Below are 123,502 nucleotides of genomic sequence, written 5' to 3' on the forward strand. Positions count from 1 at the left end.
ACAGAAGTGCCGGCACTCAAATGTACGTAAGTGTTCTCTTGACTTTGCAAAGATTGTGTACTTATAAAAGTGAAAGCATAGGTTGGCATGATGGTATTTGTAATGCTCTACCACAGTGCCTCTCAAACTTATTTCAGTAATGTACCCCCTTTGAAACATTTTCTCAGCCAAGTACCCCCTGACCGATATTTTCATCTTTATGCATGAGACATTTTTTTAAAACAGATTGTTAAGTAATATACAGTTGCAAGAAAAAGTATGAGAACCCTTTGGATTCTCCACACATAGCGTTGTGTGTTCCTTCCTAACAACTCAACTTTGGTTTCATCTGTCCACAGAATATTTTGCTAGTAGTGCTGTGGAACATCCAGGTGCTCTTTTGCAAACTTCAAACGTGCAGCAATGTTTTTTCTGGACAGCAGTGGCTTCCTCCGTGGTGTCCTCCCATGAACTCCATTCTTGTTCAGTGTTTTACGTATCGTAGATTCGTCAACAGAGATGTTAGCATGTGCCAGAGATTTATTTAAGTCTCTAGCTGACACAGGATTCTTCTTCACCTCATTGAGCATTCTGCGCTGTGCTCTTGCAGTCATCTTTACAGGACGGCCACTCCTAGGGAGAGTAGCAACAGTGCTGAACTTTCTCCATTTATAGACAATGTGTCTTACCGTGGACTGATGAACATCAAGGCTTTTAGAGATACTTTTGTAACCCTTTCCAGCTTTATGCAAGTCAACAGTTCTTAATGGTAGGTCTTCTGAGAGCTTTTTTGTGCGAGGCATGGTTCACATCTGACAATGCTTCTTAAGAATAGCAAATTCAAAACTGGTGTGTATTTTTTATAGGGCAGGGCAGCTTTAACCAACACCTCCAATCTCGTCTCATTGATTGGACTCCAGGTTGGCTGACTCCTGACTCCAATTAGCTCTTGAAGAAGTCTTTAGCCTAGGGGTTCACATACTTTTTCCACCCTGCACTGTGAATGTTTACATGGTGTGTTCAATAAAAACATGAAAACATATAATTGTTTGTGTGGTATTAGTTTAAGCAGACTGTGTTTGTCTATTGTTGTGACTGATGCCCCTTTCACACCAGCGCCTTTTCAGCTCCGGCTCGGAGCTAGAGCCTGAAAAGCGCCGGGTTTTCCAGTTCACACCGGAGCTGCGCCGGCTCTTAGCTCCGGAATCCGCTTCATTTCCAGCTCCAAAAAATTGTCGGTCCAGAGGCAAGAGCTTTGGAGCTAAGAGGCGACGTCGCTTACGTCTCTCTTACGTCGAGGCGTGCAGGAAACTAAACCCACCTCCCCTGAACATGGGTCGACTGTCATGCCTGCCTACAAGCAGTGTGCTTATAAACACACTTTATAAAGTCAGGCAACACTAACCAGGCTTCGTGTGATTCTGTTTATCTGTGCCTTACTTTGACCATCCGTTCACTGTTATCGATCATTGTGGAGAGAGGCAGACGTGTTGTTTTGTATTATTGCAGCTATCGGATGCAAGTAGTCAGTTTAGCTTCGGTTGCTATGCTAACATCACCCGTTTTATACCAGAGAAACTTTCATAACAGCGTTGTGATACCAAACAGTGTCAATTCAGACTGACACACATTCACTTAGGCTAAGGGGAACTGGGGATATGCATCAGCTGCTTGTGTGAGTCGGACAGTGAATACTTTAGAGCGGCCGCTGCAGTGTGAGCTAACCGGGAGCTAACGGGAGAATAAACTCCCGTGAAAGAGCAGCCAGCACTGCAGCGGTCGGTAAATGCTGCAGAAACACATTAATAAACAATGAACCACGGCACTCTGGAGAAAAGTATAAGGTTGGAGAAGTCGTTATTCAATTTATTCTGGCTTCGTGTGATTAAAAGCAACACGATCATCGACCCGACGCTGTTGTTGTTGTGAGCTGCCGTAATGGCTGCCGTTGGGGGGCAAATCAGCGATGTAAACGGTGACGTCATGACGCAGCAAGGGCAGCTCTGGGGCGCCAGTGGGCGGTGTGCACAGAGCGGGAGCTGAAAAGGGAAACCGGAGCTGAACCAGAAAAGCTCCCGCTCGGAGCTAGAAACTGAAAAGCGCTGGTGTGAAAGCCGCATGAGATGAAGATCAGAACACATTTTATGACCAACTTATGCAGAAATCCAGGTAATTCCAAAGGGTTCACTTTTTCTTGCAACTGCATGTTGAACAAACCAATTAACAAAATTATATATTATGCAAAAACTTTAAAATACAATACACAAATATTATAATAAAATCCACTGTGGTGCGCCTGATGTGCAACTATACCATCCGAAACCCCATGCATATCAAGAAAAACGCATTTAATTAGCAGTCTCTAATGTAGTGACCACAATGAAAGAAAGTTTTTTTTTTTTAAACGTTGTAACTGAAAATAAATGTGCAATTATAAACAAACTATGTAATAACACTGCACTGACACTATTTAGGAGTTTTAGGTCCTCAGATACCGTGTACGGCTTTTTGGCTTTAGCGATGAGCAGTGACACCGCATACGATGCCTCCAGTGCTTTGGCTGATGTTGTGGAGGCTTTTTGCATCATCTCTTGTGAGGATCTGTACTCAGCAAGTTTTCTCTTGAAAAACTTCGGTGGCTGACCAACATGACACAGGTGTTTGGTGCTGAGATGTACCAGAGATGCGCTGGTTTCATCAAGCTTTTGGCTGGTTTCTCCCCACAAAAAAAAACCACAATGCCTGGCACGGGGCAGATTGCCGTTTGTTGACGTGACTCCCATCAAAGCATACGCCTCCTGATATTGACGGCATTTTGTTGGCTCAATATTGGCTTTCTTTTTTTCCCCGTTGTCCACGTTCCCTGCTGTAGTGCTGCTACGTTTTAACCACGATTCAATTTCAATGTATATTTCTTATAATCTAATATTGCAACATGGCTTCCCGCTCAGCGTGGTTCCGGGCTAGAGCCTGATTTAGCTCTGGTTCTTCCTGTTTCTACCGCAGCGGAGCCGGCTCTCAGTACCGAAAACCAGTTCTTAGCTGGCCCCTCTGAGCTGCCCGGCAAGAATACTTCACGCTTACGTCGGAGGGGGGCGAGATTAACCTGAGCAGTGGGGAGTATGGCATTACAAGTTGTAACAAGCAGTAGCGCTGAGCAAAGTGACTAGGACGTGACCACACACTTGTAAAAACAGAGAAGAACCAGTTAAGCACCAGAACGGATCTTGAACCCTTTTTGTAGGAATATTTTATATAAAATTGTGTTTTCTATTTAACTTATTGTACTATGATTATTTTTGTAATTATGGATGGTATTTTTTTAATTAACCTTTTTTTTTATCTCACCCCCTGCAGTACCCCAACTTACCCCCAGGGGTCTGCGTACCCCCATCTGAGATGTAAGATGGATCCACTGTAATTGAACTTTGATTGTGTCAATAAGTAAGATAACTACAACTTTAACATTAATTTACAATCACACTACATGAACCAAATGTTTTTTTATTTCTATATAAGCATGTTTTTTGTCGATGAGCGTCCTGTCGCCCTACTCAGATTGGTGTGTCCCGCACCGTTGTGTCTTTTCGAATCGGGGAGGCTGTCGGCAAAATAAATCACCCTGATTGGCTGTTCGAATCAGTGCATGAGAAGCGAAACGGAAGTGCAGAAGGCACACACAGACGGCTATTATTTTTCATTTTCCAGTACCGCACTAAACATGTTTTCGATTATAAGTCGTTATGTGAAACAGTCTGTGAAACAGTCTGTGATGGACGAGAGTGAAAATGGAACGCACGCTATTTGTTGTTTGTATATATCACGATGTCCGTCTTCCGGTTGCCTCTTTTGAATTAAGAATACACACTACCGCCACCTGCTGGTAAGGAGAGTTATAGCCTCTCACGCATGCGCAGTGCGTACGTGCTACTTGGCCGTCGGCTGAAGTCTTTGCGGTGTGTTCCAGTGCAACTTTTTGGCCAAGACGCAGGAGACGTGAGGCGACACAACAATCGGGTCCGTCGAGACGTGTTCTTTGGTGTCAGTTTGGTGTTTCAGGGCCTTAAGGTAGCCGTTGTTTGTCTCAACACAACGTAACGATGCCATTTCTGTTTATTTATTTTCTTAAGGACTCCCACTAAATGCAAGTAATTGTCCATCCACTCAGCTCTTACCACCTGCCATCTTCCATGACATATTATGATTCCCTATTAGCAGCTAACAGGCTCTGTTGTTTTATTTCACACAGAAAACCATTAGGCAGTGGTTAGTCTCAGTACTGTTGGTCCCTGACAAGGGAAAACACTTTCATTTAAAGTTTGTACATTTTTACATGAAGCAGCTAATGTTAAATATTTAAACAGTGCTTAAAATCAGGACAGTAATCTTAATCTCTGTAATGGGAGTGGCTCAAACTAATTTTGATGTCTTAATGTTGCAAATCGTCCATAATATAAGATAGTGTCGATGTAAATGTTTTGCCTGTTCTGAATTATAATATGTTTTCAATTTATTACTTCCTTCCACTGAGCTGTTGAAAAGTTTAAACAGAAAATCCATTACCCTTGAGTAAAGATTTCAGCCAGTGTATTTCCCATTAAGATGTAGATTTACTCTTTACTCTTTACTCTCTTTAATCTTTAGTCCGCATCATCCGTCCTCCCATTTGTGCATGTTTCTATCGCTTCCCCAATCATCATCCATCGGCCAGCTCAGCGGAGATGTGCATCCAGATCAGAGCTGCTAGTCTGGCACGTTGAAGTGCTTAATGTCACATTTGTTTGACTCTCTTTGTGAAAGCCAATGAATGCTGTTCGCTTCCCTTAGAAAACATGCCCAAATAACTGATCATACTTATTTAAACCAAGAGAAAATGTTTTTGTTTTACATTACATTTAGCAACCCTGATCCTTTTAGCATGGAAATCCTTGTTGGAAAAAATTACCGGAGGACCAAGAGGAGGACCAAGAGGAAATAAGTATTTAGTCCCCTGCAGATTTTGTTAGTTTACCCATTTACAAAGAAATTAACAGTCTGTAATTGTAATGGTAGGTTTATAAACGTAGAGCAAGAATATCAAAAAGAACATCCAGAAATTGACATTATATAAAAGAAAACAAATTATTTGCATTTAACTGTGAAATACATGTGATCCCCTTGCAAAACATGTCTTGGTACTTGGTGGAGAAACCCTTGTTGGACAGACAGAGGTCAGACGTTTTCTTGTAGTTGGTCTCCAGGTCTGTGCACATCTCAGGAAGGATTGTGGTCCACTCCTCTCTGAAGATCCTCTCCAAATCCGTCAGGTTTTCAGGCTGATGCTTGGCATCTGGAAGCTTCAGCTCCCTCCATAGATTTTCTATGGGATTAATGTCCGGAGACTGGCTAGGCCCCTCCATCACCTTAATGTGCTTCTTCTTTAGCCACTCCTGTGTTGCCTTGGCCAGGGAAGTGGTCCTGTCCCCTTAGCAGGGAAACACCCCCAAAGCATAATGTTTTCACCTCCATGCTTGACGGTGGGGATGGTGTTCTTTGGGTAATAGCAGTGGTTCTCAAACTTTTTCTGTCATTCCCCACTTTGAACAGGTGGGCCTTTTCAAGCCCCACCTGTTCCTCATCGCTCCAATAAAATGGTAGGCCAAGCTTAAAATTGTCAAATGTATCGTTCTATATCAGGAGTCTCCAACTTTTTTAGGATGAGAGCTACTTTCAAAAAATAAAACAAGTCGTGAGCTACTTTTACTCCTCTTTTTTTGTTTTTTGCAGTGTATATATTTGGCACAAATACTTATTTCCTTGTTTAATACAGTGGTAAGTAATGAATTAAATTAAGTTTTACCAATTCAGATTTGAATCCAGTTTATTTCACTTATAGCACAAGCCCTTTGGCCGGAGAGCAAAGAAATCATGAGAATCCTCTCAGTCCATTCATCACCAGGAAACCTCACACAATAGATTGAATCATTCCTGGTCTCTGCAGGCTGATTAGCCGTATAGTTTTCCCTCTGTTAAACTCTCTGTGGGGATTAACCATTGAAGTTTATTAACTCAGGGGCACCATAATGTCACTGAAAATAGCCTTAATGCTAGATCAATTATTTTAAATCTATAAAATAAGACAAAGGATAACATAAAGGCTTCCATAATGAAGCAATTTTGGAAAAGCATAGCAGCTAATGTGATAAAAATGAATACTTTTACTTTTATATTTCTCCAGGATCAGAGCCACTTTAACTGGAATAAAGACAACTTGCAATAACATCATGACAATGTATGAATATATAGAGAAACTAGATACTTCAATATATTTTGGGACGCAAGAGCATTTTGAGTTCATGTCATTTCCTAATTTCAAGTATCACAGAAGAAATCTCAGTGACCCAGACACAAGGTCTCAGGGTATTCATCGGAATACAATTCAAACCACAATTTAACAAATGATCAAACAAGCCAGTTTAGTTAGAAAATAATACAATTCACATCTGCTGTTCACTTCAATTCTAAATGCTGGGGTGATTTTTCAAAGAACCACTAAAGCCCAAGTAAGTAATAATCAAATTATAATATCTCATCTGTTAGTCAGTATAGGCCAGGAGCCTCTTATCAGCAGATACACAGACACAAATACATACACGGGTCTTATTGATTGGAACTAATTAATCACAAAACAGGAAGGTGATTGTTGACCTTTTATATGTAATCATAATCATTAGCTCCATCTATCACTCAACGTACTGCCCTACTGACAAAATCAGAGCAGCATATCAATGGGAACACACACACACACACACACACACACACACACACACACACACACACACACACACACACACACACACACACACACACACACACACACACACACACACACACACACACACACACACACACACACACACACACACACACACACACACACACACACACACACACACACACACACACACACACACACACACACACACACACACACACACACACACACACACACACACACACACACACACACACACAGTACTGTTTCCTATGATTATTACCATAATGGTAATGCTGTGCAGCATGGTGGGTACTGGTCATTAGTTGCACAGGTGGGATCATAAATAACGCTTAACACTTTTTGAACTTTTCATTAATGATAACAGCATGCAGAAAATCAATAGCAGACTGCATGTGTCCACTTATGCAACATGCCTGGAATCTTACATAAAAAACCGCTGCAATTTTAAATAAACAGCAAGAGACAGGATTTATTTGACCTTTCATTGGCACTAATGTATAGAGGGACTTTCACTGAACCTGCCCATCTATGATACTTATATCCCCTTTTAGAGGAACAGTGCACACTATATTCCTGCACCCAAAAAGTCAGCTCATGCTTTGTTTTACCTGCCTCAAATGTAAAAGATGTGTTAATGATTCCAACACGATGCCAGCTAAATGATTAATCGCACAGACTGTTCAGTAAATCAATACAGTATGGTGGCTATACACATGTATGTTCTCTGACAGCATGAGAACAAGCACAGATTCATTCAACAACTGTTTTCATGTTTTATAATTGCTATGTTAATGTTTATTAGCAACTACTTTAGCTTTGTACACTTTGGAAAATGTATTGCCACCTTTTTTGATAATTGATTTAAAGGCAAACATATAATTGATTTGCTGTTTCTAGCCGCTGAAAGGTTATTGTTTGCAGTTTTTCCAGACATTATCTCTGTAAAAAAAAACAGAAATGTGTGGGTTTTTGAATGCCTGAATAATGCCAACTAGGGGTGCAACAACTAATCGACTTAATCGATTACAAAATTAGTTGCCAACTAATTCAGTCGTCGATTCGTTGGTGACGTCATCACGTGCGTTTTACGCGCCGTTAAGCTACAACGTTATCGGTACTGGAGACATTTAAAAAAGATGTCATGTATTATTGATACAAAAACATTATATCGCAGTCTTATTGTGGCCAGCTCGTTTATAATATGTAAAAAGACAAACAAATGCGTCTATGATGTATTTTCGATCAGACGAGATCTCTCTCCCTGGTCTGTGTGGGAGGGGGCGGGGCAGTTTACACACACGGGGCTGCTACATGCAGCAACACACTGCGGAGATGGCGGAGAGAACGCCGCTCCGAGGTATGGTTAAACTTTACCCATCTCGATGCTCGTTGCAATAAGTGTTTAGCATGTAAGGGCGGTAACACGAGCAATTTGTCTAAACATTTATCAAAAGTGCTCCACATCCAGACGGAGAAATGCATCGGGTTCGACTGTCTTTCTAGTAGCTCTGTAGCCCCGTCCACGAGTAACGTTTTCACGTCAGGTGTTATGTATGCTAGCAGCAACACACGGAGTTAACTACATTATACAAACATGGGGTAATGATTTGAGGAAACTGAATTAGTTAGTTTGTTAAAGTTTCAGCTATTCTGTTTACAATTCTGTTATCACATTATTTATTATTTGCTAAAACACTGTTGTTTCTTTTGATGTGAAATATTATTTATTTAATTTAAATGAAAAGCAATGTTCATTTTGTAAACAATTTGTTTAGTTAATTTAATAATATGTATTTTTTAATCAAGTATTCATCTTTATTGTCTTCATTGTTAGTTTCCACATGCCTAAAACAACCTCAAGCTAAATCTAAAAGTTGATGGCTAAATAAAAGCGTTTGAGAAATTGTGCAAGGCATAATAGTCCGAATAGTCGATTAATCGTTTCATTAATCGATAGATTAATCGACTATCAAATTAGTCGTTTGTTGCAGCCATAATGCCAACATGCATGTACTGACATATACTGCAGGTCTCCCTTGAAAAAGAGATCAATGACCTCAATGGGATTTCACCTGGATAAATAAAGGTTTTGAATTGAATACATTTAAAAAAAATATATCAATAAGTTGATAATGACGATGAGTTAGTTCTAGTGAACTCAATAGCTCAACTGCACTCACTAGTATTCTGTTGGCATTTGCAAAAGGGTAAATATATACATATAAGTCAAAGTCAACTTTAATGTCAATCTTTCAGTTTGTGTGCACAGACAGAGAGATCGAAATAACGTTTCCAACAATCCCAAATACAAAAATACTAACACAAATATATATACAAATATGTATAAAATATGTATATCCTATAAATACACAATCAACAGACACATTTACACATATGCACACATTAAGATAAAAACACAACAACAATCAATATATACAAAATAACAGTCACTTCAATATCTTCTGGGAATGTACATTAGTGCAAGATTGTCCATAGCAGCGTAAAAAAAAAGTGGCTGGAATTGAGTGTCTGAGTGTGTGGGGAGTTATAGTCCAGTGGGGGCAGGGGGGAGAGAGGGGAGTGGGAGGAGAGAGGGTAGGGAGGGGAGAGGGGATAGAGGGGATGGAGGGGAGAGAGTTCAGCCTCTTGAAAGCCTGTAAGATAAGATGTATAATATATGCAAATAACAAAGTAGCAGTGGCGAACCGTGTCTATCACAACTGGACCTTCTGTAGAATATATGGACACAAGTGTGCAATGTGTGCAAATCTATTTAGTTTACTATCCATGTGAACATGATTTAAGTGTGGGGGGGGGGACCTAACCTCCTCTAGGGGGGTCCGGGGGCATTTTTTTTTTTAAATGTTGAAGTTAAAAGCATCAATCTGGTGCACTTTGGGAGCAACATTAGGAGATCTATGGATACATCTCTCAACACCCATATGAAACAGAACTGTAAACAGATTTCTTATTCTTTCTGGATATTTTACAAATCACTCCCCTTTCAAACTGTATTCTTGTTTATTAATATCAACTTTTTTTTACAGTCATATAGTATTTTATACCTGTTTACTTTATTCTCTTATTTTTTTATAACTATAATGATCATATAAAGATGTGCCTTTACCTCACTGGTTGTAGAAAAAGCTTTTTATATTCGTTAGCATAGCTAGCTAACCAGATGCTAATAACAACAAAGTTATTGACTGTATGATCAGTATGACAGATGAACAGATCGCCACTGGGCTTTCAACTAAAGACACAGCCCAAGCCCCCAGGAAGTGCGCCGGACTCAGATGAAAATATTCATGCTGGCCAAACGGCGGTACTACACTTCCGTTTGGTTGCCAGGCCCGGAAACACTTTTTCCCATTGACTTACATGGGGAAAGAGTGGTCTGTAAATCGTTGGATAATTTTTTTTAAACTAAATAAACTACCCAGTATGAACACTTGTATAGCCCTTATTAAAAACATTCGTTCCTCAAGTTGTAATAATGTGCTAATAACGTTATTCTGAGAGTTATTTCCCTCTGCATTATGAACGCGCATCTAACCCACGGGACCGCGCCGCCCGGCACGTTCATGTTACGTGTCCCGACCAATCAGAGCACACTGTGCTCACAGGGAGGGTGGGGGCTGGAGCTATTGGAGCTACAACGAGCCGTTAAAGGCAGAGAGTGAAATTCAGTGAATACACGTAGTTTACAGAGATGCTGTTTGAGAAACCAATGTGAGTTGCGTTTATCTTTACCCATGGATGCACAATAAGAACGGACCCATATCGTCTTACTGCCACCCCGGAGCTGTAATAATGGATATATTGCACATGTTTGCTGTAATTCATTATCATACTACATGGGCTGTATGATTAAATCTTGTACCGTAAGTGTTGTATTAAATAAAGTTAATATTACTTATTATTATAAGTATATATATATACACAGTGCAATCATTCTTTCATGCTAAATGAAGCTCTGTTGGATATCACTAGATCCTGTTACAGCGTAATATAAGTACATAACGATTGATGTGTACATTAGCATAATTACTAGCTAGCCGCTAGCTGCTAACTGCCTCCTCGTTAATATCAAATCCATCATAATAACAACCATTACCATGCTGTCATGAACGTGCGGTGCTGTTACGTGTACGCAAATTGACGTGCTTGATGTGAATGAGCATTTTGGTTAAAGTTGCGCATGGTCTATGAGCGCACATACGGGTACTTCTCAGGCATGCCGGGTAATCTGTGACGTTTCACTCTCTCAAAAGTTGGGCCATTTTATCATCATGCGCTAATGAGCAACTCTCATAGGAATGAATGAGGCCCCGCCTCCCATGCTGTATCCAGTTCTTATTATACATCTATGACACAGCCACGCAAAAACTGCGGCATGTGTACGGCTCCTTATGCGTACTGCAATTTGTGATGTCCCGGCCCGGAGCGGCGTTCTGGTGCTCTCCGGCAGAACTGCACCCCTGTCAGACGAGACATATACCACGTGATGACACGTTAGGCTCGTGTTGTGTTCAAGGACCCTGACCTTGGCCAGGAAAAACATGCACTCGCTTGTTTAATTATTTTGCGGTCTAGATTTCTTAATTTGTTTTTCTTTTTTGCGTGTGTTACCTCGAGGGCCGTATCAAATTGTCTATACGGCCCGGGGGCCGGAGTTTCCCCACCCCTGATCTAGATCCTCTGTCTCGAGCCAGTTAACTAGCGGGCCTAAAGTACCCTGGAACTGAGGGAAACTCTGAAAGAATACGCCCATTGGCTACAAATCAATATATGATTGGTTGATCAAACTGTCTGTCCAAACGTACGCTCTCATTCAGTGTAAGGGCCAGGGCATTCTATCAAGGATATAGAATACCTTGGTTGAAGGACAAGATCTGATTGGTTGCTTTATTTTCTAACACAAAACCACTGAAATGCGTAGTGCATGGTCCGAGAAGGACAAACAAATCAACGTAACACTGTAATATTACAGATCGACAACACAGATACGATTCTCATTTATTCATTTTATATACATTTTATTTATATAATTAAATCGATTTTTTTTTTTTGTTTTATCTGAGTGTTCCAGGGTATCCTCTGAATACCTTGAAGGCCCTGACGGTTCACCACTGCAAAGTAGTAGTATTGGTAGAAAAAAAGATATGCATGCTGGGTAAGAACCATCTCCCTTTCATAGAAACACAATTTAGATTTGAGTTCCCGTCCCCCCTCTTGACTCCTATTTGATGCAGAGTGTTTGTGAATGCTTTCCTTTCCACACCTTTAATCCATTCTTATAGTCACATGAGCAACATTCATATTAACACAGGACAGCTTGTGCCACAGTAGTCAACTTAAGGTCAATTTAAATGTTTGCATAATGTAAACAGAACCTGCAGGTATAAGTTATTATGAGGTTTTGCCCAAATCTGTATCTGAACTAGTGGAGTTTTTGTTTTCACTCTATCCCTGATGTATCTTGATCGAATGGGATTCTGCTGCGGTATCTTTTTAAAGATTACAATGTTGAATTATCATAATGATTTAGCCAACCTCTCAAAACTGAAATACTCTTTATTCATAGGATGTATTAGGACAGTGAAAGTGGTAGCCACTTCCTATTTAATAGCAGCAGCAGAGAAAGAGCAAATCCCCTGAGCATCACACTGAGGAGGGCCCTGTTTGATTAATCCTCTCCACTGAAAAATCAAGAAGCTTTCTCCCATCTACTGCTGGACCGCAGATAGAAGATCATGAACATTTGAGCCTTTCAGTACACAGTATGACTAACAATCTCATTTTATAACGTCTGTGTTCCTACTGTTTCAGTTAAAACTTCACAGGCAAAGGAGATAATAAGTGGCCTGATGCAGTGTGTGGTTGTGACTGACCCTGTTCTTACAATGACAGATGGAGACAAAGAGAGTCCACTCATGATGTGAGCTGTCCTGATTAGCAAAGCAGCGTGCCGGTGCATAATAACAACCGCTGAGCCAAAAGTCAAGTTGCCACACCAAACAGCAAAACTAGCAGCAGTATGTTGGTATGAGTCACATTCATAGAAATGCGTAAAAGAAACAATCTATAATGAAATGAGTTTGAGTGTGTGGGGTTTATCTATTTGTGTGTGTGTTTGAGTTGTGTATGTGAGGCCGGGGGGTGAGTGTGTTGGCGTCAGCACCACAGTGTTTATATGAACTTGCGTAGCTGATGATGTCACGCTGTTTGGTACTAGGGCTCCACTGCGGGTAGGACACAAACTCACACAGACGTTCAAATTAGTGCATCCTATTCTTTCAGTTTGGTGGCATTATAGCTCTGTGAGACACTATGGTACAAAGGAAAGAAACTGCTACGAGTCAACTGTCATTTCCAACAAAAGCCTATTTCACAATCTTTATCAGAGAATGTGGTATTTCTGTCAATGGGAAGCGTTACAGTTAAATAGGGCTTGATGTTGCTCAATAGTTACACAGGGGACATTTTTTATTGGAATGCCACTTCAGGTTAGAGTCGAGCATCCTGAACATGGTAATCATGGTGGCTAAACACATCATGGAAATAGTCCAATAACGGCTCCAGCTCTCAACAATTAGAATCACTGTATAAGGCCTTGGAGCTGTTGTCTGACAACACACACACACACACACACACACACACACACACACACACACACACACACACACACACACACACACACACACACACACACACACACACACACACACACACACACACACACACACACACACACACACACACACACACACACACAGACACACACACACAGAAAGCCACACACACATAGACACACACACACCACACACACACACACACACACACACACACACACACACACACACACACACACACACACACACACACACACACAACCGTGTATTATAAAATAGATAATAGATCAACGTCTGTGTGTATGACTGTTTGAATAAAGGAGACAGTATTTTCTTATTAAAAACGTTCAGCAGACCCTGCATCAGTATCACTGTGATGACTCTCTGTCTACAACTCAAGCCCACACATCTGCCATAGCTATCTTAAGACAAATAAATGCGTATTGCCAGAAATGTTATCATGACACAATATTATATCAATTCTTTGAACCCCAATACAATATTCACTTATGCTGTACATCAAAATCTACCAGTTTTGATTTGATCCAGGGGCCTGCCATCAATAAGAACATATAATTTGCCCATTTACAAAATCAGTTACATTTATATGGGATTTAAAAAATTAAGAATATCTATCTTAAAGAGGATATTATCCTCTTTAAGATAGATATTCTTAATTAAGTAAGGATTTTTTTTCTTTGTGTCAATTATATTACATTGAATGGATCTATCAATCCAGATCGATCAATATAAGCAGTCTTGTTCCTCAACAAAAGAGAGATAATTTCTGACTTATTTTTTCTTCATATTGTTATTTCTGTCAGACTTTCCTATGTTATATCTCCTGCTCAAAATGCATTATGTATATGTCAGCAGTTGCCCTTCAGAGCGGACCTCTGATTGGTTACTGTACTGTATGTATAGTAACTTTGCCTCACTTAGTGGGAATGTAGTTTTAAATTGTTATGTTGATTCATTCCCGTTTCCATTTCTCATGTGTGCTTATTTCTCTGTCTGTGTGCAAGCAAGAGTGTCCCTCTCATCATACTGTTACCCACACATTTATTTCATTCAACCAGCAAAACCCCTCTATTTCCTACCGGTGACAGACTGCCTCAGGCTGGCAATATAACCGTCCAAACTAACTGTCAAAACAAAGGAGGAGAGAGTGTAGTCTGCTCTCTCTATCTTTTGGGGATACAGAAATGTGAAAATGTACAGTACAGTATAGAGAATCCGGATCTGCACTGTAAATAGCATGAGACCTTTATCACAGGTAAAGAAGTCCAACAATAGTGATTCATCTGCAGTAGCTCAGTCTGTAGGGACTTGGCTTCATAACTGAAGAGTTGCCGGTTCAACTCCCAATTAGACCAGATAGTGTGGACTGGTAGCTGAAAAGGTGCTGGTTCACCTCATGGGCACTGCCTAGATGTCCTTGAGCAAGGAATCAAACCCCAAACTGCTCCCTGGCGCTGGACAACCTGGCAGCCTCTTGACTCTGGCACCTCTTTCTCGCATGTGTTGTTGCATACCTGGACACCAATGCATATGGTACTGTACTATGTTTACCAATGTACAGTATGTATGTCATTGTACTGTGTGTGTCCATTCAAACAGAGTTAACCTCTCCCTAGGGGAATTCATAAAGTGGGATTAATAAAGGTTCATCTGATCTTACATAGATGGCCATTGAACTCCCAACTCTTAAATACAACAGGTTGGATAGTCATTCTGCAACTGGAAAAGGGTTGTTGATACAAACCATTAGGATAATTTGGAGCAAGTAGCACGTCTTCTCCAGAAAAAACTTTTTCAAGAATGTATTGTATTAAGACGATATTTCAGAAAACTCCCTTACCAGAGAGACAACTTTGACATACAGAGAGCAAAAGTGAAACAACGCTTCACACATAGATATACATCCAGGACACTAAAGAAATATGTCATGATGCACATTTATTGACGAATACAAGATTACTATTACATTACTATAGTTTTTTCAGTTGAAGGTTTTTCAGTGTGTTTCAGTAGTTCTTAGGAGATTTAAATGGTGCTTTCGAGTACTTGTTAGGCTGTTTTTTTGGTTTGTGATATGTTACGCAAGACAGAATTAGTCCACCCCAGGACAGCATTTTGCAGTTCCTGTTTGCTAATTATTCAGAACAGTTAAGGATATTTCCACAGACTTCCAGGAGCATTTAATAACATTTCCGAGTGAATATTTGTAACCTGATAACAGAGCTCAATTGCAACACAATTTCAATCATCTCTGATGTCTCAGACACACAAACACGGGAACAAAGGAAAACACACTGATAATGATACACACAGAAAACCACACAGTTTGTATGGCCCAGAGAGAGGCATTAGTGTTGATGAAAGGATCTGTTAGAAAAAATCTTGTCTAGCGTTATTTCCCCTGAGAAACTCATTCTTGAGTTGCATAAATAACAATAACCTCTGAAAACCAGGCCTGAACTCACAGATTGTTTATTTTAATATTTGCAAACTAGAGTCAGAAAGAGCAGCAAAGTTCAGTAAGAATATTTCCTCTGAGACAGGCAATGCCACAAGTAATATCATACAGCAATACATGTGGACAATGACTTAAGAGTGTTTGTTGTAAGCATGAAAAAAGACACCGGACACTAAACTGAACAATGTCATGTGTGTCTTTCGAGATTCAGCCATTTAACAACGTGATTGAGCAGATATTACTTTCACAGCTTCCTACTGAACCGGTTCCCTTCAGGCTACAAAGCTGTGTCACAGGAAGAGAGAGGAGCAGGGGGAAAGTGTCCCTTTCGGAAAAAGAAAAATCACTTGGTTTAATTTAAAACGCACCCACCCAATATTTCTTATATCAAACTAATTCATAATCAGCTCCATAATAATGTTAACATTGGTGGAAATCCTAGAGCAGAGGTGCCCAGTACGTCGACCGGGCAATGCTGGTAGATCGCGAGTCATTCATAAAAATAAAAAAATCCAGCTCCGTTAAAATAGACAAAACAGGTTTTGATCCCTCCTCCCTTGGCCTCCCTGCCACTTAATTCAGGAGTTTACTTGATTGACAGAAAACAGAAAAAGCGACCTATCGCTTTTCCAGTCTGTTAACCCAGAATGCAAAGCGATACAAAATCAGTCAAGTGCCGAGAAAACTCAAATTAAGTTAAAGAGACAAACAACAAAATGAGTGCGGGACCGAGCAAAAAGCTAAAGACATACCACTTCCATCCAGAATGGGAGGAAGAATATTTTGTTGTGATGTCACATTCAAAGGTTATTTGCCTTATTTGTAGGGGTGTAACGGTTCACAAACATTTCGGTTCGGTACGTACCTCGGTTTTTAGGTCACGGTTCGGTTCGGTACGTTTTCGGTACAGCAGAAAAAATTATCACAAAACATAACATATTTTTAAAAAATTATTATTAAACTGTGAATAATGTATTCACTCAAATAAATACAAAATATAATAAAATAAACATTAAGGTGCAGCATTTCGATGAACTGAAATAATCTGTATTTGAACTTTACTGTACTAGTACTCACAAAACATAAAATATTAGTTTTGGGTTTTTAATTATTATTAAACTATGAATATTCACTCAAATAAATATAAAATATAATAAAATAAACATTAAGGTGCAGCTTTTCGATGAACTGAAATAATCTGTATTTGTACTGTACTGTACTAGTACCTAAGCCAGGGGTCTCCAACACGTCGATCGCAAGCTACCGGGCAGCTTTTCAGTAGCTCGCCGCTCGATCATCGATTATAGCGTTAGTAACGTTGCTTCTTGATTTTTCGGCCGCGGCCGGACAATAAAGTGTTTTTATTTTAGAATTGTTTCTGTCACACAAATATAAAATTGGTCCGTGACGCAGAGATCAAGGAGCAGACGTGACAGCGGCACAGCGACACCACACACGGAGCAGTCTGCTTTATCCAGCAGCACCAGTCAGAACCAACGGCAGAATGACCCGCTCTGAATCAGGCCGCGTCGCTGCGGCTCAGAGACACACAGGGAGGGATTTGTGTTTTTGAAAAACACTCGTTATCGTAATGTCAGGTTTTTGGTGGATTTAATCAAGTCTTGGATTGCAGAGTATGAATGTCCTCTCGCTATTTTCAGTTGATAAATACGTGTGTAAAGTTTGTGAAGGCAGGAGGAAAGCTTCCGCAATCACCGTCTCCTCTCGGTTCCTCCAAACCGCGCCCCCTCCTGAAAAATAACTACTAATAAGAGTGACAGGCTGATAGAAACTTTATTATTCACTGATTGAGATGATGAAGATAACTTAATCTCATACATTTATGGGATTCATTTAACAGTAAGACAGAGAATGTAAGTGTGCACCCACATGCACTATTTTAGTTTTTATAATGCTGTTGTAAATACTCCTGTTGTCTGCTGTGTTCAGACTCAAGTCCTGTGTGTGATGCCTCATTCAGGACATTCAGTGTCCTTTCTTTAACAGAAGACCGTTGCTAGAAGCTGCAGCTAGACTGCAGAAGTATTAGTTTTTTGTTTTTGAGGATGGACAAATGTCACACACAGATATAGGGAGGCTAGACCTATACAATTGATTAATTATGGTTTATAATTTAATGTCAAGACGAAGAAGAAGAAAATATGGCTGCACTGTTCAGTGTCAATCCTGTGGAGATGGAGATGGAGGTTATAAATCTCCAAAATCATGTTCAGCTGAAGTCTCAGCAAAACTCACAACATTTCTGGAGCCTTGTAGACCCAGAAAACTATAAGAACATTCACCAAGCAGCACTGAACATGTCTGCTTTATTAGGCTCTACAGACCTTTGTGAAGCAGCTTTTTCCGGCATGAATGTCATGAAATCTAACTACAGAACAAGACCGACTGATGAACATGTAAATGACTCTATTAGAGTGAACCTAAGTGGGTACACTCCAGCATACACCTCTATGGTGGACTCCATGCAGCGCCATTCATCTCACTAACTGTAAAAAAGAGTGAATGCACTTATTTTACACATGTGCCATAAGATGCTTGCAAGGTGGTGATTAAGGCGATGTATTTACTATGTGGGCCATAATAAGAAGTGAAAACATTGTATTTTTCTCTTGGACATTTATGTGAATCTTCAGTGATGTACTTACTATGTTGTCCATATTAATATGTGAGAAATTGTCGTTTTCTTGGACCTTGATGTGAAGTTAAGATTTTAGATAAGCTTTAGGTATTGCAATTTCACACAAAAGTAGCTTAATTCAACTGATGAGTGCTATGTGAATAAATGTAAGCGATGCGATGCAAGTAGCTCTTGGCCACTTTCATTTTTTCAAAGTAGCTCTCAGGTGGAGAAAGGTTGGAGACCCCTGACCTAAGCAGTCAGTTTGACATTAGGACTTGCTTGTCATTTCATGTTTTTTTAAAGAAAGATGAACTTGTCCACATTGCTTGCCGAAAGGGCAGATCAGCTGGCACTAACAATGTCTCCTGCCGTGGAGAACACCCTCTCTCTAGGGACAGAGGTAGTAGCAGATACAGCCAGGTAGCGCTTTGCTAACATGGCAACATAAGGATATTTGCCGTTTGTAATAGCTTTGGCTCGGTCTGAAGGTTTTGCGAGTGGTGGAGGCTTAAATGCTAATGGGAGTTGGGTTTGCACTTCAGTCTTTTGGTACCGGTGATATTCACGTTCGGGTGATGCCTTTTCAAATGAGTGTGCAAGTTTGATGTATTGCCAGCCGCGTAACCAATTTTAGTTGAACAATGCCGACAAACAGCTTTGGTTCGGTCCACCTGTCTTTGTCCGTCATCCTTGTACGTAACTGCGAAACCAAAATGTTCCCAAACCGGAGACTTCAATGATGCTGAAGGATTTTCGAGCTCAACTTTATCTGCGTTCGCCATTTCGATAGTTCCTCAAATTACTGACTACATTTGAACGCATCCCTCTGACCAGCTCGTCCAATGAAATGACTTGCTCGCTCTATGATGCGTTTAACACAATGGGAGAAAATTACTCTGAATGCTGCGACGCAGCACCTGAGATTACTTCCAAGAAGTTGTTCACGTTCTCAATTTTTTACGTTTAACGTTATAGACGTTCGGTACACTTCGGAATCGGTACACACGTGTACCGAACCGAAGGTACGTATACCGTTACACCCCTACTTATTTGTAAAGCAAGCGTCGCTCTGCCAAAGAAAGGTAACGTGGAGAGGCATTATCGGAGTGTTCACAAGGCATATGACAGCGACTTCCCTCCGAGTAGCGAGTTGAGAAAGGTCATGTATTATTGCTACACAAACATTATATCGCAGTCTTAGTGTCGCCAACTCGTTTCTAATATGCAAAAAGACAAAAAAATGCCTATATGGTTGGTGTATTTTCGATCTTTCTGATCCAGACTAGATCTCTCTCCCCCGTGTGCGGGGCAGTTTAGACACACGCAGCTGCTCCATGCAGCAACACACGGCGGGGATGGAGGAGAGAAGCGCTCCAAGGTGTGGTTAAATGTTACCCGTCTTGAGGTGGACAATGCTCGTTGTCAAGAGTGTTTAGCATGTGAGGGCGGTAACACGAGCAATTTGTCTAAACATTTAGCAAAAGTGCTCCTCATTCAGACGGAGGAATGCACCGGGTTCGACTGTCTTTTCTAGTAGCTCTGTAGCCCCATCCACGAGTAACTTTTCCACGTCAGGTATTATGTATGCTAGCAGCAACACACATTATTTAATATGATTTGTTAAAACATTGTTGTTTCTTTTGATGTGAAATATTATTTATTTAATTCAATTTTGTAAACAATTTGTTAAGTGAATTTAATAATATATGTATTTTTGAATCAAGTATTCATCTTTGTCTTCATTGCTAGTTTCCACATGCCTAAAACAACCTCAAGCTAAATCTAAAAGTTGATGGCTAAATAAGAGCGTTTGAGAAATTGTGCAAGGCATACAGTAATAGTCCGAATAGTCGATTAATCGATAGATTAATCGATTATCAAATTAGTCGTTTGTTGCAGCCCTATTGTAGTTATCCCATGTATAAATAAAACGTGTTATTCAGCAACCCTTGCAATTTGGGATTTTATTTTTGGTTGGTAGACCTCGGTGAGCTGGGCAGTTCAAAAGTAGCTCACCAGCCAAAAAAGTGTGGGCACCCCTGTCCTAGAGCATGGACATATTTGATCCAAACGAGAAACTAATTCCTTCATTCACTCATTGGTCGTCCTTTATTTTTCAGGAGGCATTACTTTGCAGAGCAATTTAGGCAGAGAAATAATTAAGGCCTAATTACAGCAATACATTCTAAGCTGTAATATTAGCTTAATAATTGTTCTTGGATCATAAAATCTGTAATAGAGACCCAAGCGTGATGGTGTAAGCTTAGCTTCCATTGTTCCTAAATGCTAACTGTATGGCTCTATGGATGGCAACATTGGTCAGTCTCCACATTGTTCCAGACTGACATATCTATTGACTGAAACTTTGATTAATTTCCATTATCAATTCATTTATTTTCTAAAAAATTTGAAGAAATAGCCAAGAACTACCCACCACAACCTGCCAGTCAAAGGTGACAATTATATGAAACACAAAAAAGGTGTGTGTGTGTGTGTGTGTGTGTGTGTGTGTGTGTGTGTGTGTGTGTGTGTGTGTGTGTGTGTGTGTGTGTGTGTGTGTGTGTGTGTGTGTGTGTGTGTGTGTGTGTGTGTGTGTGTGTGTGTGTGTGTGTGTGTGTGTGTGTGTGTGTGCGTGAAATATGAAGAGTTCCTCTGAAATGGTGCAAAGCAGGGCAGAATCAATAGAAGACACTACTGAATAATCCCTTTTTTCATTATAACCCTATTACCATTATACCTTTTCTCTAGAAAAACTAGCAAACCCAGGTCTACATTATTATCTGTTAAAAGTTGATTGATGTGAATCAAAGTCAGGATGATTGTCTCATTCTAGACTGTGTTCTATAATCAGCACATTCATCTTCTTTAATCTAAAATCCTTACTCTTTCCACCAGTTTCTTCACAGGTCTTTATTGAGACAGTCTGCCACCACAGATTATTCATTCCTCTAAAGCTCTTGATAAACAGTTTTCAAAAGTAGGCCTACTACACGTGTTTTTTGTAGATAATTTGATTAGTGTTTTCTTTAATCATCATCAACATGTCTGTCCATGCCCACGCACTTTCCCCCTCTATCTTCATCTCTGCCGAGGACTTCCCTTCATGTCTGACCATACAGAATGAGCCAGTTGATTATAGAAACGAGGGACCATCCACTGACGAGGCTTCTGTTCCACACAACGCAACACGGCAAGGCAATTAACTCAAGTGCTATGATTCACAACAAGGAGGGAGGGAATAAACATAGATGCATTCCTTAAAAATAAACGTTGTGTGCACATGGTGACAAGCGTGTGGTCCTTATGAACCACAGACCTGTGTGCAATTACCTGCTTGGATCATTTGAGTTTGGCATTGAATTATGGCCTATTTCAGCAGTGGGTTGTCTTTATAATGCATGTCCATGCATAAGGATAAATATTGATATCATTTTTGGTTTGTGTATGTCAGAATTACAGTTTTTTTGTTCACTTATGCATGCATTAAAAACTAAACTAATTATTTGTATCTTCTACTGAAGGTGTTTCTTGTGAAGTAAAAGCCTCTTTCTTGATCTGTGATAAGAACTTAAGTCCTTTTTATCCAATTTATTACAGTATGCAAACAGCATATCGAATACTGTATTTGCATTTAGACTGACATAATTCCCCACAACCATTGAGATACTTACAACTCTATTTTATACTATAACGAATCTAGCTGAATACCTTAAACCATAATATTATAATATGTTAACTGAATATGTTAATGTAAAACAGGTCATAAAGAGCTCTCCAAAACACTATAAATAAGGCCAGATTTAGTTATGTGAATGAAAGTCATGTTTTAACCATGAAGACAGCGGAAAACAGCCAATGCCATATTATCCTCCACGAGTCAATAACAACCCAGGGGAAATATGTTACCATGTCTTATTTACAACTCTTCAACATGAATAATGTTACATAAGTTAACATACAAGTACCATTAAGTACACCCAGAACAACAAGCAAAGAAAAACGAGCTCAAACAATGCAAGAACATTCCCAACTCATACCAACACAAGCTAACTGCTAGCAGCAGCAGGTAGCTAGCGATTAGCCTTCACGTGGCGCACCTGCACATAAACAAACAAGCAACTAAAAGCACTGTAACCAGCAACACGTTAAGCAGAAATTACTTACCTTGTTGAACTGAAGCCGTTTTCTTCCTCGGCATCACAGTGGAGAGTAAATCCTCCAGAGTAAGTCAAAAACGGACAGAAAAACTCTGAACATTAAACCTCTGACTTTTGGGGTGCGTTTGATGGGCAGCAGGTGATCTATGGCAAGAAAGACAACATTGAAAGCTTCAGCAATGTATGATTAGTCAGAACATGTATTTTAGTTCTCTAACTTGAGACTTGAAATTAGAAATTATCAAGTTAAATGTGTTATGTGTAAAAGGGCTTGCCATATGTAACAGGTGAACATTCGGCAATTTCTTCCACCAGCAAGAAACGGAACAAACTGAGCTCTGTTACCTTTAGACCGCTCAACTTCAGAGGGTGCGTTGGCTCTTTCCACCAGTAGAGTATACTGTGCTCACAGCTTCAGAAGCTTATACAAATGTAGATACCGTCGACCTGTGACTAAAATGTCTGAAGTAAGTTAAGTATTTTCATAAAGGAATGACATTAGATGATTCTGCTCAGGTATCCCATTGACAGTGAGTCAGCATGCACAGTTATGATTTCATTAATTACACCTGTGCAAGGATGGATTGCTGTGCACACAGAAACAGGGCCCCCCTGGCCTTTACCTACAACATGAAAGTCAAAGAGACAGTAGGCCTACCCAAACTGACCACAAATAAAACGTAACATTACAAAATAAATCCTCAACAAGATTACATAGAGACCAAAACAACTACAGATAGAGCAAAACAGCAACAAACACACCCTAAGAGTCTCACATGATTTATGAAAAGGGGCAAAACACACAAAATGATCAAAAAGAGGAACACAACCATACTGTGGGCCTACCAAAGGATGCAGACTAACTGTGTGTTTGTGTGATTTTAAATAGTTAAATTTAATCAGTGTATCACCTACTACATTAGTTCAGGCACTGAACCAACGTTTTCTTGAAACACATAGGCCTATAGGAGGGATCTCAAGTAAAAGTGTGAAACAGTTTACAGTATGTAAAGAGATAATGTAGCTTTACATCACCTCTTAGTTATTCATAGAGGATTCATATTTTACCTCCCAAAACAGCAGATCAGAATCTGTGTGATGAGACTTACAGCTGTAGCCTACATCTTTAATAACACCTGTTGGGAGGAGAGTGTCATTTGTTCAGTTGTGTGTTTGCCCAAAAGCACCCTCAATGCCTCAGACTGCTGATTAGATTTTGAATCACGATGGAGCAGGAGAACAGTAAATGCTTGCCACGAAAAGGGAAGCTATGTGATGGAGCAGGAAGTGGTTTTCTTGCCTTCATTATTCATGAGGTAAAGACAGTTAAATGTTGTTGCCCGCCCGTATAGGATGTGTAAGAACCTGACAAGATTGTCAAGGGATTCCAGTGTTCGCCTCATTGAATTCAAGCTTATGCAGCGCTCCTCCTGGACTTGCTTCAGGTTGTTTAGACGTTGGTTAAAAGATGGCAAACTGCTGGCAATGCAAAGTAAAGGTCACATAATTGTATGTTTTACTGACCTATTTGATTATCTGTGATATTTCATAGAGTATGTTTCTTAAAAAAGAGAAAATAATGGAATGTTAGGTATATTGGTGGTTGGTTGAATTGGATGTATATTTTGTGTGTTCAAATATTACCAATTTCCAAACGCTGTTTTTTGTGTGTATGTTTTTAAGTAGTTAGTCAGGTTGCAATGACACCACAACAAAAGTGGAACACCTGCCAATGACGATGTTAGGAAACAAGCTAATGTTAGCCTCATGAACATGCTGGAGTAGAGCTAAAACACACGAGGTCAGACCCAGATAGCCGTTATCAGACTCACACATTGACACATTAAAGCGTTATCTTTTTGTACTATAATGAACATTGACAAAAAAAGACCCATGCAATATTAATTTAATCTAAACGGGAGTGCCAGCAAAGATCTCAGTTCAGGACTCAAGCTCTGAACGGCACAAAGCTAAAGAATGATTGAAATATATTTCAAAAATGCTTAAGAGCCTTCATGTGACCTCACTTGGAATTAAAAACATGAAGAATTTTAAATGATTTAGACAAGCCCTGCAAGCGAATCAGAATCTAAATTCACATAATAGGAATAATAACTATCCTGGCAAATGAAGCCAGCTGTGTTTCTCTACTCTACAAAACATACTGCTTAACTTAAGCTCTTATTAACTGTATTGCTTTAAATTCAATGTTCAAGGTTCAATGTCAGGACAAATAGTTAAAATCTAGCTTTATTAAACCTTTTGAAAACCAATTGCATTAACCACTTATTTATACACTGTAATTACCTCAGCTTACAGCTCATACCGTTCAATGTAAGAATGCCATTCAGTCTTTTCATCAGACTCAAATCACTCAATGTCAGTTTTAAAATTACTTTTTCCATAAACTCTATAAGCATTTCGAACATGCCAGTGGCTGCACATGCATCACACACACAATAAAAGATCACACATTCTGACACACTCATAGACTTAAGGCTGTTGGTGGTATAAAGAAAAGAAAGCACCAGAGAGAACTAATGTCCCTATATGAAACCCTAATGGCCTGAGCGCCTGACATAACTAAACAATGCTTCTGCCCTGTTAGAAAGAAAGACTCCAACACAGTGAGACTGTGAGAAATGTAATTGAATGTACTCATATAGATGTTCTACAGTCTTAACTGCATATAGTTATATCGTTCAGACATTTACAACACATATGTACAGTAGGTGTACTTTCTCTTTGACTGTTCTCCTCTTGGACCCACAACCTTGGTATATTCATAACCACCAGTTTCTGTGTGTGTGTGTGTGTGTGTGTGTGTGTGTGTGTGTGTGTGTGTGTGTGTGTGTGTGTGTGTGTGTGTGTGTGTGTGTGTGTGTGTGTGTGTGTGTGTGTGTGTGTGTGTGTGTGTGTGTGTGTGTGTGTGTGTGTGTGTGTGTGTGTGTTCCTCTTCTCTTTCTCACACAGGTGCTCTAGAAACAGGCCACACAATTGAAGCAGCAACCTTTGTCATAACCTTTTTTTGTGTGTTTGTCTGAATGCGTTTGCAATATGTGTGCACGTTGGTTTGCGTCCACAAATACGTCAGGACTGTCCGTTTCTGTGCCAGCATCAGGCTCCTCCCCCTTCCTGTGTGTCAGTATAAGACATGATCTCCTCTCTCACACACTCACTCACATCCTGAACTCTCGAGCAGCAGCAGAGCTCAGCATCATCAGACTCAGCATCTCCCGTCTTCACCAACAACTGCAGGTAAGAGTAAGAAAATTATTATAAAAAGTGTGTCCATAGTTGTGTCCAGTTTTTATGGTGCAGGAGGACTCATTATACTGAAGGTGATTGGAGTTTTGATTTCATATTTTAATAATTTAATAGTTTATTTTCATTCAATATTTCTAATTTCTTTCTAATTTTTTTCAAGGGGGATGCCACTTTCAAACATAATTTAAAATGAGAAGCAGCTGATATGTTTTGAAGTATTTTAAGGACATTACCTTTGAAATATGTAACAATTAATAATTCAAGGTGACAGATTTACAATCTAAGGATAATCAAGCTGTTTAAGGACACATGTTTTTTACTATCCGGGTGTCAAAATATCAGAGCACGACATTGGAATTCGGTTTTTCTTATAGGATTACCATGAATTCAGAAATGTGTTTGTGAAATAATAATTGTATGTATTATTATTTGCTTGCAAGGTTAGTTATTATTGCTGCAAAAATCATACACAGGATTGTGCTCATTAGTAATCGAAGGGGGGCAATTGCAACTAGTGTCCAAGTAAGTCTGAATATTAATATCTGTGGAAAAACTGACCATGGAGGTTGTTGAAAAAAATCCCTTTTTATGATTTTTTTTTAGGAGAGGGCTTCACACGCATTACAGTACCACATCATTACCAGCTCATTGAATAATGAATTTGATACGATGACCAGCTGCTAACAAGAATTATATTAGCATCAAGAGAATGGCTGTTTACACCACCACTGTGTCAATTAAAACATGGTTATTCAAATGACCTTTTTATATTGATAAAATAACACAAAAATATGTTTTAGATATCATTTTGTGAAGGTTTTTTATTTCAATATGCTTAACACTGTAAATCCATGTTGAGGGATCATGTTTGTCATTGTTATGTCCAGTGAGGAGGAGAATAAGTCTTGATTATGCATCTGTATGGAGAGGACGTTATTTGTTGAAAAAAACAAAACATTTTAAAAGCAGTTTCCATGGAATTGGAGGTTTAAAGATAAAAGGAGGGAGCGTTTGTGTAAAGACCCTGAGTAATAGTGGACACGTATCCACAGAGGACGGCACAGAAACACTGAGGCACTCAGAGTGAGACATCTATTGGTGATTGAGAACCTCAGAGCGGCTGCTGTTGTTGGCTTCATCTAATAATTGGATGATTTGCTCTGGAAAAATGTTCTGGCGTTAAGCGCTATCCATCACAAACTAATATGCTGCTTTGAGAGGCTCCAAGATAATAGAAAATTAGCAAATTAGTTTGACAAATGTTTTATAATGCTGTCTTTCATGTCGTTTTTCCTTTTTTCAATAATAGAGAACTGCTTTTTGGAGCAGTTCATTGGCGTTAAGCAGATAAAAGAGAGAACAGATTTTTGTTTCTCTCCCTCTTTATTTAATTTGTCAATACATTTATGCCTCGAGTCCTTTGTCAGTGCTCTCATGTTAATATTGACTCTCATATGGACCCTTAAGAAAAACACCACAGAGCAAAAATAAGATTTGGAGATAATTGGTGTATTTCCTTTGGGATTCTCACATAGCTGAATGTACATTCAATACAGCTAAGGCACACCAATTACTTGTATGTGTTGAATTCTAAATTGAACAGAAGAACATGATCATTGCCTCAGTTAACAGCTGATCCATCAAGGGTTAATACTTCCCCCCCACTGCCCAATTACCACTTTTACTTCAACAACTTTGAATTGATTTATTGCTGCTTTCTGCAAAACCCATATTGCACCACCACCCCTCCCAAACAGATGTATAATGAGCTGAAGGGACACAATAAAAGGGAATAAAGAGTAGGGGCGAAATAAGAACGATGATCTAATAAAATGGCCCCTTTAAGTGTCAAGAATTTCCTTTAACTCTGTTATTTGTCTTTCTCTCTCTCTCGTCAGCCATGAATGTAGGGATCTGTGTGTGTGTTGTTCTCCTGGCTGCTCTATCCAGCGGCTCCCTGAGTCTGCCCTCACAATCCATGGTAAGACACACACACACACACACACACACACACACACACACACACACACACACACACACACACACACACACACACACACACACACACACACACACACACACACACACACACACACACACACACACACACACACACACACACACACACACACACACACACACACTAAATGATTCTACAAGATGTGTCCAAGACAATTCACAAGAACAATATTTTTGCAATAGTTGTGTAGAAAACATAATTAAAAAATGTTACCAGTTGTTTGTTTTTTGTCAAATGAATTGGACTCATACAAGTTCAAAGATTTAGAGAAAGCATTAGGCATAATAGAAAGCACTCATTATTAACATGACATTTATTTTAATATCATGGTTATGTCAATACCAAAAGATTATGCAACCATAATTTCAGGATTTGACATTTTCCTCATCTCTTTCCCCGTTTCTTCCACTATAGTCCCAGAGAGCAGAGGGTGAGGCTCTGGTGTCAGACAGCATGCCTCCCTCCTCACCCCACCACACACGCCTGGCCCGCTCGGCCCCTGCCCCCCCCTCAGGGCAGCTCGCCAACTACAACCCATCCCAAGAGAACGCAGATGCTCGGATCAGCCTGAGCCAGCTCCTGGCCAGACTGCTCTCCAGGAAAGGTGAGCGGATCATGTACAGCGAGAGGTTTAATAGAAAGTATTAGAAAAAAAACATCTCTCCCTTTAGTCATCCCAAGAAAACAATCCTCACGTCTTCTCCTCTTGGTCCTGTTATTTCTATCTGCCGTCACTCATGCTGAGCCCATAGTCACACCATCTGCCATGTCCCGCCTCCCTCCAGCTCTCTATCTCCTCCCATACCTCCCCCTCCACTGGTCCACTGACCCCCCACTCCGCTCTCTCTGTCGCTGTGTCTCTGTTGCTCCTTCAAATTAACACTGTGTGACTGGGAGACCTGCAGAGCTCACCTGGCAGGGGGTATAATCAAAACAATTCAGCATGAGTTAACTCAACAACCTCTTATATATTCATTTTACATAGGTAGAAAAATGTGCATGCAATCATGTTTTCCCCTTCCTGTCCTCATCACATCCTCCTGATTCTGCCTCCCCAGCCTCCCCCTACCAGAGCAGATCCTCCCTCAGCAGCAGAGCCAGCGGCCTGTCCCCCGCCCACAGGATAACGGACAGAGACTACCAAGGCTGGATGGACTTTGGAAGGCGCAGTGCTGAAGAGTATGAGTACGCCTCCTAAAGAAAAAGGCTAACATTTGTAAAGTAACCACTCCCATCGCTGCCAATAAAAGCACGCAAACTAATGAGCCCTTTTCACACTGCACTCACTGTAACTAAGGGCTGACAGGACGGGAGCTAAGCATCATAAAATATATCCTAAAGGGGAGAAGAGAAATATATCCTAAAGGGAGAATCTGTGGACTCTGAATCTCAAGGCTGAAGGTTAAGAGCAATTTCCAAAACGCTACTTAACAGAATTCTAGCACAAAGAATGAGGATAAGGCTGACAATATTCTATATTGTTGTAATCGTCAGGAAATCATATGAAAAAAATGTAAACCAACTCAATACTTTCTGACTTCTCCACCCTAATAAATCATTAAAACAGCTCAACAAGTTGTGGTTTCATTCTTGCATCAGTTATTGTAACAGCTGGGTACTGCAGATTTGACAAAGCCTCACTCAAACAGTAGGAGTGTGTGTGTGTGTTTGTTTGTTTGTTTGTGTGTGTCCATGGTAATGACTAAACAGTGTGACTCGATGGTTTTAATAGATTTCGGATACAATGGACTTCTGTGCTACAGAGGCTAATAGAGGCCATACAGGTAAAATGTGTTAGGCGTTTCAATGCATTGTTGGTATCTTTTTTTTTTTATTGGATTTTTTTAATATGAACAGAAACAGAATATAATATCCTTTAAGACCGACAGCATTCAAATCCAAGGTTACTGGTGTTAACACTGAGCATGGTTTATTGTGTAATGTTTAATGAATGGATCTAGAAAGACATATATTTGTATATATGTCAGCCCTTTAAAGCATGCATTACAGTATCTCATTCAGGATGTATTTGGACTTTAATGAGCCCATTAGGTATTTTTGGCTTTTTAAATCAATACAGGGATTTCATTCTGCATCCCAGATTGGTACCTTAATGAATTCAGCTTAACGCAGCACAGAGATTCAATTCCCTTCAGCTTTACACAAGTGCATTGTAAACATGTATTTCCATAAAAAGCATTGCATTTCAGTACCAGTATGACAAGGTGTTGTCTGCCCTATCGGGGCAACAGCTTCCTGAACAGCATTTAAATTGGTATAATCTTGTTTTTAAGTGGCTCTAAAAACACATCTAGTAAGTCATGTGTTATAAAGATAAATGTTGGCAATATTTAATCAAATGATGATTGAACAGGAGTTGTCGCAAAGAACGCCGTCAAATCTAATCCGTCCACGTCGGAAATAAAACTAAACTTTGATACACCACAGAGAACGATCAAATTTGACCTTGATTCAATATTTGGTACACTTTACAATAAGACTACCCTTATAAAGGGTTTACGAATAGTTTGTAATTCATTTATTAATTAGGTTGTGAACACTTTATAAATCCTTAATAAGCTTTTATAAGACATGAGATAAACAGGGCAACTGTGACCGGTTCCTTGCCAAATAGTGAGCCCACATGTATATGTACTGCTAAGCCTTATTAGAAAAGGTAGTAACTCATTAATAAATGGGAATGTGTTTTGCACTCTACAACAAGGCTCCCTTTTGGCAACTATAAATGTTAGTAACTCATAAATAAATGGTCATAAAGAGATGCCAACAAACATCAAGATGGAAGGGGGGAATAAACTCAGTGAACAACAGATACCAAGGATGTTGGCTGAGGAAGAAGACGAAGTAAGCTAGGTCAACCCTGTCTCCTAAAAATTACGTTCCCACATAACTAAACTGCATTCTCAATTACGTTTAGCTAGCAACATACTTTCTCCCATGTTACGTTTCTTATGAACGTATCTTAAATACATTTATTTTCTACATATCTTTGCCATTTATTTTCTTGCTTAAAATAATGATAACAAGTGATTTATAAATATCATTTTAGAGCACACATTTGAAATCAGTAGGCGAGACTGTAATTTCGCCAGCTGATGAGCGAGGCAGAAAATAAATAATAGATTTAACATGCCAAAAAGCTGCTGTGTCGTTTGTTGCACCCATGGTTGCACCTCAAACATTAAAACAAATCCAGAGTTACGTGTTTCTGTACTTCCTCTAAGAAGAAAGCACAGTAACAGGAGATCTCTGTGGCTTCAGGCTTGATCGCCGTTCAAATGACAGCGTTGGTTTCCCCAAAAGTGGGCGGGGCTGTAAAGTGAAGTAGATTTTACTGTCATCTATTATTCAAAACCATTCTATTTATTCTAACGTAAATTACATGCCAGTGTTTTATCTTTTTATTTATTTGTTTTTATTTTAAATCGTATAATTTCGGACATTTTTGCCGTCTGTGAGGAAAAGAAATGGAGCTTAGAGCCTCAAAATACTGAAATCTGTATTTTTTTCAATCTTTTTTACCTTCTAATTTGTTATTATTTTCTAAACAACACACTGTTATTTACACAACAATAACACACAATTATCCTTGTTTTTATTTATTCGTTTAATTCTATAATCTTGGGCTTTTTAGCCATAAATAAAGTCACCGGAAACAGACGTAGGCCTATAAGGGACATTCTGAGCATACACACCACAAACCCACTGAACAGATTACCAAAGATCCTCAGCTTGAAGCTGGTTGATTGGATTTTTTAGCCGCAATGCATGTTGGGATATGATGATAATGCGATATGATATCCGAAAACATTTAAAAATGTGCATTGCAATACACGGTTCAGCTGCATTAAATATTACACATCTGCCGTAGTTCTTTATTTATAGAGCCCTGATGAGAAGACTTCTGGACAAACTTGAAGAACTGCCGTCAAAACTGAATATGTGACGTGGATCATAAATATATAAACAATTAAACAACATCTTGCATTTCTTTTCACAAAATACGTCTCCTTGCAGTATCAATAGTAATTCGGCTGACTTTTATAATTGATCCAATTGGTATATAGGTTATATTTACACCATAACGGTGCACAGCAGATAGAAAAGGACTTAGTTTTTAAAGATATTACTGATTTTCTTTGAATATAAGAATGTAAATACTGAGTTGAGAGAATAGTCAGGGGATTTGGGTGATGGGAGACACGTCTATCACAATTTCAATAGCTTACCATTGAATGACGGATATGCCTTTCTGTCTGTGATGTTTTACAAATCAGATATTAATGTGTAGAAGTAAAACATGAGAAATAGTAATATCCTGTAAAATTATGTAAAAACATATGAATAAAACTACACATCTTCAGATGTTATACATACATAAGTGTCCTACACTAATAATACAAAGTTATGATTAGTATGCTGTGTGTACCTAGTGGTTAAAGCACGTTATTGAATTATTTTTGTTGAGTAATGTTATTTTTGTTGAATAATGTTATTTGATGAAAAAAATATTAAGAGTACATACTTTCATAGGGGGAAAGTAGAAGGTCAATGATAGAAATATAGAATATAAAAATCAAGAAGATACTGTAAGTGATCTCTACAATAAAACAGTTTAGTGCTGGATGTACAAAGATATTAATAGGAGGATGTGCAAAACAGACAAACTAATTAACCTTTATTAAGAGGTTAACACATTAAAGAATATTTTAGGTTAAGGTCTTCTTTCAAATAAGAAAAAAGCTTTGGGGGTATCTACAGATAAATATTAAGCCTGACAAAGTATTTAACATCTAATATATTGCTTTCCTGCAATGTTAACTATGTTGAAGCACTTATTTTAACTGATATTATACACATTAATTGTACTCTTATGTATGTAGATAGTATAAGAAATGTGCAGAATTTGACAGTGTAATGGTGGAGGTATACACACATTGATAGATTCCACCGAGAATAAAACGAATGTCGGCCATGTTTTTTTTTTCTGCAGGGAGAAATTTGAAGATCACATGACATAGACGCCAGCCATTGGAATGAATGGTGAAAAAAAACGTACTGTAGGGATCTTACAATTTCAGAGGCGTTTTTGTAGAAATACGTCCCAAGTTGTGGACCAACGTAGTTATTACACGTTTTTTTGTGAGATTGGGTTGTTAAATCAGCATGTGTAACAGTTGTAAATATGCAGTGGTGTTTATTTGTAAATCATTTAGTATAATCACACAAATTCTGTGTTTTATATTTAATAATTCTGTGCTCTTTATTTATTGATTGTTCAATACCTGACAAGGTCGGAGATTAAAAACTTGGGTCACAGGTTCCTCAACAGTGCATTACAAGACATCTATCAATGTGTACCTCCACCATTAAACTGTCATATTCTGCACATTTCTTATACCAAATACATACATCTTATAAGAGTATAATACATATGTATAATATCAGTTAAAATAAGTGCTTCAACATAGTTAACATTGCTGGAGGTATACACACACATATTGATAGATGTCTTGTAATGCACTGTTGAGGAACCTGCGACCCACGTTTTTCATTCAATGCATAACTACACCGTAGTTGTGTAGGCCTACAGTATATGATATGTCAATAATCCTTAGAAAATCTTGAAAGGGATGTGCAAAATAGTCATTATATACAGTCTTTAATTAACTATTAGTAGAGAATAACGAGTAATGAATATACTTTATAGGGATCCTATTAATAAAAATAATGAAATTCAATAACATGCTTTAACCACTAGGTGTCCCTTTATATCAGCTGTGCACCGTTATGGTGTAAATACAGCCTATCTACCAATTGGATCAAATATAAAAGTCAGCCGAATTAGTGTTGATACTGCAAGGAGACGTATTGTGTGAAAAGAAATGTAAGATGTTGTTTAATTGCTGATATATTTATTGTCACGTTTTCAGTTTTGGCGGCAGTTTCTCATGTTTGTCTAGAAGTCTTCTCATCAGGGCTCTATAAATAGAGAACTACGGCAGATATGTAATATTTAATGCAGCCGAACCGTGTATTACAATGCCGTTATGTGATGACTTCCAAAGAGAAAAGAAAGCACACTCGGAATAAAGTATTATTTAAAAAAATATTTTCGGTCTGTTTGCGGTATTTGTTATGACGATGTGATGTGAGATGTGAGAGTGGGTTGGAGAATTGCACAGGGGAAAATAACGTATCTATGCCACAATTTTAGATGCGGATTTTGTTATAATACGTTTGCGCTGTGGACCAACACTATACATTGACGGGGAAGGGATAGCAATAAAGATAACACCATTAAACAGTTACACAACATAACAGAAATAATATCGATAGCAGCATCCCTAGCAACCACCTTGGTAACAATTAAAACGTTGAATGGACACAATTTCCTGAAGTAATCTTCGTAACAACTAGCAAACTAAAGATCATGTACATCCACTGCACACATAATCTGAAATAACAACTCATATTTCTCGAATCAAATGACATCAAAACGTATTTTAATGGCCAAACTAACCTGAAAATAGGCATTTTCCACCGAGAATAAAACGAATGTCGGCCATGTTTTTTTGTTCTGCAGGGAGAAATTTGAAGATCACGTGACAGACGCCAGCCATTGGAAATGAATGGTGAAAAAAAACTGTAGGGATCTTACAATTTCAGAGGCGTTTTTGGAGAAATACTACGTCCCAAGTTGTGGACCAACGTAGTTATTACATGTTTTTTTTTGTGAGACTGGGTTGAGAAACTCCGTTCAAACATCAAAACGTTCAGCTCGGTCGGGAATCGATGGCTATTACTTTTATCATTCATAATTCCAGAGATACATTCCATAATTCATCACATTTTTAACATTGAAGTCAATGGAGAAACTCTTCAGACTTCAACAAATCTTCATGCGACTTTAACTGCTAACTGTTCATTCAGAAACCTCATTCCAACTTTAAAGTGTTACACATCTTTCTAACATTATTCGTGTAACACAACTTTTAAATCTGACTCTTACTTTTAGAGATATTAAACATTGTTCAGACCTTGGTAAAGAGGCCTTCTTCAGATTTTAGAGTGCGTGATGTCACAGCTAGAGTGGAGGACAGATTTAATTTTGCCTTCATGTTTTCTTTTAAACCTGCCATAATTTCCAAACCCTACATTCCTGAGACATAGTTTGTCATGAAAAACGTAGGAAAACATCTCGTAGCTTGAAAGATAAAAAAAGATTAAGCAAAATAATTAAACAAAATGCCTCTTGAGGGCATGAATAGTGCTGCGTACCTGGACTCACATTCAGGTTCAGGTCCGGACTCAAGTCCAGAGGTTCAGGTTCAGGTCCGGACTTATAAGTCCGGACCTGAACCCATGGCTTGTGTCAAGTTGTGTGAGTAACTAAAGTGAACTGATTGTGAGCTAATTATCAATTGAAAATTAACTCATAATCAACTCAAATTCAAACTCGTCAGGTTTATTGTGCTCCCTTCCAACTTGTGTCTACATTTCTCTACAAAGTACAAATGTAAAAAAAAAATGACTACTAATGACTTTATGACAGCAACTACAGTGAACTACTACAAAGTTCAAACATGTATTTCATTTACCAAACTAAAGTAACCAAATAGTCCCTGAGCTGACTGAGCCTAAATCCCTAAAACGTTGCTGAAAGGTAGAGTGTACAGTAGATTATACGCATTACACTGTTACACACCTACTATACAGTATAGGCTACACTGTAGTGACTGTACAGTCCGTGTACTGTACACCATGTCTTTTCTACAACTCTACATGTGTACATTATACAGTACATAGTACATACATAGTGATGTACATACAGAAATTAAAATCAATGTTGATATGGCGTAATTTTGAATGAAATACACTATTTAATTTAAATCAGTTTTATTCTGAAAAAAACGGAAGTTCACACTATTTACTTAATACTTTTATTCTGAAAATTCTTCACTTCCGGTTAGCATTAGCATGCGGCGAAATGCTACGTTTTCAAACTGTGAATCGAAGGTGAAATGACATGTGATGTTGTACACTGAGCACACTGGGATTAGCACTCATTTATTGACGCTGAATGACGTTTATCAGGGAATGTTTAAATAACCACAGACACCAGAATATACGTAAGTGCTAGTTTTTTTTGCGCGTCCAAGTACCGGTTCCAGACGTTCCGGTTTTAACCGGACTTGAACCGAAACTTTTTAAAGTCCAGTACCGGTTCGGCGTACCGGTACGCAGCACTAGGCATGAAGTGACAAAAACTTTCAACATGTCTCCATTAAAACCCATTGTAAGTTCAGCCTCACCTTTCCTCACAGCAGCAGCCGCACACCTTTAGTTAATCTGCCAAAAAGGCCACATTATTAACCCGAAAGTACACAAAAAGTACACTTCAGATGCTTAAGTTCCTTGACATGCTTCACACTTTGAAATTTCACCGATATCTGTTACGGTTCTTCAACAAAACGTTCACATGTAACAGGTTTATCTATTCATTCAGAACAATGAAAATGCTCTCCTCTCACTGATCACCATGGAAACCTTTGATCTCTGGACACGTCGTTGGCTCAAATATAAACACCTGTGTCATGGAACACGATTACATCATAACTCCAACTGACATAATTAGAGCAGCAGACTAATGACTGTCAAGTTGTGATTTGGTTTGCTAGATTGACTCCTGCCTAAACTTGAAAATGGCTTGATTCACTCCAAAAGGACAACTCAAATTTGAATCTTTCCTCTTTATTTGAGTTATTGCAGATTTCTTTTTTTCTTCATTCAGCCTTTTGTTAGCCTCCTGATGCATCATATAGGTTGAAAACCTTTAACACAAAACATACTTCCATTCACTTTAGGCAAATAAACATTTCAATGAAAAACATGCCATCCTTAAACAAGCACTTTCATTTCTGCTCCATAATCAAGTTACAATTAAACTTAACATTTAATCAAAAGTAAATGCATCTCAACAAAGTAAATTATATTCCAGCATCTTATATTTTAGCTTCTTACCTCATAATAGTGATGGCAGTTTGACACTGAAGCTTCGAACGGAGCTTCAACCCTGGACTTCCTATTCCATAGAAGCAGTGCTTCGAAGCTTGCTTCAAATCACGTGACATATGACGTCCGAAGAAGCAACTGCTTCAAATCACGTGACATGTGACGTCCGAAGCAGCAACTGCTTCATTTCCTGAATGAATTACTTGACTGGTTCGCGGTCCATTCACGCGATTCAATGCACTGCCTCGTCTCGATTCTGACAGGTGACAGGTTGAAACAGTTTCAAATTTGAGCGCTTCAACACTTTATGACCGCTCTAAACAATGCGCGGGTTGTTGTCGTAGTTTGCGTTGTTGCTGTTGAGTTGTTGTTGGTATTGCATTTGAATTGTAGTATCATTATAGAGCAAGCCAGGAAGAAAGATAGGTCGTTCTGGCTCGGGAAACACTTCGAAATGTGGAGAAGTTGTGAACAAAAAGACAATTATCAGTAATGTGAAGAAACTTCTGTTCAGCAATGCAATGAAAGAATGGAAGCTGGAATCTGCTTAATCAACCACTGAAGTTTATTGAGAGTCAAACGGCCGGAGCATTCACAAGGTATCTCAATCATTGAATTACCCTGGCAACACTGAGGACAAAATGGCAGCAAGCACCTCTATATGTTAAAAGGGAGGAGCTGGTAATCGCGTGCTTTCCCTAATTAGTACCAGACATGCTGAAAACAAAGAAACGGTCTGTTAAAGCAAACGTGCATGGTCCACACTTCCCCCACAGGAAAGGCAGAGCCTCTTGACCTTTGCCCTGTTCAAATTACAAACAGGACACATACGAGAAAAGACTAAATGTCTCCAAATGCACAGATCACATTAAAATATTCCTTAACAGATCCTGTCTTTTATCAATTTATTGATAACCAATTAACATTAGTCTAAGAATATTTCAGTCACTACTTAAATCAAATAAAACGTCCTCAGAGTTGTGTGGGTTCCCATTACATTAATTACATCAAAAGCAGAATAAGATTGAAACATTCAACCACAATGGTTGATACAGACAACCACAATAGAAAAATCATCTCTCTTCAGTGTTTGACTTCTTTTGTCAAAAAGCACAATAATAACACACTGTAAAGCTACAGTGTCCTCAATCTTTAACATTACATTACATTTACTTCCGTACGCTTATTCAAGAGTAAGGCACTTTTACTACATACATTTTATTCAAATACATTTGTTCAAAATCTGAAAAGGAAAAATCAGACATTTTATTGTAACAACCTGAGGAAGGAAAAATCAAAAACATCTGTTCTTCATTCAAGGAAAAATCAAAACATCTGTTCTTTATTCAATGAAAAATCAAAACATCTATTCTTTATTCTGAGTGTCAACTTTAATCAATTTATCAATCGCTGAATGGGGGTACCCATGGTGCAGAAACTGCGATGGAGACCCATGGATCTGGAAGCTCGGCGTCGTACATCAACATTGTGTCATCTACAGTTGAATACCCCACTAGCCTCTGTGGGGTCTGGAGGGCAGTCTTGGCAACCCTGCGTATGGCTAATTTAACTACAGTGATCAAACAAATCACTAGGATTAGCACAACCAAGATAAACACTGAAACAGTAACAACAAATGTAACCAACCCCGCTCCCCAGGATCCAAGGGTTCCACTTAAATCCCCAAATGTAAACCCATGAGTTTCATGCAATTCTTTTATCCCGTTAGCAGTATCATGAATCATATCCATAACTTCAGGTGTAGCATCAGAGATAAAAGAACAGCACTCAGATCCAATCACCTTGCATGCGCCCCCCTGGGCAGCTAAGAGGAGGTCCAGCGCCATGCGATTCTGTAGTGCTACTGTCCTAACTTCCTGCAATTCTTTGTGTTCAGCTAACATCGCTGTGTTAGATACATTTAGATGATTTTCCACTACTTTGGATAACGCCATGATTTCCTGCTGACTAACATAAATGCCGTACCAAGGCAAAAATAGGCTCGCTATCTGTTGTCCTTTTGTAATGGACCTGCTGTTCCTGTGTAGAGAGGGAAGTATCGCTGCAATCTCATTAGCCTCTACTTTACGGATTAAAGGGATTAGGTAGGCTAGATAATAGGTGCCATAAAAAATGTCAAAGGGCACACAGCCATAGGCCCGGTTCCCACAAACTAAGTAAACTCTCTGTGGGAGGGGAATTCTGGCTAATTTTACCCTCACTATGGTATTACAGTCGCTGTGTCCCACATCTGGAGAGGTGTGAGATCCTGCTTCATTCTGGAAACAGATGGACACATTCTTCCATTCATGTACTACAATTGGGGGAATATATATTGAACAGTCACGTGTAGGGGATTGCCTAGGGGTATTGGTTGCGTACAGTCATGTATTTTAACCTCAACGGAGTCCACTGTTCTGGAGCCAAACCAGGGCACAACTGTCACTAAAGCTTCAACCAACAAAGATGCCATGTGTGGTTGTTTTGTGCATGTTGGACTTGTGGAATTAACCGAACAATTAGTTTGGACCAGAGCTAACTGGAATCTGTATTCAAAAGCTAGGTTAATGTATTTCTTCACATATATTAGTTTTAAAAACATCAATCGTTTGAAACCGTCAGGCAGGTAATTTTTATTTACTGTATCAACAATGAGAGAGACTAAGCCCTCGTACTGTAACGGTTTATCAGAGTCTATTGGGTAGGAAAGAGTGTAACAGTCCTCAGCCTCATCGCTAATTCTGGATGCTATGTCATTCCAGCTCACTAAATCATAGTCAGCTTTCGTGAAAGGAATTGGGCTAAACATAGGAGAATGCATAGATTCTGGCATATTTTGGCACAGCCAACAGTTGCTAATATTGCATTCATGTGCAACATTAAACTTACTGCAGAATTAGTTTTAGTTCGTTTGAAAGGAGTGATTAAGGCCTTTTTTGAAAAATCTACATCACCTGTTGAGTATTTAAGTAGAGTGGATAGAACATTTGTTTTTATATCTGGTCCAGAAATGTTGCATGCAGTAGCACCTGGATTGGTAACCTGGTAATCTGGTTTCCTCATTCTACATGTTGCCTTATCCCTTATCAGTGTCTTAAACTGTTCTACAGTGCTACACCACAGTTCTGGGGGCATTTCTTCAATGGTGTTGAGAGCTATTCTTACCCCCTCTGATGTGACCCTGTCCCCATGGTACTGGTCCCTTGGATATATCTCCCACGTTGAGTAAACTAAGGACACAGGAAATACAATAATACAGTTAGATGGATCACATATTGAAGCTGGACAGTTAAAAGAAACAGTCTCTGTTTTATGATCAGGGAGGGAGACAATCCTCCTGATTCTTCCTCCTTTTCTCTCTCTTTGTGTCTCTTGCACCATACTGAATGTCTGTGTGGTGATTGGATACAACCTGTCAATCAATCAATCAATCAATGTTTATTTATATAGCCCAATATCACAAATGTTACATTTGTCTCAGTGGTCTTCACAGTGTGTACAGAATATCAGTATGACAATACGACACCCTCTGTCCTTAGACCCTCACATCGTACAAGGAAAAACTTCCAAAGAAAACCCAGTTTAAAGGGAAAAATGGGAGAAACCTCAGGGAGAGCAACAGAGGAGGGATCCCTCTCCCAGGACGGACAGACGTGCAATAGATGCCGTGTGTAAATTGAAAAGATAATACATTTGCAACATAGGTAGTCCAAATGTTTGGAAATGCATGTGTGTATAATAGGAAGATGAATCCACGAGGATATCCATCCAGGACCTATGATCCAGGACCACAGCCACGACTCAAGATCCAGCGCTCGCGATCCAGGACACAGGACCGCAGGATCATCCATGACTCCGGATCCCAGCGTATATAGACACCAAAAAGAAAGACATTTGGGGAAGCTGGGTTAATCGGAACATGAGTGTACACGGGTATAGACAGAGAGAAGGAAGAAGTAAGATGTCCCCCGACAAACTAAGCCTATATCAGCAAAACTAGGGGCTGAATCTAATCAGCCCTAACTATAAGCTTTATCAAAAAGGAAGGTCTTAAGCGCACTCTTAAAAACGGATAGGGTGTCTGCCGCCCGAACACAAACTGGAAGCTGATTCCACAAATGTGGAGCTTGATAAGAAAAGGCTCTGTCCTTGTCGCTAGGCACTGAATTGCCCGTTGGTGTCGTTTTTCCCTCAGGGTCTGGGCCCTGAGTGGTCAAGTCATCTGCGCTCTTCGATAAGAGCACCTTATTTTCTCCCTCAGACGGGCGAGAGCCCTCGCCACCTGTCGTTGGGATTTTCACAGCTTCATCTAGCAGGGCGTCCTTGGCCAGGTACAGAAGACCCAGAATGACGATGATGATGACTGCCTTCACACGCCAGCATCTGGTAGAGGAGAGAGACGACATCTGGTAGCGTGAATCCACTCCGGTCTCCCTTGTACTCTCAGGGCTGTTCTGGTCACTATTAACACCTGGAAAGGACCTTTCCACCTGGGAGACAGAGCATCTTTTTCAAGAGATTTGATTAGTACATCATCACCAATCTGAAAGGGGTGGGTGGGCTCCTCTCCAGGCTGGGGGAGCCTGTCAGCCACTTGCCTGTGAAACTTTCTCAACATGTCAGTTAGATATTTGACATAGTTAGTCATGTAATCATCTGTCCACAAAAGAGTGAGTTTGTGGGGTGTTACTGGGGGGCTAGATCCTGCGAAAATTACCCTTCCCATCAATACTTCGTGTGGGCTAAGCCCTGTCGTTGCATTTGGTGAACTTCTAATGGAGCACAGAACTAGCGGCAGCGCGTCTACCCATTTTAGTCCTGTGGTCAACATTGTTTTAGTGAGTTTCTCCTTTATAGTCAAGTTCATTCTCTCAACCTGGCCTGAGCTCTGTGGGTGATAGGGAACATGCAATTGCCATTTGAACCCTAACACTGTAGCTAGACTCTGGGTTATCTTAGAAATGAATGCTGGACCTCTGTCACTGTTAATTCCTGTGGGCACACCAAATCTAGGAATAACATCTTTGAGAAGACACTTTACAACTGTTCTAGCGTCTTCTTTTCTGGTAGGGTAGGCCTCTACCCATTTGGAGAACTGGCACACTATTACCAAAAGATATTTGAATCCTTGGCATGGTGGCATATGTGAAAAGTCAATTTGCATATTTACAAAGGGCCCCGAGGGGGGCGGTAAGTGTTCATGCTGAACTTGACCACTTCTTCTTCTTGTCTGCTGGCATATCATGCAAGGGTCTGTGTAGCTAGTGTAATGCCTGAAGCAAACCATTGTGACTTTATAATCCCATTCATCCCTCCTTTTCCTACATGTGATTTGCCATGTGCAACATGTGCCAAAACATGGAGGAACGAACGTGGACAAACCATCCGTCTGTCTGGCTGGAGCCACAAGCTGGACTCAGCGTCAAGTGTACAACCTCGTCTTAGCCATAAATCTTTCTCCCTAACATCAGCGCGGGCTTGCATGTTCGCGACATCATTAAAGGAAGGCAAACAAATGGGTTCTGCGGGTTGTGTTCAGGGGCATTGGAGCACCATAGAAGAGCAGGAAACTGCTGCTTGTTTAGCCGCGGTGTCGGCTAACGCATTTCCACGCGAAATAGGATCATCAGAATTTGTGTGAGCAGCGCACTTAACTACTGCTAGCTGTGTGGGGAGCATGATAGCGTCTAATAGCTCAGCTACTAACGCATGATGTTGAATAGGCTTACCGGCCGATGTTAAGAAACCGCGCATTTTCCACAAGACACCAAAGTCATGGCACACACCAAATGCATACCTGGAGTCTGTGAAAATGGTTGCAACTCTATCTTTAGCCAAAATACACGCCCTAAGCAGAGCATACAACTCTGCAGCCTGAGCCGACGTGCCATTTGGCAAGGCCCGGCTTTCTAAAACCTCCCAGTCGTTCACAACAGCATAGCCTGCTAAGTGTACTGTGTCAGACGGCCTGCTCGCAGACCCGTCTGTGTATAGAATCATATCTGAATTAGGGATAGGAGTTTGCAACATATCAGTTCTGGGGGAAGAAGACATGTCAATCGTTGTGACGCAGTCATGTGTTATTTCAAAATCTGGAATTGGCACCAGCGTAGCTGGGTTTAGAGGGGGGGAGCGTTTAAGAGTGATGTGTGGGCTTGAAAGAATTATTGCTTCATAACCAGATCGCCTTGCTGCTGTCATATGCTGAGTAGCAGAGGTGTTCAGAATATGCAAAACTGCATGTGGGGCATGTACTACACAGTCACTGGCCAGTACAATGGGAGAGGATTGTTTGATAACAATTGCAACTGCGGCCACTGCCCGCAGACATGAAGGCATACCAAGTACCACAGGGGAGAGTCGAGATGAGTAGTATGCAACAGGCCGGAAATTAGAGCCATGCTTCTGTACCAAGATGCCCGTTGCAAAGCCCCCCTTTTCATGGACGTGCAGGTGAAACGGCTGATGGTAATCAGGGAGCCCCAGGGCAGGAGCTGATGTCAGGGCTCGCTTTAAGTCCTGAAAAGCTGTGTGCATGTCCTCAGACCATTGAACAATGTTAGGAGCAGCCTGCAGAGTGGCAGCACGCAGGACAGAGTCCATAGCAGCGTACTCGTATATCCAATGTCTGCAATAATTTGCCATGCCCAAAAAAGACAGCATGTCTTTCTTTGTGCGGGGTGGTGCCACTTTGTTCAAAAGACAAATCCTTGCTGGCGAGAGGAGTCGGTGTCCATCCCTCAGAATGTGACCCAGGTATGTGACCTCAGTCTGGCAGTACTGCAACTTGGCCAGGGATGCTCTGTGTCCGCATTCAGAAAGTCTTTTCATGAGCAGAATGGAGTCGATGCGACATGCGTCCATGTTGGGAGAAGCTAACAACAGGTCATCTGCGTACTGAAGCAAGGTGCTACCTCCTGTAAGGACCAAAGTGTCCAGATCTCTCTTAACCGCTGCTGCGTACACAGTAGGCGATTCAACATACCCCTGTGGGAGGCGCGTGTATGTGATTTGTTTACCTTTAAAAGTAAATGCAAACAGATACTGGCTGTCTGGATGCAGAGGAACAGAGAAAAATGCTGAGCACAAATCAATAACTGTATAATATTTTGAATCTGGCGGCAATGATGCAAGAATCGAATTAGTGTCAGGCACTATCGGAGCTGTCGGAATGACAATAGCGTTAATAGCTTGCAAATCTTGGACAAAACGCCACTCATCAGGGCGATTGTGTTTAGGTATGGGCAGAATTGGGGTATTACACGGGCTGGTCGTGTATCTCAATACACCCTGATCGAGCAGAGATTGGATGACTCCTTCAATTCCCAAAATGGCTCTATGGGGTAAATTGTACTGTCTGATAGCTGGCAATCTGGCATTGGCTTTAAGTGTGACTCTGTGTGGAGGGGCTGAGCAAACAAACCCCACATGATTCTTGTGTTTAGCCCATAATGTGGCCGGAACCTCAGAAAAATCTGATGGGGGTCCATATTGTGTGAGTGCAGGTGGCTGTAAATGAAGAAATGTGCTTTGAGGGAGAGAAAGTTGCTCAGAGAGATGCAGCATGTAATGTTCTTCTCCGAGGTTAATTAGATTATGTGTGTGTGTGTGTGTGTGTGTGTGTGTGTGTGTGTGTGTGTGTGTGTGTGTGTGTGTGTGTGTGTGTGTGTGTGCGCGTGCGTGTGTGTGTGTGTGTGTGTGTGTGTGTGTGTGTGTGTGTGTGTGTGTGTGTGTGTGTGTGTGTGTGTGTGAGGGAGAGAAGCTTTTGCAGCTTCCAGCAGAGCATGGCAGTGGGCTGCCATGGCCCCCACTTCCTCAGGTTCACTTCCTAAAGTGACCGCTAGTGTGAGGTGAGGAATCGTTTCTGCAGCATAAAGAGCCTGCTGTGTGGTTGTGAGCCTCAGGGGCAATGTGCACCCCTGGGGTCCTAAAAATAGAAACTGCTCACATTCCAACTGATCTGAGCTGTTGCAAAAACCTCTTACTGATAGCCATAGTCATCTGATGGGTTAAAAGCAGCTGTGCAGTGACAATTCAACACAGGCCGCATAAGGGACATTAAGGAAGCACACACAGGGGAAATGCTAGCAATTTTCTGAATTCCTGTTGTTGAGAAAACAGAAATCATGTTGAAATCTGGAAATGACCAACAATAAAGGTTGTCTTGAGATGATTGAATGAATTGGACAGCTTGATAGACTTTGCTGTCAGGAATAGTCAAAAACAATCCGTCTGGAGTGCAATGTATTGTTGCTTGTAATTTACAAAGCAAATCTCTGCCCATTAGATTAATAGGACTTCCATCTGAAATAATGAAAGAGTGTTGGACATCTGATCCTTCGATTGAAATATTAGTACGCTCTGAAATGGGCTCGGACATAGGAATGCCAGAAACTCCCATTGTTGTAACAAAATGATTAGTTGCTTCACACACTTTTTCCTTCGTGCGCACTGCTGACAATGTTGCTCCGCTGTCAATTAAAATATCTACCGCCGTACCACTAAAATCAACGGGCATAATCGGATCTTCACGCGGGTTATTGGAAAGGCGAATTGTTGCTGCTTGAATGGGGAAATGCTGTGAGTTTGATCCTATTTCTCCATGGCCTCCCTATCGTCTATTAAATTGACTTTGCTGACCGTTTTGCCCCTGTTGAGCCTGCCTGTCGTAGTGACTGTTCAGGGGAGGGGGGGGCAATAATGCAGGATGGCGGGGGGGCTGGGGGAGAGCAGGCAAGGGTTGTGTATTCTGTTGCGCTCCCCAGCGTGTTTCGCACTGCCCCGCCCAGTGGTCCGTTGCACCGCAAACATGACATGGCATCAACTTTTTGGAATTATTGTTCTGCTGTCTGCCCTTGTCTTGATAACCCTGTGATCTTCCCTGATTTTGATACTGCTGTGTGCAGTTTTGTCCCTGAAACTGCTGGGAGTTATCCGCACTCTGATAAGCCTGTGTATTTTGAGGCAACTTTTGCATCAGCTGGGCAATTCTGGGGGTCAGAAATATCTGACTTCTATGTAACGCGCGCATTGTGGCTATTGTGATTTTCCAGGTTTTAATTTGCCAGTCAGGAGTCGCCATCATGTAGGCTTGAGCTGTTTCAGGGATTAAATTATGTAACAAACTCTGTATGGCGAACAAATCATTGCCCTCCCTTTTAATGCCCGCATTATTATCCCACACTGTCATGAAACGCTGGAGAAATTCTGGGACAGTTTCAGTTGGGTTCTGTACGCAAGCCGTCACTTGCGAAAAATCTGTGTGAGTTTTAGCGCATGTTTTAATCGCCACAGCAGCTACGGTCTGGATCCACATATCACGCGTCTGTGTCAGAGGCCAATACCCTGCAGGCGTACACTCAGGAAATGTAAACTCGTCTCTGCACGTGGGCCAATCTGCCTGTTTGTTAGGATTATCAGCTGTTTAACATCATGAACCAAACAGTTATAAACTGAGCAGACATTAGTCAACCACGACAGATACTCATCTGGGCTTTTAGTGGGACTGGGAGCATGATTAGTGACATCCATGACCTCAGCGGGTGTCCAAGGCTTATAAACTGGAACTTCTCCTATCAGAATTTTTGGTGCGGTCACAGCTTCAGCAGAATTATTATCCTGAGATGTTTGCAGTCTTGTGATAATTCTATGCGGGACATATGTTTTAAAACTGCTGCCGTACGGCGTGTTTGGATTGTATAACATTTTTGTTGCGGAACTAGAAGCGGGGGTGTGTAATGGGCTGCTATCTGACATTTCCTCTCCAATGTCCGCTGCACTGTGTTCCTGCTGCTCACTTTCTAGTTGTCTATACTGTCCTGCCTGATATGTCAACCCATTTTGATTCATGATAGCTGCAGCTGTCATTAACAGATCATCATCGGAGTTTCTTGCACCAGGATTTGAGAGTCCTATCGCGGGAATTATTTGTGTGCAGAGAGCTACAGCCTGCTTTTCCTCTAGCAGCCCAGCGTCTGTTAGAATGGAAATTAGCTGAGCTGTGCTGGGAGATTTCCCTTGTCTTTTCAGCCAATCGTACATAACTGATTTCGCAATGGCTGCAACGTTCTTTCCGTGTCTTTCCTTAATTCTGGACATGTTCTCTGATTTAACATCAAAAGCAGCCTCTAGGCTAAGCAAATGACAACTCGCCGCACATTTAGAAACTCGATCAATTAAAGCCTCGAGCTCAATGGAGCCTCGCTAGGTGCCAACTGATTTTTCATTTTTCCACTCATCATCACCTCTTTTTTCTGCAATAGCCATCCAAGCTTTAACACATTCCTTCATGTATGTTACATCCCAGGAGCAATTCGCCTCGTTTTCAATTAATTTGAATGCCTGCCACAACACGGCCATGTCAAAAGTACCCGTTAACGGCCAATCAAATAGAATCTTCCCTTTCTGACTATTCTGTTGTGAGTGTTCACAAAGTAACGAGGTAAACGGCATAACTTTAGACCAATCCAAGCTTCTTCCGACAATTCCAGACGGCATATTGGGGGAAAACATGTGTGTGTAGTGGCTGTCTGTAATAGGATTTTTTGGAAGTGTCTTGGTGCGTGAATTATTTTTCCTCTTACCAACCGAATCGTTTGTGGAGACAGTATTACCCATGTTTAACGGTTAGTACAATAAAACAAACACTGCAATTTAGACAAACAAACATAAACTCTCAACAATCGCCAGCGTGACAGAAAACTCTTCCAGCTTAATTTAATCCGAATTAGGGAGACTTTCAGAGGGGGTAGAGAAATATCTGTTTAATTATGAGTGCCTTCTTACTCATAATCCTTGTACAAGTGCTAAGAACGGAATCTGTTGAAGAGCAATAACTAATTTATTCTCAAATCAACAACCACTATGCTTATTTAGTGGTGCTTTGCTTTTTTCGTCCAAAAGCATAGACCTTAATTTTTTCTCACCCTTTCTTCCAAAAAACAACAGCTAAATTCAGCAATTCATATATGACATTCTCACACCACCTTTAACCACTTTCTTTAGTTCAAAAATGGCAATGTTGTGGAAATAATGTGACCATGTGCTGTTCCTCTCTCTTTGCCTGCGGCTCTCCACAGGGGGGGAAGAGAATCGGCAGGCAGCAGGAATGCTGTTGATTTAAGCAGTTTAACCTCTGAAATCTCCAGAATTCGGCGATTTGTTTCAATACAAATCTATCACATTGCTTCTAATGCAGAAGCTCCACTCTATTGATGCTCTCCTTTAAGGTCTCTCCGAATATTTGCTGTGTGTAATTGTCCGGTAATTTAATTCCGAGAATCAGACACAGAGGAAATCGATGAAAGTCGATATTCCCAGGTTATTTATTAGCCCCAAATATTCTCATTGTTTTTACATGAGCCGTGTTTGTTCTGTAGGCACATGCCCCAGCAACAACCACAGGGTAAATCGGCCAGGACAAAGTCCCCTAGACCAGCGGTTCTCAAACTGTGGTCCGCGGACCACCAGTGGTCTGTGGAAAAAAGCTGAATAAAATCCACTTTTTATTATCAAGGATTTTCGGAGACCACCTCATATGTGATTTGCTCCATCGAATATATTTGAATAGTCGGCCTAATACATATAAAATCATTGCCAGTGTTATCAGTTGCAAGTGTGTATTTGTTGTAAAAATTATTATGTGTGTGTGTGTGTGTGTGTGTGTGTGTGTGTGTGTGTGTGTGTGTGTGTCTGTGTGTGTGTGTGTGTGTGTGTGTGTGTGTGTGTGTGTGTGTGTGTGTGTGTGTATGTGTGTGTGTGTGAGAGAGCGCGCGCCAGGAATAATGCCGAAGCGGTGTGCATACAAGATCCGTTTATTCGCCATGCTTGTATAATCAACATATTGTTTGCATAAGTAGGCTATATTTTTCGTTTCGTTTATTTAATAAGTACATTTCAGGACAACTTTGGGAATTCAGTTTGTTATGAGTTTTAAATAGATTTTGAAAGTGGAGAGAGAGAGAGAGAGTTGCTCCGTTCTCCGCTTGTAATTATTCCGTTACAAGCTATTGCCGAAACAAGTTTAATATTCTGAAAGCCATGAGTCCATGACTTTGTTTGTTTTCATCTGATTTCAAATAAACTCTCACGGACCCTGCCGTGTTACTTATGATTAATATAGGCCTTACATTCATAATTTCAGCCGGAGGGAGGGGGGGCTGCGCTGCGGAAGAGCAGAGTGCAAGTGAGAGCTCTCATTTTCCCACGTGTGCGTGCAAAACCAAAACATGGATCGGTGGCTAGCATCAGGTGGTCTGAAGAGAAAAGATGACGTTAATGAAGATCATGAGAGTGAGTCGGAGGCATCTACAAGCCAGATTCCGCGAAAAAAGACAAAGAAAGTGAAGATTAAGCAAAAATACAATGTGAAATACTTGGAACTGGGATTTACATACACAGGCACCGAAGATGAGCCTTTGCCATTATGCGTTCTGTGCTACGAGACACTGGCTAACGAGAGCCTAAAACCAGCTAATCTTCGCCATCACCTTGAGACAAAGCATGGAGAGTTGAAGTCCAAGCCAGTTGAGTTTTTTAAAAACAAGCTCCAAGAATTTCACAGTAGCAAGAACATCATGGAATCCACATCTACAGGTAGCAACAACGCTAAAGCAGTGGAAGTCTCATACAGATTGTCAAGAATTATCGCAAAAAATGGGAAAGCGCATACACTCGGTGAGGAGGTGGTGCTGCCATCAATTAAAGCCTTTGTAAATTATCCATGCTATTTTCTATTTAGAACGAAGACTTCAGAATCTTAAAATCCCTTAAAGGTGGGGTAGGTAAGTTTCAGAAACCGGCTCAAGATACACTTTTTGTTATATTCCATGGAATGCTCTTAACATCCCGATAGCAATGAATATATTAAAGGTCCCATGTCATGCTTTTCCGGTTATTGCCCGTCCCCTTGTGTGTTATGAAGCTTTTTATGCATGTAAATGGTGTGCAGAGTCAAAACTCTCAAAGTACACCCTGTAGCGAGTAAACTCTAACACAGCCTCCCCCAAAAGCCTCATTGGAGATTTCTCAGTTCTCATTCATAACACTCCGTTCGATGTCTCACTATGGGATGCGCCTCATCGCGGAGCAAACAGAAGCATCAATCTCATTACGCCAATCCTGATTGGCTGGTGATCTTGACGTCAACGTCAGGGGAAATCACCCCCTATAAGTAGCCTGCGCCACGACGCATGCGTCATTCAAACACCTCTTCTCGCTTCAGAGCACATAGTCGACTCTAAAAAAGGAGTCTAAATGCATACAGGTAAAATAAATACTAACATACTAAATACTGAACGAAACAAAACCTCACTTCAAGAGTGGTACAACTAACAAAGGGAGTCTACACAAAACACACAGCTAACCTAAAGGCAACAGTCACAAATCCTAACGATACTCTAAACACTAACTAACCTACTCTATATCACACGGAGATAAACACACAAGGTTAACCACAGAATGAAGAGCAAAATGCGAGAGGCGTCTGTTCACTCAACAGAGCCTCCAGAGTGGTGATAGTCCGCAGCCTTTGTACTCCTCCCCAGCAGGTGTGCGCCGGCTGTGCGCTGCGATTGGCCGACATCGATCCAATCACCATCTTTAGAGGCGGACCAGGAGATGGGCAGCCAAGGGTGTGGGAGCAACCACACAGCTCATTTGCATAAACACACACACAGCTGAAAACACTCACAGGCAGATTAAAGAGCAGACAAACAGCAACCGTAACACCCCCCCCTTAAAACTCAAACCCACAGTTTTGTGAACCTAACACACTAACGAACTCCTAATAACACACACTAACATCTCAAACTCAACCTGATATCACACCCGAACATCGCATACCAACCTGGACAATACATCAGCCAACGCGTTCTCTGAGCTCTGTTTAAGACGGATGTCTTGTTTTGTAGTCCCGCACGATCAGAGCCCAGCGCATGAGACGCTGATCATGCTTGTGTACGCTAAGACAGGCTATGTAGGGATCATAACAGATGAACACGACTATGATTGGCCACAGGCTGAGTTCTACCCAGATCTCCACTTGCTGTAGAACTAGCACCAAAACTAAGATGAGTATCCGATAGATCAGCAGACACTCTCGGATTACTGAGAGAGTCGGAAAGTCAAAAGGCTTGTCTGAGCCGACGGGTTGCGCCGTGCTCGCAACATCCTCATTAGGAGGGGAAGCCACAATTACTGGCTTTCCCTCGGGCACAACCTTGTCTGGGAGCACCGGCACATTCGTAGGATCAGGCAAGAAAGCATCTCAGTCATCCCTGAGTGCAGGGGTCACCTTGCTACCCGCAATGTCATTTCCCATTAAAAACACTATCCCTTTTAACGGTAACGCTGGACACACAGCGACTGGGTAGAAACCGGTTACTAGATCTGACTGTACATGTACCTTGTGTACGGGCCGTGGGATATAACCCATCTCAATGCTGCATAATGTGGAACCATAACCACAGGCTGACTGTTCAGAAAATGGCAGTGCGGAGACAATAACCACAGACTGGGATCTTCCAGTGTCTCGTAATATGCGCACAGGTCTCTGATCGGCAGACTCCCCAGTTAAGGATATTAACCCCTCGAACACAAAAGGCTCAAAACAGGGATCTATCTCACCCTCGTCAGGGTCAGATGCAGGGATAAGGGATGACTCACCTTTAATCAGGCCAATGCCTTTTGGGGGGGACATGCTTGGTGGCGGCGCCTTATGTGTCGGAGCTGCACGGTTGGCGATTACATGTCCAGGTTGGTGACAATAACGGCTCTCTCTCTCCTCTGTAGTTACATCATACACATTCAACGGCCCGGTAAATGGGGCGTCGGACACCCGGCGGGACCTCTCGGTATACACAGGAGAAAACACCGATTTATGCATAAGTACATATTCATCAGCCAACACAGCGGCAGCAGAGAGAGAGTTTACCTTCTGTTCATTCAAGTATACCACAATACGATCAGGCAAACATCTCTTGAACTCCTCCAACATGATCAGTTCCCTCAGAGCAGCATAATCCGCCGCTTCACATGAAGCAACCCACTTAGTGAACATCATTCCCTTCTCCCTGACGAACTCGACATGTGTCTGATTAAGACCCTTCATGTGGTTCCTAAATCTCTGTCGGTATGCTTCGGGAACTAATTCATACACCCTGAGAATGGCACCTTTCACTAAGTCGTAATTTAGACCGTCCTCTAGCGAAAGAGCAGCAACCACTTCCTGAGCTCTTCCATAAAGTTTGCACTGGGCTAACAGAGCCCAGGCTTCAGCCGGTCACCGTAGGGCCACTGCAATGCGCTCAAAAGCACCAAAGTACGCGTCCACCTCAGTCTCACGGAAAAGTGGCACTAACGAAATATTTTTGACTACGTTGAAGGCAGGTGGGTGAGAATGACCTGGAGAGCTTTCTCTGGCACGGCCAAAAGCACCGGATGCGCGCCGCTCGGAGTCTAGCTCCATCTGACGCACCCGGACTTCCTTCTCGATCTCCAGCACTCTCAGTTCTTTGTCTATTTCTAATTTTCTGACTTCCTTGTCCATTTCTAATTTTCGGGCCTCCTGGTCCATTTCTAATTTTCGTAGCTCCAGCTGTAACTGCCTGTCTTGCTCCCTGTCTTTAGCTTCCCACTGAAGCTGCCTGTCTTTAGCTTCCAACTGAAGCCGGGCGAGACGGACCTCAGGATCACTCTCTTCCTCAGAGTCCGAACTGCCAGGAGATGGTGGGTTGTAAGGAGTCGGCATGAACGGTGCTTTAAACTGCCCACCGCCCTCACTGTCACCACCTTCCCCTTTAGCAAACGGAAACTCCGCCTCCTGTCTCAGTTTTAAGATCTCTTCAGATAGAGCATCGGACACAGGGAGCTCAACTGGTGCAGCCAGTATAAGTAACCCCCTTTTCACCATCTCATCCACCACCAAGGCCTTCAACTCTTTCTTCAATGATTGTTTACTTACTGTGAGACTGAAGTGTTGCGCTAGCTCATATAAGTCGTCTCTACGACACTGAACTAACTGCTCATGAGAAGGACAGACCAAAAACGACTCCAAATCAAAAGTTGCCATCCTCAGCTAAAACTGCACACAACCTTACAACCAAATTGTTTTCAGCTGTACAAAACCACTTATAACCCCAGGAAAGTAGTTAAGGATCCCGGACGAGACCCCATGTGTTACGTTCCCTATTGGGCTAGGGGAACCAAAGGGAAGCGACACGACCAGAGTGGTATTGGTATTAATTATAAGTGGTCTTATTATAAAGCAAGGTGTAACAAAATGGCAGGCAGGCAGCCTGAAACAAACAAGAGGGCCAAAAGGGCACCGGTTGACAAATAACCGAACAAAAGGAGGACTCTAAAAAAGGAGTCTAAACGCATACAGGTAAAATAAATACTAACATACTAAATACTGAACGAAACAAAACCTCACTTCAAGAGTGGTACAACTAACAAAGGGAGTCTACACAAAACACACAGCTAACCTAAAGGCAACAGTCACAAATCCTAACGATACTCTAAACACTAACTAACCTACTCTATATCACACGGAGATAAACACACAAGGTTAACCACAGAATGAAGAGCAAAATGCGAGAGGCACTCAACAGAGCCTCCAGAGTGGTGATAGTCTGCAGCCTTTGTACTCCTCCCCAGCAGGTGTGCACCGGCTGTGCACTGCGATTGGCCGACATCGATCCAATCACCATCTTCAGAGGCGGACCAGGAGATGGGCAGCCAAGGGTGTGGGAGCAACCACACAGCTCATTTGCATAAACACACACACAGCTGAAAACACTCACAGGCAGATTAAGGAGCAGACAAACAGCAACCGTAACACACCAGCTCAGGCTGCAAAGCCGGGAGCGATGGCTGCTCTCCCGGGCGATAGCACACCAGCTTCGCCCTGTCTAAGCATGGACCTGCAAGCCGTGTGTCAGCGCGCTGCGGCCAGACTAGACAAGTTGGCCGAGAAAATCTCCGGTTCCGGCTGCAGCTCAGGCTCAGCCAACCCAGAATTTCGGCCAGCAGTCGAGGAAGAAGAAGCGAGCGCCGTGACAGCCCCTCCTTCTCCCCTCCGTGAATGTGTTCCCGCCGCCTCGAGAGATGCCTAAACACCATCCTCAAGTCCGCACAAACACATGTCACACGTTGATTGATTCCTCTGTCATAAAACATTTGCCGCTGACGCATCCAGGCTTCAGGCCGAGGGCGCAGCTCAAAAAAAATGAAAAGAAAATCAATAAAACCAATAAGCAGCCCGCCAATTGTCTCCCCTTTTGAGAGCAGCTACGGAATCTCTCAAAAGGCGGATTATTGACGGGTCTGTGAAGGCACCACCGCCACGCGCAGTGCCGGCTGGAGCTGTAAAGGCACCACCGTCACACGCATGCGCAGTGCCGGCTGGAGCCGTAAGCGTGACATCTCAGCTGGCTCTAAGGAGCATACAGCAGGAGATACTCACGACACCCAAGCTGCCTCGAACTCTGCTCGGTTTAAAACACCGAAGACGCAGAGGTCGCAGCCCATCCCGAGTCCCCAGCCCAGGCTGGAGACAAGGGCAAGTTGGCCGAGAAAATCTCCGGTTCCGGCTGCAGCTCAGGCTCAGCCAACCCAGAATTTCGGCCAGCAGTCGAGGAAGATGAAGCGAGCGGCGTGACAGCCCCTCCTTCTCCCCTCCGTGAATGTGTTCCCGCCGCCTCGAGAGATGCCTCAACGTCATCCTCAAGTCCGCATAAAACATATGTCACATCTTTGTTGTTTAAATAAACCATTTTCCGCTGACGCATCCAGGCTTCGGCCAAGGGCGCAGCTCAAGAAAATGAAAAGAAAAAACAATAAACAGTCCGTTAACTATAAATCCCCTTCTGAGAGCAGCTACGGCCTCTCTCAAAAGGCGGATAATAAACGGGTCTGTGAAGGCACCACCGCCACGCGCATGCGCAGTGCCGGTTGGGGCTTTAAGGGCACTATCGTCACGCGCATGCGCAGTGCCGGCTGGGGTCGTGAAGGCTCCACCGTCTCGCGCATGCGCAGTGCCGGCTAGAGCTGTAAGGGCACCACCGGCACGCGCAGGCGCAGTGCCGACTGGAGCTGTGAAGGCACCACCGTCACACGCATGCGCAGTGCCGGCTGGAGCTGAAAGGGCACCTCCGTCACGTGCATGCGCAGTGCCGGCCGGAGCCGTAAGCGTGACATCTCAGCTGGCTCTAAGGAGCATACAGCAGGAGATACTCACGACATCTGCCTGGGCTTCTCAAAACATCTGTTTTCACAAACCCAGAGAGAGTCAACCCATATTCTGGAGAGAGAGGTTCTCTCTCTCCTAGAAAGAAGGGTTTTATCTATAATGCCCACCGAGCGGAGTCAGATTACGGGAAAAAAAAAAAAAAGTCCCCGTAAAGCACCCGCTCAACATGGGCCTCATAATAAAACCAAACCCTGCGCGCCACGGCGTGCGGAGAGTTTTTTAAGAGGGTGTCGTATTGTCATACTGATATTCTGTACACACTGTGAAGACCACTGAGACAAATGTAACATTTGTGATATTGGGCTATATAAATAAACATTGATTGATTGATTGATAAACTACCCGGAGCTTTTAGCGGTGTTCCCCACCCTAAAACGCTTCCTGCCTTCTCTCAGAGGACACCATGTCCTTGTGAGGACAGACAACACGATATCGTGTATGAACCGCCAGGGGAGGTTGCGTTGTCTCCAGTCACACACACTGGCACACAAACTTATCCCTTGGAGTGGCAGACGTCTCCTCTCTCTGAGAGCGACACAGGTACCGGGAATTATGCACCTCGGGACAGAATTACTGTCCAGAGGTGCACCACTCTATGCACACTGGACTCCTCATCCAAGGATCAGGAGTCCGCTGTGGGTGCGTTATGGCGGAGCCGCGTTAAGTCTGTTCGCAAAAGGAGAAAATGCTCAATGACAGCTGTTCTCTTTAATGCACGATTTAAACGCACTGTTAGGCGGGGACACACTCGTACACGATTGACCTCCGGGTCCTCTGTGCGTGTTCCCACCCCTTGCTCTGTTACCCCCAACTCTGGCCAGAGTGAAGGAGCAACGCCACACATTTACTCTGATGTTTCCACCCTAGCCCGTAATGTACGGGCTGGCGGAGATATATCAGCTGTCGTGCGGGCAGCCATGGCAGCCCCCACCACGCAGGGACAGATTGTCTCAGGCGGGGGGGGCGATCCTTTACCCACGCCCAGAGCGCGGGGCACTATGGGCCTGACCCGTGAGTGGTACAATCTGAATACAGTGGGACTCCCTCAGAAGGTGATGAACACTATTCAGAGTGCGAGAGCTTCCTCCACCAGGTCTCTTTATGACTGTAAGTGGAGGGTGTTTGAGGAGTGGTGCCTTCAAGAAGGACACATCTCTTTTCAATGTCCTGTCGGGGTGATTTTATCATTTCTACAGGACTTGATCGAAAGACACAGAGCTTTCTCCACGATCAAGGTGTACCTGGCTGCTATTGCTGCATGCCATGTGGGCTTTGTGGGTAAGACGGCTAGCCAACATCCTTTGGTTTGCCGTTTTATGAAGGGAACTCGCAGGCTCCTCCCTGTCTCCAGGTCGCTGGTGCCCTTATGGGACCTGGCAGTGGTTTTAAATGGGCTCAAAATGACCCCATTTGAACCCCTGGAAGGAGCTGACATGAAACATCTGTCACTCAAGACAGTGCTGTTACTGGCCCTGGCATCCGCTAAACGGGTCAGTGATATCCATGCACTGTCTGTACATCCCTCATGCACTCAGTTCGCCCCAGGGCAAACGAGAGTGTTTTTGAAGCCCAACCCTGCCTTTACACCAAAGCTGGTTGGTTCGTGTACCCCAATTGACATTGAGGCATTTCCTCCGCAGCTGGTTTCCTCCGGGGAGCAGCAGCAGGATCTGTTGTGTCCAGTCCGGGCTTTACACACATATATGGACAGATCAAAAGAGCTTCGTCTTAATGACCAACTCTTCGTGTCCTGGGCTAAACCTCACAAGGGTAAGCCTGTTACTAAGCAACGACTATCCCACTGGATCGTGGAGGCGATTGCTTTGGCCTATACGAGTCAGAATCTGCAAGCACCTTCGGGTCTGCGGGCTCACTCGACTCGGGGCCTGGCTACATCCTGGGCTTTGTTCAAGGGTGTTTCCATCCAAGACATCTGTGCAGCGGCAAGCTGGTCTTCGCCGCTCACTTTTGTCCGCTTTTACATGCTAGACGTCTCCGCTCCAAGCGTGGCCCGAGCAGTGCTGGGCACCTTGTTCAGTCGGGACTCCACCTGTTAAATTCTGGTTGATCGGTGATCTTCGAGATAAGCTCGTCTGGCAATACGGGAGCTACAATATCCCATAGTGAGACATCGAACGGAGTGTTATGAATGAGAACTATAGGTTACTTGCGTAACCCCAGCGCTCAGAGTAACATGAAGTGAGATGTCTCACCAGACGGCCCTCCTTGCTATGGTGAAGCGAGAAGAGGTGCTTATTTTGAATGACGCATGCGTCGTGGCGCAGGCTACTTATAGGGGGTGATTTCCCCTGACGTTGACGTCAAGATCACCAGCCAATCAGGATTGGCGTAATGAGATTGATTCTTCTGTTTGCTCCGCGATGAGGCGCATTCCATAGTGAGACATCTCACTTCATGTTACTCTGACACTTGGGGTTACGTAAGTAACCTATAGTTTCCATTGTTTACTTCCTGCCCCGTGTGACGTGGCTGCACCGTGCTACGTCACTTCTTCTGCTGATTGGTCCAAATTGACCAATCCACGGACTTCCTCACACACTCAGTGCTGCAGACAGCTCTGCTGATTTCTCCTCCCTGCTGCAGGCTGATAACAGACCGTTGGGATCGCGGCAAAATTCTCTCTGCAGACCCATTCTCACATCGTTTATCAACCTTTTTTTTCTCAATATCAAGCCACACTTATTGTTTTTACTTCGGCTGTGACTTTGTGTGTGCTCAGGGTGAGTTTGGCTGTGTTTGGCTGTGTATCGCTAAACAAGGAAACAACACCTCCACGGAACTTAGCGCGATTCACAACGTGAAACAATCGGACGTTGTGAATCGCGCTGAGCTCCGTGGAGGTGTGATTTCCTTGTTTAGCGAACAAATAAGTGTGGCTTGATATTGAGTAAGAAAAAGGTTAATAAACGCTGTGAGAATGGGTCTGCAGAGAGAATTTCGCCGCGATCCCAACTGTTATCAGCCTGCAGCAGTGAGGAGAAATCAGCTGAGCTGCCTGCATAGTGTGTGTGTGAGGAAGTCCGTGGATTGGTCAATCGGAGCACACTGGGCTCACAGGGAGGGGGCAAGAGCTGCAACGAGCCGTTTAGTGGAGAGTGAATACACGTAGTTTACAGAGATGCTGTATGCCAAACAATGTGAGTTTGGAAAATTGCACAGTATAAATCTATTCTAGTAGACCTCAACAATGGAATTATGATCAGTGGAAATGGCCATGACATGTGCCCTTTAAGTGCTTTGACAAAAAATCCATAAAAAAATTTCATCTGTAGAAGCCGTAATACTGTAAAAAGTGGGCCGGCTAAACGGATTGGATGGCCTACCTGCCTGTCAGCCTTCCATCGGGGCACAAACTTATCTCGTGCCCTCATTGGTCATGTGCGCGTTCGTGTGTGTTGGAGGAGGGGCTCTATAAGGAAGTGGCAGATTTTCTCCGGTTGTGTATTTTCAAATTCTAGCGATCTCGAGCCGGTTTCTCAAACTTACCTCCCCCACCTTTAACGTTTGTATGCAATTGTGCTAAATTCAATTCTGGAATCAAGCAAATATTAATATGTTTGCATGACATTAGTTATTTATATTTTGCCATCACTGAACTATACATTTAAGTCAAGCTAAGGTACATGTGTTACATGTGTACAGCTAGTTAGTGCTCTTACCTGTGATGCCTCCTCCAAACAGCATAATAACCAGACTGTATCATTAAAACTAAGTACCAGTTCTAGATCATTGACTTTAGACAAACAATTCAAAAGACAACATGTATTTAAAGACCAATCTTTATTTGAAGGTGCCTCTTAACCTGAGATATTAGTTATACAGTAATAGTATTGACAATCTAAAAAAACTGAGCAACTCAACAGTCAACTTTATATTTCTTATTGTCTAAAGCATTTATTATTTTCATTTTTCCCCTCTCATATTCAGTGTGGACGGATTGAGACAGCGTGGTGTCCAGAGGGCTGCAGAGACTTCAGGGAGAAACCTCCGTGTGATGGACGTCCAGTCTGTTGGTTTGGAGAGGACTGAGGGTCTTTCCTCAGCGAGGAGGACCAGGCCTGATGGAGGAGCCCATGCTGGGCATAGCTGATACCAACTGCACAGGCCTAGTCTGTCACGTTATTTGACTAAATGTGTTTACTTATACATTTAATAGGTTTACACCTTCTGTCCATATGTGCTTTTTATTTAAACCATTTGATTAACTTTTGGTTCACATTTCAATAAATTGTATTTGTATTTGCACTCCTTTTGTCCATTATTCTTACTGAAAATGTTAGATTACACATTCACATCTGACTGAAGATTGGCCCCATTTATTTGTGACGTTGCAAACTCTGCGGTACAAGGCACAAGTGATGTGAAGCTCATAAAGTGAGGCAAATAGAAATAATCAGCTGATGGAGTGTAGATGTGGAAATAGGTGCATTCGATCAGCTGACTATGTTTTTCGCCACACTTTATAAGCCTGCCTATAACCACCCCTTCTCTGAGGTGCAGGCAGCGTCACAAACAAATGATGGTCCTGATAGACTACAAAAATATTCGGTGTGCAGATCTTTGTTTTCACAATAAAAGTAGTTTCTTAGTGAATGTCCTGTACTGGTCTTAACATCTCATAGCATCAGCTTTTAATGTTCCTCTTGGATGTTCTTCTTGACCCTCAGAGAAGGAGAAGATGTCGTGTCTTTCGGGCATGTCCTTTCCTAACAAAAATTACAGGAAACATAAAACATTATTTCAGAACAAGTGTGTTATTTATGAAAGAGGTGTGTTTGTGTGTTATGGGGCTGTTGATATAATTATTTTTTAATTGTAATCAGATTATGAATGAACAGTATGAAATTCATCAACATTGAAATATATGTTATTATCAAAATAATATTTAACTGTTATCAAAACGTAGTGCAACTGTAGAAGCTTGCTCTGTTGTCTCACTGAAAGAATAACTTTTACCACGTTTTTTACAGACAATATTGAGAGATAAATAGTAGCAGTTCTCACTATGTGTTAAATATCTTTGCCTTCAATACATTAAATTAGAAAGTTGACAAAATCATATTGCTTGTTAACATCTAAATGTGACTTTTTGCATGGAAAAAACCCTCAACTTAACTGATGTGTAGGTGATCTAGTATTTAGTATTGTTTAATGGAATGTATATCAGTGTATTAAAGTCAATACTTCATTCATTTAAACCAATATCTTTCTTGATTCTTTGTACAGTATGAAAAAAGAGTCTTAGTACCTGTGCTGAAGTTCACTGCTGTGAGGAGTCCAGTTCTGTCTCTCACTCTCTGGTCCAGCCTGTCTGCATCACCTGGACACTTTAAACAAACAGATATATATATGTAAAGTACCATGTGTACAAACAATATAACTGATTCTCTTCTGTTGAACATGTTGGATTGTGTATTGTCCGAGTCACACATCTACAGGTGAAAATTACTTTTGCGACATATTTATCGCAAGAAGTGTAGCAAAAATCAAGACCGCAGATTCGTCGATTTATACTGCCACAGAGCAGATTCATCAAGTTGTAATGACTGATTTGAGAGGTTGTAATAAATAAAGTTGCAGTTGTAATGGAAAATATATTTAAAAAATATGTATTTTTCTGCAAGTGAACATTTCATCTCTAAATTCATTTTTTTTCTACAAGCTACACAACTTTTTTTTTTCTTCTGTGACTTCAAATTTGGTTCACAGTTACGTGGATATTTTTTACAAGTGTAAATTTGGTTCACAGTTACGTGGATATTTTATACAAGTGTACATTTGGTTCACAGTTACGTGGATATTTTATACAAGTGTAAATGTAAGCACACAAGCTCAGATTTTTTTTCTGCAAGTGCTCACATCAGGTTTTACACGCTCTCACATTTTGCACCATATCTACCTTCTTCCAAAAAGAAATGCATTGCGCGCGATTTCGCGGGGTATTGCGGTGGAATTGATACATTTATTTGACTCATTTTATCCCAACATGACCTAAACACATTCATGTACTCTCTCTTCATACAATGTAGATTCTACACAATACTATTACGTTTTGCATCGGAACATGATACAATTGTATAACATTCACACAATAGGCTTTGATAAATCCAACAGATGGCCAGTGCCCCTTTTTTCAGTGTACCTTGAATACAATACTTGAGCAAATGTACTTAGTAACATTCCACTCACACATTTTCTTAAATATTTAATTGAAACTTCTGCGTAAGATCAATATTCAAGAGTTAGGAAAAGGGACCACATTACTCCTGTTCTGGCTGCCTTACACTGGCTCCCTATAGAACACAGGATAGAATTTAAAATTCTTCTTCTCGCCTACAAAGCCCTTAATGGGCCGCCGGTGCTGGGGTCCGCGCCAGCTGCGGAGCCGCTGTCGGTTGCTTCGCCCGCGGCGGAAACGCTGGTGGTGGAGCCGCAGGTCAGTCGGACAGGGGCAGAGCCAACGTTTTCACGCGTGGAAAGCACACAGGCAGCCGGTACACACAGTATCACACATACGGACACTCAGGTCACACAGGAATCAGATAGTGAGCACACTGCAGCCAGAGTGGCTGAGTCTGTTCTGGAGGATGTGGTAATGGATGAGGATTTATTAAGGTTACCTGTTAAAAGAAAAAATGAACAAGTGAGCAAAGGAAGTGTGACTCAAAAAGGGAAGGTGTCAAAGAAGGAGTTGCTGTGTTCCTCCTCTCAGCCAGAGGGAGTCCCAGAGGACGCAGAGGACAGTGACAGCGAGTCATTCTTTGACATCGTTGAGGTAACAAAGGGAGAGGAGTATTCTATCCAGAGGATCAGATCTTTTCTGGCGGAAACTAAGGGGTTGAGGTCGGTGAAGTTAGAGGATTTTTTTGGTGATGTGCAGATATTTCACAATGCTGCCAGGGTTCTCATGCGGCGCAAAGAAGCTTTAGGGGAACTTTTCTTCAGTGGCCCAGAGAAGGCTCGTTTAAAGAAGATACTTCAGAGGATTAGAGAGGAAACTGCAAAGAATTATGAATAAGTACATCTTGGTTTTATTTTTTATTTATCTTCAGCCAGGTTTTTGATTTTGTTAGGATGCAACTATAATTTCATTATGAGTGACATAAAGCTGGGCTCTTTAAACATTAACGGTGCTCGAGGGGATGCTAAGAGAGCATCTTTATTTACTTTATTAGGAAACAAGAATTTAAATGTGACGTTTCTCCAGGAAACTCACAGCACTGCTGAGAACGAGAGTGACTGGAGGAGGGAATGGGGGGGGGAGGGCTTCTTCAGCCATAAGCGCAGCAATAGTGGAGGGGTTGCCATTCTCTTTGCGAGGGGCTTTACACCCTTCTCCTGTGCGGTCGATGAGGTCATCCCAGGACACTTGCTCAAAATAAATGCTGAATTTGAAAAAGTTAAAATATGTTTTATAAATATTTATGCTCCCAGTGTGGGCGCAGAGAGGCTTTTGTTCTTTGAGAAACTGAAACACACTCTTAGCACCTGTGATAGTGAGGAGTATCTGTTCCTGGGGGGTGACTTCAACTGCACAGAGAACCCTGTGCTGGATAGGAACCACCAGGAGCCGCATGCTGCCTCGAAGAGTGCCTTAATAAGGCTAACAGAAAGCTTTGAGCTGTGTGATGTTTGGAGGCACTTCCACCCGGGCCAGCGGCAGTACACGTGGGTGCACTCTAGGGATAACCTGTTGTCTCTAGCTAGGCTGGATCGTGTCTATGTTTTTAACCATCACATGAATGTGAGCAGAAGCTGCTCCATCAGTCCAGTGGGAATCTCTGACCATTCCCTCGTACAAGTCTCAGTTTTTATTAATCATGTTAAGTGTAATAGTGCGTATTGGCACTTTAATGCTTCTCTGTTGGCCGACAACCATTTTAAAAATGTTTTTAAATTCTTTTGGGAAGACTACCGTTTATCTAAGAGAGAGTACAATTCTCTTCAGCAGTGGTGGGATGTAGGTAAAGTGAAGATCAAGCAGCTTTGCCTGCAGTACACTTTCAATGTCACAAAGGACATGGCTAGATCTCTGAGAGCTCTGGAGAGAGAAGTGGTGGAGCTGCAGGGATTGGCAGACTCCACAGGAGAGCGAGAACATGTTGAAGTTTTCAAAAGTAAAAGCTCAGCTCTGTCTGACCTGCTGGGGTTTTCTGCTCAGATCCCGTTTTCAGAACATCGTGAAAATGGATGCTCCCTCTCACTTGTTCTTTGGTTTCGAGCGTAAGAATGGTCAGAGGAGGCTGATGCACTCCCTGCGATCCAATGCTGGGCAGCTGCTTCAGGAGTCCGCCGACATTCGTCAGTGTGCTGTGGAGTTCTACAAAGAGCTCTACAGAACAGAGTTCCGGGCCGAGCCAGAGGTGGCGCAGTCGTTCTATGAGGGCCTTCCTAACGTCCCTGAGGAGGACCATGCTGAGCTGGAGGCGGAGCTCTCTGCCCAGGAGCTGCAGGAAGCCCTGCAGAGCATGCAGAGTGGGAAGGCTCCTGGCATAGACGGCCTGCCTGCAGACTTCTATAAGGCTCTCTGGCCAGTTATAGGTGACGACCTGCTGAGTGTGCTCAGAGACAGTCTAAGTAACGGGAGGTTGCCTCTGAGTTGCAGGAGAGCTGTGCTCACTCTCCTCCCTAAGAAAGGAGACCTGCAGGAGATTAAGAACTGGCGTCCTGTGTCTCTACTCTGTACCGATTACAAGCTGCTTTCCAAAGTGTTAGCGACGAGGCTGAGGAAAGTGATGGAGCATGTCGTTCACGTAGACCAGACATACTGTGTACCCAGCAGGTTGATAACTGACAACGTGACTCTAATTCGAGATGTTTTGGACCTCTCCGGTTCATTGGGCTGTGAGCTTGGTCTGATTTCTCTAGACCAAGAAAAGGCTTTTGACCGAGTTGAACACCAGTACTTGTGGCAGACGCTGGAAGCTTTTGGGTTCAGCTCTGGTCTCATAGCCAAGATCCAGGTCTTGTACAGGGACATTGAGAGTGTACTGAAGATAAACGGTAGTTTGTGTGCTCCTTTTGAAGCTCAGAGAGGAGTCCGACAGGGCTGCTCTTTGTCCGGGATGCTCTACTCCCTGGCCATAGAGCCTTTTTTACACCGGTTAAGGTCAAAGTTACAGGGTTTTTCTTTTCCTGGCTGTAGGGATGTTTTTAAATTGTCTGCTTATGCGGATGACATAATGGTCTTTGTTAAAAAACAAGATGACATCAATGTTTTAACTGGAATTGTGAGCAATTTTTGCAAAATCTCATCTGCTCGAGTCAACTGGGGGAAAAGTGAGGCTTAGCAGTAGGAGAGGGCAGCATTGACCGCTTGTTGTTACCTGGGGGCCTTGGTTGGAAAAGGGCAGGGTTAAAGTACCTGGGTATTTATATTGGTGATGACACGTTTTGTTTAAAAAACTGGGACGGGATTATAGAGAAAGTGGAAGGCCGGTTAAAGAAGTGGAAGTGGATCCTTCCCAAACTTTCTTTTAAAGGGCGTATCCTTATTTTAAATAACCTTGTTTCCTCCATGCTGGCTCACCGGCTGGCGTGCACCGACCCACCCGTAAACCTGCTGTCCGGGTGCAGGCTCTCATGGTGGACTTCTTCTGGGACCGCATGCACTGGGTCCCTCAGAGCGTCCTGTTCCTGCCAAAGGAGGAGGGGGGACATGGCCTGGTTCACCTGGCAAGCAGAGGGGCGGCTTTCAGGCTCCGGTTCGTCCAGAGGTTCCTGACTGGACCTGCTGACCTGGTCTGGAGACCCATAGCTCGGGCCTTATTGGAGCGCTGTGGTGGGCTGGGTCTGGCTGAGTCGCTGTTCCTAATGGATCTGAAAGGATTACGCCTGAACAATCTCTCGGGGTTCTATGGAGGTCTCTTCAAGGTGTGGGGACTACTCAGAAAGAGAGACCAGAGTGCTGTGGCTCACTGTTCTGGCTCCTCAGAGAGCCGGTGGTCCGTGGATCTCGGTTTGTGTGTGGAGTAGGGCCTTCTCTACAACAGAGACTCTGTGAGGAGAAGATCCTCACGCTGGGCCAGGTGGTGGAGGTGTGTGGGCCCCGTCTGGACAACGCTGCAGGCCTGGCCTCACGTCTGAGCCTCAGGTCAGTCCGGGTGGTCAGCCTCCTGCTGCAGAGCTGGAAGCAGCAGCTCAGCCAATCAGAGCTGGCGCTGATCGCTGCTCACTGTAACGGACTGAAGTCTCCAAATGACAATGACTCTTTTCCAGAGATGCGATGTTTTCCTGATCTCAGTTGTGAGGGTTTTTTGTTAAAGTTGGACAATGTTACTGATTTTAAGTTTAGCACCATGTCCAACAAAACATTTTATTATTTGGTGACAAAGGTGCTAATCAGAGCAGACTCCAAGAGCGAGTGGACACGCGGTGGAGAGCCCACCTGGGCCTGACGGAGGCTCAGAGGCCTGAGTGGAGAGCGCTCTACAAGCCTCCGCTGACTAAGAGGGGCGGGGACCTCCAGTGGAGGATCCTCCACGCTGCGGTAGCTGTTAATGCTTTTGTTTCAGTCATCAACCCTACAGTGTCTGACGCCTGTCCTTTCTGTGAACAGAGGGAAACCATTTTTCATTGCTTTACGGAATGTGGTCGACTCCTTTGTCTTTTTCAGTTACTCACTCAGATGTTGTTTTTGTTTAATGTGGTTTTTTCTAAGACAATGTTCATTTTGGGTTGTCGGTACAGCCAGAAGCAAAAGTGCAAAAGTCAGCTTTTGAATTTTTTGTTGGGGCAGGCTAAAATGGCCATCTACCTCAGCAGGAGGAATAAAGTTGCGGAATCTTTGGATACCGATGCAGTTTTGATTTTCAAGCGGATGGTTAAAGCGAGACTGAAAGCGGACTATGGTTATTTTTGCTTAACCAAAAATGTGTCTGTTTGGTCATTTGATTTGTGAATAAAAGTGGTTTGAAAAATCAAAAAAAAAAAAAACTCTCTCTTGACAATATACAGCAGGCAGGATGAAGGCTCAGGATCATCCTGTCTGAAACACACAATAGCTGTGTTTACTGTCTGTCTGTAGGTTATTCAACAGCTCAAGTGGATCATACACTGCTGCTGTTATGGCACAAAAACCCAAGGGCAGTCTCAAACTCACGCTACGCCACACTCAGTGTTCTTGTTTCAGATGTGTCAGTCCAAACACCCACAAATAACAAAGAGAAGGGAAGCACATGCAGTAAGGCTGCAAGCAATGATGAACTTATTATTGTCTTCAAACTAAATTGTATGTTTACTATTTTGCTGTCAAACTGCACCTGAGATACACACAGGAACACTGTGACATGGACATCAAGAAGTTGAAACAGCATTTTTAATGAAAGATTACAATACATTGCTCTTGACTACGCCCGTGTGGACACAGAGAAAACTACACTAAACACGCAAAGAAAAAATGCAGCAGTTATATTTTTGATGGATATGTATATTTCTTCATTTTAAATACATTTGATTGCCAACATCCACACTCTTCTGGTCCAGTAACAAGTGTCATACACATACAGCATTCAACTTGTTAATAAAAACATGAGATAATCATATCAGTGGTATCAAGTCAATAACATATTTTAAAACTTATCACATTTATTATTACTATTTACCATTCACCCCTTAACCAAGCCATAGTGTTAGAAAGTGCTAGAAGCCACGAGTCCCTGTTTTGTAGAACATCTAGTGCAACGAATACTGATCCAGGAGCAGCCTATTGTACGCTCTGTTCTCTAACCACAAGTCACATTAGGGAAAACATTTCTGTCTTAAATAACCAGAATACCAAAAGGTATCTTATGGCAAACATATAGAGATGCTTTCCACATGTTTTGCTATTGAGGATTTATGATTTGTGCCTTTTAGTTCTTAAATCAGGGACTACATGACAGCTTAAAAGTGCAACAGAAACATTTGAGACGGATATTATCATTAACCTGGAACAAACAATGCATTGATTGTACCTGACTCTGTATTGGACATTTGTCTCTAGATGAAATTCAATTAAAAATGCATTATGATTATGTTGCATCACTCTTTGTTGTCTATCGAGTGAATTAATTTGCAGACATAAAAAGGTAACATGTATAAACATCCTTACAGAGTATAACGCTCACACATTTATTTACATAGTAAGATATTAAGAGGCCTGCAAAGCAACAACTGTTGCCTGAAACTGTACAAAGTCAAACATTTAATGGAAGAATTATATGGAAACAACAGCATGTGAGAGAGAAAATCTTTCACAGCATCTATCTGGTCCGGTTATAAATTATGTAATGAACATTTGGCACTGACTCTTTTCATGGCGGCTCTGATTTGGAAGTACTGGTTTGTGAATAGTTAGGTCTGGAAGGCTGGCCTGTCTAAAAATGAACAAAATTATCACCTCGCATATAAATAATCCTAAATGTAAACTAAATTGTAATTATGAAAAGGTATAATCCCTCCTAAAATAAATGTTATGGCAATAAGCATTCACTAGTTTATTTTTTTAAACTGAGAAAGCAGATCGTATAAAGTGATTAATGTTGTCATATTAATTTCACCCACAAGAGGGGGACATCTTTTAAAAAGGTCTAAAAGCAGCACTTTTTTTTCTAGGCGAGTTTGATTTTCATATATTGTGTATTTGCAAGTTATTGAACATACCAGAAATGCATTTTAATAACTTTTAGCACTTTCAAAATATAGAGTAGTGGTGTACTCCAGCCCCCTGTGGCCAAAATGAGTGTTACAACAACAAACACTAATGACACTGAAAAAAAAGGGCTTTCTTACCGACCCATTATGGGAAATAGAATCAAAAGTTCAACTGTGTGTATTAAACTAATAGCCGTCTTATGTGGAATGAAAATATGGAGTGCAATGATTCCAACTTCAGGAAGTTTGCGACGTTTGAGCTTATGGCTTGGAAATGGAAGCTTGGCACCAACATGTCCGTGGGGTTAAAAAGCTTAAATGTCCTAACCCTGTTCTGATTGGTTATAAAAGTAAAAGGTAGTTACTGATGGGTTATTGCTGTCTGATTTGTCAAAATCTGCTAGATGATCTGAACTGCTGGACATAGCGATTACATCGTACCATCCAGTTTTTTATCTTTCACAAACAATTCCAAAACATAAAACAAATGAAAGCCCTGCTGTAGTTCTAGTGCATTCAGCGTGTTCTCTATTATAGACCTCAACATCATTTACTCAACATAACAATCCATTTAATAGACCTAAAATGCTTCATTGAGTTTTAATGGAGTGTAGGGATGAATCTTGTTGGTGTTTCACTCTAAAACATTTTGAAAAGAGATTGTCTGAAACTAAAACTCACATTAAATACACTGTCATGGATTGCTGGTATGACCACATATGGAAATGTTGTCATGCATGTTATCATTGGAAACATCTTGGTAGATTTCTTTGAAAGAACACAGTATATCTCTGGTATTGTCGCTTAGACTGAACGCTAAACACTACAGGAAATAAATGTGATCTGGATACAGCAACAGTCTTTGGTCACTAAAATATAGCTACGAATTGACACTTCCTTTCAAGTACCATAGTTAGGTGGGAAAAGAGGCTCGACAAAGCTGCTAATGCTAAATATATGTGCATTGTGTGTTTGAATAAGAATGATCGGTGGGTTTTTTTAAATGATTTTGTACCATTGGTAAAGTTTCACAGCACATAATTCCTGCTTTGGTCATAGTTTTGGTTTGAATTACGTTTCTGTATTTAATTACTGCAAATAATATTTTATTATTATTTTTATTTAAACCATAAATATATAAATCGTAGTTTGTTTTCTGTGTAGGGGTGCCCTACCACCACATGATTGCTATGCATCTCTTTGTCTCAGTGGAAATGTCCCATGGCCTCCGCAGCCTTCACTCTCACCACAGGATCTGGATCTTTGAGCAGCATCACTAAACCTGAAGACAAACACTCAGTCAATACCAGAAGGAAACAGAATGACCTGACATTACAGAAGAAGCAAGGATGTGCAGTGAATCACCTTTAGTGATGGTGCCCATGTTGAGGTGGGAGAAATGCTCCTCTTGAAGATTCCCCAGTAGAAACCCTGAGCACACACACACACACACACACACACACACACACACACACACACACACACACACACACACACACACACACACACACACACACACACACACACACACACACACACCCACAAACACACACACACACACACACACACACACACACACACACACACACACACACACACACACACACACACACACACACACACACACACACACACACACACACACACACACACACACACACACACAATGAACAAACTGTCTGTGGTCCGTACACAGTCTCACTAGTTTGAGACGACGGTCATGTTCATGTTCTCACCTATAAACATGGCGGCTCCGGCCCGGACCTCCGCCCAGCTGCTCTTGAAGAACTGGATGACGGAGATGTGATAGAAGTTCAGCATGCCGGGAAAGTCCTGAATCTATGAACCACACAAAGTGTATGTTGAACATCTATAACTAGACGAAAACATTTTGTCCAGACTTTGATAGCTCTTTTTGTTAAATAGCATCAAAAAACCTGAATCTAAATCCAACTAACTTCACTGAGAATTGCAGGATACCCCTTTCCAGCCGTGCATGTGTTTGAGTGTCTGTGTCTCACCAGGTACTTGGTGAGGTCGTTGATGAACTCTCCGTAGTGTAAGCTCTTGTCCTCGTGGAGGTGGTTCTGAAACATGGTGGTGATCTGCTCTGATCCCACCACAGGAGCACACACTCGCATGGAAAACTTACACGCCTGGACAGATGCAAAGACAAGATAGATATCAGCATTTAACAATGTAGCAGTATGCCCTGTAGGTTCAGAGTTTATTCATTTAGTTCGCTCAGTACCTTGACCACCTCTGGGTTAGGGTCCACCAGGTGTAACAGCAGGCTGACCAGGACATTGTGGATCTGGTCTTTGAAGACCGGCTCTCCTGAGCCAAACTTGGACAGGTTTCCCATCAGATGGATGGAGGCACAGCGGATCTCATCGTTTTCCTGGAGTAGCACAAAGCAAGATCTTTATTTAGCTCTCTGTGTGTGTGTGTGTGTGTGTGTGTGTGTGTGTGTGTGTGTGTGTGTGTGTGTGTGTGTGTGTGTGTGTGTGTGTGTGTGTGTGTGTGTGTGTGTGTGTGTGTGTGTGTGTGTGTGTGTGTGTGTGTGTGTGTGTGTGTGTGTGTGTGTGTGTGGAACAGAGACACAGAACACCAACCTACATCGGCTCTGGATAATATAAAGAAACTAAACGGTGTCTATGCTGAAGTAATCGCAAAAACTTCCAGAACTGTTAAAAAAAGAGTTACTTTGATCCTTCAATTTTTCTAGGCGTCATACAATATATGTAATCAAATAACATGTTGAGTAAATTAGACAAAACTTACGCTTTCCAAGAATGGTTTAATCTTCATGAAGATATAGACCACTAATAAGTGGACGTTCTTCTTGTCCAGATAGAGGAGAACTTTGGAAAGACCCGACATGGCTTCAAGGGTGATCAGCTTACCTGAGGGATAAAGAGAGAACTTAAAAAAACATGTTCTACTAACGACAATCAATCAATAATGAGAGTAAGATAAACATGGTGAGGGAAAGTGAATCACCAAACCACTGGACTGTAAACGTAAGTAAATAAATCAGGAGAGCCAGACTTCAGATTATTGTAACTTTCTCATTTTTCCCACCATGAGAAATGACTGTCACTTTACCTGGATCGTCTTTCTCCTCCATGCCTGAGCTCATGGCTGCCAGCAGCTCCTTGGCATATTTATTCACCTGGTGGAAGAAGGAAGCCAGGGTGAGAAAGAGGAACCAAGAATCAAACAAATATGTTTTAAAGTCTTAAGAACACAATTTGTAGGTCGGCATGTCTCTGCAGCTCCATAATAAATGATGATTCTAAATGCTATTTCAGAACATTTTAACTTTGAACAAACACTGTGCTTCCTGTGAATTACAATTGATCAAGTCCATTTTGCAATTTAGTTAACATCTCCATTAATTGTGCAACGGTTCTCTTGTATGCGAGTGTGAGAGCTCAGTACCTTCTCAGGTGATCCCAAGGCTATATTGCCCAGCCCTCGCACAGCCAGCATGCGCACAGTGCAGCAGGGATCTGATATCCTCTCCATCATGTTGTTCATCAACACATCTATCAACATCAACTCCGTCACCACATGATGGTTTAACAGCTGGATCCGGGAAACGAGAGCAAAAGAGAGGTGTCAGGATACCTATGTTATGATATTCTTTATTATTTAGTTGTTTACACTTCATGGGGTTAGCTGCCCCTTTCGAACACAGGAAAACAAAATGAGGTGCAATATTTCATAGTGCATCACCTCAGAAAAGAAAGCAGTAACGGTGACTCTCTGGCATTCGTAGATGTTGTTTAGGGACGGACACAGACACTCCACGATGGAGGGCAGCCTCGGACCAGCATGCTTAGCCATCGCCCTGCAGACGAACACACACATTTATTTCTAGCCTTATATATTGAGGAATTATTTATTTGGAACACATGTTCTACTAGTTATGAGACTATATGAAACGCTAGCTAGAGTACTGGTGAGGACATACATTTAAATTGTAGCAGCAACGATTAATCGATTGGCAAAAACCAAAAAGGCTGTTTTTATCTTGTAAAATGTGAATAGTATCTGCTTTCTTTGTTTTCATCAAATTAAACTGAATATCTTTTGGTTTTAAACTGAAAAACAAGACATTTAAAAGACATGTTTTGCTTTTTTATGACATTTTAATCTAAAAGATAAAATAAAAATGTAGGTCTTCTTATCTAAAATCAGCCCTCATTTTAGATATAGTGCAAAAGCAGAAGGATGGTGTTTTTCATATCAAGCAACACCTTAACATATTTATTTTTGAAAATGATTTGACTCCTGTTCAATGTAATAGTCGTACTCGTCAGTAACAGCATTTATCAACAGTACATTTCAGATTGAGATCTCCAAGTGACCCAGCTGGTGTGTGTATCAGAGTCCTGCACAGGTCTGATTTTCAAGACCCGCTCCCGCCCCACACCCGCGACGTGCAATACCGAACCCGCCCCGCTACCCGCACATATTGCCAATTTGTTCCGCAACCCGACCCGACCCGTCGGCACAAGATCCGCGACCCGACCCGAACCCGCATAGCCTATATATGAGCAGTGAAAACGTGCAATTATTAACACATGCAGTTGCATATTTGTCTCAAAAAGCGTGGGATGTTGGTTATTTTCTCCATCTAGTAACCAAAAGCCTCCCAGACGCTGGGTTTCGCTCTTGAGGAAGTGTTATTGAAAATGCTGTATTCTCCGCTAGAGAGCTTCACCTCAGCCATTTCGAATGCGGCGCACACAGCAGCAGATTGATGCGCTGCAGAGGTTATGATTATGCACGGTCCCGCGGGGGAGAGGTCTGAGGATTTAAACATTAAACTAAATTATCATTATTTCAATATATTTATTATGCAACACCCGCGACCCGACCCGCATCATCTTTGTTTTACCCAGAACCGAACCCGGAAAAAAGCGGTTGGAAAAATACCACCCGCGAATCACCTTTTTTGCGGGTCACCCGCCGGGTACCCGACCCGATGCAGGACTCTGGTGTGTATGCGTACCTTGCCAGCAGTGTGACTCCAATTACGTGTGCATTTGCTTCCTTCATTGCATCCCAGGCTTTATCCTCATCCAGTCTTTTCATCACCTCATCTAACTGAGCCCGTGCTAACAAGATCCGCAGAGCATCAGCTGCTACCCTGATACACAAAAACAAATGACACCTAATAGTTAGCACACAGGCACACTTCAAATTCAAGTTGAACAGACAATACCATTTACATTTTACCAGCTCTAAAGAGAAACATAAGCCCACCCTGCTACGTGGATGGAGGCAGTGTGTTTATTGTTGTTGTCCTTCGGTGCCGAGACCCCGACACTTGCTCCCAGTCGGACAGTGAGACAGGAGAAGAGCTGAGGGAACCGGCTGAGTGCCGGCTCCTGACTCTGACCATTTAATAACAGCTCTTTGAGACCACATGTCATCTGGAAGCAAAGAAAAGACAGAAACACATGCAAACATATGAGAATCATCCTCTTTTGCTACTTAAACATTTCCCTTTAATAGCATTGCTTTCATATTTATGTTGAGGGGAATTGTGCAGGATAAAATAAATCTGAATTTTTATCTCAAGCTTGATGCAGTACGATGTATTCAGTTTGAGACTCACTGCGAGCGGCTGATTGGTTGCCACCTTCGTCGTCCCTCCTCTCATCATTGAGTCCCTCTGGTCTACGTAGGGCGCCATGATGAGAAGCTTCTCCATCACCATCTCCATGATCTGATTGGCTACGATGGGGTCCGCCCCCAAGGCCATCCACATCTCACTGGTCCAACTGGACAGAGAGAAAAATAAAAAGTCATTTAAAAAATAAACACTTAGCTCTAAGAAATGTGAGAAATCCTTTGTCCTACAAAGGCAAAACATAATAAATGATATATATACCTGTCATACGGCAGTGGTTGGTTGACTAGTGTATTGACGACAGTCTGTAGATGCTGAGAAGCCAGGATTAGTACCGTCTGTCCCACTGCCACTCGCACCTAAGCATGGGTACAAGAAACAGATGAGCAGGGATAGCTCATTGATGATTGGATAGCATTTCACATATTAGCTAAACATTTATAAAAAAATATTCACATTATGCTAAATATCAAACACTGTCAGTTGGTACCTGCTCCTCTGTGATGTTCTGCAGACGCACATGTAGCACCTCCAGCATCTCTGGGACCTGACATACAAACAGGCAATGAATTTGATGAAAAGGCCTGTGTGTGTGTGTGTGTGTGTGTGTGTGTGTGTGTGTGTGTGTGTGTGTGTGTGTGTGTGTGTGTGTGTGTGTGTGTGTGTGTTCGTTCTACCAGCTCCTGCAGTCCTCCTCCTCTGTTCTTCAGCAGAGTATTGAGGATGACAGACGAGGCTCTGCAGCAGTTTGCCTGACTGTCAACCAGCCCTTCAAACAACATGAACACCAGCGTGGTCAGCTGCTGCTGAGGGAGGCGCTTGCTCATCACCTGACACACACAAAGATGCAACTAGGTTTGCCTACTATCTTGCCATAAACAGTGAAGAGAGGTAATATTGATTGCAGAATAAAGGCAAAACAACAAAACAATATTGAATGAACAGATATCTTCCTTGGCAGGGAAACAGAAGGATTGAACACATGTACTACAGGAGAAAGACAGCCGTGCCGAGTGTTACCTTGGTGAGGTCGGAGCAGGTTTTATATAGGACCGAGTGGTCAGGGTTATCCAGTTTTTCTTTTAGCAGCAAAAGACTGTCCACACCTTCATCCTTATAATCTAGGGAGAAACCTGCACACAAAATAAAAATTAGATCGGGTCAACGGCAAGCTTTGCATAAACTAGTTTTTTGAATGCATAAACGTAAAACATCTAGGTTAAAACTGGATTATATATGTTGAGTGAGAAATACAAATGTTTCAATTTACCCTCCTGGAATGTCTTAAATAAATAAACATTCTAGTTATATCACAAACAATGGATACATCACGTGAACTTTCATGCAGTGACTGTAAAACACACATAGTAAACATTTGTCTACCTTCATAGCGCAGCTGAATGTAAAGCAGGGAGTAGATACAGTCCACAGCAGCGGTGCGTACAGCAGGGTGAGGGTCAGAGCATCGGGGAGACAGGCGGCCCAGCAGAGCTCCAAGGTTGTGGAAAGTCACCATGTTCTACACAGAGAGGCGGGAAATACCGGAAAAGAAAGTCACAAAATGTACATTTGAACAGCTGGTAAAGAAACAAACATTACCACTGATAAGATCCTTGTTTAGGTGCATTACACATTTGAATGAGTTACAAGAATGCTGTTAAATATCAAACCTGAGAGACAAAGACTGAGGGTTGATGTGTGTGTTGTGTGTCTGTACCTTGACATTCAGGTTGTCCAGGTAGAAAGCCAGCAGATGGGAAATAGCTTTGACAGACCTCTCTCTCTCGTGGTCCTGCCCGGAGCTCAACCACGACTCAATGTGCTGCACAGCATAATAACACACATCATGTCAGACAACACTGTGCTGCAGTCATACAGCAGGGGAAGCTTCACAGCCAATGGACATCTAGCTAATCCAATTGTTCTTTTTAATTAGACAACCTAAAAACACAAGTCAAGGGAATAAAGGACAGGAGACACAACAAATAGTGGTGGTGGGATTTGGTACCAGCTAGCTTAAGCTAATGTGCAGCAATGTGCTAAAGATCTGCCACTAATTAGATCACGTCTAAAAAGAACAATAAAACCACGAAAGAATAATGCAAATATACAAATATTTAATTGAATGATTAGTAAAACATCACCTTAAAGATGTTCTGCAGGCCATCAGGAGTGGGGTCCCTGGCCAGAAAACTTCTCAGCAGATCCTGCAGTGCAGCCAGAGTGTCTTTGTACAGCGCCTGCACAGAAATACAAGGACATACAACATAACAGAATTAGAAACATATTGCACAAAATGAGGTTTGCATGTTTCAAAGTGTATGTGTTTTTCTTGAGAGGAATGAATGTGTAAATAGTTTAAACAGTGTGAGCACACATCTCTATCTTACTTTTCTCTGCTTGGGGTCCAGTGTCTCCTCGTCTTTGGTTTTCTCTGGAGTTTGTATCTCGGGTGGCAGAGAGAACACAGTGTTCACACACACCTTTAGCAGTTCGAAGCTCTCATTCTCACTGAGTGCAGGGTCCAGAGGCCTGAAGCACTACAAGTCAAGGATGAAACACTGGGAAATGATGGGATGTCCTGTTTTTGTGGACATTTGTGATAAACATTGAAGCTGAAGGATACATAAGGTTGGCAAAGGTGGTGATCACAAGATGGCGTAGTGGAGTCCTCAAGGAGTCAGCTGGCTCTGCCTTGATGAAATCCTGAATAGTGTAAATATAACAGCATGAATACAGATCAGAGAAGTAGTTTCATCCACAATTAAACATTTGTGACTTGTGGGGCTATACCATTTAAAACAATAAGTCATTTAAATACCATTCAGGATGGTAGAGTGATTGATCTTTTTTTAAGCCTAACTTTTATTTTTCATTGAAAGATATATTAAATGTTAATGGAGTCCTTTTTAAGAGGATCAGTTCCAAACAAGTTTGTTTTGTTAAGTGTGTAAGGTACAAATTGTAGACAGGGAAATCTTTGCGATATCATAATGTGTTTTCAACACATACAGTATTTAGCCTTATATATACTTAATATTGTGCTTCCTGCGATTTGAATATTGCACTAGTCCATATTGCAATCTCAACAAGTGTTGGATTAATTCTGCAACCCTAAAGTTAAACAAACTGAATTGACTACTGACCAGCAAGACATTGATGATCTCCTGTTTGCGAGAGAAGACGTAGCCTTGCTTCTTCACACACTCACTGATGGCTTTGGCTATGAGCCCAACACTCTGGACCAAACTGAGTTTCATAGTCAGGTCCTGTTATAGGGAGAGACACAAACAAGTAGGCTCACAATATGAAGAAAAGGGGTTGTTTGCATTTTCAGGAATGCAAACAACAAGGCCAACTGGAGCCCAGTTTAGCAGATGCAACTCTACAAGCGATTGAGCCAACACAATCCAAAATCATCATTCCGGCAGTATAAGAACAAAGCAATCAATGAAATCAATCCAAAAAGCGATATTGTAGATTGATCCTCCATGCCTATTGTATGGAGAGACACTTGAATCAGAGTTGTGTGATTAGAAATTAGAGATCGATTGACAGCAAACCACCAGCAGGCTCTTATTTAAAGAAGTCACAAAAGAGCAGTTAAGATTTAGCAAGACATTACAAAAGCCCTTTCACACTCCAAAAATCCACCATCAGGCAATGAAGGAAAGAAAGAATGACCGTGTCTGGACCGGAGGGAGATGGATCCAAAGGGGAAGGATTTTTATACTCATTTTAATTGGGATAAAAAGCTCATTTTCAATTTCAGTTCAATCTCAGTTTGTAGCAGTGAAACAAAAAACAGTAAGTCATTCTAACAGCGTACAACTGCATACATAATGCAGCATTATTGTAAACCAGCTCTTTAAAAAGGAGCCAAATAATGAAACCATAACATGTCTATTTGACAAGAAGCTTTTTACTCAAACCCATTTTCACATAAGTAATGTAGCGAGGATGTTGCTAGTAATGTAGGTCATTTAAAATAATTATAAAAGGATTCAGTAACGGCCAGAGGAACACACTTTGCTTTAGATGCAAGGTTAGAAACACCATCTAGTAACGAAGGCAATGTATTTTCATTAATTCACCCAAATCTAGAGAAGCTTAGAGTATCAAAGCCCCACTTCCTGCAGGCTATAAAAGTGGCTGCAAAATAAGATTAAATTGTTTTCTTTTTAGCGATGACCGGCCATTTGAACTGATCACAGCCACTGTTCTCAATCAATGCTGACCCTTTTAAACAGCCACCTTTTCAGTCTGAAGGGGTTTGATACTCCACAGATTGTTGGATCATGTTCATCAAACTATATTTCACTGAGGAAGAGCATTTTCACTTCTGACCAGTCAACTCTATTAACTGTGCATGTTTGAAGTAAAAACACAGTCATCAAATTAACCATATATTTAAGACACTTGTGAAATCTATTGCTCTACCAGTGTGAAATACAATATACAGCAAAGTAAATGCTTTTAGAAAAACCAGTTACTTCATTGTAGTAAGGTGTGTATTCTTTCCCTAAAAGACACTTTCCGTAAAAGTTTTAGTAAATATCACCACAACATGTGCAGAATTGTTGGTGAAAGGAGAGCGAGGTGAAAGAAAGAAAAGTTAACTGGCAAGTGAGACAGAGAAAGCTGAAGGAGAGAGAGAGGGCCCCGGAGTTCCTTCAACAATACCTTTGTCTCTACTTTAATCCCCAGAACCTGTGTGAAATAGAGTTAATAAAGTCATGAGAGCACATACAAATAACTCAACTGGGTGATGTGTGCAGAGGTGCGTGTGTGGCTGTTTTTGAGAATGGCATAATTTTACTTGTGATTTAACTAAAGTCAACACAGCGGACGACAGTGTTACTTCTGAAATCTGCAGATTTACCAACATACTAACTGCTGCCTCCCCGTTGCTATAGGGATTCATTCAACAGAGGGACATTTTCACAAGGTATAAAGCATGTTTGGACATATTTTTTAAAAATAAATGCAGACTGGTTTTCTGGATTTAATGCTTACCCCAATAAAGTAATCGATTCGTTATTTATGTGTTAAATAAAAATATAATTAATTAATTATTTAGATTTGTTCCTCCAAATTAAGAAAAAGTCACCGTTTGCTCCCTAACACAGCGAGATACACACATAAAGAAATGGGTTTAAATAAACAAGCTGACCGACATCACAGGGTCTATTTCAGGGCAATGTTGGGAGAAACACTTCAAGCAACAAACCTGAACTGACAACATAGAAAAAGTCTTAAAATGAGCCGCCCACTAGCAAACATAGAGGACCAATCAGTGAGCGGATATTATAAATGGTACAGTTTCAAACTATGGATCCATTTGGAAAACAGAAAACTATTTTAACTCTGAATTGCAATCAGACCTGTTTATCATATTTAACAAGTAGCTTTTATTACAATATTGTCTGTACTTCAACCCTTGTTTGGCCTCATTATCAGTGTCATTCTTCCCTGTTTGCAAGTTTGTGTCTCTTTAATAACAAAGTCATGTTACCTTTGTATGTACATTACCTTGGTATTGAAGTGTTTGCTGATGGCGCGGAGGATGTCTTGATCAATGCGAGTCAGTATCTTCTCCGGTGGTGCGTTCAGGGCCACATGACCATAACACAAGATTAATGTGCTTTTCACTTTCTCTACCTCGACATCGTTACGTTCCTGAGGAAAGGAAAGTGAAGACAGACAACAGAAGCGTGTTTAACACCAGCAGTTACACAACAGGATCTTCACATGACGGATATATGATAAATGTTTATTGTACTTTGAGAAGGTTGAAGATGCTCGGTGACTTCTTGAAGGCGTCCGACTTGCCGAACTCTTCCAGTTTGGCCAGAGTTCCCTCTAAGTGGCTGTTGGCACACAGACCCACCCCCATTGCAACTCCCTGACAGATCGAGAGAACAGAAACAAGAAGTCCAGGCATGAAAATGCAATAGCAATCATTGAGAAATGCTCATTTTTATATCAAATTCACAACACAGGAGAAATCCTCGTATGACATTTGTACCTCTCTTTCGATGGCATCACTGTGTTTTGCTGTGAGGAGCATTTCTTGCAGCTGCTTTTTAACCACTTCCTTATTGAAACACTGTTTGAGAGTCACTCCGATACATTGATACAGGAAACTCTAGAGAAAATGAAAAATACAAATTATATTACTGTAATTACATATATGATGTTAAATGTGATCAGTGCTGGTTTCTAGTCTAATATTATGTTCACCATCGACAGTTCTCATCTGACAGGTTTGGGAAGAAATACAGTTTGTACACTACATTTTTCTTTACTGAACATTTAAAATAATCTTTAACTTACTGTTGTTAAATAAACAGCATTAAGTCTCTACACTCAGGTTAACTGTTCACCTCAGGGGCTGTTATGTCATTTGTTTGTTTATTCCACACATGGCAGTTATTTTAAAACAAAACATGTACACTTGTACTGGTCTTTTGTTTTTGTATAGCGCATGGTGGAAAGGAGCAGGGAGAAGAACATCTTATTGTACCTGCCCCTTCTCATAAAGAGGCACAGCTTTGTTTGAGGAAGTCATGAGCCTTAAAGGATGGGAATCACCACTGAACACAGTCGGCATCTTGAGTTTTATTATGATCAACATGAAGCTCTAAATTAGGCTCACTGTGAGGGCCAACAACGACAAAACCATGTCAAATTATTTTATGTTACTGGGGACAAAACAATAGATTGAGTTCACTCGTTTGATTTGTGGGTGAAAAAGCTGAAGCTCTTACCTTCTCCTCCAAGGCGTTGTTATATGTCGAGAGGTATCTCGTGGCCTCTGCTGCCAGCTGACACACCCACTTGTCATCATCAATAGTAGACAACGTCTTAGACAAGAGCTGGAGAAAAGAATTTAGAAGAAAACCCACTTAATCGAGTCAGACAGTAATGTTTACTCAATTAAACAATCTTCCCAGGAATTTCTTTTGAATTGTTAGTCAGACATGGGATGTCTATGAGCAAACTATATTTAGGATAATATTCTCAAATAGAGTAAACAAGCCCACCTTCAGCAACTTTTCACCCCACTGCTTCTTATCCAGGCTCTCTGCTGTTGACTCTGAAAACAAACCACACACAGACTAAAACTAATGTTCATGAGACAGAAAAAGGGAAAGGATCCCAAAACATCTGCACCCTACATATGCGTAAACGCTGTTAAAAAGCACAGCAAGTATCCACTCGGTTTCTCCTACAGGAAAGCAGGCTTCCTTCAAAGCTTTTTAATAAATATAAACATAGAAATGATCATGTTCACATATGTTCATCATACCCTCTAAAATGGAGAGCAGAGGAGGTATCTCTTTTTCCCAGAGTATCTCTGTGTTGGGGTGGATGTTGATGCTGAGGATCTGAAGGAGAGAGAGGGAGGGAGCTCCGTGACCTCTGCTGCTGAACGGGAACGCTGCATTCACCTGGGGCACAAACCACCATACACACACACAAAGACACACAAATACCAGACAGGGGTGTTCAGATTACTAAGTACATTTTGAGTAGGATTAGTATATTACCCTTTTCATCCCTGTTGTATGTTGAATATACAGAAAGAACAGCTCTAAATATTAAAATTACAATATTTTAAGTCAAAATGTGTGAACTTCAGACTCGACAACGGATGATAATTATTAGGCATGACAAATAGTTGTCTAACACAGGCCCTGGATTTCATTATATTATACTAAATGTATTTCTATTTCTTCAGCTGTTTATGACTGGATGTTCAGTAAGCCTTTGCTTTAAACTCTAGTCACAAAAAGATGTGACAGTTTGGCTCCATATAAAGTTACAAGAAATGTGTTCTAGTTATAGAGTTGGATTTACTTACCAGCAGCCTGACCATTAGTGTTTGAGGAGAGGGCAGATTGACTGGAGGACAGAGAAGACACATTTTACTTGATGTTGTGATCATGCAGAACAATAAGAATGATAACTTTCTCAAAGCTGCTCTTTAGGACTGTCTTTGCATCTAAATGGAACAACTGTTTTGGATATGTATTAATCGTTTAAGTAAGATGTCATGCAAAAGAGGAAGTCAAAGACATCACTTTGGTATTTCTCCCTATTATCTGACATTTTATAGACCAAATAATCACCAGAATAATGGATTATTTGCATCCCAACAGTACATGGTCGGTAAATATTGCCCCTACCTTCCACAGTAAAGTCTATGTTGAAGTTGGGCTCCTGGTTACTTTTCTTCTTGCTGCCCAGCACGATCAGACTCTTACACAGAGGCGTGGTGGCATTGCTGAACTGAGGGGGGGTCAGGTAGTACAGCAGCTTCGGCCACAGCACCTGAAAACAACAAAATATACTATAAGTTTCTAATCGATGTTAATTTGTCTAACACATACAATGGACAACAACTGCTGTTAATTTAACCTGAAATCAGGGCCGGCCCTCGGCATAGGCAGTATAGGCGAATGCTAAGGGCGCATCAACCCATAGGGGCGCCAAAAATTGAAAAAAAAAAGAGTTAGAAATAATTCTTTTTTTTTTTTATTTCATAACAACACAATTTCCCGATTTTGGATCAACAAAGTACATCTTATTATCTTATACTAACAGAACTACGCCTATATTGCGTACAGCACCCATAAACTATGGCACACCCCCCCAAATCAAGTTGAACTGCCCCAGTCCCAGTAAAAACCAAAGGTTTATGTGAAATTGTTCTTTTTTTGAAATAATGGTTTTAGTGTGCAATTATAGGTTTTAATTTTGTATTTGTATTCATTTAAAATAAATCAAACTCCCAAAAAACGTACACAGCTTCTGTGTGCTTTTATTAACATTGTAATTTACTGTGTAAGCGGCCGCGGGGGAGAGCTTTAGAGAACTCTCCTGAAAGACTGAGCGGCTCTGATAACCTCAGCTCAGTGAGGTAAAGGCACACCTTTATATGATCATTATAGTTATAAAAAATAAGAGAACAGGTGAAAAACAGGTATAAAATACTGACAGTACAAAAAAGTTGTTATTAATAAACAAGAATACAGTTTGAAAGGAGAGTGATTTGTAAAATATCCATAAAGAAAAAGAAAATCTGCTTACAGTTCTGTTTCATCTGGGTGTTGAGAGATGTATCCATAGATCTCCTAATGTTGCTCTCAAAGTGCACCAGATTGATGCTTTTAACTTCAATATTAAAAAAAAAGTCTTCCCGGGGTGCATGCCCCCGGACCCCCCTAGAGGAGGTGAGGTCCCCTCCCCCACTTAAATCATGTTCAAATGGATAGGAAACTAAATACAGTTGCACACATCTTGTGTCAATATCTTTCTGTGTTGGTGGTCATGCCACAACCGTGCACGCGCGAATCATAGTGAGTGTCTGCATTTTCGGGGGGGGGGCGCCAGCTAAAATCTTGCCTAGGGCGGCAAATTGGTCAGGGCCGGCCCTGCCTGAAATAATCTGTTTTACAGCTTCAAAAAGAAATGCAACAGTGAAACAAACATCAGTCGTTCATTTTTTTTGGGAACCCAGATGAATCCGTCAGCAATAGATAGTAGGGCTGCTTGATTATGGCAAAAATCATAATCTCGATTATTTGGGTCAATAATTGATATCACGATTATGAAAACGATTATCCATTTACTTTGAAAACATCAATTTATTGGAGAAGAAAAATGTGAACAGTATGTTTTTAACAGTTGATTACCCTGAACTTTAAGTATAACTCAACTGAAAAACTTTTTTTTAATAATAATAATAATAATAAAAAAAAGAATCGTTATATTTCGATTACATTGTTTTCGTAATCGTTGCAAGCCATAATCGTAATTGCAATTAAAATACGATTAATTGAGCAGCCCTAATAGATAGTCTACGTACATCAGCGAGTCGTCCCACAGTGGTGGTCAGGAGGTGCAGGGTGTTGTCGCACATCGACCTCAGAGCCTCGTTGGTCACCTCCTCTGGATCTGCGGGCTTCTGGCCTCTCTGGAGACACACAGATGGATTCATGTTTTAGATTCTAATCTTAAGTATGTTATCGTGAAATGTAAATAGGCTTCAAGTTTGATCCACTTGATTTGTAAGCCTTGTAAGTCTACACCTTCTCATAAAACGCTCAGCTTTATATGAACTTTCAAACAAATCCACTGATTAAGGTTAAATCCAACAGAAGTTGTACCTGATATGTGTCAGGTAAGGCGCAGTGTTGTACGATGAATCGAACCAGCAGCTCCCCCCCCTCCAGCTCCAGGTAGCCGTGATGAGCCATCGCACTGATCACCTGCACCACGCGCTTCTTCACCTGAGACACATTCTTATGATTGTCTCAACAAAAATCATACCAAAAGGAAAACTCAACTGTTGGTCAATGGTCACATAGAGAGTGTGTGTCTGCATGTGTGTTACCTTGTTGCTGTGGTCAGCCATTGGTTGTCTGATGCTGACCAGAATCAGCAGCTTCTTATTCTCCATTGTGGAAGCTGCAATAACACAATTAGACACAAATAATTAACGGATAAATAATAAGGGTTGTGTCGACTACATGAGTTTGATATGATAGAAGACGACTGAATGACTCATTTAATCATGCCAAATGAATCAGTGATGTGTGTGTAGTAACGGATAATAGGAGCTGTTGGGGATGCATGTGGGCTGTGCAGAATCTTATTTTATTCTAAACTTCTATTGAGATTTTTTTGTAATATAGCTTTGAATGTCTGTTGGCCTACCCTGAAACTAAATTGTCAATTCAACTGAGAAAAAAAACGAGTTTCTTTTTCTTAATTAAATTAACTTTCTACAACGAATATAACTCCTTGTATATGCGGCAAGAAGGAAGGCAAATCATTTTTTGAGTGCAGCAAAATGTTGTTTATGAAAGTCTCAAGTGTGTTTTCTCACTGGTGGAATTGATGAAGTGACGAAGGACGGCCAGGGAGCCCAGCCTGCTGCGCTCATTGCTGTTCTCCAACTTCTGAAGAACAAACATGACCAGCCGGTCTGGGAAGGAGTTTGCTGGAGAGACGAGTGGAGAGGAGTTAGAAAGAAAGAGATTAAAATGTAAAATCCCATAATTTTCTCATTCATACAAAATCAGGAACACAGGAATCCCCAGGTCTATTTGTCTCCGTCTCTCAGTTTGTGTGAACAGATTGACAATCTTTGTGTCAATGTGTAATCTGTAAATGTAAAACCCCTTCCACAAATGAAAATAAAAACAAATGTGGAAAAATATTTTGCCAATTAAAAAAAAAAAGCCCAAGTAAAAATAAGATAATCTGCAAATACATTAAATAAATTACAGGTATATGAAAATGCATTTTTGAAAATCACAACATTTACATCTTGCGATCAGGCATTCGTGAGTCCAGTTTTTATTTGTGTTATCAAAAAGAATTTGTTGATCTCAATTCTATTTGTGAATTTACATTTTACTCACACAGAGTTTAAGACAAAACACAAACACCATTGAGACAAGAAAAGCAAGATGTTGAAGGGAAGAGAAGTGGACCATCAGCCACAGCTAATATGATTATGTTGTGCTGGACGCTGAGTCCGGCTAATGGCTGATCGCATTACTGATCTTGTGACTCCATAGAACTAAAACAGATAGAAATGCTGTCAAACAACCTTCAGCTATTACCAAACACTTAACCTGGTCATCACAGACTCTTCTTATAAATAATGAACCACATTGTATATGAAAGCTTCAGTACCTAGTAAGCTGAAGCAGCGGAGGACCTCGTTGTGGTTCTTGACAGTAGGAGGGTTACTGTAGTCTATTGGTGCAGAAACCTGGGAGGAGAAAGGAGATGTGTCAACTTGAGCCCTCAAACAAGTTCTGGTGAGCTCTGACATGTCTAAATAATTACATAGAACAGGTTTATTACATCTCAATGGTAATGGCCAGATGTTTACCTCAATCAATTACCTTTGTAGCAGTCATAATAATAATAATGAGGAAAATACCTTTGACCTGCTAAACAGTTTTAAGGTTTTGAGTCAGATCAGTGTGATAGGAATATCTGTAGGTGTGGTTAAGATTATGTTGCTGTAACATTCTGATGAAACACTCACAAGACAATCCAGATCATGCTCACATATGGTTGTAAGACTCATTGTGGTAACCTGTTGCGACATAGCAAGGCATAGGGCCAGCTCAGTCACAAGGTTATGCAAACATCTGACTGCAGCACCCCTGACAGTCATTTGACACATGTCAAAAAGAAAGCCGCTTAAGGTGAACCTACAGTGAGATGCAAAGCCAGTGTGCCCAGTGCTTAGCCTCAGAGTTGTGATTTATGAGGTGAACCGTTCTGTCGGTAAACAGAAGGATTTTGACATTGCACAATGACTGCATTACAGCCAGTATGACACAGACTTAAGTATTGTGATAGAAAGTGCTGATCAGAGGTCGCGTTAACCAAATATATTCCGTCTATGACGGAATTCTTTTGACAATGACGGAAAAATCTGAAAGCAGTCCGTCATTTTGACGGATTAGAACAAACTCAGAACAGCGCCAAAGTTTCCCCGCAGCAGGGCTCCGGTGTTATGCCCTTATGTCGTTTCCAGACCTAACTATGCCGTACAAATCATTGAAATGTCTGGGAGTTTATGCTTTACGCTGTGGCGCGCTCCCGCGAGGTGCAGTGGGCATGCACAACACGGCATAACACTGGCGCCAATCCCCCCCCCCCCCCCGTTGACAGTTCACGAGCGTGCTCTTCTGCCGCCCCCCCCCCCGTCAGTTGTGTACAGACCGACGGGTAATAATGGATTTTGACGGAAATTTTACGATCCTGTCCGTCAAAATTACGGGCAGCGAAAAAGTCTAGCGCAACCTCTGGTGCTGATTGAAACCAGCAACCGACAGTGGTCATACCACACAGATCCACGTGAAGGTGATGTGATGTACTAATGTAAGAATGTTATGCTTGTGGTTTGCTCAAGTGATGTTATTGGGCACTCTCACTTCTGTTTTTTTTGTTAGTTATTAACCATTTCAAACGTTTCACATCAGGTCTCCAAGAAATGCATTAGCTGAGCTTGATGGTCTGAACGGTACCTGGTGTGGATTCAGTTCAATTCATTTATTCACAGAGTAACATCATATGACATAATGGAGATATACTACACCCCAATAGTCTATCCAAAACATTAGTAAAGGAACCCAGACACAATATACTGTATGCTACTAGCCCATCTAGAATTGGACAATTGGAGGTATATATATATATATATATATATATATATATATATATATGAGAACAGCAGAACATCTTGACGAGTATGATTTCTGCAAATTGTCCCCTTTTTATGAGCGTCTGTGTCATGTGTCTGTGATGTGCTGCATTGTTTGATTTAGTATGTGTGTACCTGTTGATGCAGGGCAAAGAGCAAACTGTCCAGTTGTGTCTCCAGCACTCTGCTGCTCATGCTGACAGAAGCATCCAGAACTTGGCACAGACTCTGAGTGGAGGCAGAATAAAGAAGTGAAACAAAGTTTAATTGACAGAAATAAAGAATGAATGCTCATAAAAGTCAGGAGACAGTTGTGAATGATGGCCATGAAACAAAATGCACTGCACTACAAACCCACCTTGCTAATGATATAGTGCTCGTTGTTTTTCTTGTACAGGGACAGGATGGCAGGAATGAGTTTAGGAATCTGCTCCTCCAGTTTATCACTGGCCATCAGATGGCTCATAGAGCCCACCGCCTCCGCTACTGTCCACCTCAACTGGAACACAGAGACAGGAAGTCAGGTGACAGGCGTTACAGAGATGATGTGACAGATTCACTAAATAGTAACCTTTACTAGAACTGTGTGAATAGGGAATACATAAAAAAGGTGAAGGCATGGAAAAAGGTGAAGAAGAAATCATGAAGCTCAAAAGATAATAGACAATGTTTTGCTACAGGGAGCTCACCTTTGACTCCCTGCTTTGTAACCAGTTATTGAAGAGGATGTCGAAAGCAGCATAGATTTCACTGGAGAATGTGTCCTTCCTGACTGTGGGATCTGGAGCTTTGTCCAGGTTGGCGAGGTACTCCAAGATACTGTCGCTGAAGTGACACAGAGCTGCAGAAACAAACAGAGGGAAAGGGAAATTAGGAAGAGGGAAAAACCATGTGAAGTGTTTTAGGAGAAGGATATTATATTATTCAACATTTATGAAGACTTGATAAAAGCCTGTAGGGAGGTTCTTACCTGAAGAGAAGACCCACTTCATGTTGTCCTGTTTGGCCATGCTCAGCATTGGCAGCATGGTGCCCAGAATAGCATTGAGGAAGGGTACCATTCCATAAACTAGAGAACAAGGAAGAATACAGCATACATGAGACCGTATTAGCTCTCACTTCCTCCGTGCTAGGAGAAATTGTACCAATTGTTAACAGAAAAGCATGGAGGGAACTCTGTATCGGTCATTGATTTACAGTTACTCTAGCTAATTCCTCTAAAAAGTCAACATAAATCTAATTCAGTTGACACAAAGAACTACAAGGACAGCTACTCAGAAGCAGCCACTGATACAAGTCATTTCATATTGAGCATTTAGAATGTTCATAAGGAGTCATGATTTGATATCTATTATATACTGTATAGTAGGGATGGGAATTTGAAAGCAAATGTATATTCGAATATTCGACCCCCCAAAAAACGGTTAACCGAAATGTACATATCCTATAAAAAAAATTCAGAATTTTTTTTTTTTTTACCCAATTTCTTTTCAATAACTTTTGGGAATAAATAAATACATGTTCAAATAAGTGTAGAAACCAAGTCTAATTTGTCAAATGTATTGAACTGGTGATCACAGTTTGAGAGCTATAGGACTACAACTTTCATGTGCGGAGGCGAATCACAATCAGCCAGCTGTAGAGAAGACCCTCTCAGCTGGAACGGAGGTTGCGGGTATAGCAAGGTATAGTATGTATATAAGTTTAATTTGGCATAGTTTGACCTCTACACCGCACTCACTAACCTGGTCGAAATATTTCCACACATTACTCCTTTTTGACGCCATGTCTGTTGTGTAGGACTCTTCTTAGTGTAAATAATTACCGGACTATGACTGGTAAAATATGTTGAATACCGGCAAAACTAAATCTCTCCTGTCAAAATGTCTATGTACTTTGCCGCCACACACGGTTGCCAAGCAGCGTTTATTGTTGTTTAGGCTGGCCACTCATGTGTCGCGAGTGTTGACAGGGGGCGGGGGAGCACGCTCATGAACTGTTAGCGCCGGAACCTCGCAACGGCTGCGGAGCGCATTTGCGCCACATTTGGGCCTAAGATGAGGTTTGAGTCTGCGTGATCTGCGTGTAGGGAGGGGCAGCAGCCATGTCATTGGCTAGAACTAGCTAGATCTGATGGATTTGGACATAAACGCGAGTGAAGTATAACCGGACGCGAGAGAGAGAGATCAGCACCTGCAGCTCTGCCCGCTGTGAGGGACCGGTGAGCTGAGCAAAACTATGGCACTGTCGTGTATATGTATATATATATATATATATATATATATATATATATATATATATATACACACATTGAATTATTCAATTTGATAATATGTAATCAATTTAGGCATCACTCCCAAAAACAAAAAATTAATACAAATATTCGAATACCTGAATAATTTCGAATATTCGATTAATCGTTCCCATCCCTACTGTATAGTATATATATTTATATTATACAAAATTAAAGGCAAAGCCAGGCAAGTTTATATATGTAGCCCTGATTTAAAATAAGCAAGAGTTGCAGGAGATCTGCAGTTTGGAGCATAATAACTGAACGCTGGTTTTACATCACAGTAAATGCACATTTAGAATAAAGACGACATGCATACAAATGTGTACAGGACGCAGAAGCAGTAGATGTCGTATGGGACCAATGTTGTGTGCTCCTAAACAAATCAAATCTGGTGGTGTGCAAACATTTTGTCCAATAAAAGCTGTTTTAAACAGGTTTAACATGTTTGTGTCTTTCTCAACATCACTCAATAACTGATTGAACTTCCTTAAGTAAATATATTCTCACCGTTGGAATCTGAAAGGTTGGCTAGTGTCTTGACCACGAAGAAGTGAGGAAGGAGCCCCGGCTGAAACTTGCTTAGTATCTCCTCCATGATGTCATTGATGTGCTTGTTGCCCACAGCGACCAAAATATTACTGGCTGCCTGCTGCCAATCAGGGATGACCTCCTGAGGGAAACAGAAAGGCAGAAAAAACATTAAAGAACATAGCTCATCCTCTTCACTCTGGATTAAACAAAAAAAAACAAGAAAACATTTAAATCTGACATTTTACCTTTGATCGCGTCATCTCATCTGAGGCCAGAGAGATGATACTCTTGATCCTGGGGTTACTGATCTCCTCTATCCTGCAGCCCACAATCAGCTCAATAGTCTGAAGAATCACAACTCTGTGGCTCACCACCAACTATAAAGAGGTGGAGGAGAAGAAAGGAGAGACAACAAGAGAAGCAATAAAAGGAAATATCTATTTTAAAACAAAACTGAGAAGTAATAATGTCAAGTTCAATGTATTCAACTGACTGCAACGTAGGCTAAATATAATACACAATATTCAACAACTTCTCAATGAAAAAGGACATTCTTTGTGCAGTGTCACTGATGTTTCCCTACATATTTCCCCAGTGTATCATCTGTAATCACAGTCATGGGCTGAGACTGTATGATAAGATCATACACACACAAGCTGATTCAGAGCTCTATTGGGACATTTATTAGGAGCTAATGTGTTACAAATACAAAATAAGGACCAGGAAATTAACCATTTTTTCTATAGGCCCATGCAGGTCAAATCTAAGCAGGTTAGAGGAAGAATTGAGCAATATTTGTCATACAATATCTCAATTGTATTATAGTACAGCTTCTGGAAATTATGTTGACAAAACATGTTTAAAAAGAAAAATGTGTATGTTTTTTGGAAACTCCAGTGGATTAAAGACTTGTAACATTAAGACTCAAGTTTAAGCTCAATTGGCAGAAAGCTATTTTGAATATTTGTACAATTCATCATTTAAGTAATTCTGAAATATTGCTGTTTTTGGACTGTTGGTGAAACAGTTTCATTATGTTCTATCATTCATAGACCAATTAATAATATTAATAATAAATTATATTTCTATAGCGCTTTTCTTGAACCCAAAGACGCTTTACATTTGGGAGGGAGGGTAGACAAACAAAGAAAACAAAAAAGAAACAAAACAGAAAAGCAGTCAGGATTAGTGATTGATATATCAAGATAATGAATCGAAAATGTACATCAATAGTGATTTATGCTGCTTGACTCTCATTAGTCAAACCTCAAGCTGAAAATCTGATTCTCTCTGTGACAGAAATGCACCACAAATACACACAAGTTTACATCTTGCATGTGTGGGAAACCAAAACCACATGCTAGAGGCCCTTTAGGTATGACCAGATTCCACAGATTAGCAGTACAACAGGGGGTCACATGACCAAAATTCAATCAAAACACAGAGATGTCCATAATATAAGTTAATGGTGTTCACCCCCTGTAGCTTCTAATCTGTACACTGGGGTTACAGACTGCAGTCACAGCAAAAGAGCACTTTAACTGTTGAGAAGTTCCCAGATGGTGTTTACCTGACACTAATGGCAATATCAGAACTAAAGGAGAGTAAATGGTAGTAAAAGCATGCTCATGTATACCAGTCATGCCGATCTGGCTCTTTTGGCAAGGGCTACAAGAGTGTGTACTGATAATTATGTCCACTGGTTACCACGGTATGGTTTCTTAGACACACACAGTAGAAGTAGTGGGATAGAGCTGTTTCCTGGGGATTTACCTTAGGGTGTTTCAGCAAGTAGTCCTGGCACATGGCTAACACTCTGTCTGGCTGCTGTTTTCCCAGGGTCAACATGGACTTCCTGACCTGCTCCTGGACCTCTGAGTCTTTATCAGTGGCCGCGTCTAGAAGAGCCAGGGTCACCTCTAGAGGGGGAAACCACAGAATGATGAGAAATATGAGTATGGAGATTCAAATGTAAAACACAAGAAAGAGAGGCCCTAAACACAAATGGCTAGAAAACAGTTTGAGACACCAGTGCCGCAAAACCTAGGGCAACCTGAGAAAAATGTGCATGGTTTAGAACAATCAGAGCAAATTCACAACTGTAGATGAATAGAGGCGGAGATCATACAAATCGGGAAAAAAGAGAAGAGCTCACGTTCCACCTCTGTGTCCTCCATGATGTACAGCCAGAGGGATGGCTTCCTGTAGCCGAGGATGTAGCTTCCTTCCTGGGATACAGATGGGCAGAGGCTGCCTGGAGCTAAGGAACATAATACGATATGTAGATACTAAGTAAATATATTAATTCATTTGACCCTTTCAGTGGTTTTGCAGACCGCCATGTTCTTATTTTTATTGAAAGGTTTTTACTGGACCCCTTGAAATGTTAATCTCCTCATGTTAGGAGCAAATTAAGCATGTATAGTCAGTGATATATTTATCTATAATATCTGATTTTTTTTTGTTGCTACAACGTCATGGCACTGGTGCTTTCTGACACAACTTTTGGTTTTCTCTCATCGTCATGTGTGACACCAAAAAGCAGGTTGACTAATGACAGCAGACAAGAAGAAGAAGATGGTTTAGAGCTGATAAATAATAGCTTCACTAAAGCACATGTTTGTCGTTGACCAACATCTATCGAAGTATATCTGGATGAACTGAATATGCTTTAACATCTCACTATCCTTGCAGCTGTCTACGCTTTAGTTACCTGTCTACGCCGCCTCCTTAGCCACTAACCAGTAGACTACGAAGAAGAAAACAACATATTATTAATACAAAGCTATATGAGGCTGACATTGAAAGAAAACGGCTCTCATTATTGTCCAAGTATATTCTTGACGTCATGTCTTTTGTAGCTTGTGTTATAATTGTGTATGCGTCTTTAACCTCATTGAAAGATGATGCTGCAGACTTGTTAGCATGCTAACCTAGCATCTGTTGCTACGGAAGACAGCGTCCTCACACCGCAGAATGAAGGAAAACAAGAGCGTTGCTAATTGGGATAACTTACCAAGTCTTAGTAAACGTTGGCTGAATAATTACCTCTGACGACTGCTTCTTCTCTCGGTTTGAAACAATAGGTTTTCCCTGTCAGTGTGGTCGCTGTGTGCCTGTCTGTCAGTGCAGGTGAGGTGAGGTGTAAACACGCCTGGTCATGTGCTTGTGGACAGCACGAGCGCATCAGGCAGGGGGCGTGGTCAGAGAGTCATAGAACTGAAGCACATAGAGCTGCTATTCAACCTACAAACCATGATCAAGTCTGCTTTAGTAGAGTGAGAACTCTCTTATGCATGGCTTCACTTCGTAATCAAGTTATTTTTCTCGTGGTGTGTGTTTCTCATTTCTCTGTGTATCAACAAGTACCTTTAAACCAGGTTTCATTCTGACACAAGCCAACAGTAGTGAATTAAGTTTTAGATCCAAAAAATCCATTACAGGTTTAAACATGTAAACAAGTTTAACTTGCTAAACAGGAATGGCATAAAGAGAATCTTATTTTAAGTATAATTAGTAGGGTTATATAAGTTATTTTATTGTGTAATTGGAAAGGGTCTCCGGAAGTGGTTTTGGGCAACAGTGTCTGTTCTTGTCATTTGTACTTATAAACTGTAAAGTCAAACTAAGAATGCTAGTAAAATGAGAAAACAAACATTTGGTGAGCACAGAAAGACATGAATCTTTTCTACAGTCCAGGTTGTTATGAATCACAAAGATGTAACAACACGTGTATCTACAGCAATAGATACATATAGATCACTGCAATATTACAACAGGATCAAAACACGTAATTAAAATGGCCAGGTCACTGATATCAAAGTATCTTTTTCTTTTTTTTTTAAAGCTGCAGGTTGAATTTTTGACAATTTTCCTTTGAATATTTGTTTACTGTACATATGAATATAAAAGTCCAAAATACCTTAGAGCTTCACTAAGTGAATATAGCAAATGTGTTTTGTGTATACGTTTGACATGCTGCCTATTATTACTTTAAAATGGATATTTCCAAAAATATTTAATTAATAAATGTATAGTACAAGTCCCTTCTAGTGGTAGTTGCCAACCATTTATACAAGTTCTTCCACACTAAAAATGCTTTGTAAATCTGGTTAAGTCAAATATGGCTTCAGTTTAAAGCCTCTCATGATAAATATCTCTCATTTACGGTTTAAAACAATACATATTAGTGCTTGATGATTACATAAAGGTAATATATGTTTAGTTCAAGCTGAAAATACATGTCAGTATCAGAAAAAACAGTGTTATTTAATCTAAAAGAACAAGATGTATAATGCTTACATTTATATCAGAAGAGCAGCCACGATGCATGTAAATAAAACAGTTAAGAAAATAAAGATATAAAAAGCATCATTAACATATAAAACCTATTTTCAATGCATTTGAGTAGAAATAAAATGAGACCATCTGTCAGTGTGCAACATTTAAAATGTTGAAGGTAAACATTGATTGTGACTTTTAGAAAATGTTTCATTTTTTTCTAACACAAATCATTTTACCCTGTAAAACACAGACATCACGATTATCCTGTAAATGAACTTTTCCTTTTTTATAATATAATTCAAAGTACACAGAACAACAACATCTACAAAGGGCACCTCCCGCATGAAGTCTCTGTCAGTTTTCGTTTTAACTTTAAGCTGGGAGATAGTTAACCAGCTGTCGTCTCACTTTAACAGCACAGATGTGTAACCACCAAGTGTTAACAAACCTCAACAATCAGGATTTCCCCTCCAGTCTGTCAGTGAAGACTGACCTTTCTCATAGCAGCTGTATCCAATGTGACCCAGCTAATACAACTGAGTGATTGTTTTTTATTGATCTTCTTTTTTGGTCTATAAATTATTCACACTTTTATTTATTTCATTTATTTTTTCTTCCGATTTCTGGCCTCATGCATCGGCAGTGTCTGATCCTGGCGGTTTTTTCCTGTGAAAAAGAAATAATTCACAAATTAGATATTTGCATAAAACATGCAAGTGTAAAGAACATCAATTATTTGCTTTACTTCTACGCCTAATTAAGCAGCAATGGCCAGAGTTTAATTGTTTTCTTCAAGTCAAATACTGTTGTTGCCAGAGTAAGTATTGTTGCTCCTGTGGGTATTGTCCACAGTGACCATTGCATGTATGTAAAATATGTGTGATGTGTATTTGTAAAGCGCTTTGAGCACTGGAAAAAGCGCTATAATAAATGTAAGGAATTATTAATTATTATTATTATTATTTCAAAAGCTTTAATAACTTATTTTCAACTGCTTTTTTAAATTATGAATTCCAGCCATCAGCTCTGCATATTGGGGATGGGCGCAGGCACTGACTTTGGAAAACATTCATGGCAGCGTGTTTGCTGTATAGGGGAGTGAATGAACATACTCGTGTTTGGTAAGGGAGGCTTTGTCGCAGGTGATGTCTGGCAGCGCCCCCCCCCCCTCCTTAGGGAATGTCTGCACCCCCGCATTTTGCACACTGCCTCTCGGAGTGGATAAGCCATTCAGCTTCACTTCTCTGCAGCCACACAAAGATTTCATATGTATTAACTTGATGACGGACAACCACACAAAGTGCTATTATGTGAACATGATAACAGATACATGAATATACCAAGAGAAACTCACCTATTAGTGGTTCCCTCTCCTTCTTCAAGCATTTTGAGGCCTGGGACCTTCTGTCCAAACAGTTTCGTAGAGATGGACATAAGCAGGCCGCAGCGGTTTCTGTAGCTGCAGGTGGTGTCCACCACCAGGAATACAACCAGGAAGATCACCATGACAATGCCAAACACGGTGCCTTTTGTCATGCTGCTCACTTTGGCTGGAAGGAGAGAGAACAAAGTCAATCTGAGAACTCATTTTTCCACCACCCCCAGGTTAGCTTTAGGCTACATTTCCTGGTTAACAGGCATGGATGGAACCAAAACAAGCTGGCCACCCCATGGCTTTCAGCTGAAAAATGTCACTCAAAGAGATACGTCACCAGGAAGAGACACTAAAGAGCATGAGGAACATAAAACAACTGCAAAAGGTAAACTAACACCTAATATTACTACAAAGAGACACATAAAAACCAACAATAGACTCAAAATGTGACCAAGAGGCTCAAAATTACTTCAAAGAGACTCACAATGAATAAAGAGAAGCACAACAACTTCCAAAAAACTAAAATTGATTAAAAAAAAGAAAAAGATAATTAAACAGCCACAAAGTGACACAAGGCATGTTTTGCTTCTATGTAAGAGAAGGCATTTACATGTCTGGGCATAGGGGCCTGTGTCTAATAACCTGCCCATGTCGAGGGGGCTTTTGAGGGAGAAGAGGACTGAGGTGGGTCCAGGTGAGACTGACAGGTAGTGAGGAGGACCGGGCTGGGCTGTGAATCAGGAGGCAGGAGGGAGGTGAGTCAGATGGTTGCTTATAAGTAGAGATTCAACTTGCTTTTCCTTCATTCTATATATTGAGAACATAAACTCTTACTGTATATTGCAACGTCTCTCGATGCGTTTCCCGAGTTGCTGACAGCCATGCAGGAATACAGTCCACCATCAGAGGGCACTACCTCATCAATCACCAACGCACCATCTTCAACACGGACATGACCAGAGCCAGAGTCCTGCCGGAGGGAGGCACACAGGGAAATATGCAATCAGATATGGTTCCAAGTACTATTAGTGTGTATAAGTGTTTAAAGTCAACACGCAGCAAATATGTCAGTGAGTTAGATAGAAGTATAGAGTGCCAGTCTACAAGCACATGATTAATGGGTTGATCAAAACTTGCTATGCCAGATTGATTGACATGGGCTTTGGTTACTGTGGCAAATGTAGAGCGGGCAGATGATGCATGGATCCATAAACTTCTACCAACGGGTGTAAGAAAATGTACACTTCAGCGTTAAGATTATTTACATGCAAAGAATTGTGATAAACAGTGGCTGAGTTTGTATAAGTAGTGCTATGATGTTAGATGTTAGATGGAGAGTGCAGGGGTTTGTATATTGCATTGCTTACAGTATCAGAATACGGAATCACAACCCCTGTATTATGATACTGTTGTATCTACAGATTCCTCAGATCTTACCAGTGTGTGTCCATTTTGCTTGTTGAGCCAGTGCAGCTCAGGCTGAGGATGACCGGAGACGTTACAGGACACAGACACACGCTCGCCCACTGACACACTCTGCTGCTCTGCTGACACAAACACCTCTGGAGGCCTCTGAAATAAAACATCAAGTGTCATTATAGTACATAATGCATGACGCAAACATGTCATCATGGGTTAAATGCAGCATGTCTAACGGCCCCTTGAAGCTTCAACGCTTCTGTCCATTCACTTTGAATGGGGTGACGTCACGCTTTGCCGAACTGCATTGTGGGGCTTTGCTTTGCTCGCTTCAAAAGTAGAGCAATGTTCAACTTTTGAAGCTTCTACGGAAGTGTCAGCCAATCGAATCATATGCCAGTACAAGCTCTAGCCATTCAAACCGCGTGCTTGTGTGTCTGGGGCGGGAGATTCATGTGATTGGTTGTTGGTCGAGCTTCAGACAAGCCCGCCGGCATGAAGCTTCAAGGCTTCTTCCCATTCACTTTGAATGGGGTAACGTCACGCTTTGCCGAACTGCATTGTGGTTCCGTCACTTTGCTTTGCTCGCGTTGCTCGCGTTGCTAGCTAAAAAAGTTGAGAAAAGTTCAACTTTTGAAGCTTCGACGGAAGCGTCAGCCAATCAAATAATATGCCAGTACAAGCTCTAGCCAATCAAACCGCGTGCTTGTGTGTCCGGGACGGGAGATTCATGTTGGTCGAGTTTCAGACATGCCCACCGGCAAGCTTCAACGCACGCCACCGTGTGGACGCTGCGTAATGGTTCATATATTCCCTTTTGGGTTATGCTGTTGTTGTGTTTCAGGAACCTGCTGAACGGGGAAGAAAAATATTGATCACACTTGAACTGACCATAAACATGAGGCATGAATGTAGCGGTGCTCTCAGCGATCTTGTTGGTGGTGGTGCAGATGTACTCTCCGTAGTCGCCCCTGGCAACAGACTTTATAGTCAACTGGCTACGGTTCGAGTTAAACTGATGATGTAAGGGGTCAAAGGTCACCGGCCTGTGAGGAGGATATGCAGAGCTCAATACAAACTTACTATTGCTGTTATTCATATGGATTCAAAGGTTATGCTTAGAGAAAGACAGAGGAGGAGGGAGAAACACACACACACACACACACACACACACACACACACACACACACACACACAAACACACACACACACACACACACACACACACACACACACACACACACACACACACACACACACACACACACACACACACACACACACACACACACACACACACACACACACACACACACACACACACACACACACACACACACACACACACACATCAAGTTCTTCTCCCAGACAAGTGGACATAAAACATCAAAAAAACACATCTACGTGTTTATTTTATTACACTTTGTCTGTTTGTATCTGTTGATTTCTCTTTACTTCCTCCAGTGTAATAATGAAATAATGTCTAACTTATAGTAATTTGATAAACTTGCAATACAAAAAAAAATGATAATATATATAAATACAATATTTCCCCCTTTTCACCTGAAGGGTCTGCCCTTTAAAACTAACCCAAAATATATTAAAAACATGTTATTCAACTGAAATCGAGTAAAGTAATGCACTACCATTTGAATGCTTGCTGAAAATTAGCATTTACTGTGAGTCGTGAAACTTGAGGTCTCTTGAAGGCATTTCACATTATCAACATATGGGTACACAATATGCCTTTTTATGGTGACACTGAAAATATGTCTCCATGTCAGGACTCACATGTTCCAGGTGATGTTGGGTTTTGGTAGACCGTCCACCAAACACAGCAGGGAAATGTTGGTCTCTGGTCCGGCCAGAACCTTTTTCACCTCTTCTCTCAGACGCACAGAAGGAGGAGCTGCAGAAGGGAAATTATAGAACGTTTTGATCATTTATAGTTCTAATCCTGGCATCCTCGTATCTAAATATGCCTACATGCGCCTGTGCCTAACAAACTGAGCATCCAAAAATTTGCTATTTGTGTCATAATTTATCTTTCAAAGTTCTTGATCCTTATGAGTGAAAGATACCCACCATTGACGACAACAGAGAAAGGGAGTTGCTGATAGACGGGCCTTCCTCTGATCTGGGCCCGGCACACATACGTCCCAGCATCCTTCCTCTTCACTTTTTCAATCAGGACTGTGTTGTCAGGCAGCCGACGCACACGCTTTCCTCCTGAAGCGAGAGACAAGAACACAGAAAAAAGGGTTATATTTAAAGTCCAATATTCAGCAATGCTGCTTTAGTTTGCCAGTCTTATTTTCGCCAATTAATTTGTTTACAGTATAAGCTTAGCAAGTTGAGAAAATGTGGAAATATTTTTGGAAGGATCCTACCATTCGAGGAGATTTCCTCTCCGTCTCTGAGCCAGTGCACATCCACGGCTGGCTGGCCCATCACCAGGCATGGCATAATGCCGTCTGTGCCCTCCAGAAATTCATCGTAGGTGTTTGTGCTTCCAAATGATGGACCCTCTAAGAAAAAAGTAGAAGGTAAGGATGCTTACTTTCTGGGCACTGATTTAACTTTTTTTGGTTGACTCAGTGGCCACTCATTCAGTTATCAAAAAGGCAAATTTGCCAAATTGTAAACTCAGCGGTAGATTTGTAAATACTATGGGAGCCGCAGGTGTAACTGTGAAGGAGACATTTGCAGTACCGGTTCAGTGCAGGGATAATGGCGATGACATCCACCCATTCCCCACAACAGTAAAACATAGTTTTCTGCTATCATCTGTCATTTATTGGGCAGAGACCTGGTTCTTCGCTTTGGCCTCTACCTCATTTCTACAAATGAGGGTTTACAAGTCAAGCGCCCATCTCCAACGATGGTTCAAAAACTAAGTTTTGATGACAATCTACTGTCTGTGTGCCGATGGCTTGCTGCATTTCCCGTATCACAGGAACTGCTGCATTTGGCACGTCAAAATGTCCCCTCACAAGCTGTGTTCATGGATTCTCCTCACTTACACTGTACTGCACATGTAACAGATAGTCCGGACAAATATTTTGAAGAGGGTTTTCTGTTGGAATGTGTAAATGATAACATCATGCTTGAAACAATGTATTGGAGCTCCCTGCGCAGCGCTATTTCTGTCACACCCGCACAACACAAGTTGTATCAAATCCCACACATTTCACTAGCCAGTGATATCACACTGATAGATGGAGGGATTTGGGTCCACTCGTTAAAGAATGGGAGTCAGTCACTGATTTGGCGCCAACACACACACCTCAGGTTATGTATTCTATGTCACATGACGTATTCAAAACTGAAGTCCACACTAAAATATATGTCCTGCGTACACTGGTATTGGTTGAGGATGATGACATTGGTGATGCCACCTTTCCCACCTTTACGGGATATTCTCATATTTCTGAGCTTCCTGCCGCGACTCAGATGTGCCACACTCACTCTGGGCAGCTCACAAATATGACGTAGGTTTAATCCGCTCTGCTGAACCTGTTGTAATCACTCCAAAGTCTACGTACCAACCCAACCAACCCCAGTACCCATTAAAACGTGAAGCCATTGATGGCATTCGACCTGCTTAAACAAGGGGTAACTATTGGATGTAATGATTCTCCAGTCCGCACTCCTGTTTTTCCGGTTAAAAAGATCTGTGACAAACCCCCTGACGAATGGAAATTTGTGCAGGATTTACGAGCTGTAAATGAATTTGCTCTGCAGCATTTTTCACTGTTGTAGACCTCTCAAATGCATTTTTCAGTGTCCCTGTACACAAAGACAGTCAATTTTGGTTCGCATTTGTATATGATGGTAAACCTTACACATTCACACGTTTGTGTCAAGGCTACTGCGAATCTCCCACTGTGTACAACCAAGCGTTGTGTACAAGGTTGGCCTCTCTACAAGTTTCTAAAGGCACCGCACTCATACAGTATGTTGATGATCTTATGATTTGCGCGCCCACAGCTGAACAATGTGAAGCCGAGACCATTGCTTTGTTAAAACACCTCGCAGCCGAGGGCCGAGGCCAGTTTGTCTAAATTCCAATATGTACAAAAAACAGTTACATTTTTGGGTCACATCATTTCAGGGGAGGGAAAAACGCTTTCAGATAAGCGTATTGCATCATTGGCTGCTCTGCCAAAACCTGTCACTAAGCGACAGATGATGTCATTTTTGGGTATGTGTTCGTACTGCAGGTCATTAATTCCTAACTATTCTCCGCTCGAACAGCCACTCCGTACAATCACGCATGTCACTGGTTTGAAACCTGCAGATCGCCTTATATGGACACCAGAAGCCGACGAAGCCTTCATTAACATGAAGCGGGCTCTCCAATCCCCTCCGACGCTCGGTCTACCTGATCCTACCAAGCCTTTTACACAGGCAGTGGATGAACGCGATGGGTGTATGACCTCAGTTCTCCTTCAAGATCATGGGGGAAAACAGAGGCCTGTTGCCTATTTCTCCTCCAAGCTAGACCCTGTAGCTGCTGGCCTCCCAAAATGTCTCTGTGCAGTTGCTGCAGCTGAAAAAGCACGTGACATTGTAGGTTATGCACCTTTGACACTGTTGGTTCCACATGCTGTTTCTCTCATCCTCTGTGAACAGAGAACATCACACCTCTCTGCTGCACGTCATCTTAGGTATCACACATGCCTGCTAGACATGCCTAATGTAGAAGTCAAACGATGTATCACTCTGAACCCAGCATCTCTTATGCCTCTCCCAGAAAACAGTGACAAACACGACTGTGTTGCAGAGCTTCTTATTGTATGTATCTCCCAGACCTGACTTAAAAGATGCACCCCTGCCCAACCCCGATGTTTTTGTATGTTGATGGGTCCGCCACTCGCGACCCTGTGGGTACTAATCGGGTGTGTTTCTTTGTTGTTTCAGATTCTGCTGTCCTCTGTTCCTGACCACTCCCTTGTCACCTCTCAGCACAGGCAGCAGAGCTCGTAGCACTCACTGAGGCCTGCACTTTTGCAAAAGGCAAATCTGTAACTATCTACACTGACTCAAGATATGCTTTCGGAGTTGTGCACGACTTTGGGGCTATCTGGAAGTGTAGGAAGTTTTTGAAATCTGACGGTAAACCAGTACTTAACCATATACTCATTGCAGGCTTATTAGATGCCATTCTACTCCCGTCTGAAGTTGCAGTCTGTAAATGCTCTGCACACACCAGCAACACTGACCCCGTCTCATTAGGAAATGCGGCTGCTGACTCAGCTGCAAAGGCAGCTGCTCTACTTCCTCTCACACCACACTCACACTCGTTTGTTAACATACATTTTGGTAAAATCAAATGCAACGCTTATATGATGAAAACTGTATTCAGTATATGTCTCTTTGTTCGACTTGTTGTTCACCCAGATGCTTCCTGCCAAGGTCACATTTGAACAGTACAGTTATTGTTCCTCAAAAGAATATTGCAAGATAACAGTCAGCAGAAAGTATTATCTCTCTTTGTCTGCACAGCAAAAGTCCTCTATTAATCACACACACACACACACACACACACACACACACACACACACACACACACACACACACACACACACACACACACACACACACACACACACACACACACACACACACACACACACACACACACACACACACACACACACACACACACACACACACACACACACACACACACACCTCTGTGTGCACTCCTGTAGACTGTTCTATACTCTGTATGACATGTACTGTTGTGTTAAAGAATATTTTAATCTGATCTGTGTATTTTGAGACTTTCAGTCTTTTCTTGTATGTGTCCTGTTTGTAATTTGAAGAGGACAAAGGTCAAGAGGCCCGATGCCTTTCCTGTGGGGGAAGTGTGGACCATGCAAGTTGGTATTAACAGACCCTTCTTTGTTCTTAAATGTCTGGTACTAATTAGAGAAAGCGCGGGTTTTCAGCTTCCCCCTTTGTACATATAGAGGTGTTCCTGGCTTTGTATCCTCAGTGTTGGCAGGGTCTTTCCATGATGAGAGTTATGTGAGATACCTTGTAAACGCTCCGGCCGTGTGACTCTCAATAAACTTCGGTGTTTGACTAAGCGGATTCCAGCTTCCATTCCTTTCCACTGCATTGCTGAACAGAAGTTTTCTTCACAGTTGAAGCTTCGAATAAAGAACCACAAAGACAACTCTGTTTGCATTGGACCTGTCAGGGAGAGTCAAGTAGGCAGGACCCAAATGCAGAATTGAACAGAAAATACCTTTATTTCAAGGCTAATATAACAACAAAACTCTTCCCAGTCAGGACAAACAAGGAACTAACAATGACAGACAGAAAAACCAGAACTTAAATACACACAAGACTAATCAAAGAAACAAGAGAAAGGTGAGGAGGGAGGAGAAAACACAGGGGCATCAGGTGAACACAATCGGGTAATCAGACAGGAGGGAACACAGACAGAAAGCAACAGGCAAGACAGGGGGTGAACACTTATCAAAATAAACCCCCAACAGGACAGGATCTGGTGTTGGCAGGAAATCCGGCGGAGCAAGTGTCGACTGGACCCCCAACGAAACAGGTGTTGGCGGAACCCCCGGCGGGACAGGTGTCGGTGGGACCCCCAACAGGTCAGGGCACGGAGTTGGCAGGACTCCCAACGGAACCCCCAACAGAACAGGACATGGAGTTGGCAGGACTCCCAGCGGAACCCCCAACAGGACAGGACACGGAGTTGGCAGGACCCTCAGCGGAACGCCCTACGAAACAGGACATGGAGTTGGCAGGACCCCCGGCAAGACAGGTGACGGCGGGACCCCCAACGGAACAGGACACAGAGTTGGCAGGACTCCCAGCGGAACCCCCAACAGAACAGAACACAGAGTTGGCAGGACCCCCGGCAGAACAGTAGTCGGCGGGACCCCCAACGGGACAGGACATGGGGTTGGCAGGACCCCCGGCAGAACAGTAGTCGGTGGGACCTCCAACGGGACAGGAAATGGGGTTGGCAGGACCGCCGGCAGAACAGTAGTCGGCGGGACCCCCAACGGCACAGGGCATTAAGTAGGGACTTGAGTAGGGACTTGAGTAGGGACTAGAGTAGGGACTTGAGTAGGGACTGGAGAGCGGACTTGAGATGAGACTCGAGAGGGAACTTGAGAGGGAACTCGAGAGGAGACTTGAGAGGAGACTCGAGAGGGGACTCGAGAAGGGACTCGAGAAGGGACTTGAGAGAGGGCTTGAGAGGGGACTCGAGAGGTGACCTGAAAGGAGACTCGAGAGGTGACCTGAAAGGAGACTCGAAAGGGAACTCGAGAGGAGACTCGAGAGGGGACTCGAGAGGGAACTCGTAAGGTGACTCGAGAGGGGACTCGAGAGGGAACTCGTGAGGTGACTTGAGAGGGGACTCGAGAGGGGACCTGAGAAGGAACTTGAGAGGGGACTCGAGAGGAGACTCGAGAGGGGACTCGAGAGGGGACTCGAGAGGGAACTCGAGAGGGAACTTGAGAGGTGACTTGAGAAGAGACTCGAGAGGGGACCTGAGAAGGAACTCGAGAGGTGACTTGAAACGTCGACAGGATACGAGGGGCTGGTGAAAGTGAAACTTATGCTCGTCTCCCTCTCCCTCCGGTCCACATTAATACAAATGATCCCAATACGTATGATTGTATGAACTAAAGATCTTAAATCAATACAGATGTATTTATTATAAACGTTAGTCCTTAACATCTATCACTGTGTAAATCACCATTCAAACATCTTTTAAAAGTTGAACAAACCCCACAAAGCTCAGTGAAATGTTGACTTTATTTGATAATTTCAGTAAAAACTAATGTTCATATTTCTCTTTTTGATTATAATACTGATGAACGTTCAAAACAAAGCACTTTGGCAACTTACCACATACGTTTTAAAATGCTTAATAATCACCGTAACTTTCATGATATAATTTCTCCGTCATAATCGGTTGTTTCCGTGAACGGCCGACTGTTGTGTGACGGCAAATGCTGCGGCTGTGGGGCAGCATTTTCTCCTCTCCTTTCGGTTAGGCAGGTCCAGTGGTTCCTAAGCTAAACGAGGTTATAAAGGAAGTTTGAAACCTCCTTTCCTATCATGTAGACTAGAGAATTCGGGTCATTTCACTCGGTTAGGAAGGTTCCTAAGCTAAATGGACTATTCGACTGCAGCCAGGGGGTGAACACTTTTCAAAATAAAACAGGAAACCAAAGACAGAAAAAGACAAAACAAAACAAAACACAGACAGATCGTGACAGGACCAGTTTTATTATATTATTATTACTAGTACATCATTGACGAGTGAAAGTTTCCACAACACAACTTAAAAGAAATGTCAAATTTGTCGTCAATTGATTAGGAGGGGACTGACATACATTGCAAAGTTACGCTTAGAAACACTTGATTCAAAGTTTCAAATTTTGCAAGTAGATAAAAGCTTTATAAAATGTAATCTACTTCATTTAAACTCAAAATAGGCCTGTTGACGTCTCCGTGAAAGTACAGGTATTATAACCATTAACACTGGCGCAGTTCTATTAAAGTGTCCCATTAAGTCCTGATAATGGGACAATGGGGCAATTAATTGTATTATTTAAACGTATACTGCCAGTCATACCAAGTTTTTATAGAATTTTCTGGAACTGAACACAAGCAACCTGTGTTCTTTTGTGTTCGACTGTCCCTGACCAGTGGTGTTTGTATTACTGTGCTAAACAAATGGACGGATCTAGATTCACATTCTGAGTCTCAGATAGGGTTCACAGAGACGAGCCTGTAAACAGGGGTTAACCTTCACTTGTGCCAAGACTTCTGCAGATTTTACATTGCCTATCACTTCTATTGGCCAAGAGCCAGCCTTTCCCTCCCACCTTCGCCTTGATAGCCTATCAGCAATTGAAACGAGTCGAGAGATTGAAAATAATCCAGAGCGGCCATCTAATCAGAAGTCGCTATTATGGCTCATTACAACGGAGTGTGCTCATAATGAAGGCTGAAAACGAGGGCCATTAACAAGGGCGGGCACTTTGAGCGCTGCCCTACATCACATTCTTTAGAGTGGCTTTTTCCTCTCTTGGTAACTGTGGTAATAATGGAATAAATTAACAAAATGTTTATAATTGATGTTGTCGACATTGTGTAAGTGCATGCCCAAGGCTCACTCACAGCAAACTGACACTCTCATCTATTCACACAGAGACAATACTTACAGCTCACAGAGACTTTTCTACAAAGTGACAAAATGACTTGAATGACCAATACTTTGGTAAATTAAATTAGTGTCGAACAGGCTTTAAAAATGTAAAAACCTCATTGATTCATTTTTAACTGTGAATGTTTTAGAAAAACTCTTATGTTGCTATGTTAACACATACTGTACATATGAAATTCTGTTTAAGTGGTCTCAGCATAGGGACTCAGGGACTTGTTTACTCTGTCTGTTTTCAACTCTTTCAACACAACACAAATACATTGTATGTTGTTGAAATATAATACATTATATAACACATTTTTGTATCGATATAATGAATACTAAAACAAAGTAACAATGATGTGACAGCTGAAGAAGTGAAGAGGAGACAGGCAGTAAGTAGAGAGAGACAGACGGACTCTCGTGACAACAGAGAATCCTCCCTCACTCACCCCTTTGTGAACATAATACAGACTGTGTGTGTGTGTGTGTGTGTGTGTGTGTGTGTGTGTGTGTGTGTGTGTGTGTGTGTGTGTGTGTGTGTGTGTGTGTGTGTGTGTGTGTGTGTGTGTGTGTGTGTGTGTGTGTGTGTGTGTGTGTGTGTGTGTGTGTGTGTGTGTGTGTGTGTGTGTGTGTGTGTGTGTGTGTGTGTAAGTCCTCAAGAATCCTAGCTATGCGGATAAAATTGACTCATTAGTTTATTTAGTCAGTGCTGTCTAAAGTTCACATGTGATAGTATTTCCTCACTGTTATTGTCAAAACATTTGTCCCCTTTTGGAATTGATAAAAATCACACAATTTCATCTGCAAAATCTGCATACATCAAACTTTAACAGAATTCTGACTAGTGGTGTTTGTGTGCATTATGCAGAAAATACTATTGCCAATAATTCAAATATTCCTTAAGCTTTACTCCTATTTAAAAAAAAAACGTATATACAGTACCTATACAGCTGACAGGACAAGAGATATCAAAGTCAATATCAAAGTTAAAAACTTAAATGATAATAAATCAGAATTTAGAGCAAACAGGCCAAGCCTCCCAAAACAGTGCAGACTTTTCATCCCTCTATAGCAGTGGTTCCCAACCTGGGGGCCCCAAAGATCGCAGGGGGGGCACCAGGCCTCAGATGATTTGAGGCCAAATATCTTTTCTTTTTTTTACATATAATTGTAACGCAATACATGATTGTCACTGTTGTGGAAATATTTTCCAAGGCCCATAACTTTGACCCAGTTTATCAGATCAAACTGTCTTGACTGAGCACTAAACAAAATTAATTAATTAATATTTTCAGATTATAAAGGTATTGAATAATAAGATATTTCTACTATTATCACAGATAATGTTAATATCCTTAATCGTCCAGCAATCAGGCTTAACAACACTACTCTTTAATGTATTATCCATGCACAGAAAGACCTACAATGATGTTTCAAGTACTGGATTAATTTCAGTTTTGGCCCAAAACAAATATTGTTGCTATTGTGCACCTGTGTTTTATGTGTGTTCATTATTATGCTTTTGACAAAAGATGATCCAAACACTGATGAGAGATGATTTTTCTATTATGATTGGCTGTATCAATCATTGTGATTGAATGTTTCAATCTTAATGTAATTGTTATTGATGTAATTGATGTTGTGTAAGTCCACACTCAAATCTGAAGATTCCCATTGATTTAAGTATTGAACAAAATATTATTAGACTAAGGTTTTTTAGATGATCAAAATTGATAAACAGAGAGGAACTGTTGTGTAAATATTTTCCAAGGCCCATAACTTTGACCCAGTTTATCAGTTCAAACTGTCCTGACTGAGCACACACACCTCGTAACCTTGGCTGCTGTGCTCTCAGTGTTCTGTCTCCCTGTTCCTGCCTGTTATGATTTTATCTTGTTATGCAGCATGTTGATGATGCTCTCAGAACTAGCTAAATACAGGGGTCTGAGGTAGAGTTCTTTAGAATTGACGTGGCAACTCTACCGTGCAGTCAGACCGTGACTGCTGTGACTTGTGATGTGAATTCTCCGGCCGTAACTCCAAATAAATCATCAGTGTTTGACATCGAAGCTCCTGCTCTACCGTGTCTCCTTCCTGAGTCGGTGACTCCCACTGCATTGCTACACAGAAGTTTCCCTTACAGTCAGTAAAAGTCTTGTCTCTACATTACAATAAAATATAAAAAATAAGTGATTAATTAATTTGAATACAAATTCAAGTTAGTGGCTATTATAGGCATACAAAGACAGACATTTATATATCCTTTTTTGTATACTCCTTTTTGATATAAAAATGTTTTTGATGAATTGTGTCTACCCCCCATTTATATTGATTTGTTTAAAGAATGCCTTTCTCTGGGCGTAACAATCTTCATAACAAACTTGTGATATTGTGTACATGTCCTTGAAACTGTTTTGAATACATCTGACACGTTACTACAGCTTAAGCACTCACAACTCTCCTTCTCTTAGCGACTGTAACTCCACAGTTGCCTACACTCTTTTCGGGTTTGCTAACGGTAGCTACTTTAGCTTGATAGCTAGCCATGGCTCTTTCCCCACCCTCTGGTGCTATTTCATGCTCTTCCTGTCTCATGTTTGGTTACTTCCCGGCCTCCTTTACTGGTAAGGATACATGTGTTAAATGTAGTATAGTTGTTAGGTTGGAGGCGGGAATCATAGCCATAGAAGCCCGGCTCCGCATCTTAGAAAGTAACTCAGCTAAAGTAAAGCCCATGTTAGCATGTGCGGACCGGCAAAAGGTAGCTCCTCTTAGCCGTCCCCCGGCAACTCCCGAGCAGCAGGGAGACTGGGTGACTGTTCAGAAGGGGCATAACGCGAAACCCGCAGGTCCCCACCAACCCGTTCACGTATCTAACAGATATTCCCCACTCAGCGAGACACCCGCTGAGAAGCCAACTCTGGTTATTGGTAGCTCTATTATGAGACACGTGAATTTAGAGACCGAAGCCTCCACAGTCACATGCATTCCGGGGGCCAGAGCGGGCGACGTTGAGGCGCATCTAAAACTGCTGGCTAAAAATAAACATAAATACGGTAGGATTGTTATTCACGTCGGTGGTAATGATGTTCGTTTACGCCAATCAGAATGCACCAAACTTAATGTGGAGTCGGTGTGTAGTTATGCTAAAACAATGCCGGACACCGTAATCTTCTCTGGTCCCCTCCCCAATCTGATCAATGATGACATGTATAGCCGCATGTCATCATTTCAGCGCTGGTTGTCTTGGTGGTGCCCAGCAAACAATGTGGGCTTCGTAAATAATTGGACAGCCTTCTGGGGAAAACCTGGTCTGATTAAGAGAGACGGCATTCATCCTACTTTGAAAGGTGCAGATCTCATTTCGGCAAACATTTCAGGGCTTTGTGGACTTAATCCATGACAAACTGGAGTTGAGACCAGGGGCCTATACTACGAAGCTGGTTCAACCTAACCTGGATATGTTTGAGTTAGCCGGTTGGCCTAATCCAAAACATACGCGCTCTCGCTAAACTGTACTACGACGCTGGTTATCAAGTGGATCGCTCAAGCCAGCCGTGTCCTATCTAGTTAGGTGCGCGTTCACATGAAAGGGGTGGTATTTGGAGCATTCGACCAATCACAAACATGGAGAAGCGTACTGACAGCGCAGCGTCATACTTCCTGAATGAAAAGTGAACTTTAATACTAGTCAAAAATGAAGAAGTTAAACTTTAAACATCCATGACTTAAACACTTTATCCAGGATAAAAGCCACATAGCTGCACCTGCAAGGTGAATACAGCTGGGAAAAGAAAAAGTGTTTGAATGCGTACATTAACAGGTTTATGATATCACTGCCCCGTCTAAAACATGATCTGACTTTAATTACATTTGTCTCGAGTGTTTCGTCAACTTATGTGTTGCTTAAAATAATACTTCTGCATACAGTATGTGACACTGTGAGTGTTGCACGGCCAGATATGGCTCAGCTGACTCAGATAAGGAGATATATGATACATTATGAAGTGATATGCCGCGGACTGTACTTAATGTACTCTGATCCGGTTACTTATGTTGTGGCCGATATTTAAGTAAGCTTTCTTAACGCTAATGTTATAATAGTCAGATTGCTCTGAAGATGGTGATATTCTATTCATGTTCACGTTCACACAGTCGGTGATTTTTGCCGGCCGTCTTTCCTGCGACGGCAGCTTTTCTGTATTTCCTTTCTCCTGTAATATGACTTGATCGCTTTAAACTCCGCACACTGAGCTCTGATTGGTCAGCAGGCGGTGCTTTCACTGAGTTGAGCTCTTAGCCTGCAACCTAACCTGGTCCCGACCAGGTTAGCTGCTTAGCATATATTACCATGGAGATCTAGCCTGTTAAAAAGAGAACCAGCTTCGGATGACCGGAAAGCCGGAGTTTTCCCTGAATTTAGCCAGCTAAGCGAAAATCCTGCTTCGCAGTATACCCCCCAGGAGGCAGAGTCGCAGTCTTACACGCTTCTCTGCGCTCTCTCCTAGGCAGTCATCCATAGGAATCCAGAACCCAGAACCAAATCAAATACCCAATATTAGCGGTGTGTGTGTCTGCCCAAGGACAATTTAAGGTAAAACCTAATAGAGGTGTCATACATAATAACCTAATAAAAGTACATTTAACAACTACTACAGTGCAACAAAACAGGAAGATTAAATGTGGTCTCTTAAACATAAGATCTCTAGCATCTAAAGCAATATTGGTAAATGATTTAATATCAGATTATAATATTGATATATGCTGTCTCACTGAAACTTGGTTGAGACATGAAGAATATGTCAGCATAAATGAGGCCACTCCACCCAGCCATGTCAACACTCATATTGCTCGAGGCACGGGCCGAGGAGGTGGAGTTGCAGCAATCTTTGACTCAAGTTTACTTATCAATACTAAACCAAAATTAAATTATACCTCCTTTGAAAGCCTCGTTTTTAGTCTTACGCATCCGACCTGGAAAACTTTGCAGCCAATTTTATTTGTTACAGTGTATCGTGCACCAGGTCCTTATTCAGAATTCTTATCAGAATTCTCTGAGTTTTTATCAACTTTGGTTCTTAAAACAGACAAAGTAATTATCGTAGGTGACTTTAATATTCATGTTGACGATGATAAAAATAGCCTTACTGTTGCATTTAACTCTATATTAGATTCTGTTGGTTTCTGTCAGAGTGTAAATAAACCAACCCACTGCTATAATCACACTCTCGACCTTGTTCTGACTTATGGTATTGAAGTTGAGCAACTATTAGTCGAACCGCATAATCCTGCTTTATCCGACCATTTCTTAGTAACTTTTGAAGTACTATTACGAGACTACAAAGCATTAGTCAAAAGCTCTTGCAGCAGAAACCTATCTGTTAGTGCTATAGCCACATTTAAGGAAGAGATTCCACCAATACTTAACTCGATAGCATGTCTGCATGTAGGGGAGGAAACTTATACAAAATGTACACCACCCCAAATTGATCAATTGATGTTGTTGATAGTGCTATAGATGCGCTGCGAATAAAATTAGACTCTGTTGCTCCTTTGAAAAAGAAGAAAATAAAACAACATAGATTAGCTCCATGGCATAATGCCGAAACCCGCAAAATAAAGCAAAAGTCTAGACAACTTGAAAGGATATGGCGTTCCACTAAACTTGAAGAATCTTGTTTAATTTGGCATATTACTCATAATGAATATAAGAAAGCACTGCGTAAAGCAAGAGCAGCCTACTACTCTTCATTAATAGATGAGAATAAGAATAATGCAATATTTATTTTCAGCACTGTAACCAGGCTGACAGAGAGCCACAGCTCCATTGAGCCTTCTATTCCCATAGCACTCAGTAGTAATGATTTTATGTGCTTTTTTTACGATACAATTGTTACTCTTAGAAACAAAATTAATGACCTCTTGCCTTTGACCAGTATAGTGTTATCAACAGCTCCCGGAAACGTAAGTTCTAATATTACACTAGATAGTAAACTAGAATGCTTTTCAGCCATAAACCTTGAACAATTACATTCAATGATTCTCTCTTCTAAACCATCAACGTGCATGTTAGACCCAATTCCAACTAAGCTGTTGAAGGAAGTTTTTCCATTAATTAGCACTTCTCTATTAAATATTATGAATATGTCTTTATTATCAGGCTATGTTCCACAATCATTCAAAGTAGCAGTGATAAAACCGCTTCTTAAAAAGCACAACCTCGATCCAGAGGTTTTAGCCAACTATAGACCTATTTCTAATCTTCCGTTCCTCTCAAAGATTCTTGAGAAAGCGGTCGCAAAACAGTTGTGTCATTACTTAAAAAACAATGATTTATTTGAAGATTTTCAGTCTGGCTTTAGAACACATCATAGCACAGAGACAGCTCTGGTTAAAGTCACAAATGACATTCTAATAGCCTCAGACAAGGGACTTGTCTCTATTCTTGTTTTGCTCGATCTCAGTGCTGCATTTGATACTATCGACCATGATATCCTATTGCAAAGACTAGAGCACTTAGTTGGCATACAGGGAACTGCTTTAGGCTGGTTTAGGTCCTATCTATCTGAACGCTCTCAGTTTGTACGTGTCAACGATGAATCTTCCAAGCAAACCAAAGTTAGCCATGGAGTGCCACAGGGCTCAGTGCTCGGACCTATTTTGTTCACATTATATATGCTTCCATTAGGCAATATTATAAGGAATCATTCTGTAAACTTTCATTGTTATGCGGATGATACTCAACTATATTTATCAATCAAGCCTGATGAAATTAATCATCTAAATAAAATTCAAGACTGCCTCAAGGACTTAAAAACGTGGATGACCTTAAACTTTTTGATGTTAAACACGACCAAAACTGAAGTTATTGTACTTGGCCCGAAGAATCTACGAAACAAATTATCTAAAGATATACTAACTATGGATGGCATTAATTTGGCCTCCAGTGAGACTGTAAGGAATCTTGGTGTTATATTTGATCAGGATTTATCCTTTAACGCCCACATAAAATCAATTTCAAGGACCGCCTACTTCCATCTACGTAACATTGCAAAAATCAGGCATATCTTGCCTCAAAACGATGCAGAGAAACTAGTCCATGCATTTGTTACTTCTAGACTGGATTATTGTAACTCTTTATTATCAGGGAGTACCAAGAAGTCAGTCAAGTCGCTTCAGCTGATTCAAAATGCTGCGGCTCGTGTACTAACCAGAGTTAGGAAAAGGGACCACATTACTCCTGTTCTGGCTGCCTTACACTGGCTCCCTATAGAACACAGGATAGAATTTTAAATTCTTCTTCTCGCCTACAAAGCCCTTAATGGGCAGGCGCCATCTTACCTTAAATAACTCATTATACCCTACTGTCCTACTAGGGCATTGTGTTCCAAGAATGCAGGGTAGTTGGTTGTTCCTAGAATCTCTAAAAGTACAATGGGAGCCAGAGCCTTTTCTTATCAAGCTCCACATTTGTGGAATCAGCTTCCAGTTTGTGTTCGGGCGGCAGACACCCTATCCGTTTTTAAGAGTGCGCTTAAGACCTTCCTTTTTGATAAAGCTTATAGTTAGGGCTGATTAGATTCAGCCCCTAGTTTTGCTGATATAGGCTTAGTTTGTCGGGGGACATCTTACTTCTTCCTTCTCTCTGTCTATACCTGTGTACTCTCATGTTCCGATTAACCCAGCTTCCCCACATTTCTTTCTTTTTGGTGTCTATATACGCCGGGATCCGGAGTCATGGATGATCCTGCGGTCCTGTGTCCTGGATCGCGAGCGCTGGATCTTGAGTCGTGGCTGTGGACCTGGATCATCGGTCCTGGATGGATATCCTTGTGGATTCATCTTCCTATTATACACACATGCATTTCCAAACATTTGGACTACCTATGTTGCAAATGTATTATCTTTTCAATTTACACACGGCATCTATTGCACGTCTGTCCGTCCTGGGAGAGGGATCCCTCCTCTGTTGCTCTTCCTGAGGTTTCTCCCATTTTCCCTTTAAACTGGGTTTTCTTCGGAAGTTTTTCCTTGTACGATGTGAGGGTCTAAGGACAGAGGGTGTCGTATTGTCATACTGATATGTATGGCTGAATTCCCCCATCCAATCTCTTCACATTGGTCAAAACTTGTTCCTCTGCTGACGAGTCCGAACTGAAATACTCCGCCATGTTTCCGTGTGTTGACAAAGTGAACGCATGGATGACGTCACGACCATCACGTGACTACTGAAAATGGCAAACATGGCGGCGGCCAGACGGAATATACAGGTCTTGATCAAAAAGAGCTATAAAATCATTATTTACCGGGGAATATCGCTGATTTCTTCAGGGTATGGTTTAAACATAACGTTTCACTAAATACTGAAGTTTTGATTAATTATCTAATGAGTGGACCATTCCTTTAACATTTAACAACCTATTGTTACTTAACGGGAAGAAACTCAGCTAACTGACGATATGAACCATTTTTAGCTAAACGAAACACAAGAGCAATACCAAGCCTCTGAATTGGCTCTGAGCGAAAAAATGCTATCGCTCTTAGCACAGAACTCACGGTAGAAATACTTTATTATTTATCGGATCTGCACAACATATCAGATTAAAGCTGATATTCCACAGATTCTAGAGGTATAAGTATCATCACTGTGCGATCAAAACTCAGGGCAGCGAAGGCAAACCCAGACAACACACAACCTAGCTTTACTGAGCCAAAATGGCAAATAGTCTTACCTTTGCTGTTATTCTGATCAAAAGTTGTGTTCAATGGCATTAAAATGATAAAAAAAACGCTGTTGAAGGTGAATCCAATGGTTAATCTAATGTGTCTGTGTCACTTTGAAATGATTACTGACAATCCATCATCATATTTATGCCAATAAACCTAGTTTTCAGTTTTCAATTTTCAGAGCGTAACATAGCTTTCAGTTTGGGCCAACTGCGTGCGCATCACTCTCACTCCTCAATGGTAACGGGAAGGTGGATTTAGGAACTTCAACTTCCCCTTCGATTCTATTGGCTCTAACGGTTCAAAAGAGATGTCAATCACCAAAATCGACCAATGGGTTCCAGAGAAACGGCAAATACACCCAAATAACCCCAGAAGTGGTTTTTTTGGTGCTAAACTTCTCTAAAAAGGTCAAATGTCACTTGTTTTGCCTCAATCTTGATACAGGGTACTTATTATGTTATAGTTTGGATTCCTAAAGCGTTTAGTCTACTATCCCATCATTCAAGGGTGGTTTTCACTATAAGTAATGTTGGTTTTTTTGAACGGACACTATCATTTCAATCTGATGTTCAATCTAAATTTACTTTAAAATAAAAAAAAATGTATATTGATTCTGACTTTTCTACATCCAACTCACAGGTGTATCATTGCTTTGAGAAAAAAGATTATTAATTTACCCCTTTTAGAAGTGAAGATATAGTCATTTGTTCTGGGAATGTCATTTTCGAGCCTGAAACCTGAAAAACAGGCTCAGGGCTTAACAGGTAAAAGGAAACTGGCCAAAAAAAACACCAACAACCTTGCACACTGCTCACGACCTCTTGCAGTGTTTGGACATTAATTAATTAATTAATTTATGTGATGGAATGCAAAATAAACTATCAGTAAAATAAACACGGCTCCATTCTGGTAAAATTATGTTTATATTGTTAAGATGGGATGTTGTTTCCAACTTCCCCCTTCAGTTCAAAATGTCAGTCGAAACATGAACTGAAGTGGTAGCAGAGGTATGTCATTTATGTGATCTGATTCTCATTGTATAAGCAAAACGATTCAAATCATGAGCAGGTCTATGGGTTTCAAAACATGAGCAACATGTACTGTAAGAGAAAGTTAGGGGCAAATCATTTGTCTACTGTCTGCCCACCAGACTACCACCTGTCGTCCTAGTATAATTGTTGTTTAATTCATAATGAATTTCAATGACACACAGTACTAACAATGACAGAGAATGGCTTCATATGACAGATTAATCATTGACTGAATGAGTGAGAACTCTTAATATCTTCACTAATGCAATTTCTGTTTAGTAGTTTAATGCCCCTGCCATACAGTCAAGTTGCAGTTTACATCCAAAATGTCTTACATTACCTTTCTTCTTTACTATATGTAAGGGAAACTTCTGTAGCAATGGAGAGTCAGGACTCAGAGAGACACGAGGAGAGTTGGAGCTTTGATGTCAAACACTGGTGTTTTATTTGGAGTTTTGGCCGGAGAGTTGACAAGACAGGTGGTGTGTCACGAGTTGACACAGCGGTTGCCAAACCAATTCTGAAGAACTCTTTCTGCAGCTCGAGGTTTTACCTAGTTCAGAGTGTAATAATCAACATTCTTTATCAGTGAGACTAAAGCAATAAATACCCTGAATCTAACTAGAGCTCTGGTCCATAGAAAAGAATGTGCGCCATGGAACCTACGTCCCTGAACAGTAAACTACCTCATGGCGGCTTGTGCTCTGTCATTCAATCAGGAGAGACGTGATGTATGAAATACATGTTTATTATCGGTCACATTATATAAATGAAACATAATGATGACAGTTTATAACAAGTGAATGAAATGTGTTTTGGCGACTAGGCCCAGGTTTTGTAGGACATCATTCGGGAAGGGAAAGAACCGTTTCCGATTAACCCCCCTGGGTCTAGACCTGGTGGTGGTGATGAGTGGTTAGGTCTGGTTGGAAGGGAGAAGGTTGAGCTTGGCCCTGAGTTGGAAGCAGGAGGCGAAGGGGTGGAGGAGGGTTGCGCGTTGACGCCTGGAAGACAGCTGATAGGAAAGGGGAGAGCATATATAGAGGGTTTAACAGGTGCGATAATTAGGCTTGTGAATGGAGGGAAGTGATATGTTGGCTAAGGAGTGGCGCTCCCTGTCATCCAGTGGAGGGAGCGAGTATTGCCATGACGAGCAATACGGAGTGATTGGAGATGAGGGAGAAATGCCTGATTGCAGCAGAGGTGCTGAGCCTATCTGAACGAAAGCCCTGATATGCTATTAAGACGCCACAACCAGTTATGCATTATTTACCATCGGTAAACTGAAGAGCTCTTAGATTGCAGCACGAGCCGATGTCCGGGCGAAGAGGGAGATGTAAATAAGTAAGCACGAGCTGTTAGCTGGAGTACAGTAATGCATGAATATCATAGCCTGGATTGATGCGAGCCAAGTGAGCAAACCCGAGAATATGAATGAAGTGCAGAATGCACGCAGAAAAGACGTACACTTAGTTAAATGTTGAGACATGACCCACGATATAGTATAGCTTAATAGCAGTTAAGTGCACCAGGATGAGTCATAGATGCTGATAAACTGATTGAGTGATTAAGATTGTCTTCCATCATCTGAGTGAGGGTGGTGGGAGGAAGGGGAGAGCAGATTTAAAGGGGTTAGCAGGTGCGATGATTGGCTAGCCGGGGCGTAATGCCCCTGATCACTTATTGAGATAACGTGTGACTCCCGATGATGTTGTCTTCCTGATTGAACTTACGCTGAGCTACATTTCAATCAGAAGAGACGTGATGTATGAGTACATGTTTATTACCGGGACACATGATATGCGGGAATAGTGATGACGTATTACGATAAGTAACTGTAATGATGTTTTGGTGATTAGGCCCCGGGTTTGCAGGATGATCATTCAGGAGGGAAAGAACCGCTCTGATGAACCCCCAAAAGAAGTGAAGTATGAAGTACGGAGCTGTGAGCAATCCTTACCTTGCGGCTGGCTGCGGAGATCTATGGATGAAAAGAGAGATTAACATGGGGACATGATGAGCGCCGGAATCGCTTCCGGGCTGCGGGGTTAGTCATGCGCGGGACCACTGCCCGAAACCTGCACGCAGGTTTAACATGACGCAGACCCACTGGCCGCAACCTGCGCCCGCAGGGTTAAACCTAAGCGCGGACCTGTGTCCGCAACCTGCGCCCGCAGGGTTAAACCTAAGCGCGGACCTGTGTCCGCAACCTGCGCCCGCAGGGTTAAACCTAAGCGCGGACCTGTGTCCGCAACCTGCGCCCGCAGGGTTAAACCTAAGCGCGGACCCGTGTCCGCAACCTGCGCCCGCAGGGTTAAACCTAAGCGCGGACCTGTGTCCGCAACCTGCGCCCGCAGGGTTAAACCTAAGCGCGGACCTGTGTCCGCAACCTGCGCCCGCAGGGTTAAACCTAAGCGCGGACCTGTGTCCGCAACCTGCGCCCGCAGGGTTAAACCTAAGCGCGGACCTGTGTCGGCAACTTGACTCGGACCCACGTTCGCGACCTGCACTTGCGGGATTAGCATACGCAGATCCGGAGTCATAGCCTGACAGATCCGGAACCGTAGACACGTATACATGCTGACGTGTTACCACACCAGTTATAGGTATATTTATCATCTTTTAGTGTTTGAGCGACCTTTGGATAGCCAGCACGGCACTGATGTCCGGGCGGATGTAGGATGTGAAGGCAGAGGAGGACCATCGTCCGAGTTGTTGCAGGGATGAGGACGAGACGCCTTGATTAGCAGCGGAGATAGCTGCGCCTATCCTGAACGAATGCCCCGAGAATAATTGGGGTGATAAGCCGGATCTAATGAGAACTTGCTTTAAGTAATGATTGAACTGGCGTTGAGTTAAGGGAATATCCCCTGAAATAAGAAATAGTGGTGAGAGAGGATTAATGAAAGGTCTAAGATGCAGAATTTGATCATGGATTAATAAGGGCAGAACGGGGAGTAGTGTTACCAATGCCATATCAATCTCATTAGTATGCAGAAAAAGTGACAGGTCGCCCCGCCCCTTTTTGGCCGGAAGTCCCGCCTTATTTGACCGGAAGTCCCACCCTTTTATTTTTATTTTGAAAACCGGAAGTCCCGCCTCGTTCGACCGGAAGTCCCGCCTCGTTCGACCGGATGTCCCGCCCCCGCTTCCGGCGGATGTCCCGCCCCCGCTTCCGGTTTACAAAATTAAATTAAAATTAAATTTAAATTTAAAAAATGAGAAAAATAAAATGCCATGTTTTCAATCAATTAATATGCCTAGGATATATGTCCCGCCTCCTAACCACTTCCTGTGTGGTTAATCCTGTATACAGTATCGAATGTAACTTACAAATACTTGCAAATAACATGAAATTAATCAAAAGTAAAGCATCTAAAAACATATATTTAAACCTCTCTGTTTTTGCAAACAGGACATGACAGGACATGAGGGGAGAAAACATATGGTGAAGGAGGGGGAACACACACACACACACACACACACACACACACACACTTTCCCCGCCCCTCACCCTCTCCCTCTGTCTAAATAAAAAGCCAGCGTCACTCTTAAATATTTTTCAAGTCGAGAGAAAATGGCCAAGAGACGTCTTGATATGAATTTAATCAGCGAGACACCGGTGACAACTTACAGCCATCCGTTGGGTGCTCCAAATCAAAGTAAAGCATATAAAAAACAGATATTTTAAAAAGTCAGCCTTTTTGCTAAAGGATAAGGGAGGGGGGAAAACCCCAAACCCCCTATGGAGAAGCCATAAACCCCCTATGGAGACAAACATGTTGTAAACAGAGGGAGGTAGGTAATATACTTAAATATATAGAAAGTCAGTAGTTTTCAGCGTACGGTTAAATCTTTCTACCATACATGCCTTTATGTCAATGGCGGTTATATAATGTTGTATACCGTTTTTTCTTCAACAAGTTTTGAAAAACTTTATTAAAGAATTAGTTGTTCCGTTGGGTGCTCCAGTCCAGAAACGAATGCAGTTTGTATGCCGGGTTCAGACACCTACAGCCGAAGATATGCTTCAGTCTCCTCTGTCTTGAAGGCATTCTTAAGCACATAAATGTAACATTAGGCTATGCTTAAAATAACCAAACGATTATTACATTAACTAATTTGAACAGTAATTCACATCATCATCATCTCATAACAAAATAAGCTAAGGCAACTACTTGCATTCAGTGACTTGATTTTTTAAATGAAAACCAGGGATATCTTTTGTTTTGCGGTCCATATCTCATTAAAAATATCTAATGTTAGTAACTATTAAAGAAAGAATGGGGACAATTCTGTGTTAATGTAGTTTGACCATTGTAACTGCTGTGCAGACATACTGATAAAATAGGGCTTCTAACTAATTACCTTAAATAAAATCACTAATTAATTAAACCAGTTCAATACGCATTATTCTTATTCTTATCATTCTTTATGAGCGCAGTAACGGTAAGGTATCTAATTACTTATTTATCTAGTATTCCATCACATAATAACAGAGATGGTTAAACTGAAGTAGAGACATGGCAGAAATCCTACAATGAAGCAGGACAGTGAAGGGGAAGTCTCTTTTGAAGAGGGTTTTAATAGTTTAAAGATCTTAATGCCCCCTTGATCATATCTTTTTTTTAAAAGACTGTTTCTCTAAAAGGCAGGTTTTGTGATTTTTAAGACTTTTTACAGACACTCGGCAGATTTGTGTGTAATTCTCTCACAAAGGAACAGTAAGTCTCTTACTTTTTTGATAGCGTTTTTTATGTATGACAACTTTACAACTGGTAGAAAGTTAAGTACTTTTTCTGAGCAGATTTTCTTTAAGACTGTGACTCTTAACACACCAACCCCCCGAGAGCCAGACATACTCATCCCCTTTTCAACGTATTTTGTTTTTGTCTTTCTCGCTTTTTTTTTCCATTATATTTTTTGAAAAAACTACATAGTGATTGCTAGCAAAAATACAACATGCAACTAATACATTATACAATATTACGACTTTTTGCGATATTTTCAACACAATATACTTGTACCCTTTTTTTTTTTTTGTAGGACTTCAAGATATTTTGCATGTCATACATAAACACGGTGTCATCTTTCTTGAAACTGACGTGCTGTCCGTTTTACAAACAAGTTATGTTTATGCTTCTTCATCCTCTGAATGTTCCTCCCCCGTCCCTCTTCACAACAACAATCAAGGTGGATCTGTGAAATGAAACACCTCTTCCCAAAGCGTGACTACCCTATTGAGGGCATGCGTCTAGGGCAGTAGGGTCTAAATCGATGGGCCAGATATACTAACATGCAGAACGTACGGTATGTTTGAAAAAGACTAACCATTTATCCAGTTCAAGCTGTCTTTAAGATGTGACATAGCGCTCTGACTATTTCCCGTAAAATCGTGACAAACTATTACTTGTTCTTACATTTGACCTCTTGCTGCTTGGTTGAAAATGATAGATGAAAAAGAACTTTTTTAAAAAGAGTCAAACCACAAATGTTTTAAGATTGTTACAAAATGTAAAAAATAAAAAAGGTCTGGAGACAAAATTATTTCAGGTGACTCTGGCTTTATTAGGACAACAAACATATAATACAAATGGGTTAGGGGTTAAATATAACCATCGTGGACTTAATAGTCTAACAAAATACTTTTATCTGAATACATTTGTTCTTTTTAAGAGCACTTTTTGAAATTATTTATTTATTATTTCAGTGGAACAATCCAGTGTTTGTTAACATTAACGCTTTCTTCTCTTTTTTCTTGTGTTACTAAGATACTTTTAAACACACTTTGGTGTATGCAACACTTGTTCAGATAAACAAGGTTTTTTCTTTTCTGATAAACTTACATATTTTAGTTATTTTATGTTACCAAGATACTTTGAGATACACCCTGATGTACGCAACACTTAACAAAGGGTATAATATGAAGTAGTTGGTAAGGAAGGGGTTTTTCTTTAAGGGTGCAAAACTTTAGAACAGGGTAAAATATTCATTAATTTGTATTGAATTGAGTTTTCTTTTTTTTTCTTTTCAACATACTATATGACTTTTACATATTTCTGACGTACTATACTTTTTTGACTTTTTTCTGTAGAATCTTCTTAAATGATGACCTATTGCTGGAGATGAGATGAAAAAGCTACAACGCTTAAAGAACTTTTTTTTCCTAAAAACTCTCAATTCTACACTGACTCCCCCCACTCAACGCAATAAGTCCCACCCCACTCAGCAAATCACCTAAACGAAGGACCCCACCAAGACGACCGTTGAAAACTAGCCATGGATCTGAGAAAAACCAAGTCTGATGTAGCCTACCCTTATTATCACCAGGATAATGGATATGGGCTTAATGACTGGATGGTACAAAGTAGGGGAGAGGATGTTCCCGAAGAAGAGCTCTCCTCTATATGTAATAGTATTGTAAACGAAACATTTAAAGTGGTCCTGGAATCTTCATTTTTCAGAAACATTCTGTAACATTACCGAAGAAATTACACTTACTCTTTTTCTTGTGTTACCAAGATACTTTTAGATACAGTTTGGTGTCTGAAAACTGAAACTGGTTGAATATGAAGTACTTTATAAGGAATTCGGATTCTTTTAAAGGCAGATTTGGCTTTTTTTCTCTTGCCAAGATACTTTTAGACACACTTTGAGGGATGCAAAACCTTAAAACTAGAAAATGAAGTACAGTCTGATTAGATTTTTTCTTAAAGACTGTTTCTCTAAAAGGTAAGTTTGTGATTTTAACAATTTTCCCTGACACTTGGCAGATTTGGGTGTAATTCTCTCACAAAGGAACTGTAAGATACACTTTTTATGTATGCAAAACCTTAAACTTTTTTTTTTTTTTGAAAATAAAATACTTTGTCTGAATACATTTTCTTTAAAGGCACTTTTTTTTATTTTAACGCTATTTCAGTGGAAAAATACAGTTTTGTTGACATCAAGGCTTTTTTCTCTTTTCTTGTGTTACTAAGATACTTTTAAACACACTTTGGTGTATGCAACACTTGTTCAGATAAACAAGGTTTTTTCTTTTCTGATAAACTTACATATTTTAGTTATTTTATGTTACCAAGATACTTTGAGATACACCCTGATGTACGCAACACTTAACAAAGGGTATAATATGAAGTAGTTGGTAAGGAAGGGGTTTTTCTTTAAGGGTGCAAAACTTTAGAACAGGGTAAAATATTCATTAATTTGTATTGAATTGAGTTTTCTTTTTTGATTTTCAACATACTATTTGTACACAATGACTTTTCCAGGACGCGCTTCGGAAGCCTTTCAGCACAAGCTTGTAAAATGCAGATGCCTCAAGGAGAGACTTGAAATATCCATACAGAGTTGGATGGAGAAGAAGAAGACTAACAAACAGCAGTCGGATGGAGAAGAAGCCAGGGACTTGTTCGATGCAGTGACTTTTTTCTTTAAGTAAAATAAAAATGGGAAACTACTATGCAAAACGCTCTGTATATATTGATCATAATGTAGTCAATACCCTTTTAATAAGTGTGGTGATGGGGACGATTGAAAACAGAACGAGTAGTGACCCCCGTGTAAGCAGAATGGCTGAAGTTTGTAAACTAGAAGACATTTTGGATATCGTTCGTTCTGGCAGTACTATTCCGGGTCATTGGGAAACCATTGTAAACGAAACATTTAAAGCGGTCCTGGAATCTTTCTTTTTTAAAAAGAAAAGTGTGTCTTCCATGGCTAGTTTTTAACGGTCGTTCTTAGTTTTATATGATTTGCTGAGTGGGTGGGACATATTGCGTTGAGTGGGAGGCTTCATCTGTAGAAAGTACTATGTTTGAGGAGATGAAGATTCCAGGACCGCTTTAA

At 41.4% G+C, this 123,502-nt stretch overlaps 3 protein-coding genes across 5 annotated transcripts; 1 reads left to right on the forward strand and 2 right to left on the reverse strand.

Moving 5' to 3' along the window:
• Positions 1-25,861: 25,861 nt before the first annotated feature.
• Positions 25,862-29,498, forward strand: LOC117461440 (cholecystokinin-like). Its single transcript, XM_034103301.1, has 4 exons — positions 25,862-25,927; positions 27,835-27,917; positions 28,371-28,560; positions 29,015-29,498. The coding sequence occupies exons 2-4, from the start codon at positions 27,837-27,839 to the stop codon at positions 29,152-29,154; spliced, it is 411 nt and encodes a 136-aa protein (XP_033959192.1). The 5' UTR covers positions 25,862-25,927; positions 27,835-27,836; the 3' UTR covers positions 29,155-29,498.
• Positions 29,499-66,563: 37,065 nt separating this feature from the next.
• mroh1 (maestro heat-like repeat family member 1) lies at positions 66,564-92,783 on the reverse strand. Of its 3 annotated transcripts, none has more exons than XM_034101945.2 (45): positions 92,659-92,783; positions 91,766-91,870; positions 91,384-91,529; positions 89,856-89,987; positions 89,587-89,749; positions 87,754-87,852; positions 87,473-87,624; positions 87,142-87,282; positions 86,919-87,011; positions 85,256-85,334; positions 84,441-84,554; positions 83,946-84,019; positions 83,719-83,841; positions 83,418-83,525; positions 81,736-81,880; positions 81,411-81,451; positions 80,856-80,997; positions 80,590-80,642; positions 80,314-80,421; positions 79,572-79,691; positions 79,326-79,448; positions 79,076-79,222; positions 78,227-78,253; positions 76,690-76,812; positions 76,170-76,249; positions 75,934-76,075; positions 75,688-75,783; positions 75,261-75,365; positions 74,927-75,062; positions 74,564-74,676; positions 74,221-74,373; positions 74,034-74,090; positions 73,805-73,902; positions 73,529-73,694; positions 73,174-73,343; positions 72,920-73,057; positions 71,638-71,752; positions 71,341-71,487; positions 71,005-71,071; positions 70,681-70,802; positions 70,148-70,297; positions 69,918-70,052; positions 69,633-69,735; positions 69,262-69,327; positions 66,564-69,178 (listed from the first exon to the last, which is right to left on the reverse strand). In XM_034101945.2, exons 2-45 carry the CDS (start codon positions 91,785-91,787, stop codon positions 69,102-69,104), a joined length of 4,911 nt encoding a protein of 1,636 aa, XP_033957836.2. In that variant the 5' UTR covers positions 91,788-91,870; positions 92,659-92,783; the 3' UTR covers positions 66,564-69,101. The 3 variants fall into 3 exon arrangements, with proteins under 3 accessions (XP_033957836.2, XP_033957839.1, XP_071061905.1); XM_034101948.1 differs by having other exon boundaries at positions 92,627-92,710; XM_071205804.1 differs by lacking the exon at positions 78,227-78,253 and having other exon boundaries at positions 92,627-92,710.
• A 1,356-nt stretch (positions 92,784-94,139) lies between these two features.
• Positions 94,140-118,197, reverse strand: ncam3 (neural cell adhesion molecule 3). The gene is made up of 12 exons (XM_071206041.1): positions 118,077-118,197; positions 117,615-117,635; positions 99,079-99,216; positions 98,774-98,917; positions 98,480-98,597; positions 97,576-97,734; positions 96,707-96,839; positions 96,104-96,239; positions 95,912-95,999; positions 95,249-95,470; positions 95,007-95,138; positions 94,140-94,560 (listed from the first exon to the last, which is right to left on the reverse strand). Exons 1-12 carry the CDS (start codon positions 118,195-118,197, stop codon positions 94,524-94,526), a joined length of 1,449 nt encoding a protein of 482 aa, XP_071062142.1. The 3' UTR covers positions 94,140-94,523.
• Between the last annotated feature and the right edge of the window lie 5,305 nt (positions 118,198-123,502).

The sequence above is a fragment of the Pseudochaenichthys georgianus genome, chromosome 16 (genome assembly GCF_902827115.2).
Source record: "Pseudochaenichthys georgianus chromosome 16, fPseGeo1.2, whole genome shotgun sequence".
Classification (NCBI taxonomy): domain Eukaryota; kingdom Metazoa; phylum Chordata; class Actinopteri; order Perciformes; family Channichthyidae; genus Pseudochaenichthys; species Pseudochaenichthys georgianus.

Excerpts from the sequence above, each read along its gene's own strand:
- mroh1 (XM_034101945.2), bottom strand. The coding sequence starts at position 91,787 with ATGGAGGACACAGAGGTGGAAC. Across the intron at positions 91,530-91,765 it reads GGAGGACACAGAGGTGGAAC|AGGTGACCCTGGCTCTTCTA; the intron begins GTGAGCTCTTCT and ends TTCCCCCTCTAG. Across the intron at positions 87,853-89,586 it reads CAACCTTTCAGATTCCAACG|TTTATGGAATGGTACCCTTC; the intron begins GTGAGAATATAT and ends CTTGTTCTCTAG.
- LOC117461440 (XM_034103301.1), top strand. The coding sequence starts at position 27,837 with ATGAATGTAGGGATCTGTGTGTGTGTTGTTCTCCTGGCTGCTCTATCC. Across the intron at positions 27,918-28,370 it reads GTCTGCCCTCACAATCCATG|TCCCAGAGAGCAGAGGGTGA; the intron begins GTAAGACACACA and ends CTTCCACTATAG. Across the intron at positions 28,561-29,014 it reads CAGACTGCTCTCCAGGAAAG|CCTCCCCCTACCAGAGCAGA; the intron begins GTGAGCGGATCA and ends CTGCCTCCCCAG.
- ncam3 (XM_071206041.1), bottom strand. The coding sequence starts at position 118,197 with ATGACTCCGGATCTGCGTATGCTAATCCCGCAAGTGCAGGTCGCGAAC. Across the intron at positions 98,598-98,773 it reads TTTCTCTGTTGTCGTCAATG|CTCCTCCTTCTGTGCGTCTG; the intron begins GTGGGTATCTTT and ends TCCCTTCTGCAG. Across the intron at positions 94,561-95,006 it reads GCCTCCCTTACCAAACACGA|GAAAAAACCGCCAGGATCAG; the intron begins GTATGTTCATTC and ends TCTTTTTCACAG.